Source organism: Melospiza melodia, chromosome 16 (assembly GCF_035770615.1).
Source record: "Melospiza melodia melodia isolate bMelMel2 chromosome 16, bMelMel2.pri, whole genome shotgun sequence".
Taxonomy (NCBI): domain Eukaryota; kingdom Metazoa; phylum Chordata; class Aves; order Passeriformes; family Passerellidae; genus Melospiza; species Melospiza melodia.
This window is the reverse complement of record NC_086209.1, coordinates 20,450,664-20,552,065: the sequence shown is the minus strand read 5'-3', so window position 1 is coordinate 20,552,065 and position 101,402 is coordinate 20,450,664. Positions and strand designations below refer to the sequence as shown.

Below are 101,402 nucleotides of genomic sequence, written 5' to 3'. Positions count from 1 at the left end.
ATTTATTCTCTTTACATAGAGTAAATGAGGTCTGTCCCCTGTTGCAAGCAATGAGGACCCCCTGGTATTTACTTGGTGTATTATTTTAGCAGCATTGCATGTACTCATGAATGTTGGATTCCTGAAGAGCTGGGGGGCAGGATCTCACCTCCCTGCAGCCAGCTCGAGAGGCGTCAGGGTGTAGAGGGGACATGGATTTCTCAAAGTTGCATGGCAATGAGGATGGGAGGTCAGAAGCTCGCCAGAGTATCTGGCATTCCCAACACCCCTTTTCATGCCTAGGTACATAGATACAGGTAACAGAAATAAGTGGGGCAGGGTATGAGATGGCTAGTGCTCTTGGATACAGGGTGAGCACCTCACTAGGGTATCAAGAAAGCGACTTAAAACTTGTCTCTGCAAACTAATAGCCAAGCACCAAGCTCAAAGTCCCATTGTCTGCTAAAGAGCGTGAAAGCTGTGCCCACACCAGGGTTACACTCTCTGTACAGATGGTCCTTTCTCCCAGCCTACCCAGAACCAGGCAGAGACATCATCCAGGGATAGCACAAGGGAAAGCAGAAACCAGCATAACCCACCTGCCTCAGCCAAGCATCTTCACTGCAGAAATCATCCTTCTCTTAGAGGAAATCAAAAGGAAAAAGCTATTCTTCCCCTCTTGAGAAACAACCAAATCTCTGAGTGCTTCCCAGCCCCTGGCAGCCCACAGTACTGCTCAGAAGCTCTGTATTTGTATTCAGTGTACATTTCTTTTATGGCAACTTGCCACAGGACTTTCATTCACAACAGTAAAAACAATCCACCGGGCAATATTTTTGAGTGATTCAAGGGCAGATATGAATATACGAAATAAGAACCTTTCTCTGTTTCTGGTAGAACAGTAGGAAAAAGCATGGAAGTGCAACAGAGAAGAAAGTCTAAGCAACTTTTTTGTTGTTGTTTGTTATGGGAGATGGTAGTGAACAAACCTACCCACGATGAAGAGCTTTTTCCAGGAAGTGTAGGTTGCTGTACCCTGTATCCCCTGAGCAGCAGGCGCTCGCACAACAGTTCTCATGCTACTTGCAAGCAGTGCATTTGGAGGAGCCCCAGCAACGTGCACGGAGGATGAACGAACCCTATGGTCCTGAGGCACCCCGTCCTATCAGCAGCACATCTCCTGCCATCATGAAAATGTTCATGGGCTTCCTCAGTGTATTTATTGTAGTGCAGACCATTGGGACCGTGCTCTTCTGTTTGTATCTTCACATGAAGATGGATAAGGTAAGCAGAGAGAGAAAGTTGTCTCTGTCCCTGCTGGATTGCTGGCATGCTTTGGCTTCAGGTCTGGTGAGATCTGCTCACCAGGAGGATGAACATGGTGGAAAATGGTGCTGACCACTGGATGGAGGCAGCAGTATCATTTATCTCACCCATGTTCTCACTTCTGCTTTAATTTGCCATGAGAATAGGTGGGAGATCTGTTCCCCTTGCTAACAAAAAGAGAATGACCAATTGCCAAGAGACACCTGGAATAAATCTGCTAACTGGTGGCTAGTCTGAGGACAAGAGGGTGTCGTTTAGGCATGCAAGTGGCTGTTTTAGGCTGGTGGTGGTTTTTTCTGATTTTGTAGCACTTATTAGCACTGTGACATTAACTGAGAGAATGAAAGGTCCAGAAATATTTTGTTTCTCATGTTTCAGTGATTTTATCAACATCTCACTTCAGGTGCTGTTGTGTAGGTTAGGGAAGAAAAGACTAGACCCTAGTACCTCCTCTGTTTTTGAAGGTACATAGTGCTAATGATTCTGTTCCATACTTGAGACAATATCTACCAAAAAGTTAAAGTCCAGAAAGACGTTTTTGAGGTTGGTATGGCTGCAGCTGCACTGCATGATGCCTAAAATCACCAATCTAAAGCTACTTTTCTTCAAGCCAGAAATGACTGCCTGCTAAAGAAATATGTGCCTAAAACCCAGCATGCATTTTTCTTACCTGATACACTGATACGGTGGATGTTACTGATTTTTACATGTGTTGTTTCAACTTAAATTGAAATTTAGATGTGTGGTTTCTGATCTACAAGGGTGGAGAACAATGTTGAGCTAGAGGGGCTTTAATATTAGAGGTGTTGAAGGGGACTTCACTGCATGGAGGTTGCAGGCTGTCATGAAGGAATGTGTAGAGGGTCTCTGGCAGAGGGAAATGTGACTACAGGGGCACATGGCCGAGGCTCAGAGGCAGCTGAAATGCAGTCACAGGAGGCAAGAAGATTTCAGTTGCCTTCAGAGCTTGTGGCAGGGCTTCAAATCTGATCCTCCATATCTTAGTGCTGCCTGTGCCGAGCTCTCTGCCCAGCTGTGTGTCTTCATGTCCAGCTGCACTTCCTCTTTACCACTTAACTGCATGTTAGGTTTCTACAAGGAACAAAAATACAACAAAAAAACCCCAAACAGGTGTAAATATAAAAATCAGTATTTGGATGCATTTAATTATTTTCTTATTGGCTTTCTGATTTTTTTTTTTTTTAATCTGAAGGTCTTGGCACAATTCAGCCCCAATCTACATGTTGTTTTGTTTTGCTGGCAATGCTTTTAGTCAAGAAGTCAGTAGAAATTAAACCCCTCTGAGTGGACAGGGCAGTGAGGGGCTGAGTGAGCATCCCAGCTGCCTGCTAAGGCCATTGGGGAAGGACCTGCAAAACTCCTGAGCCACCCACTGGGATTTCTGTTTCTTTAGGAAAAGTTAGAGATGGACTTTTAAGTTAATTATCAAGGTGATAGAAGATAGATCCTTATTGAAAAAGCAGGGCAAGCCCAATGAAGGCAAGAAATGACAAGGAGGACTCCATCTTATCAGAAGGCTAATTAACCGAATCTGCACAAAGCACTCAGCTTGACTGCACAGAATCTTTTGTCTGTCTGCCAACAGTGCCGACACACACACATGGATTCAATTGGTCAATGAATCAAAATACTCACACAGAATCCAATTACCAATTTCCTACAGGTAAACAGTCTTCCACAGTGCATTCCACTTGTGAACAACAAGAGGAGTAGCAATTGAGATAAGAATTGTTTTTTTCTTTCTTTTCTCTGCTTCTCTCACGGATTCTCTCAGGTTCAGAGAATGTGACTCCCACAGATCCTTAGCAATCCTCCTGTCACCTAGAATTGCCATTCAGGGTGAGCTCCATGGGTTCAGTTCCCAGGGGATGAGGGCACAGATGCTGTATTGGGAGTCTTGCTGCCCACGGTTTGTCTGCCCATCTCATTCCAGTGCTGAGCATCCGACCCTGAGCTTCCCAGGCTGGATATGTTGCTGGTAGGAATGCAGCATGGCTCTGCTGTTGCAGGTTTCCTGCTAACATCCCATTGACCCTCCCTTCTCTCCTCTGTTGGCAGATGGAAGAGGTGTTGAGCTTAAATGAAGATTACATCTTCCTGAAGAAAGTTCAGAAATGTCAGACAGCAGAAGGTCAGAAGTCGACATTATTGGACTGTGAAAAGTTTATAAAGGGCTTCCAGAGCATCCAGAGCAAGGTAAATGCAGTTGGGTGGATAAAGATCCCACTGAAGAAGGAGAGGGGCTCCCAATCACACACAGAGCTTCACCCCAAGCTTTTTTTAAAAGCGTGGGTGCTCTTTACTTTTAGGCTGTGTAGCACATGCCCTTTTTTATGCTGTATCCTTTTCACACTATATGATATTATTGAGAAATCTCATTGATTTTTTTCCTAAAATGCTCTCGATCAGAGTACATCTAGCCGCAACGTGCCATGGTATGTTTGTGCCTTGTGGTGGCCAGGATGGAGCTACAGCCACCTTGGCACTTCTCCCTGATTCCAGTCTGAAAATAATTGATTTTCTGCTGTCTGGCACCTTGCTCCAGTCCTGTGCTGGGTGGCTGTGAGGATGCTTGTGGCCACCTGCCACTGGGAACACATTTCTGCCCACTTTGCCCAGGTGTCAATGACAGTGCAAGGCCTGGGCCAGGAAACAGCTCCTGGCAACCAGTGAGAAGGAGCATGAGGGTGCTGTGCAAATTGCCACCCCATGGACTCAGGGATGGCATCTCTAGTTGGATCAGGCTCCTCACATTTGGATGCAGAAGAGCCAATTTGCATTGCAACGTGCATTGCAATGAGGTGCTCTCATCCTCCTCAGCCCCGAATTCACTGCTCACGAGTGGCTGTGCTGGCTGGAGTTGACAGGAGAGGAATATTTCTTCTTCATTGTCACTGCCTGATGACAACAATCACCTCAGCTAAACCTGCCTCAGCTAAATCTTCAGGTTTGCAACAGTACTCAACAGACACCAAAAATTGTGTCTGAGGTAGGCTGTGGTCAGCAGTCCTGAAAACCCCAACTGCAGGGCAGCAGTGTACATTGGCAGCACTTACATCATGGCTCTCCCACATGAAAAGGAGATTTTTCTTGTTTGTTTATCTTATTGTTTTCAACACTTTACCCATCATTTTAATTGAATAAAACCTAAGACCATAAACCCTCTAAACTCCTTGCTGCAAACAGCCCATGGTCATGTGTGAAGCTGGGGAAGGTACAAGAGGGGCTCTCTGGCTTCAGATAGGCTCTGTCATGAACTGACAGGGCTGTTGGAGCTAAATATCACCAAACCTTAGCAATGACCAGAGCATCTTTTATATAGAAACTTTCAAAATCATTGATTTTGAGAAAAAACCATATATTTTTGCTGTTGTAACAGGATGGACCCCCCAAGGAGCAGCCCAAGTTTGAAATGCAGAGAGGTGAGTTTCCTGGTGTAGCCAGCGCACTCATGACTTGCTGGGGCAGGGCAAGTTCCTTGGCCTGGGAAGGGGTTTCCTTCAACAGCCCATGAGTTTCTCAGAGCATGGTGTGGAGGCAGGGGATGCGTTGGGGTTTGGAGCATCCCCGTAGGTGTAGGACTGAGCTCAGTGTGAGCTGGCAGAGGGGGACACTGGCCATGGCTGTCTCCCCAGGACAGGTGGTTCTGGGTGTCAGAGAAGACAGTCTGAAGTTGTTGAAATTGAGCCCAAAATTAAATCTGTGGCCTTTTTACGTGGCAGGTCCTGAGCACCACGAGCATCCCCGCGTGACACACAAGAATGAAACATCTGTGGCAGGTGAGGGGTGGGCACATCCAGGTCCTGTTCCAACGGCGGGCAAGGTGGCACCATCTCCTCCGCAGGCTTCATCCATCAGAGGCTTTACCTCAGAGGCACCTGCAGCTCTTTGCTGAGTGGAGTCCTGCCTCACTCTGGGCTGGGGGTGGAATCTGGAGATGATGACTTTGCCTGTAAAGAAGCATTAAGGGTGAAGGAGCTGCAGTCCCTGCAGAGGAGCGCTGGGGAAACAGTGAGTGCCAAGGCATCAATAACACTGGCCTTTCTAAATTGCAGCAGACAAGAGGCAGCCAATTGCAGTTCACCTGGCAGGTCAGCCGAGCAACAAGGCAGGCTCAGGTAAGACAGACTCACTTGGTCCTACCTTGACCAGGGAGCCAGAGGGACACAGCAGTGTGCATTCCCAGTCCTGCCCTGTGGCTCTCTAAGGGTGGGGAATGGGACAGAACAACTCCAGCACAAAAATGTGTCCCCAAAACACAGCAAACCTCCCAGTGGTCATGTCGCCACGTGCACCTGTGCCATGTGGGGTTCACACATCCCAATTGTCCTCAGTAGTCCTATGTGTGCCTTCCTAGAAATGCACCACAAGGGCTTAATCTTTCCAGTGTTTTTTATGAGTGGAAATCTTTTTAGCTTTGTATTTAAGGAAAGCAACCTCCCACTTTTCTTTTGTTCTTAAAATAGATCTTTTTGCTCTCCTGGCCATCTCTTGCTACGGTGGCTGCTGCTGGAGGGCTCTGCTTGTATTTGCGTCTGCTGATTTAATCCTCTTCTCACCCGTAGTGCTCCTGGTAGTAAGATGGGCGGGCTGAGGGCTTTACAGTCACGGCATTGGGCTCCAAACTGGTTTGGTCAAGGTGCAATTATTCACAGCCATGGCCACATCACGTTTGAGAGAAACACCTGAGTCCTTTTGCAGTTGTGCATCCACTGTATCGGTTCTGGTTGCTCTTGCTGATCTATCCCTCAGCTTAGCCTTAGCTTAGGGACTTCCCACAACAGCAAGGCTTACCAAAGTGAGTATGAGCTCGCACGGTCAGTCACTCCATCTGGCAAGGATTTCACAATCTAAGCACTTCTGATTTAATTCTGGAGTAACTGACAGTAATTGGCAACTGCTCTTTCCGTCTCTGATGCAACATTTCACCAGTGCTCAGTCTGCCTGTGGAAAGCTTAGTGCTAGATAAGATCAGAGAAGTGAGAGACTCGCTGTATTTTAAAACTCCCTGCTCAAACACTTGTTGAGCATATAAAGCAGAGTCCAGAGAGCAGCAGTTGCCTGGAGTCCAACTCTGTGTGGGGAAATATTCCTATGGGATGCTTGGTCAGGGCCCATGGGCTTCATGCCTCCTCCAGGACTACCCATGGCACACTGTCTCTGGGCTGGGGTAGTCGAACCCATTATTCCCCTTGGAGCCAAGTTGCTCCCCCTGGCTGTTCTTCTAGGTGTCTCTGTAGGCTGGGGAAAGCAGACGTCCAAATTCCAGAGGTCATAGCTGAGCTCAGCCCTACAGCCATGGCTTCCAGGTCTCTGTATAGGCTTATCTGAACTAACCCCATGAGCTGCTGTGATGACACCAAAAGTGTCCCAAAATCCATGGCATCACCTGACCTGTGTGGGCCGTGGTCCTGGCAAGGGGAAACAGCACTCACTGTGCTACGCCCTTGCAGCTCTGCACTTAGGTAGGGATAGCAACTGTGCAATGTTAATTTTTGTACTTCCTTGATAAAGCCTTGCCATCTCAAAGGAGGAAGGACTCTAGACAAAAGGCAGCCCCCAGATGGAAAAAAACTGGGATGGGAGGCTCTGAAGAGTAGAGTTGCAGCATATTTTGGTAGTGCTGTGAGGGTTTGGAGGGTGTCCCACTGAAGTCCATGAGGGCAGCAAATGGAAGTGACACTGTTTGGTCTGTTGTAGTAAACACAGACAATCCTCCTCCCTAAGCATTTCCACTTGGCTGGATGAAGGAAGCTAAATGTACCTCCACTCACATATCCAGTCAAGGCTGACAAAGCCAGTGATCAGCAAACAAGGGCTAAATCTGCTCTGGCCTTGGGGCCCTGGGCTGGGGATGGTGTCCTGGGCTGGGTACCCCACTGACTGCGCCTCACAGACAGACAGAGGCTTTGAGGCCAGATGTCTGTGGGTGCTCCCCCAAATCAGCCTGCCAAACTGGAAGTCTCCTTCTCTGAGCTCACCTGCCATGCTGTCTCCCTACAGTGCTGGAGTGGAGGGAGACCATGTATGGCCCCACAAACAGCTTGATATCCAACAAGGAGGGGAAACTGAAGGTGGAGGAAGCAGGGCTCTACTACATCTACTCCCAAGTCAGCTTCTGCACCCCAGAAGTGTCTTTGGCACCCTTCACCCTCTATATTTATTTACATATCCCCAAAGAAGAGGACCGGCTCTTGCTGAAAGGACAAAAGACACAGACCTCCTTGAAGACACATGAAGCAAAACACTCGAAGACCGTCTGTGCACTCCAGTCCATCCGTGTGGGAGGTGTCTTCAACCTCAGGGAAGATGACATGGTCTTTGTCAATGTGACAGACTCCACAAAAGTGGGGTATAGCCACGGCAACACCTACTTTGGCATCTTCAAGCTGTAGTGAGGAAAGGGCTGTCCTGAGCTGGCAATTCAGTCCAACCTTCTTGAACAAAGTGCCTTTCCCTTTTCCCCTTATTTATGTTCCTCTGCCTCTCTGTTTTTCTTGTTTCTTAATTTGTATATTTTGTTATTTATTAATGAGGGCCAAGGGGCCCTGAGAACACAAATGGAAGAAAGTTTGAAGCTGTTATTATTTGCTTTCAGTTTTTATTCTTTCGCAGCCACTGATTTGGTACATGCTGGTGTCGTGTGTCTGGGTCCACCACACCCCACACTCCCGGCAGGGTCGATGTCCCTGTTATGTCATAAGAGCTTTGTTTTCCAAACTCTGCCATCAATGTTTCTTTCCTAAAAATGTACGATGGCTCAGGGCACTTCAGCCAAGCTGGGTTCATGCATATCTCCGGCACCAATCTGCTTCCAAACATCAATGGAAAAACATTAAAAGGCTTAGGAACATCTTCTCTAAAGGAATCAGTAAGTCCAGCACTGTCATTGCATAGTAGCTGCTGGTGAGGCATTGTTGCCGCTCCAGCTGTCGGCTGTATCTGGAGAACCCCCTTTTTCCATCCATGCCTGTCGGTGAAACTCAACCAACTTGCTCGGGGTGGCCCTGCTTTGGCTGGGTTCATGCTTGGTGACCCTCGCTCCGCACCAGAGGGGTGCTTGGTGGCTGAGGGAGGACTGCAGATTTCAAGGCAAAGTAGGGCCCTAGTGGTGGTGTGCGCTTGGTGACCTGAATCAGTTCACCACACTGTCCTCCCACCTCTGCAGGCAGAGGAACCTTTGCCTGTGGACAGTTTCACTACCCTGTGGAAGGGGCACTGGGCACCACCATCAAAATTGGAACTGCATCTTCTCCTGAGACCCCTCCTACCCAAGGAGGAGGACCAGGAAAGCACAGGGTGGCAGGACCACCTACTTCTTCCCTCCAAGACACATGTGTAGGGCATCTTCTGACTGTCCTCAGTGAGGACATGTCCACAGAGGCATTTTTTCTGGAGCTCCAGGAGAGCAGGACTGTGCAGATGCCCCCTTGGGCAGGGGGTACCTGGGTGACACTGCACACTAGGGTCTTCCCAACCCTGTTCTCCAGCTTGGTCTGCAGGGAAAATGATCAGAGCACAAGGATATTGATTGCATTTTAAAAAACATTTGAAGGTGACGCATGTGACAAGCCTGGGGTGTTTAGTTATACAGGTCACACTTAGAGTGTCAAAGTTTGGAAATAATCTTGGACACCAACAAGTTTGCAAATGAAAGAACTTCTAGATTTGGACAGTCTTTAGGCTTTGTTGTGCTGGAGGCTGCAGGTCTAGTCCTAACATAGTGCCCAAATGCCACCACTGGTGGGACAGAAAGGGCATTCTTTGCACAGCTCATTGCAGAGCTCAGTGCCCAGCACAGCCCCCTTCAAAACCAATAGAGCTCAGGGACTGTTTGGTTTCACTGTAATTCAGTAAGAATTTTTTGGATGTTCTCCAAAACTAACTTTTTTAGGGGATGGACCACTCTTGTCTGACATCTTGTATGAAGATTATTTATTTAATTGAACCCATCTTATATTTGTAACCAGAGAAGCTGAGTGCCTGAGGACTGTGCATTATGCTGTGTTTTGCAGCATAATTGAGTGTTCATGGTTCCCCCTTCCACAGTGTGGGGTTTCTTCCACTCATCACGCCACAATTAATACAATTTATGGATTCAGACATAGGTGGCTCTGTATGTTCTGAACACTGCTCACCCTTCCCAAATCCAGGCTGAGATTTCACAGGGTCCTGCTTGGGGGTCTGGGGACCAAGAGGGCAGTGGGGTGGCACTGGGGGGTCACAGTGGGGACAGCCAGTCCCAGAAGCCTCCAGGGGCAGCCATTCCACCATGCTCCTTGGGGCATGTTGAGGTGCCAGGGCCAGGCAACACCAGGGACATTTTGGCAGCAGAAGGAAACAGGGAGCCCCTGTCCTGGGAGGGCAGCGAGACACCAAGGCTGAAGCCCCTAGCACAGCAATGAAACAGAGGGGTGGGGACTAGTTCTAATGGGATTTAGGACACCTGACTGAAAGAGGATAATTCCTGCCTGTCATGAGGTCATGAAGCCTGCAGGGATGTCTCTGCTTCAGAGCAGAGGGATGGATGCGGTGCCCTGTGGTAGTGTGGGTCTGACCACATCCCCTGCTCGTACTGAAACACAGCCAGCCCTGTGGGCCAGGCTCCTGCAGGCAGTGCTGGGCTGCCTGAAGAACCACAAACCTCCACAGGGGAGGTGGAGGTGCTCGGTCATGGTGGGAGCGTGGGTGGGAGCTACAGGAGAAACCGAAAACGGTGCGAACTAGCACGGTCTGAGACGGGGGGAGAAGCTTGGAGCAAGTGAATGGGGAGGAGAGATCTGTGAGGAGTGTGTGTGTGGCCAAAAGCGAGGAGTAGAAAACGTGCTCATCACAGGCGGAAAAACTGTGATCAGTGCACACTTTGAAGCCTCCTGCAGCCCCCAGCCTCGATGGCCAGGAGCACCTGCCAGAGACCTTGGGCTGGGCTGTGGTCCCCAGCCCAGATCACTGAGCAGGGATCCAGAAGCTGCAAATTGCATGGTTGAGGAAAACAAAGAGGGGAGGAGAAAAACAGTCATTAAAGAAGTCCATAAATTCTGCAGCAAGGGCAGCAGATGCCAGCTGTCATCTCTCCTGCCTGTGGGTTGCCTGACCAACTCCAGCCCCTGCTCCCACAGCTGCCTTTATCAGGGCTTTTGTTTCTTGCCTCTGTTTCTTGGCTTGCCAAAAATAGCCAGTGGGATTCAGATGTGAGGTAGTGTGTGAGAGAGGACGAGAGGCAATTGCTGCCATTCCACTGTGTCCTTCTCCCCCAGCCCTGCCTGTTGCCATAGCTGGCACTGTTTGCTCTCCCCATGGAAAGTTCAAAGGTTGTCAATGCATTGATTTTTTCCTTGACGTGAGGCCTCTATGCAAGTCCTCAGGCTGTGGATTTCCAAACTGATTTTTGTTCCGAGTTAAGGGGTTGAGAGGGTAATGAGTTTGCAGGGCACATCAGCAGGACTGGCACAGCGGGTGATGGATGAGCAGTGCTGTCCAAGCAGCAGCATGGAGATCTGCTGGGAGAGGTGTTTGTATGGTTCAATACACACTGATCTTACTAAAAAAAAAAGTATATAGATATATAGATAGATATAGATATACACATTTTATATATATATATATACATATATATACACATATATATACACACACACACAAGGTTGCTCCAAGCCACATCCAACCTGGCCTGGAACCCTTCCACGTATGGGGCAGCCACAGCTTCTCTGGGTCACCTGTTCTAGGGCCTCACCCCTCTCATAGGGAAGAGTGAGGCTTTCTAATATCCCATTTAAGCCTGCCCTCTGGAAGTTTCAGACTTCAGTGTTTTTCCATGATGCACCCAAGGCTAGTGTTTCTTTTTTCCCTTGTTCTTTTTCCTACTCTCAAGACTGTGTTTGGGGAAGGAGAGGAGTGTCCAGCCCTCCTGCCCTTGATCTTCCACTTCTGCTGTGGCCTGAGACCACAGACCATGGCACATCTCCACCAAAGAGTTAAAAAACTCCCAGCCTGCAGGAGACATCTTGTCCAAGTGGTGGTAGACCAAAGGAAATCCTGTCACCACACCTAATTGCCAGAAAAAACACAAACTAAAAAAAAATAAAATCTCAAACAGGCAGGAAGTCACTTATCTACAGCAAGTGCCTGGTGCAGCAGAGCAGTCTGTTTTCCATAAAGCATCCTTGTGAACAGAGTGCACGTGGGGCCTGAGGGATGGAAATGCATCTCTTGTCCTGGGACCAGGTGCTCTTGGCCTACTGCAGATATGGATGGCGATGGAAGCAACAGTCCAAGTGCCAGCATCACCTTTCACACCAGCATTCCTACCAGTAAATGAGAGATGTATGATGCTGCCATGGCATTTTGAGGAAATCAGTGATGCCCAGAGCAAGCACTGGCTTTGCTTTCATGGCAGAAACACAGGAAGCAGCTCCAAGGGCTAAGAAGTGACTTTTATCCTTTATTTGTTGAAAATGTCAATTAAAAAACTGTTCAAAATAAAAACATGTTAGAAAAGTTGAACTTGCATAAGTAGTTTACAGTAAATAAACCTACATGACAAAGATACACTGGAAGGCAGCTGACACAACATCCATCTAAAGACAGACTCACTGGAACCTATTTACAAAGCACTGTAAACAAAGTAAATATGGAAACATTGCTGTCCATCTGGCATGGCTTCTTTTCCTTTTTATTTTATTTTCTTGTCTTTTTTTGGCTTCTAGCTCTTGACAAACGCTTGATCCAAAAAGTCCCAGTGTGCCCTCCATCACATTACATCTCACAAACATGCATATGTACATAGCACGGGTTTCAACTGAGCCTGGGGGCAGCGAGGACACATTTGCACCCTCTCCCTTGGCTTGCTCTGCATGTCAGCAGCCCGGTGCCCGGCCAGCCTGGAGCAGGCAGCGGGGCCAGGCAGTGCCGAGGGCTCTGGGCACGGCCTCCCTGAGCAGCACCAAGAGCAGCAACGGTCCTGCTCCTGGAAAACAATTCACAAGCACAGCAGCGCTTGACTGCTGACCAAATCACTCAGCTGTGTGCCCAGGGAGGGATGTGGGGAGCTGCTATCTGGCTGGGATGCTCTGGTGATGGCAAATGTAACCAGACCTCTGTTTTGCTCTAGAAATAGAATTTTCTCTAGAAACTCTTTTAAGAGGGTTTCTTATTACACTCCTTGAGATGTTCTGGAGTCTGTATCTCCCAAAACGCCATTTGCAATGTCCTGGCTGAATTTTAATGGCAAGGAGAGAGTTGTAATTATTGCCTGTGTTATGTCCTTCACAACCAACATAATGGTGTGACTGTAATGACCTGTGGTGCCTCAGCACACCCTGGGACCATGCTGCCCTGTGAGATAAATAAGACATCATTAACAGAAGGTTATTTTTATAATACTGTTAAGGAAGGAAGGAAGGAAGGAAGGAAAACACCATTTCTAAACTAGGGTATAACACCAAATAAGATAAGGAGAGCTGATACATATGCATGTTGCCTGTATGCTGTGTTCAAGGAGCTGTGCAGGGACCTGGTGTTGCACATCCTTGCCTCAGGAGTGTTCCAGCTTTTGTCAAAGCATAAATATCTTCCCTATCTCAAGAGAAAGTTCCTTTTCCCTAGCAGAAAGTCCCTGTGGGGCGATGTGGGGAGAAGTGGCCACTGGCAACATTCCCAACCTTTGGGAAGGAGCGATGAAAAGCATGAAATGGGCAGAAGGGAGCAGGGGACCAGCACATTTAGGGTTGCTTTTTTTGTCGAGCAGTGTTTACATTTCATATGGAGAAAAGCATGTCCTGCAAGAGGAAGCACAGCAAAATTATCATCTCCTAGGCTACCTGGACACTCAATGTGAAAATAAAGCAGGGGGCAGGAATTCTACATCATGCATAAGAAAAGGGATGGGGGCAGAACAGCAGTTACCTGTTGTGCTAATCATGAGCTGTAAGGAGGAAGCACTGTGCAAAATACCTTCCTATGCGCTCTGACAGGTGCTCCAGATCTGACTTCCCCCAAGGAGTTCAAACATCTTCATGTTAATTGCACATTTTAATCAGTATCAAGGCCACACAGGAACCACAGTATTGCTGGGCTCTAGTTCGCTACAGTCAACTAATGGGGGAAAAGAAGACGGATGGGAAAAGCTTCCCCAGTTGTGATTATCTGAAAAGAGAAGCATGGTGCTTTTTTGGTTTCTGCTCAATACCACCTCAGTAATGTTTTCATTCAATAAATAGGTACTGGTGCTTTTGGAAAGAATGAAAGTATTAAAAAGTGCTTAAGCTTCTTCTAGGAAAATGCTGCCCAAGCCTTTGTGAGCAACAATCACTAGCAGAGTTTGTATTTGCTCCCAGTAGCAGGTACAATGAGGTATTAGTTGCTGCAGATGAATTGTGAATCACAGACTGCTTGCTTACTGGTTCAGTTGTGATTGATTGTTTCTGCTTTATTTCCTTACTGGATGGAAGAAAATCTATTTTTTCTCTATGACTTTTTTGTTGGTTTTTTTTTTTTTTTTTTTGGTAACAAAATACCCCAAACCAACAAAATAAGGAGCAAGAAGAGGCAAAGGATCCAGTTCCACTTCCCAAAAATACACCTGAGGTCACACACCACTGCCAGCAGCTTCTCCATGAATTCAAGCGATCAGGGATGACTTGCGCCCGGTGTCCTCCCTGCCACACTCATCTGTCTGTTTCAGCAGCCTTCTCACCAGCTTCTCCAAGTCCTTCCTGGATTTAAGCTCTTCCTCCAAACACTGTTTCATCCTTTTGTTTTCCTACAAGGTGAAAACCAAAGGAATAAAGATGCAGTTATGCCCATGCACTTTATGCAATGAGGTACTTCCATGCATCTGATGCCTCAGAGGTGATGAAAAAACAGAGACATTTGATAGGAGTTTGTGAGGATGAAGAACATAAGTGGATCAGACCATGAGTAACCCAAACAGAGTCTTACTACCTCACAGACCTGCACAGAAGTTCCCTGACTTTGGGCAGACAGAAACATACTCCCTGAAGCCTAATTTTATCTTGGGTTGAAGAACCCTTTTCCCCTCTGATGGTTTCTCCCACCTCCAGACTTGGTACTGGAGGGAAGAAGACATATTTCCTTTGAGTGTGTAAGAACTAGTGTCCACCAGACCCCTATAAAATGAATGGTCAAGTTGAAAGAGCTTTTGGAATAGGGGGAAAGTTTTTCATGTTACCACAAAGACCAGCTCCTCCTTCCCTCTTGCTTTCTCTAGCACTCAAGCATGGAGGATGAGAGGAAGTGGCCTCCAGCTGCAGCAGGGAAGGTTTATGTTGGATATTAGGAAAAGTTCTTCATGGAAGGGGTTGACAAACACTGGAACAGTCTGCCCACGGAAGTAGTAGAGTCACCATTCCTGAGAGTGTTCACAGAATGTGTAGGTATGGCACTTCAGGACATGCTTTAGTGGTGAACATAGTGGTGGTGCTGGGTTGATGGTTGGACTCCATGATCCCAGAGGTCTTTTCCAACCTTAAAGATTCTATGATTCTGTGATTCAGGAAGGTAAACCAGAAAAACACTAATGCTCCTTTAGGAATTTGCAGGATTGGACCAGCATCAGCAAGACTTTTCCTGGCACCGACCAGCTGAAAATGATCCGGCACAGATTGGTTGGCTGTCACTCAACTCCCAGCACAAACAATCCCACCCAAATTACCTGCTTCAGCTCTTTGACTTCATCTTTCAGTGCATAAACTGTATCAACAAGGCTTCTGAAAAAACAAATTAAAGAAAAAATAAATTAGAGTTCGTGTGCAGGAAAACAGTGATAGCATGGGAGGTGCTGACAGGAAAGTTGCAGCCAGATTCTGCTTCCCAAGCATCAGGCTGCTGCCTGGGAGGGGACTCTGGAAACACAGCCTAGGAGCATTTATATACCACTGGTCCAAAACTCAGGGCTCTCTTTTCAAACCTTGATACCTTGTTCTGCTTTGAGTTATCAGCAAAGGTCTGTGGCTTTAGCTTCCTTGTTTATGCTATGGCAATAAATAACAATTACTTTAAAGGTAGAAATGCCTGAGTATCTTTTGTAAAGCAGCCTTGATTCCTTGAGGCCGTGCTGCAAAAAATCAAATGTGAAAGGAACACACTGACTGGCTTGGAAAGGGAGAGGCTCAACATAGTCACCCAGATGTGCAAGTTACAGAACAGGCTGGGAGCACTCACAGGCACGTGCCAGGCAGGCTCCCAAGGGGCAGCAACAGCTCAGTACATCAGCAGTTTAAAAAATTAGAGCCACTTGCTTGGTTCTGTCCTCACTGACCCCATTATCCTACATCTGGATAAGCCATAAAATGGGGATCCAGACTGCCAGAGGAATACAGCCATGTCAGGACAGCTGGGAGGGTGGCCCTGTCCTTAAAAGGGACAAACTAGCCACTGAAATTGTCTGGTGGTTCTTTGCTAGAACGAAGGCAGCAGTCAATGACACCAGGCCTGCTCCTCTGTGGAGGCACAGAAGGAGAGGGCATCATTCCAAAAAGGGACACAGGGATCTATCTGCAAGTGGAGAGCAATCACACTCACTTTTCCTCTGTGACCGTCTGGCCATTGCTTCGTGTCTCCTCTATGATGATTTTCTCTTCCTCAGGAAGAAGGACTTGGGGGATGGAGTCTTTACGGGAGCCTGTGTACAAGAAATATTCATGAGGGAGAAAAAGGGGTAATCTTCCCTGGGGCCCATGCTACATCAGAGACAGAAGCTCTCATTCTTCCTGCTCCACCATCAGCCTGGGGCAGACTGGAGATGTCAGCTACATCCCACTAACCCAGAGCTACAGCAGCAACTGGAAAATTTTCAAGAGTACTTATTGCATCTAAAGTTACATCATAACTTATAATTGAAACCATCTGAATAGGGTCAAGAGCTCCCCAAAGAACCATGGCCTCCCTTTTTTATATGTACCATTATTTGAAATTTCAGAGATTTAATTGGCTGCCATCTCACCAGCAATGATAAATAGTTATATTTCCAGAGGTGAAAATGTTAGATAGGTTCTTATAAAGCAGGTTGTTCTTAAACACACAGCTGATTGAGAGATAATACTCATGCTTCCTTTCTAAAGCTATAAGCAACCTGAGATTATCATCAGGTAATCACTGGTGAAATTGCAGAGTCTCATCTGCCCTCCTACCTGCTTCATTCTCTGTGTTTAGGAGAAAAACAATGTCAACTAAACCACTAGGCAGATAAAGCTTCCTTATCTCAAAGATTGAACACTACAGTTTCCTAGCACGAGTCTCGTTGCTGTATGATGCAACATCTTTTTTTCCCAAAGGGGTTATCAGTGTTGTGGGCAGAGTAGGAGCTAAATAATGTGTTTGTGTGCCCACCTGAGCTGAGAGCTTGCTGGAAGCCTGCCCCAGTACAGTATGCCTCAATCACCTTCAGGATCTGAGCATCCTCCTCCAGCGCAGCAGTACCTGTAAAACATTGCAAACAATAACATGCACAAAAACCAAGCTACTCTGGCCTTGTCTCTCCCAGTCTTTGCTCCCAAGCCCCTTAAGAGATCATGCTGTTTCTTTGCCTTACTGCCTCTGGGACTCTGGCCAATCTGTTTTGTGGTCCTTTACATTTTCTGGCATCAAGTACCATGAACAAATGGTGTGAAAACTTATCTCTAGCTGCTCATCTTGGCAAAGCTCAGGCGGTGATGCCCTACTTTGGGTGCAGGCAGCACCAGGAGATGGGCAGGCAAAGCAACCCTAGTGTGGGAGTTCTGGTACAGCAGCACCAGAGCAGGACTTGGAAACATGAAGTGTTAATTTCCAGCCTCCGCTCAGTGCCATCTTCTCAAGGGAGAGAGCTGATCCTGGAGCTGTGCATGGCAGCACGACCATGGCTTGACCGCGGTGATCGCGGCCTTTCGTGTAAAGCCACCAGGGTGTGCCCCAAGTGGGCTCTAGGAGTTCTCAGGACACCCCTCTTTGCAGGTGAACATCCCTATTGCGATGGGGACCTTTTTGTTTCCTAATTCCCCATGGACAACACTGTTCTAGGACATGCTGGCATGGCCAGGTAAGGGTTTGTCCCAGCTGTCAGACATATTTTGGTGACTCTTGATGTGCAGTTTAATGCAGTTTTTAACTACCTGGAAGTAGTTCCTTGGCTTCATACTCAGAATAAGACCACCCACAACCCATGACCTTGTGCTAGCAACCACAAAGAGGGTGGTGGCATGTCTAACTGGGAGGGGAGGAGAAATCTGTCAGAGGCTGAGGACCCGTGCACTTCCAGAAGTCTCCCATGCTCAGGAGCATGTAGGCTCAGAGTGAGAGCATCCTGTCACATCCTGCACTGCAAGAAAGGGTGTTTTCAACATCCCATGGAGATCACTGAGAACACAGAAATCTCCAGAAATGAAAGAAAAATAGCATCACAGAATGATTGGGGTTAAAGATCATCTAGTCCCAGTCTCTGCCATGGGCAGGGACACTTTCCACTCGACCACATTGCTCCAAGCCCCATCCAACCTGGCCTTGAACACTTCCAGGGATGGGGCAGCCAAAGCATCTCTGGGCAACACTTACTTTTCCGAATAACAAACTCTTCATCAGATGGTTTTCTCTCAGTTTTCCTTTTTGGAAGAAACTTCTTCATTGTTTTTGGACTTTTGCTAGAATCCTACAGAGAAATAGACTCTTGTGTTTAACCAGAACCAAAGGCAGTTGGAACAGTGGAGCAGCACAGATGGATGCAGCTACCCATGCTACACACAACACTTTAGAAAGCTACAAAGCAGACAGTGACAGAGTTGGGGAAAATTATAGTTTTTCCCCTTCATATGTACCCACTGCTCCCTGGAACAGCAGTGGGAATTGCACCTGCAGGTTTGTGTCAGGACAGGCTCCTCTACTAAATGCAGCTCTTCTCTAAAATCCTTTAGCCAAAGAATTCAAATACATTCATACCACTTTTAATTGCTTACAAACTCTGTGGTCTGTGCTAGAAAACCCTAAAATGTTGCTTATTCCATTGCCTTAATTATTAATATAAAAGAGTTGGCAAATAGCTCTGCTTCTAAATGCCCACAGTTTAAGAGTATAAATCCCATACACAAATATACACAGAGAAGAGAACAAACACACATAAAGTTAGTGTTTGCTATGACTCCATGAGTAAGAAACACAAGTTTTTATCTCCTTCACTCAGTTAAAAGCCTTGCTGATTTGGAAAGAATTAGAGTATTAGTAGGTTACATGCGATAGGGATTTAAAGGAGAAGAGGTATGCCAGGAGGTTTAAGTACCATAACACTAAATCCTTTCTGAGAGTCATCTTAAAATATATTTGCCAGCTGCTACTGACTCTGACAATAACTTACAGATACAACGAGGCAAAATTAGGGTCATGCAAGCACAAGAAGCATTAACAGAAACAAGCATTCTGTGCCACGACGAGCCAAAGAGATGTATCTACCCTTACCTTTAAGATATAAGACATCCTCTACAATGAATATGCAAAGAAAGAGAAGATGAGTGTGAGAGACTGATGATTTTTATCACCAAGTCAATTAAATCCACAATTCTAAACCACATTTCAGTGTTAGTCCTGAGATTAATGCAGCATCCCCTCTGTCCTGGTTTTAAAGCACTATCAACATGCAAAGGAGCACCGTGTCATGCAAAACTGAAAATTTACATGTGAGACACAGGATGACTGGGCATTAATACACTCTAAACACAGAGAACATGCTTTCTTGGTTAGTAGTGGGTGTCTGTAGATGTTGTTTGCCTAAACTGGTGCTTAGGACCAAGTGCCAGGAAGCGCTCAGGGCCTGCCCTCAACACCAACTCCGAGGGCCCCAGCCCAGCGTAGTCAGGATGTCAGGACACTCTGCCCACCCTGCTGACAATCTCCTGGGACTTCATCTGCTCAAAGGGGACCTTCCATCCTGACGGAAGGCCTGACCATGTCAGGCATCAGCACTGCAACACCTCCCTGCTTCACTGGCAGGGACAGGGAGCTCCCTGCACATCCCGTGGAGGATTCCATCCCTGGGTCCCATCCCTGGGATGCTTGAACCAGGGGGCCACGAGGTCTGCCCAGCAAAGTCCTGAACCCTGATGTTATAACGTCTTCACCTAATGGAAAGCAGCCAGGTAAAAAAAAAAAAAAAAAAAAAGTAGTAGAAGAAATGATCTATAAATAATTTTCCCTTTGCTAAACTGAATCCAGACACCCACAGAACTTACCTGTTCTGTCATTTCAAATGATTACTGGAAACAGAACAGGAAAAATACCCAATTTCAATGGAAACAACAAGAGTGAGGTGCCATACACAAGCAGGGTCTGAGGTTTCCTGAGCTGGGTACAAGGAAGTGTACAAGACTATGCCATCCTATCTTACGCTATGAGAAGACCAATAAAGTAACACTGGATGTCTAAAAATCTCAGCTTATTTGATCAAACTGTCCCACTCATTTCCCTGCAAATAACCTTTGAAATTTGTATTCCTTCATTATATCTTCATTATAGGAAGGTGCTTGCATGGAGCTGTCAGCATTGCTTATTTTGTGCTCAGCTTTAAATTAAAAAACCTAAAATACAGTGAAATAGGGATTCTGTTTAAGGATTAAGCATCCCAGAGGAAGACATGAGACAGATGTGGATCTGCTCGGGCCAGCAACCAAACTTATTCCCCATCTGTCATCACAGGCTTGTGTCCATGAGTCTCCGCCCAGGCTCAGGCAGGACTGAGTACCAGGCTGTGCCTGCCCAGCTCTGCTGGACACGTTGGCCTTTGGCTTTCTACTGACACGGTCAGCACAGCTTGTTCCCATAGAAGCCACATTTTTTGGTCCTATGGCATTTTGCAGGATGCCATCCAGCATCCTATCCCTTGGGACTCACTGTGGGATGGGCCCCTGTGGCAAAAACCTCTCCCCTGCTTTCGACACAGAGAGTTTAATTCCTGCTATGAGTGGCAGGGGACAAGAAACTGCAAAGGACCATGGTATTGTATCCATCAATCTGTCATTTTTCTCACAGAAAAATTTCTCTTTTACCTCAAGCCAATATTTTTAATTGACCACACAAGCAAGAAAGGGTTTAGCCTCCATTAGGAATTTGGAACATGCAAAGATTATGGGTCATTTTCAGTCTGCTCAGTTAGTATTTAACCAATTTAATTCCCAAACTGAAATGTGTTACTTGACAAATTCTAAGAAATAAATGCAACAAGATGCAATGAGGCTCCTCTACCTGGAGCAGCAGACCCACAGTTGTGCCAGCTGCCAGACTCTCCATCCCTAAGTGCTGGGAGGGCTGAGGGGATCCAAGCCCCCTCCCTGTCCCCATCCCCACTGGGGCAGAAACCCTCCCAGGGCTGCTGTACCAAGAAAGGCAGCTGACTCAGACCCAGAGTGCTCACTCACTAAGAGGAACTGTTACCTGAGATACTGGTGAGTAATTCCAAAAATTTAACATGAGGTAGGGAAGGAGAGCACTACAGTTGTGCTGCAGGGTGACAACAGCAGTAGGCTGTATTTTGGGTTTTCCCACACCAGCTCCCAGCTCCCAGCTCCCAGGCTGGGATTCCTGCAGATGAAGCAATCCCTCGGCTGCTGCCTCCCAGCAGGACCTTGCTGTGTAACACTTGGTGGGTGGCAAAGGAGGGTCAAGCCCCACGCCCTGCTCCAGCCACCAAAACAGGGTGGAAGACACAAGAAGCATGGCCAGACATTTTGCCTCTTCCTCATGGTGCACTATCGCTTCTCAATCCTGAACCACTGAGCTGCTGCCACAGCTGGAGCTGGAACACATTCCAGCAGGGAGCAGGCCCCTGTCCACATCCAGGGCAGGGCAGGAAGGAGGAGAGAAGGCAGCTCCACCATGGCACTTCCAAAAAACAGGGCTCAATGGGACACCCAGATGTGGGACTGGTGAAATGCAGCGGCTGAGAGTGCTGGCTATGGCAGCCAACAGCTAACATCCAGCCTGCACACACAGGTACTCGTGAGTCCCATGTAGCACAAAGCCCAGGACAGCGACCTACATCCATCACAGGACTAGGGCCAAAGAGGCAGAGTAATTTCTCTCAACATCCCCAAGAACCTACATTTCTGTGTCCCTGCTCTGGGATACGAAACCTGTACACAAGGTCTAGGGACTGTGTGAAATCAGGGTCCTGGATAGGGAGGTGGGATTATTACCTCTTTGTAACTCAGTGCTGCTGAAGGTCTGAGTGGAGGAGCAGGACGGAGGCAGCTCAAGCTCCAGGGCTTGAGGATTTTGGGGGGTTCCAGAGGCCCACGGATCTGCCCAGCTGAACTAAATGTCTGAGAAAATAGATGAGAAGCAAACCAAGACTGTTAACCACCAGACAAGGGAGAGAAGTGGAGGGGGATGGACAGGCGTTAAGATACTGCGACACCTAAGTTGCAACAAAAATAGGGCAGGATACATGTAAAATGGTACAAGCACAACATGGTTACACAGCAAAAGGCAGGATGTGTCTTACAGCTGTGTGTTACCTCAGAGTCAGGCTGCTGCTGAAACAGAGAGCTGAGGCAACAGTGAGGAACCCAGGCAGCAGAGGCCAGGAGGTGACACTTACTGAATGAGGACTCCAGGACTGTGTTTTGGAGACGGTGCTGCATGTCCCTTTGGTCAGCCTTTGCAAGTGGTCGAGCCATTCGTGCAAGTCCTGGCTGGTGCTGCAGGACACAGTGATCCGCTCCATCATGTTCCCTGTGGCAGAGGGTTAAATAACTGTCTTTAGCAAGTGGTAGAGACTCAGGAGGAAACACAGGGTGAGATCAGCTCAGCAAAGCAGGAAATGGCTCCTCAGTTTGCACAGTCCAGTGGCTCCAAAAAGGTTAGGGCAAAGATAGAAGCATTAATCATTAAGAATCATTAAGGTTGGAAAAGACATCTAAGATCATCAAGTCTAACCATTAAACCAGCACTGCAAGGTGCACCACTAAACCACATCTACAATGATGATGAGACTGCCCATGCTGCTCCAGGCAACCACTGACAGTGTGGGAGCTGCAAGAAATGCTAAGGGAACAAGTAAGATGAATGTGTGAGGATTATTTAATGTTGAAGGTCATTAAACACAATACTTCCATGATGAATAGGATCCTGGCACTAAATACCACCAGCACAAACAGCTGCACTGCAGCCCAGGCACTGAGCATGAAATGACCTGTGTATACCTACAAGCAATGAGATACACTGAATGGGGAAATAGGAGGAAAGCTCCCTCATGACCAGAACCAGGTATCTGTCAATAAATGAGGTACTCAGAGCTACAAGGCATGGCTACTGGATGCAGACAGGGTGCACCAGCACAGAGCAGTGCTACTGGGGCGAGAGATTTGTCCCATACAAAGCACTGTGGTCTCCAAAGGCAGCCAGAGGCAGAGCTCCAGGGCACTTGGAGGAGATTGCCTCAAGCAGGACAGAGTTGCTCAGAAACTCAGACAACACACGGTAAAAGAGCAGGAGAAAGATCATGGCAGGGGGTTAGTGGGAGGCGGACCAGTACTTCCAGTGCCAACTCTTGCTTGCACTGGGAGGACTGCCCCAGGCAGAGGCCCCACTGACCTGTGATTTCAAACATGTGCTCATTCCCTTCGGCATCTTCCAGCTTTGTCAGCATCATTCCTGTCAAAGGCAGCTTTCCCTGGGAGAATTGAAGAGCAGTCAGTGCCAGCAGGTGTTGTTCTGCTTGTTTCTGCTGATTCCTTTCTCTTTGGAAATTGCCATTTAAAATTAATTTGTGAAGGCTTCGGACTGCATGAAGAGTCTCCTTTAATGTATGGAACTAGATTTCCCTGCACAACTAGGTCAAACCCCAGAGATGAGGCTCCCATGACAACTGAGTCATCCCTGGCTCATCTGCCACCCTTTCCCTTCATTCAGCGCAAACCTTTTTTACAGTCAAGTCAGAAGGATCAATTTCCCCTGGCTTTTTCTGAAAGCCTTCCCCATCCCTCTGATTTGCATGCTGAACTGCCTGCTCACCTTACTCCCACCAGTGGGTCAAGCCAGAAAACCCAGCCAAATATTTCCCAAATCTTTCTCATCTTCCTTGCTACGACAAATGTCACATCAAAACAAGAGCATCCTTTTCCTGGCAGTATTGATGGTTTCAGACAGCCGGAGAAAAGCCAAGCTCTCAACAGCCATTGGAGGGTATGTAAAATGGTAAAACACAAGAAATGCAGAGTTGTATGTAGTAGTACCTCATGGACTGGAATTTTCATGCACTCTGCAGTGGGCTTTATAAGTATTTTCCAGAGATGGCACAAAACTGAGAGCCAGCTGGCTGGCTGAAACCCTACAGCTGGATCAGGACACCTTAGACACAGACCCTACTTTCAAAAACAGCAGGTAGAACAACAGGTTTTGAGGTTTTTTGTTTTTTTTTTTTTTTTTTTTTTTTTTTTTAATTTCACAGCATTCACTTACCAAATGCTGCTTAACCAAAGACCAGGACAAAGGCATTGACTACGCTGGCACATGGTTCCCAGCCTGGGGTGTTTGCATCACAACAGAGAGTTCAAAGGATGCAGAGGACTCAAATTTGGTAAGAACTATCTGTTTTGCACTTTTACACCGAATGCCTTGCAACTTCAAACTAAGCAGGCCTACCTGATAGATGAACCCACTCATCCGTGGGCTTGCAGACAGCATCAGCAAAACATTAGAAAATAACAAGAAATACCGCTCCTCTTTCTCCTGGGGGGATAAGAATTTAAGTTAGTGCAGTCTGCAATGCATCACAAGCACCTGCCTCTAGCAAACTGAACCTGTTGCAGCTGGAATCACAGCCTGTGAGATCACCCCCAAACCAACTATTCTGGCTTTTTTTTCTTTACAGCACCTCATTTATGTACCAATTTTCCCTGCAGAGATTTTTGTCTGCATCCTGCTAATCCTCTTCCAATCATTGCAGAGTGCCTCAGAAGGCCTTATGTTCCCCAGCATCTCACATCCCAAACAAGAAAGACTTTTGGGACTGGATACTGCATGGGCTTGTTTTACAGGTCTTCCCTTCCCAGGGAAAAACTGTAACAGCAAAAATTCAGTGCTAACAGGAACTTTCCCACACTGAGCATGCAGCACACATGGCTGTAGCACCACTGTGGAGGGTCTGTGTCAGGCACTGGTGCGATGCATTAGGACTAGTAGGACAAGAATCACTCCAGTTGCTTCCAAAACACAGTCAGCTCTGGGATGGGGTGTCAGAGCAGCCCCTGTGATGCACATAGCACATTTTCTAGTCACTCTCATTTCTCAGAGTAAGTCACAGGGGAGAAAGAGGGAAATTAATGCGCTACATGACACCGAGATACTTCTTCTATTGAAAAGTGGGTCACTAAAGGCCTGAAACTAAGCCTATAGGGTGCCTGATTCACTCCAAAGACATGCACAGTCCCATTGCACAGGTCTTCCCAAGGTAAAATTATTTACCAGCATTATTTGTCATCAGTTTGTGGCTTGGAAGGAGAGGAACTACCACCTCACATAACTTACCCCGGGAGCAAGTGGGAATTCAGACGTGAAGTCTACAGCCAGCAGAACATCTCCACACTCACCTCACTTCCCCCAGATTGCACCATAACCTGGGACATGTAGATGACATTTCCCATCATTTTTATGTCCTCTCCTTCCCAGCGCTGGATAGATTCAGAAAGGATTTGCAGCTCAAGTTGTTTTCTCTTCCTCAACTCCTGGCATTGTGACTGGGAATCACAGCAGAGCTTAGTTAGCCAAAGGGCAGAAGCCAACCCAAACCATCCCAGTTTCACCAGCAACAACTCACACAGCCCTGTGGGCTCAGAGATGGTCATGTCAGGGATCAGAAAAGCCTATTTTGGCTCTATTACATGAAGTCTGTTAAAAAATCACATGCCAGTGATTTATGAAGTAATGGTTACATTCAAATGTCAAGGAAATTGCAAACTGCTCTGAGCAAACTTTTCTTTCCAAACCAGCCCCACCTCTAAGAGTTCAGGGTCACAATTTCCAAACCAAGACGGCTGCACAGTTAAATGTCTCTAATTTTGCTATTGCTTAGAGGGATTTTGCCGGTTGTGTCCAAACAGCAGAGTTGAACTTGCAGCACTGCAAGGTCCCCAACAAGTCAGACGGGTGGATATTTTCCAACCAAAATCTGGGAACCCAAAAGCAGGACTAGGTGGTGCTGTAGATTAGCACAAAAAAGAATCTTCTGAAAGTGCTGTTATTGAAAAGACTGCACCAGTGCTGGGCAGCTGGGGACTGGAGAAGCTTCAGGGAGTGACCAGCATCTCATCAGCTCTCAGCAAGAGAGGACAATGCTGACTGAACAGAGTCCTGCAAATCCAAGCAATACTTTTTTTAACTGACCTCTCTGCCAATGGGGAAAATTGTTGCAAAGGTAAACCAAGGCTATTTTCACCAACTGCTTGGTGTTTCCAAACCCCTTTATCTGACAGAGATTTTCCTCCTTTCCAATTCACTGACTATCCAGCTCTGCAAAGAGAGAGGCTGCACTGGGTCTAGATTGAAACCACACACATTTGAACCAAACTGGGGTTTACTCTGGTTCTACAACTATCATACCTTTTGATGGTTTCCCAAGTGTCCAAATCCAACGTTCCCAGGATAAAACTCCAAATAAAATCCCCAGGAGTGCATCACAGTCTCTGCAGAGGCACGGCTGTGACTCACAGCAGCTCCTTGGTCCCTCCCTGCCTTTGTTTGGGAGCCTTCCTGGTCCTATAACAGGACCACATGCCCATCACAAGGGGCATCTCTGCCCATCTAACCTCAAATTCACACCGAACCTCTTTAGTTGTGTCATAATGACATTAAATTACTCATCACCCAAGTACACATTTCAAGTAAAACCATCCAGCGCTTACGAGATTTCCTAAAGATTAATGACACCTTGTAATTTAAATGAGTTATTCCCCTATCAGCTTCCAGAATAAATGGAAAGGGTTCTGAGTTTCTAAGTAAATGTAACACGATCGCCCTTTCCTGTTTTCTGTGAACTTTCTCCTCCCCATCTTTTATCTGCACTGCTAAATACTTGCATTTGTCACAAACAGGTGACATCTGTTATGCTAAAGGAAGGAAGCTGGACCATATCTGGAGTGATTATAGTGAAAGGTCCTCTGTGGCTACAAAGCAAGAGAGACTAGAGTTTTTTTCCATAAAAAGCTTTTCCAGGTAAAACCTTTGTGCATATGGATGGCTTTTCCCCTTCTATTTCATCTCAGTGCAGCAGGACTTTGAGGGGTGCAGGCTACAGAGTTCACAGAAATGGGTTTGTTATCTCTGACTCACCCATTCTCTCTGTTCCCCACCGATGGCCATAAATTACCACCTGGAGCCACAAATTACTGAAATGTGGTCCAAGCCTCCTGATGCCTGTGGAGCAAACCTCAGCAAAATTTCCCGTTGGCACCAGCACTTGGGTCAGTCACAGCTGTGCTAACCTCTCACTCAATGAGCAAGGAGTGGTCTAGTTTCAGGTGGAATATGATTAGAGATTGAAGGCAACAGGACATGAAAGGGACCCTGCTGCCACCACGGTGCACACATGGCTTTCAGTAATAGAGGAGAAAGAAACTTGGAGAGCCACCATCTCTGCTCTGGCACTACAGAGCCAGCATGTACTTGCCACAGCCAGAGGAGCAGCTCTAGGCTTGAAATGTGAAATGAAGTTTCTTTGTAACCCATCTTTTCCATTCCAAAAGACCTTTTTTCCTAATGGGGAGACAAATGTCAGGCTTGACTCATTCTTCATGAAAAGCAGACCTGGAATGGAGGGCTCTATTTTAAGAATTGCCACCTACCACAAGGGACTTGAAGGATGTGATGGCTTTCAAAACATCTTCATGATCTGCATGCGCCTCCTAGTGAAGGAAGAGCAAATTCCTCAGCCGTCAGCAGCAGCAGCACCCACCCTGAGCATTCACCCACCCTGAGCATCACCCACTGTTCCACTGCACTCAGGGCTGAGCATACAGGCAGCATGGGATCCGGGAGGAGGTCAAAGTCTCCCAGGTACCTTCCCCACCATCCACTTCAACATGGCATGGCAAAAGGCCGCTATGCAATTTTCTGATACCAATTTAATGAGTGTGAAGTGGCCAGAGCAAGAGTAGGTATGACTGGACTTAGAACAAATCTGACTTGCAAAGAAAAATCAATGAAAACAGGCGGGGTGCAGGGCGCACCTTCAGGAAGGAAACTTCCATTGCAGTGCCAGATATTCCAGCCACTGCCCATCAAGGGTGGAAACCCACCACCATCAAGGGGGCTTCAACTCTGGCCTTAAGGGAGGGCATGTCTAAGCAGAGAGCTCTTGGGCCCGGTAAAAGCAGAATGGTGCCCCTTATCTCTGACCCCAGCTGTATGCTAGTACTCTCCCAGAATGTTCTCCTGGATCTAAGGCCCGGCTCCTCATCACCAAGTCCTCATGCCAAGCAAATCATAAGGTGTCAAGGTTGTCATGGACCTGCCCCTGCAGCCTGGCATTGCTCATCTGCAGTGTGGGACGAGCGGCTGCCCTGAACACAGCTGCCCCCTCAGCAGCTCTGCAGCAGTGCAGGGAATGCTGTGGTGTACATCTACACTGCACACAGCCATCCTCTTCCCACAGCATCACAGCTTAAACCTCAGGCCTACTGATTCATGCAACAAAACTCCCACGCTCAGCTTAGAAACCAAGACAAATAGGTGACATGTGTGTCCCCAAACCCACTGCTGAGCCGCCTGCGAAGAGCAGGCAAAGAGCACAATGCAAATCCTGCAAAGAGCACATCATCCCTGCACGGGCATGGTGGCTGCAGCCAGGCTCAGCTCAGTCCCTGCAGCTCAGCGCAGCCAGGTGAGAGGGAAAGGCAGGTCTGCAGTGCGCCCACCCTGCAGGCTCTCATGCCCTCTCCTATGCAGGAACATCCCTGGCTCAAGCATAGAAGATTTAATCCTTTGGCTTGCTTGTAGGTCATGGGTAAATGTCGTGGGTAAATGTGCTGAATTAACTGGTAATTAAAACTGGATGAGGAGAAAAAGGAAACTTGCTTAAAAACAGACTGTTACTTCTGTTTTCTCCAGCCCCTTGCACTGCCCCTGAGTTTTGCCTTCCTGCAGCTGGAGAGCACCAGCAGTGAGTAGCACAGCTCCAGCAGCAGAGATCTCTACAGTCCCTGGGGCAAGAAATGCCCTGAAGCACACTTGCTTCTTGCCAAGGAAGTCTCTGTGCCCTTGACTGCTCTCCCTGCTCCCAGGGGCTCACTCTCTACCCCTGTGTCTGTGCTGGTGGCCAGATCCATGTCTGTGCAGATCTGCCTCCACCCAGGAGCACAACCCTGGGGCAAGGGGTGGGAATGTGCCTGCGAGCCACAGGAGTGAGTGGCCAGGCTTAGGAATCTCATCAAATGATAACAAAACCACAGATTTATTCTTGGCTGTGCAAATAAACAGCAGCTGTAGCCTGTCCCTAGACTCTGCTTTTACTTGTGCTGGAAATGGCCCATCTTTGAGGAAGGGCTGGGGTGAAGAACAGGTAATGTGCTTCCACAACATTCCTCAGACTCTTCCACCAGTTTCTCACTTTTAATCTGAAAGGTGAATAATGTCTGGGGAACATGGGACATCTCCCTGGAGATGTGGTAAGTGCTTTTAGCCACATGATGCTCAAATACCAAGAGGCAGAGGTGTCTCTTGGAGCGCAGGGAGCAGCTCTGGCAGCACCCAGAGGCAGAGCCTGCCCAGCAGCCCACCCACCTCCATGTGCCGCTCCAGCTCCTGCAGCAGTGTCACGTATTTATCCAGCCTCAGGAAGGGTTTGCTGAGGCTTGTGGTCAGGATGAGAATGCCTGGGCTGGCCGCACCTTGGCTCTCCATGAACTTCTCCAGCTCATCACTATAAAAAGAGACAACAAAAAAACACCACAACGAGGAGGTTTCTCAGAGCTGAGGGCTGTGCTTTGCCCATGCTCTCCTGATGGCCAGGGCTCTGCTCTGAGCTGGGCCTCCTTAAAGGCAGCACAAACTCCCCTCTGAGCACCACCCACCCACTCCATGGAGCAGGCAGGGAGCTTCTACCCAAGCAAGACCTTTCTCCTCTGGAAAGCAGGAGAGGGTGTAGGAGAGGTCGTGCGGCCACAGGGGCTGGAATGCACAGCTCTGGGGCACATTGGTGCCAGCAGCTGGTCCCCCAGCACAGCAAGGTGGCACAAGGGCAGGTATCTGGGGAGAGGGGGATGCACAGGCTGGTGTTGTGCTGGAGGAGGCTGCAGCGATGCACTGGGACCCTGCTGGAAACTGTGATGCAGGTGTTTGCATGTACATTGCTCCAGAGAACATGGCTTCTGTGTGTCAGCACATTTGCCAAAGCTGATTCTTTTGTTGATTTAGGAAAAGGGGTAAGACTGAGGAATCACATGAATGAGTCATTTGCTGGAGCCGGGCATGTTGTTACGCTGAATTAAAGCTGGTTTTCAGCAGGTAAGTAAATACACCGTGAGTTCCCATTGCAGAATGGGAAGACTTAAACACTATGCATTTGGATCTGGCTTTCCCATCACTGCAGGGAAGACAGCTAACCTATATTAGGGATGACACAGTTGTAGCATCTTGGCGTGGCACACTCTTGAGCAGGACATCACACAAATTCAAGTGCCTACTCATGTGGGTCATGTTGAAGAAAGAAGTTATTAATGTGTTCTACCAATGACCCTGAAAATCAACCATTTGGTTGAATAGAAGCTCAGTGAATAAACTGGGTAACTGGGTGACTCGATGACCACTCTCCTTCTGCAGTGATGTGCTCCCCACCGTGGTGCCACAGGGGAACACTCTCCCATTTGTCAGTGTGTGAGCACTTGAGCAGTAGACCTGAAACAGCATTTGGGTTTAGCAAGTAAAAATCACAGAAGATGCCACTGCCAAAGCTGAGGCTGCCTGCTTGACCCAAGGTGGGAGTCCTGTGCAAAAAAGGACCTGTGAGATCAGCTCTGAGCACGAGCAGTGCGAGTTGTCTTCATGCTGAAGCTGAAAGGCCCTGCTGAAAAGCCCGAAGTCCCAGCAGCAGCAAATAGCATTGACCTATGGTCAACATAGGTCAACGGCCATGCCAGGCCAAGTATTAATAACAAAAGTTAACTTTTTAAAGGAGTCTGAATCTCCTTCTCCATCACCTACCTGTGCTGTGTGAGGACATTCACTGCTGAAGGGTGGTTAGCACAGTACGTCAGGTACAGGGAGCGGAACTGGGGCATCAGGTTCATGAAACAGCCTCCCACACGCTGCTGGTTCTCAGGGAGCCTGCAGACACCAACACACCAGCTGTGTTAAGCCTCTGGATCTGCACCCTGCAGCTACAGCACTCTCAGGGACCTGCCCAGGAACTACCCACTGCTCAGGGACATTCCCAGGCCACCTCATAACTGCAGCACTGAGCAAAATATGCACACCTGCCATCTGGGCAGGAGGAAAAGGGGGATCCTCAGGTGGTCTGGGTTCCTGTGGTGCAGACTGTGAGCATCACAACCCATTATCAGCCTCAGACAACCCGTGACTCAACCTGATATGTCTCACCAGCAGAGCTACAGCTGGGATGATGAGGATGAGGATGAGGATGTGCTGGAACTAAGGCCAGTGTGAGGGTGCGGGGGTACCACTCTGGGCTGCCTACGAATATGAAAAGACAGGGAGAAAAGGAGAAGCCACAGCCTGAATATATTCTCAATATTCCGTCGTTCCCCATCTCTTTTCAGCCCTTAGCTAAGGCTAATTATGTCTGTCAGCTTCCCTGCAGGAAATTATCACCTCTAATAATCTGCTCTTTGCTCCCTGGCAATTCCCATCTTCATGCCTGCCCGATCTCCCACCCTGCATGTGCCTGCATCTTTGGGTTAGGCAGACTTCCGTGTCAGTTCTAGTGACACTCATCCAGCACATGCTTTAACACCACCAATCTCAGAGTTTCTTCTACTTTTCCTCCTGCCAAAGCACCGCCTGCAACCTTTCCTCAGTCCTGTTATTTTCTTCTATATTTAACAAGTCTAAGACAGCAGTCAGGAGAAATATTAATGAACGTGCCTTTCTATTATTTTTAGCTACAGTTAAAAAGCTTAACAACCTCCGTGCTATGACACAAACTTACTTTGCAACTTCTTCCAAGGCTTGGTTCAGTGTTTGCTGAAAAGCAGAGATTTCTTCCATGTTTCCCAGCAATGCTGCCGTGTCCCCAGTGCTGAGCCTACAAGAGCCACATCACAGTCACCATCAAAGAGAAGTTGCTCTCAGGAGCACCCCATTTTTATTCATCAGCAGACCTTACAAAAAGACACAAAAATTTCTCCTTCCCCAGATACAGCATCGGACAAAATTCATGGTCTGTGAACTACAGACCAAAGTCTCCTAGAGAAGAAGTCTGCTGCCAAGGATAATCTCAATTGGGTTTAAATCACTTAATCCCACTAATCTTGTCAGATCTTTAGCTGTCTAATAGACACAGACAGATGGGATTGCAGCCAGAGCTGGGGAGGGAGGTGTGTGCACAGACAGAGAGTTTTGTCTTCAGGGTTTCCCTATGGGAGGAAGGTCCAACAGGCAGGGGCTTCTTTGCTCCTCGAGTGAGGCTGGGTGCTTCCAAAGCTAATGTGCCTGCTTCTGTCATCCTAAGAGTCATAACACCCTCATTTAGGCCTACAAGGCTGAGAGCACAAAAATTTTTCCACATGAAGATTTTGGGAAGGGAGAAGTGACTGAAATACAGAGGCCTTAGAAAACGACTCTCCCATCTCTCCTGACCGGATAATGTCTAAACACGCGCCCTCTGTCCATGACACCCCAAGGCTCCCACAGTGTTCTCTCCATCCCAGATGCCCTTTTATCTTACTTATCACAAGACTGGAGGGGTCTTAAGTAAGTTCCCAGAAGTGACTGTAGTTCCTTTGCATAATCTCGTTCTGTTTCCAGAATATTTTGCAACACCTAGGGTGAGAGACAGAGCGCTGAGAAGATCTTTGTTCCAGCAAACTAGTCAAAAGAACATGACATCAGCTTCCAAGTCTGGCAAAGCATGGAAGTGTATCTTAAGTCCAGAAATTACATTTCTTAATCCAGAACCCAGAACATTCAGGGAAGTCCTGGTGGTCAAATATTGAGATTTTACTTTGCAGACTTGGGGAGGCCTGGAACGCAGGTGTTAAAGGCTGCACCAAGGATGGCTTCTGTGGCAGATCAAGCAGGGCACACCTCATTTGCCACTTCAGGGATGTAATGATCTGGATTTGGCGCTGTTAATCCATCTCAGCAGCTTGTTTGTCTCTGGCTGCACAGCAGACAAACACAGTGCCTGCACGTCCCAGTCAGCACTCCAGTTTCTCAGTGTTGATAAGCTCTGGAGACAGTGGAGGTGATTTCAGCTCCCTGGACATACTGCTTCTGCTTTGCTTTGCTTGATATATATTCAGACATACTGATGAGCAGGATTCAGCTCCAGCACTGAGAGCCAGCGATGCTCACACGAGGCATCTCAAAGCCAAGCCCAGTCACAAAGCCAGGCCATGAGCTGTGGCAGCTGCTGGCAGAGGCCTAGGACAGGCACCATGGGGTGTAACATCTCCAGCCAAACCCAAGAAAGGGGCCAGAGCCCTGATTTTGCTTGCTTACACCTTGACATTATCTCCCTATCTTTATCAACAGGAAATACTGTGCCTTCTCCCCTAGCATTGATCTGAAAGCTGCAACCTCGCCTTAATTATCTCAGTTGTCTACCTCAAGTCTCTACTTTTGACACCTTGCAGCCACTTCCATTTGTGGTTTATTGTCTCAATGGCCTTGAATCAAGGGAATGGAAACAGCTGCATTTAAACACAGAGTCACATCCCCAGTTGTTAAAATTGCATCGATGATTTTTATGGGAAGGAGCTACTTCAGAAGATTAATAACATGGTACTTATTAAAATGTATGATCAGAACTTTAAAACTTACCACAGGGTAATAATTCTTTGTCATCTGAGTGTTTTCTAGCCCTTTCAGTGCTTTGGGAGAGAGTGGTTTATCTGTACAAAAAAAACCCCATGAATAAATTACAGTGCACAGCTCTCATTATTCCATCAGGAAAAGACACTGCCACATTACATCCAGCAAATATAACTTCACCCCTCTGACCACAAAACTTCAATTGCAGGGTTTGTTTCCCCATTTCAAAAAAAACTAGATTAAAACCAGTGGCATGCACGACACTGACAGTGGCCAAGCGAGTCACACCAGAAGCTTTGTGCAGCCTCTGCCCAACCAACGTCCAGGTTTGCTCCAAAATCCCTGGCAGCAGCCCAGTATCTGTCAATGTTTGGAACTATAGTGTTGCTTCACCTGGCCCACTAAATTTGGTTTTAAAATTGGACTTCAGTCAGAAATGACAGATACTATCTTTTTTAGCAAGTGATTCACAAGGCATTTGAAGCCAACCCAGATCAATATGCTGACCTCCTATCCCCACAGCCACTTGTGATGCAAAATCCTTCTCTGAATGAAGGTAGATTTAAATGAAAAGCTCACAAAACCCTGGAAATCAATTCTCATTCTGCATTTGATAAATCCCTGTGGATGCCTCCAGCTCTTTCCATATGCACACACACACACACACATGGACAAATCCCTGCTCCAATTTTCCTTCCCTAGAGAAGCCCCTTCCCTGGCCACGCTGCACACACTGAAATGTGCCAGTGCCACAGCCAGGCTCTCCTGGCTCCCTGCGATTGCTCACACTGACAGCAGGGCAGAAACTTGAAATTGATAAATTTATTCTCTTTATGTACTGTCTAAATATTGCCCTTGTAGTGCTTCCTGTCACTTCCAGCTAAAGGCTCAGAAGAGCTCAGCTCCACAGTTATTTCACAGAATCACAGAGTATTTCTACCCAAAGGGCACACCTAGGACACAGCAGAGGTATGGACACTGCTGAAAAACAAGCAACTCCATTCAGAGTGTGTCTGGTCTCACACTGTGGAGGTGGGAAGAGCAGCTCCTTGCCAGCCGCAGCTCCAGCAGCACTCCTGGGGCAGGGAGACATAATGATGGTCCCTCACTCCTCACTTGCAATACACACACAACTCCTGAGCACGCACACACCAGGGCAATGAACCCTCCTGTCACATCAAATGGTGCTGAGAGAGGATCTGGAGGGAAAAGCTCTGCAGACAGAAAAATCTCATGGGCTCTTCCATCACGATCTATGGGAGACTGGCCCTTAACTTCAGTGAGGTATTGTCACATCATGCAGCTCCCATCTGATTTTCCCTTCAGGACTCAAGTTTGCCCTCCTTTGTTTAAAACATCTCTCTTCTCCCTTCACTGTGTTAATTAGTGATTCCTGAGTTGTGCCAGACAAGCCTTCAATCCCTGCTACAACTTCCTGCTCCAGCTCAGACATCATTTCCCAGAGGGAGATGAGATGATTTTTTTCATTTAGAATAAAATAAAAACTGACCTAATTCTGAGCACTATATTGTGAATTTTTTTCTCCTCCTTTGCTTCATTTTTGCAAGAGTAGAAGAAAGGATGTCTAACAGGGGCTGCACATGTTGCAGCTACTTTGCAGACCCCTGCTGGCATCTCAGTGTTTGAGGCCAGAGCCGATCCTGAGCCACAGAACCAGCACCAAGAACACAGCTGGTCTCTGTCTATGGTAAGTGCTCAAAGTGCACTAAGGACTTAAGCTGCATTTTGCAAAAAAACGGTTTAATTTCACACAAAGGCCTGGACAGGGGTGAGCTGTCTGAATGGATGTGTAATGCCTCAGGGCAGTTGGGCAGGGGCTTCACATCATCACCACCCTACCTCTGGGTACAAACACATCACAGAAAATGTTAAGGACACTCAAGACAAAGCTCAATAAAGGCAGATGTCATCAGGCAGATCATCCCCTCTCTCTTCCTTTCTCAACATTGCAGCAGAAGCATCTGGGGAAAAACGTACTCTGTGAAATCAACCATCACTATTGGACCAAAACATTGACAATGCCCTGTGGCCATGCCATTTTTGTCAGATTCCACATTGTGATGGTGAGCATCCATCCCACTGATGCCTGAAAAGCCAGGATCAAGCACAAATACATTGCCTGACCAAGGCCTCTAACAAAAAGCTAGTTCTGAGCTCAGACGCTGACAGCTCTCCAGGACAAAGGGGACTCACATCCATCTCTGTCCTCATCCTCTGACAATATCCCTGCTTACATGCTGCTGGGGCTTGGGGGAAGCAAGAGAAACGCACAATGTGGTGGGAAGAAGGTGAAGCAGCTCTCAAGCAATTCATCCAAAACACTGCACTTTACCCTTCCGCTCATCCTTCCATTAGCCCAGCTGCCTGAAGTACACAAACGGTCCTTAATAAATAGCAGCAATTTCCCAAAGGCATGAGGGTCCTCACTGCATTATGCCACTGTCATTCAATCAGCCCTTGAAAGCAATTTGCTTACCAGTAGATTTGATTTCTCTGACGTAGTTGCTTGGGAACCAGCCTGTTTTTCCATTCAAGGTGCCTTCCCACCAGCCCCCTTCTTCAACTCGAGTGACATAAATAATGTCTCCTTTGTTAACAGAGAGTTCATCTTCGTTGGTCTGCTTAAAATTGAACCTGGCCTTTACCACCAGCTGGTGACTGCCATTCTCGGTCATCTCCTAAGGGAAGAAACGTGGAAAAACATCAGTAAATAGTCAAAAAACCCCAGAAACAACTAGGACAAGCCATTGTTCTTCTCTGTTGTGACAGCTGTTTTCTCAGTATTGCTCTGTATAACAACCAATAATATGTTGCTGCTGTGTAAACACTGCCTTCAGAGGACCACAAGGTCCCTCCCAAGCATTAATTTAGTTTTCCAGTGCAATGGGTGGCAGATAAGAATCACTCTTCTCATGTCACACAGAGAAACACTGCAGTTTGGAGAAGCTGCAGGACTCCCTCCAACTGAGACAGCAAACCCATGATGGAGATCAGGAGAGAACAACCTCTGGTGTGGACCCAGAGGCACCAATCACAACCTCCCCCCAGGGCCACCCAACCCACGATTACAGGTTAAATAAAGGGTACCACAGGCTTGGACTGCCTCCGTAACACCCCTGCTGACTGGGAAGCTGTGCTGGTGGAGTCACTCTGGGGGTCTCCGGCCGTGGAGTTAGGAGAGGACAGATGTGAACATGGCCCTTTTGACAGCTGATCTGGGGAAACAAAACAACATCTGAGTGTTACTCAGCTGTCCACCATCCCTGCACATCACAGCAAAGCAAGGAGCCTGTAAAGAGAACAGGAACAGGTCACAACAGTTCAAAGAGCATCTATGAGAGCATGGCATTTGCAGCGTGGCTGCTCTCAGTCAGCAGTGAGGGTGGTTTTCTGGGCTGGGATAACCCTTCCATCATGGAAGAAGTTGAATTGCATCTCAAGGCACTCCTAGGTTGTGCCAGCTCTGCAGCCACACATCCAACTGCGGTATTTCTTTGAAATCCCCCTTAAAACTGTAGAAAAGTATTCAGTACTGTGGTTTCCCACTGGGGGTGTTTCTGGATCAAAGCAAGTACTGCTGAAGGTGCGTCAAAGCTTAGCTCTCCAGCGAGTGCTCTCAGGTCACCTCTGCAGCTGCAGCGTGGGCTATCCACACTGAGCAGGGAGGAATGCTCAACAGCTGGTCAACACAATCGCTCCTCTATTTAGAGCAGTCCTTCTGGGTTTATTATCCAGCTGAAAGAGGCTAGGCACTATTTTGATTGCTGTTCATGGACCGTTGCCATCAGTCATGTGAAAGAGGGATTCAAGCCATGCCGAGGAAGGACAGGAGTGTCATCCCCAGGAGATGAACTGCTCACGGAAAGGCTCAGATCATCCCAGCAGCTCCTGGAGCTGCCTCCTTCACACTCAGAGCTCCTTGCTTTGCAAACCAGTCTCTAGGCTTGTTTTTCTCCCCACCTGATGCTGGAGGCAATGCTGCTACTCTGACACATCTGTTTTTGTAATTAGTGATTTGTTTCTATATTAATACCAAAAAAATTGCCAGAGGGTAAAAAGTTTCCTGGTCCTAACTGTGCAGAGACTGAGTCAGTAGCCTTGTTGCTAAGAGCAGTTCCAGCTCCGGCAGAATCTGGCATGCTGAGCCCCAGAATCCTGCTGGATGCTGCAGAGGTGTAAAAACATGGGATACAAGCCACCCAGTAATTCCCAGTGCTTCGCTGCTGCTCTACCCCATACCACACTGTGGGACACCACTCCTTTGTGTGTCCCATGGTGCTCAAGAGACACAACAGCAGATATCATTTCAGTAAACATGAGGGATTTTTAAGATTGGTCTTGTAGCTTCTCTTCAGATTTTAGGACCTTTCTGCATTCCAGTGTTGCAGTTTTCCACCTGCAGTGGGGACCACACGCCCCCATGGACCTCGAAAGCAGAACAGAGCAGTCTGCAGGAATCCCTGTGCTGGGTGTGCAAGTCCGTGGACCACGTTTGGAATTCTGCCTTGAAAACATGGCAAGAGGAGAGGGTGATACAGCCATAAAACGTGTACAGAAATCAGAAAAGACAAACTGCAAGGCTGCTTTTCCTCCATTCTCCTCCAGTCTGAATGTCAGCATGGAAAACTCATTCTGAAGGGGAAGTTTGGTAGGAGTTACAGGAACTCAGCTGGGCTTTTATTCTCCTCAGAGGATTTTTATTTCAATAGGAAAATATCTCTTCCTTAGATTGGACCTGGAACAACACAAACTGTGAGCTCCTGGGGAAGAGACTTGCTTTGTCTCTCTCCTAACCCTTGCACAGGGGGAACCAGGTCCTCGGCTATGGCTGCCGGGTGCTGCTGCCTTACAAAGCCCAGCCATGCCATACTCACACACCATCTAGTCAGTCCATGCTCCAGAGATGGACAACATCCATGGCAAACCTTGTGTGCTGTCAGTGAGTCAGTTGTCTCTCTTGTCCTGCTCATTACACAACTGCCTGAAAACTGCATGGTGAATTCCCAGCTTTCTGAGCTGTGGAAACGGCAAAACCCCTCTCCATGTAAAACCCATTTGGCCAACAGAGTGGGTTTTTCTCTCTGAAGCATCCTGATATTTGAGCAGAGTGGTTTTGGCTGCTCTTGGTGACTCACAGGCCAGGGGTGTGGCTGGCTGCCAGTGTGAGATATTCTTCCCTTGATTCCTTCTGAAAGGGAGGGCATAAATCCTGAGTCCAGACTTCACTTATTCAAGTCAACAGCCACAGTCCCACAGAAATTACTCCATTACTGTGGATTTTATGACTCTCCCTGCCCCTCCCAATCTTCCAAAGCTTTTATAAATATCTGCAGCAACCTAGAAACAAATGTAAAACTGCCTTTGACAGTTTGGCAGGAAAGCGTATCATTTATATCGCATCATGACAGTGTCCTATTTTATGCCTGGTCCAGCACGGAACACTGCTGCCATATGTTGCTTAAACTACGGTTAAAATAGCTGGGTTTTCTGCTCACATTCCTACACTATTTTTGGCAGATGAGCCTTGTCTGATCCAGCACAGCTGGTTTTCCTCCCCTGCCCTCTCTTGCAGACAAAAAGCATCATGATGCTTATCTGTATTGCTGTGTTTTGATGGATAGCTGCTGAACTACAAGTATAGCCACTACAAAATGATGCCTCAAGTTATTTACACAGAAAGATCCATGAAGACACAGGAAGACACAAGGACTGGACTTCAAATGGATCCTCAGAAATACATTCCCACAACCTTTCCTCAGCTGACACCTACTTCCCTCTGCCTCCACACAGGGTGCTGGCATGCAGCAGTGCAGCGGGTGCTGGCATGTGCAGGCATGTCAGAGCCTTGGTGACAGCAGCAGCTGCAGTGGCTGGTACCAGGCTTGCCCAGATGCTCCGCTCAGCCTGCGGCCTCTGGCAAAACAGACAAACTGGACCATCTGCAGGACACAGGCTCCTCAGGAATTTGACTAAGCAACCAAAAAGTAAATGTTTGAGACATATATTTATTTTACCCTGTACTTTTCCCAAGGGTGTTCTCTGCCTGAGCAGCTAATTATATCACAGGCATTGCGCTTTTTACCATTTAAACGCAGAAAGCATATGTTTGCCATGGAATCAAGAGGATCCCAGCTTCTCTATAGCCCCGCCAGTAAAATATGACAGGAACTATTTCCCAGCAAAGCCCTGTCCTGGGCTGAGCTGGCACATGAGTGGCTGGAAGTATGGAGCTTGGGCCATAAATAAAGGGACAGATGTGAAAATGGCACTGCAGCCTTGCCACCCTGCCAGCACACACCCCATCACACCCCTCCAGTGCAGCAACAGGCAAGGACAGAGGCAAGAGAGTTCCTCTCTCTTTTTGCTTTCAGATTAATGAAGAAAATATCAATCATAACAGCAGCATTTGCAGAGGCTGCTCCCATCATTTAACCTACCCATAACCTACATTTTATATCCCACATCACACAGAACTGCAAGAGCTTCTACACAGGGTCAGCGGGCACTGCTGGAACTGAGGAGGTGCTGAGGCTGCCTGAGGCCACGATCCCACTCCCCAACTTCTACAGAGTGAGCTGACAGCAGAGCTGAGTCCTGGCTGCAGAACAGCATCCTCAGAACCTGAATTTCTTCAGAGCAGCATTGTACACACAGACACACGCGCACATATGTAAGTACAAATCATAGGGAGTGGGAGGAGGTTTACAAATATATACTATTATTATTATACATTATATATTATTATTAGACATATATTACTATATACGTTGATGTATGATATATGCACAATAAACAACACACCAGTTTATATAATATATAGACATAATGCAGTAAGCTAAAAGAAAAGCCTTCCCATGAGAGGAAAGTAATGAGTTTTCATTTTGAAATTTCCTCCTTTACACCATCTCAAATGTAACCCACAAGCGGGAAATGGAACTCTTCTCCTGGTGCTGGACTTTGGTGGGTGTGCAGGAGTCTGTCTAACATACCTCTATGACAAGAAGCTGTGAACTCTTCCCAGCACCAGGCAGACCTGCTCCTCCTCATCTCAGAAAAGAGACTCTGATCCCCTCATCCCTCCCCAGAGCACCACAGTGCCTTTATCCCCATCCCCGCTGAACTTCTCCTTTCACAGACTATGCTACTGAATATCATTTTAAAGCAATCTGTAGGGAACAGCTACATGTCTGGCATGGAATCAGGGTAAGGTGATTTGCTTTGCTTCAGCAGCCTACTCCTGCTCCCAGGGATACAGGACAAGCCATCAGATCTTGCTTCTCAGATCCAGGAGCCTACTCCACGGAGCCAGAGAGAGGAGAGAGAGAAAAACATCAATACAATCGACTGAGCAGCTAGCAACAACATTTAATTTGACATTCAGGAAAGGTATTATGCAGATGAAGCTGTTTTTCTCTTCAGCTTCAAAACACAACTCTTAAAATATGATGTTTGCATTTTGGGAGGTGCATGTTCATTTACATTGAGGATCACTTATGCTGACCTACTTTGAGGCCCCTTAATTCTTAATGCTCAAAACTGAGCAGAGGTCCCTCAGTGTAAAGTGATAATTGAGGTCTGCAGAGCTCATACAACAACTCTGAAACATCACATTTTAACCCAGAGTTGGCAGAAGCCTGAAATGTCAATCCCGCCATCAGTGCTAGCAGCACAATTTGACAAACCTCCAGAAATCACCATAAAGTAGGAATTAACAAAAATTAAAAACCAGCCCTTCATACACACAAGAAATAGTCTGAAAGGACAACAGAAGAACCCCTTTTTTCTTACCTTCAGTAGCCTTATTTACAGCTGTTAATGTGCTCAGGACCTTGGAGAACTGATCTCCAGCGTATAAATCATGTGGATCAAACACCTGTGAAAGATGAACTCAGTCAGTCGAGCCCAAAACATCTCACAGTGGCAGCTGGAGCCGCCCATGGTGCTGGAGGGTGACAGTGGGATTGGGCAGCCCCTGTGTCTCTGCAGGGAAAGGGTGATCATTCAGGGCTGACAATTTCCATTTCCTTTACAGCCAGAGAATCCTGGGGCACCACTGGCAGGCAGCATGGGAATAGCAGGGGAGCCCAGAAGCATTTGCAGCGTAAGGCTCGGAACAGGGAAGGAATCAGTGCTGTCTGCAGAGCAGAGACTCCTCTGAAAATCACCAAGAAGGTTATTGCTGGCCTTGAGGGAAAGAAAGATTTTGTTCCTATTTTTGTTACTGAGAGCTGAAGAGATTGAGGCTGTACGTACAGATGTATAAACACACACATTTTCCACAGCAGAAATTAACACACATGGAATTTTCTGCTATTGCAATATATAGTTTATTTGCACTTTTTTACAGGAAGACAAACCCAGTTATCTTATATTAAAAAAAATCACCCTAAAGAATTTGGTGCTGCTAATCCTCAGTGGTGAAACAGAAATACATGGTTAGCAAGGGCTTATTTTCCATGACTAATAACCTGAACCTTGTACTCTTCAGAAATCACCACCAGAACAGTGAAGGCAGTTTGAGTTTCCAAAACACTTCAACCCCCTCAAACACCTGAAAAACGCTCTCAACTTCATACAGGCTGTACAAATCTTACCATTAATGAAGCAAAGATAAGAGTTACAAAAAGTCCCTCTTGTTGGTACCACCATGGCACCACCTGCTAATCCCCAAATACATGATTTCTTGCAGATCGAGACCACACATACACAAATCCAATGAACAGGAGAGATTATTTTAACGCTCTCCTGGCAGACACCATCTAATTACAAACACTTCCAACACACTAATGAGTGTATCTTGCTTAATAAGGACACAAGTCTGAATTACCTTTAGGCTAGGACTGCCCTTTAAAACAGCCCTTTCTTGCATTCCACACAGAGCTCCTTGAGTACGCTTGGCATATTTCAAATAGGAAGGGGACTGTCCTCTCTCACAGCCCTGGATGCTGGCGGCATCTCCTCCTTTTAAACAGACACACCAGAGCAGCACCAAGTCCAACACGGACAGCATGAAGGCTGCTCTTTATTAGGAATATGTTTGCAGATTGACTCAGCTACTCAATAATAGAAGACATGTTCTACCCTGAAGAAATTTAATCCATGCTTAGCATGGGGACAGTTTGCTGTCATTACAAATATTTAATCCTGTAGCTCCACATCTCCGATCGCATCTACTGCCCTGCACATTCCAGGGACATACCCACCTACGTTGGGCAGTTTCTGAGCTGATCTATCACCTGCCCTCACTCGGGTTTGCTCCTTTGGACCATGCAAGTCCCATCCCCTCTGCCAGCTGCAGCACGGAGCCAGTTTTCCTGCCCTGCAGTTGCAGGCAGCGCCGTGCAGGCACAGCCTTCAGCCCCAAGCAGCGACGCTCCCATCTCCGTGGAAAGGGAGACGGTAACAGAGAGCCCGGCGCGCCCTGACCCCGTTGGCAGCTGCTGCAGAATGGCACAAGAGGAAAGCCAGCAGCCAGGATGGGTTGTTTGCATGCATCTCTCTGGTGTGTCATTTTTTCATCCGTATCCTTTTTCTTCCACTTCAGTAATTCTAGAAAAATTAAGTCCTGCCTTGAATTAACACTTTTTTTTTTTTCCTAAGGAGCAAAGTAGAAAAAATACATCCCAAATCCTTCAATGCAGAGAATAATGCTGTAAGCTCAGAGTCATCAGGCTGACAAAGTCCAGATCAAAGTGGTAGGAAGGAAGATATGCAAAAAATTCTAGTCCAAAAGCAAGTAATAACATTTAGAACTTCTTAATGGGGAAATTTTCTGGAACAGCTACTGTGGAACAGTGGCTATGTGGAGTCAGCTGCTGTAATGTAAATAAATATAGTCTGTAGCTTGTTCCAGAATAAATTCCTCATACAAAAAAAGTCCTCATTTATGAACTAAAATTTACTTTTTCCAGCACAATTCATTGATAATTCCATTCATAGCTAAAAGACAAGCTGCAGCTAGAAGATAAATAGAGGCAGAAAAGGCTTTTTCACTTCTAACACATGGAAGATCAGGCGGATGTAACTAAACCCCCATTTAAATCTACACCTGTCATCGGAGGATCTCCATTAAAACGCTATTCTGACTTCCAGAATCACAGGCTGCAGCTCCCCTCGGTAAAACACTCTGGCTGTTTCCGCCAAGCATCGCACCGGGCAAGAGAAGCTCGGCACTGCCGCACCGCCAGCCTCCGCCACAGGCAGCGAGCGAGGGGATGAGCAGGAGCCGGCGCTTCGCGACCAGAGCACCCGGCTCCTCGGGAAGGACGAGAACAGGAGACCAAACCCGGGCGCGGCCAGCAAGTTATCAGCACCCAAAATCCCAGTCCCGCGACGGGAAGCACAGAAAAGTTAGGGAAAGCCGGGCTGCGTTTCGAGCGCGAGCTGTCCACAGTCGGACAGCCCCCGGCTGGGCGCCAAGCCCGAAGCCCGGCGCGGCCGCGACCCCTCCAAACCCGAGGCCAGGGGCGAGAGCCGCCCGTCCCTCAGCGATGCGGCGCTTCGGGCGCTCGCTGCCCCGGCTGCTCCCCGGACCCGCCTCTGCCTCAGGCGGGAGCGGCGGCGCGGCCGCGGCTCCGCCAGCACCGGCGAGACAGAGCGGGCGGGCGGCGGGAGCGCGGCCGCCCCCGCGGAGCACAAGCACCGCTCCGTCTCCGGGGGCTCCGCTCGGGCGCCGCGGTGCCCTCACCCCCTTCGGCGGGGACACCCGCGGGAGCTGGCGGAGACAGCCCTGCTGAGCGGCTGGGACACGCGCGGGACCCCGGAGGCGCTCGGTACTCACGGCGGCGGGCGGGCGGGCGCGCAGCCCCGGGGCATGGCGGCAGCGCGGGCGGTGCTGCGGAGCGGCCGCGGCGGCTCTGACCCGGAGCCGGATCGCGGCGCCGAGAAGGGAAGGGAAGGGGAAGTGACAGGCGGCGCCGCCGCCCCGCTCCGCCCCGCCGCTCGCTGCGGGACGCGGCGCGGCCGTGCGGGCGCAGCTCCCTCCGCCGGCCGCGGGCCGGGGGCACCGGGAATCCCCCGGAGGAGCACGAACGGGATAGCAAAGCGCAAAGAGATGGGAAAGGGAAGAAGAGAAAGGCCGGAGGTGTGGGGGAGGGAGGAGGAAAGAAAGGGAAAGGGGAGGAGGAAAAGTAAATCAGGGAGGGGAAGGGGAAAGGGAGGAGGGAAAGGGAAAAAGTGAATTAGGGGAAAGGGACAGGGAAAGGAAAGGGAAGGGGAAAGGAAAAAATTGAAAGGACAGGAAAGGATAGAACAGAAAAGGAATACCCACACTATTGGAACAGTAATTGCAGCAGGTTTGCACCACTGCGAAGAGAAACACTGCGGGAGGGCCCATAGATGGGGCACAGTTCAGTTGAGGCAGTGAGACTGCCTGCATCCTCTACTGGCTGTGCCCATCTGTTTGGAGAACATTCCCCTACAGGGAACGGGAAAATCCTCAGATACTTCAGCACGCCAGCAGGCTGCAGTGTGGACGGGGAATGCAGCGCTGCACTGATATCCAGGGTGAAGGCCAGCTGTTGTTCCAGCCCCATGCAGGGACATGCCACACACCTGGAGCCAGGGCTCTCTGGTACACTGGGCCACTCTAACTGCAGACGGACCCATTCTCCAGTGCTTGTGCTGGTTGGTGCTGGGCAGGAGCTCTTGCTTCTGATGTTATCCAGTTAGGAGAGGTAATGTCACTTTGGAGTGAAGCCAAAGCAGAGCAGGTTTTGGGAGTGCATGGCTGGGGAGCTAAAAGGGTGATGATCTCTCACCTGCTCTCCCACACCTTCAATCCAGGTAGTTTGTCGGAGGTTGCAGGCACCTCCAATAGCACAAATAACCTCTGTGCTGCCCGTGATGGTAATTGTCCTCTGCATATTCTACGATTGTTCTGGACAGCCAGGTTAATCCAGCTATTGATTTATCTTGCATATGCTGTTCTTAGTTCACAAAATACAGACCTTGTCAGAAGTTTTGTAGTTAATAACAATAAAATGCGGCTACTCAATAAAGGTCTTGTTCTTCTTCACTAGCAAATGGTGCTTAGCTATTGATCTACTGTTGTTATATGCACACTGGTGTCAACAGCAAAATCAAAGTTCCCATTTTGGCCTCAAGAACAAGCTAGGCCAGGAGCCTTCCATGATTTTTCTCTTTAGTCATGATCTCTTCCCTGTCTTTTCTACACTAGACTGCACCTCGCCATCAGGACAAAACTCTTTGTTGTCCACTTTCCACCTCAACCCACCAGCATCCAGCTGGTGTTACCTTAGCAGCGCTCACTCACTGCACCAGCTCTTGGGTCAGAAACACAGCTCAGATGCCGAAGCCACAGTGTGAATGAAGCACATTTAGGATTTCTGCACTGTTCCTCCACCCAAACCATGAAAGAATCCTCTAAGGACACCTAAGCTCCAATGAAGTGCCCATGTCTTTTGACTAGTCCTTTGCCTCAGTAGAGCTGGACTGACTGATATTCTTATAACCTGGATCAAATTCTAGCACTGAAAAGCTGCTGGAAAGTTTAGGACACATTCTCATTATTTCACCTCATTAAAACTCTTGCCTGGTTAGAAGGATGGGGTGATTCCCCTGCTTGCCATCTCTTTTAGGACTAACATACATGAAAGAGCAAAAGATTTCAGGCTTCAGTCCTGGGCTGAAGCTAAGGAACAGTTTTGTTATTTATACTCTGCCATGAGGTGGATTCTTCCAGCTCACACCTCCAGCCCGCAGAATGGCTTCATCTTAATGGAGCCAGCTCATAGCAGGAAGGTCAGTGTCCTTCTACCCCTATGTCCAAATGTTTCACTGCACCTGTAAACAAGAGAAGTTGCTGTTTGCCTCACTGTGTCTTTCTGCCACTTCCTGAGTTACCAGGACAACAAAGGGTAGGAGGGAAGTGCGTATGTGTAGTTCTGAAAGAGTAACCTCTATGCATTCCCTCCTACTGGGAAAGACTGGCAAGAAGTGTCTGTTCAGTGGGAGGTGGGACTTGAGTTTCCACCAAAAGCTGCTGGAAACCCTACCTTCCACACTGACCACTTTCCTGCATGCTGGCAATGTCCAGTGAAGTGGTGTATTACATGGCAGCTGCACAAACACCCATGACAAAAGCAAATGGAAGGCAGAGTACAATGAAGCCAAGGGATGCCATGATGGCATGCTAATGTCATGTTTAAGATTCCCCAGGGTGAGGCCCTTTTGTACAAGTCAGCATCCAGAAAAGAAGTTGTGAATTCTCCTTTTCCTCAAAATACCCTCTTTTGTTCACATCTGCAACAGGAACAGAATATTTGACCTTAGCATACCCTTGTCAGTCTCAAGACAGAGGTGGCTCAGGTCCAGCTCTAGGGTACATCACATCTAAGAAGCAAGAGTTCACTGTGGCATTTGGAGAAGGGCAGAATTTGAGAGAACCACTGGGGTTTGATTTTCATATCCATGGTCTGGGTAAGCAGCAGGATGGCTCTCACAGAATTAAAATGTACTAAGCCCAGACCTTTCGTGATGTTACTCTTTCCTCAGGCTATGTTGCTGAGGCAGAACAGAACCCTATTCTGTGCTCATCTTCCTTTTACCTAATACCTGATCACTGCAACTTTAATGCTGATAGATCTTAGAAGCAGAAGGTTCTCTGCCTGTTCTGATGCTCCAGACACGCTTCCAGAGTAAATGTGACAGAGTAAACCCCTTCCTAAAGGGCAATGGCCCTTTCCAAGGCAAACTGGGGGTCAGGCTTGAGGGAGGATCACTGGTAGGAATGCTGCTTAGAGTCTCCTTGTCAAGATGTTCCAAACAGAGCGGCTTTTAGAAGGAACAGATGGCAGAGGCTTTGCCTGAGAGGACTCAGAAAAGCTGGCAACATGGGAGAAGAGACGGAAGGAAGCATAAGCACTCCGCCTGTGCCATGTCTTGCCCACCATCTCAGCTGTCCTACCTTGAGCCTTCTTCTACATGAGGCTACAGAGGAACTAGGAAAAGGAAAATTCATGTCTTGGTGTTATAAAATGACAGTATTTTGGAAAAGAAAAAAAAAACAAGAAGAAATTGTTGTCATTTCACTGCAAAATTTAAACTCGAGCTAGAGAGGCTCAAGTTTTTATCTAGCTTTTGAGGTCTCCTCTCACAGCAAACAGGAGAGACGCACATGAGCATAAGGGAAGATACGGAAGGCTCAGAATATTTCAAAGATGAAGTGGGTTATAAATCAGAAGGGGAAAAAAGCCAGAAATCTTCACTTTATTAAAGCTAAGGAAGAAAAGGCACATGGAGGATCAGAGGAACACCTAGAGATGGACACACCATGTTGCCTGTTCTGAGTATCTGAAAATTGTGGAGTGTGACTGCAATATTGCAGAATGAGCTTCAAAGCTTTCAGATGGCACTGCACAACAGACGAGGACTGTTCTCCTGTCCTGCCTTTCAGCTGTTTAAGATTCCCATTTTTAAGAATACCTTCCCTCACAACCATTTTATTATTAGTTTACAAATAGAAAACAAAACTCAGAAAAATGGAGGAAATCACATGGTCAGTACCAGAAGACTAGCAACAAGTGATTTCTGATGCAATAGGCCTTCAGGGATTATAAATCTCTCTCTATATATATATAAATGCTCTTAAGACTGTGCTGCTGCAGCAGGCTCCAAGAAATGCATCACTGGGCAACAAAGGACCAGGGAGACAGTTCTGGAATGAGCACATTTTCATGCTGCTTAGCTAAAAAGCTCTAAAGAGTAGAAAGGCCCTTTTCTTGTTTAGACCTTCAAAGGAAAAAATGCAGGAACAGAGCTATTGTGGGTTGGACTTTTCTCACTGTGGTGCATGAATATTCTGTATAATGTCCAAGGATTCTGCCCCTGCTTTCTCATCTTCAGAAAAATTTTTTTCACAATCTTGAGCATATTTCAAACAAGATAGTTACAGGTTTTTGGCTTTTTTTTTACTGTAGCAATTTAAGTGTAACACAAAAGTCTTTAGATAGTAACAAATTTGATGGCAAAACTAATTGAATTCTGAAGTGATTCATTTAGACTCTGATCTTGCAAATATGAGCTATGGTTAAGCGTAAGAATCTACACAGATAGGATCAGGAACAGCCACAAGAAAGATATCTTTTGACTTCATTAGGTTGTTTTTTGGGTTTTTTTTGTGTAAGGAACAATTTAATATGTTTTGCAGAATCTTACACAACAGTTGCAGGGGATGAAAAAATAGTGCAGTATTGAGAATACTTCACCTTCCCATTAAAGCAGGGCTAAAATGTGCAATTCCTTCTAATAATGAAAAAAAAATATGAACAGGTCTAGGTTAAGTCTGTTTAGACAGATCTGTTATTGCTGCATGTTTTGTCTCAAAAGATAAGAATCTGTCAAGCTCATAGTTAATATACTGTTTCCAAATTACCCAGACTGCATATTGAATCATCCATGCTCTGATTTGTATTATTAATACAAAAGATACCAACTTTTTCCCTCTGATAACTGGCTTCCTTTGAGAAGGCTGATCAAACTGGCATGTTACAATAAAAGAAAGGATCTAAGTTGACTTACCTCCACTTTCAGAAGTGCGCAGCCTTTCAAGAACTCTTGAATATTACTGATGCAATCAGCTTCATTTTTAGGCTCCAGGCAATACTAAAGAAAGAAAATCCACTGATCTCATTGCATTGCCTGTACTGAGAAGGCCTGCATGAATATTGACATGTGCCTTTTATACTGAATTAGGGAAGCTTCTTCAGGGGGCGGGTGGGGGTGGCAGGCAAGCTGTTGAAGCAGGAAGAAAGCCACTGGAGGAAGTGATGCACACACAGAAACTGTCGGCATCTTGTTTTGAATGCCAGCATATGACAGCGCCCTAACTGACAGTGGGAAATTGATGACCTTTAACAACATGCTGCCCCAAACCACCACAACTAAGAAAAAGATAAGGAGCTAGCAAAACTGATTTCTGCATAATGAAAGGCTCCTTTTTTATGGGGTGGAGAACCTGTTGTGTAGTTGCTTTTTTAAAAGCTTCGCTTCTGTGTTGCCAGTTCCTATCTCTCATTGGACTCCTTCCCTTTTTTTTCTCCTTCAGATTCTTACACACTTCTGGACTGTGAATACATGCCTTGTCAAACTGTAACAGGAGGCATTCACATGGCTTCAGTACCAATGGATTTGCTGGTCTTGGGACAGACCAAATGGCACAAATGCAAGGGTTATTTGCTTATTCCTTTTCCAATTTGCTTCTCCAGTGCATTTACTGACTAACAAAGCATTTTGCAGTAAGAGTTTTGAAACACTGACTATATTTACAGTTGTAATTAATTATATTGATGTAAATCTGACACACTGCAAATCCTTCTATTAAAAATCAAGATATTCTGATCTCTGGTAGGCCAAGTATTTCCTGCCACTGACTGAACGTGGGTAAGCGAATTAACAGCAACCTTGCAGGGTTTTTTTCTGGATGTAGAAACAAAATCAAGGAACCAAAGCTACAATCCTACTTGGCTCTCAATTAGAAACTTAAATGTAAAACACCTCTCTCTGAAGCTCTGTGCTCCTCTCATCAGAGCAGCTAGGGCTCAGAATGCCCAGGGCAGGGTTTCATTGAGCAGGGCTGTCTCAACACAGCAAAATACATCAGAAAGCATTACCTTTTCTGCAGATCCCGGAAGAAGCCGATTAATGAGTTTGCAAAGCACAGTTCCATCTTTCAGAGAGGTTTTCAGGAACCCCTCTGGATCATCCACTATTTTCTTAGGGGAATTTAAGACTCCTAGTGAAATAAGCCATGTTACAATCTGTTCTTCTGGATTCATGGCGGAGAGCTCTGCCGCCAGAGCTGTTCTCCTGTACAACAGTGTACTGGAACCCACATCCGTGATTACATCTTCCTGCTGCAGCTCAAGTGTGAAACTACCTTTTTTTTGGCTTAGTACAGAAACTAAATCTTAGGAACTAAAAGAAGTTACTTTAAGGTACAGAACTGTTGTCAAAATAAAACAGTTTCTAATACTCAGCAGGAAAAATGGAAAGCAGATTGTTAACTACATCTCTGCAAAATTATTGAAAATGCAAGTATTTTATATCAATAGTTATTACACCAAAATATCTCACATAGGGACTTCCTCCTTGTGGCAGCTAGCACCCTATCACCTAGTAAATTTAGTCTGAACTTAAGGTTATTGCCCAAATAAATAAATTTCTTAATACTGTAAAGAACAATAAATTTCCAGTGTTAAAACAGAATTCGTAATGGTGATGTTTTGAAGGAATGTAGGACTAAATAGAGATTTTCAACCTTATGTGGCAAACCTAGTTGTTAAAATTGCCTTTTACAGTCATTTTCTATTGTCTCATTTTTGAAAATAAATTCTGATCATGCACTTTACATGCACATGAATAATGCCTCTCTTCAACTGCTGTGTAGAAGTCCACATATAATCCAAAACGGTTATTTAGGAGATGATAATCTCTCAAAACAATTATCTGGATAACTTCAAAAAGGTCAGGAATTTAAGTCATCCAAAGCTGAGAAAAAAATTCCCCACTATTTTACTTGCCTTATTAAGATGTCCCTTTCTAACACCACTGCAGGATCTACTGAAGGTAGCTTTCCACCCTGCCTGGGCAGTATTAACCATCATTACTTATCACAGCAAGTCAGAAAAGTCCAGTCATCTTTATAACTGTCCTTTCAACAGAACAGATGGAAAATGAAGCAATTCTGTTGATGATGAAGCTGGAACACCATGGCATGAAAAATCCAAGAACAAAGTATCCTAGAGACCAGAATTTCTTGGTTAGTGTTCTGAGCCAATTCCTACCCTTGTCACTTAAAGCAGCTTTCAAGAACCCAGTGTTACCATTAGTTAACTAATGATTTAAAGGGTTGGGGAAAATCAGAGCAGCAGAATGATAAAATTGTACACAGTAAATGGGCATGGTTTTGCCTGTACTTTGCAAGTTTTACGACTGGTACCGGGACCTACCAATGGACCAATTTTAAGAGCCACCAGTAAATAAGAACCGTCCCTTCAGGGTTAGACACAAATTCTGACCTTTTTCAGGACTCTCGGATGAGTTCCAGATCTCTGTAGTGTGGAAATATTCGTAACACATGGCTGCAGGCGCTGTGAATAAAGTGGGCTACAGCTCAATCACAGCTCACTGCACTTGGTGAGCAGTGTGCAAAAGATTCAAAAATTATGACTAATTGGCAATTCAGTTGTTTTGGGATTTTTTTTCCAGTTGTCATGAGCACTATTGCTTTGCAGAAGGAAATACATACATTACCCACAATTTCATAATTCTTTTTTCAAATCTGTAGTAGCCAAGATAACTACTAATGATCATTTATCAAAGGGGACATGCATTTGGATGTAGAAGACACCTCAGCCACCGCATCAGAACACAGCAGTTTCTGATGTAAATAGAAGTACTTCCAACACTGGGAAGTAATGACACATCTGCTTCACTGAAGTCAGTGTTACAAACCCGAACACTGAAGTACTTCACCCACTCCCTCCTCTAAAGGAAACCTTTGGTATACATGCGCAGGTTTAGTTTTATGATTATTTCACATGCAGCTGCTGCAGCCCAGAAGATATTAATGTCTGCAACTACAATTAAATGAAAATACTTCCCACATCTTGAACACTTACCAACAGCTTGAAAAAATCTGCAGATATAGATATTCACAAAGTCCAAAAATGTATGGAGTTTTTCATTAGCTACTTCAATCCCAACCTCACATCCTTTAGAGTCCTTTCTAAACACATTCCAGCTTGTTTACCCACTTCCACACCAAAATTAATCCCGTGGCAAACCCAAGGTATGAAGGTAGAGCCACTAAGGTAAGAAGTGTCTGGTCTGATCTTTGGAAAGACTTCACCTTTGTCTATTTGCTGACAGCAACAAATCAAGTGAATCATCAATCATCTCTTGCAGAGTCAACTTAGTTTAAAATCTTATTTACAGCCTGATTTATACCACAGTGTTATTTTAAAAAGGGGTGAGTTTCCTTTACCCAACAACCAAGTGACTCTGGCAGCATACACATCAGAACAGCACAGCAACAGGAGCAAGGTAAGATGAGCAGTCACATATTCAGAAACCATTTTTGAGTGGTTCTTTTCAAAGTCACACACGATTAAGTGATTCACTTTTTTTTCCAGCAGAGGGAAAATACCACAAGGAACAGCACTGAAGTATTTGTCTGCTGCAGAATCTACTGATACATTTCAACTGGTGGCTTTCAATGAAAAGTTTGACTCTCTGCATGAGCTAATACTGTAGATCAGGGTACATTCTCATTAAGTAGGATTTTAGGCAGGAACTGATCATACAGTAGCTGCCATTTTGGCATTACACTTTAGGAAGAACGATCCAGTTCAGCCTGAACAGCAGCGCTCAACACTAAGCTAATGCTGAAAATAGTACAGAATGTTACTCCTTCTTGCAGAAGGGATACTGAGATCACTTTGTAACAATAAACTCCCAAGATGTAACACTAGTATTCTTGAACACCATCCAAGTGTGTCCAAGAAGAATATGTTTTTCTTTTAAATAAGACAATAAAACCCCAAACCCATAATTCTTGTTAACAGTAAATTTATTTGCCCTGGGAAATAATGCAATTCTACCAATCTGCTACACAGATTTACTCCTAGAATCTGCAGCCCCTAACTGAGATTTCAAGTGATGTCCTCATCCCAAACATAAAGTTGTAAATCTCTAGACAAGGTATGCATGCTTTTTCTTCTTCAGTCACTCATGAGCTGAGGATTGTTTAAATGAGATCAGTTTGTCTATCAGAAGTCAGTATTATTTTATATTTTATTATCCATTATTGTTTATGAGTTTTCTACATGAAATACCAATGCCTGAGGATTCCTCTCACATACATTGGCCCATCAACATGTATGTAAGAGAAAAATGCATCAAAATCAAGACAAAGTTTTGAAGGAAGCACCAATATGTCCAGTGTACATCGAGGAACACTAATTATTCTGGCCATTCATCACTAACATTGTCTCAGCACAGCAATATTCCCTTGCTCTCATCCAGAAGGTTGGGACAAAACTGTTAATGTAATATAGCAGAACTTTCCGTAGTTTCTTGGTGAAGTCCTCTGTATTCAAGTACACTAAGACTTACTTCTGTGTAACTTGCTCTTTTTACCAGCATAAATGGCAAGCATACGTGTAAAAGGCAACCAAAGTATTTTGCTGCTGTAGGATGTGTGTGCAATGAGCAATGAACCAGCTCACTCTGGACTGTTGGAAGGTGCAAGCTATGGCAGACAGCAGTTGGCTTCCACCATAAATTTTATGTACGTCCAAGATATTGGTAATGCTACTTTCAAAGGCAACTCCAGAATGCTTACACATTCCTCTAGAAAATGGTGGGCAACACTACACTCAAAAGCCAGGCTGTATCAGTTGTGATTTGTTATCCTTTGATTCTCCAATGCACATCCACTGCTGCACTGCCACCTTCACCTTTCACTGTAACTGGAAAAAGGAAATGCAAGTTAGTACCCTCTCAGAAGCCAACAGACAAAAATGCTAGATTATCTTTGAATTCATTTTATATATACAGTTAATACATTTCGATTGTATTTGATCTGTTCCAACAGTATGAAAGTACATCAGTAGCTAACTACAATAATCAGAATGCCCCGAGGACAACTTGTATTAATGCATACTGCTTGTATAAGACTGTCTCCAGGGCAGGTACTAAGTACCTGGGAGAATTCCCCTTTCAAATTCCACCAGCTCTTGATAACCTCAGCATGCTACTCAGGAGTTCTGTAATACACTGGTATACGTACTGGTATTAATCTGTAAGTAATAATGTGCTATAAATAAAATCAAACTTGTAATCAAGGGAAGGTATACAGCTGGCAATTCCATTTACACCCTGATTTTCCACAAGGCTATTATTACCTTCCTTGCCACAAGATCTATTTACTGCTCCCTTAACATTGGTACCATGCCTGCTAAGAATCTGGAAACATTTAGAAGCTGAAGACAAGGCTGATGGAGTGTGCTTTTGTCTCCAATACCAGTATTTATTACAACATGGTCACAACAGATTTACTAAACTGAAAAAAAACCCACTTTTTTTTTTTACAAAGGGAAGCTTTTTCACTTGTCAAGAATAATTAAGCTTCAGCTTTCCAGCTAACAGAGAGAACTGAGGTGCATATACATGAAGTTTAAAACACTCTGACAGAGGCTGTATGATGATTTGTCAGTATCTTTTAAAGGCTCTTAGAACGCTGCATTAAAGACAGCATTTCATCTCTTCATTAGAGAATTTAAGACCTCCATCGGGGTCAAACTATAAATTTAAAAACTGACTCCTTGTGGTTTTTTGCAGGTGGTTGGGGAAATAAAGGGGAAACGCTACTTTTAGACCTATTTCCCTAATCCACTTTAGTGGCACACTAGTGACATCAATGATTTTTGAATGAAAAAGGTTCCATTTTCTTAACCTTTAGAAACACCTATTGTGAAGGGTCCTTTCAATAAGACTCTAATTTAAATATTTCAACACCCACATCTTAAAAGGAAAACAAAGAAAAGGACAGCATTTGCTGGTTGAAATTTTATCAAGCATCAGAAAAATAAAAAGCTAATAGGGCAGTAGCTTCTGTTTTACTTAACTACATGCATCCCCTGAACAGAAAACACTCGTGATGATTCTGTATTTTATCTGAAACACATTCCAGTACCCTGAAACAAAGCATATTTTTCCTTTATTATCAAGGTAAGGTCAGCAATTTATCAGGAGTATTTATAAAACATTATTAATCTTCTGACATCTTCTGACAAGGGCATTGCACATTTACTGACACTCTATAGGGAGAATGAATCGTAGCCCAACTGAGGCTACAAACATCATGCAGTATACAACAGAATCTATCCTTACCACAAGATAGAATCTCCCTGGTAACAGTGACCAGCTATCACGTAGACTAACTATACAAACTACAGCTTTTTTACCATTTTAAAGTTGGCTCTTGAATGTAGAACCTAAGCAAAAAAAAATGTCCCTACATTTACAGACTCAATAAATAATTACATAAGGCAGTACACATGCCTCTTTACATAAATGCTTCTCTCGGAAAACGTAGTTGTCATTTTCCTTTAATCTGTACTAGATTTTGTCAAATTCTGCACACACTCTAAGTTACTTCCATTTTTTTACTAGCAATTATTTAGTAGAGAAATTTTATTTTCCAGAAAGCTAGATTAACATGACAGCCATTACTTTTTTTCTTCTGAGTTTTCAGAGAAATAGGAGCAAGTCACACTTTCACATAAAATTAAGACTGCTGCTCTTCAATCTTCTTGAAAAATTATTTTAATAGGGTAGGATTTAGAGCCAAGAAACACAGCTGTTCTACAGTCTCAAACCATTCTGGAGGCACCTGAAGTCTGCAGCTTAATCCCAGGACCTCTACAGAGATCAATTCCTAATCCAAGATTATACTCACTAAAATTGTTAATCCTGCACATTTAACAGGATTAAATTAAATGTCAATACTAACATTTATTATTACAACTCTGATTTTTAAGGTCTGCTCTTATAAAAACTCATGCTCAGCACTTTCTGCCACATGACTTTTCTTTAGCTGTACTCAAATTGGCCGTTTTTGCAGACAAGTAGTGTCTTGCTGCCATTCCCAAACTAGCTGGTTTATAAAGCCTTCTTAAGCCTCCTCCTCCAAAACTTAAACAGAAGTCAAAACAACACTTAGCCATGAAGAACATCCATTCAAACCTACGAACGCAATGACCAGGGAACATCCTTGCAGCTATTACACTGGTTTAATATTTACCTTATGTATTGGTACAGGCACCACTCATATCTGCTGTCAACAGATGAACCAGCACTATTTCAGTGGTATCTTCTAGAAGTTATCCCCCTGCAATTAAGAGAAGATACAACAAATTGAGAAAAATGTTTTACAGCACAAGCTAACCTACAGTAATTGCCCCCATCTCAAAACAATAGCACAAGTTTTTTTTGCAGATTATTCAGTTGTAAGTTTTTACTACTTCTTTAAATGGTGGAGGATTCACTCACTGGCTTTGAATGAACTGGAATGGCTTAGAGAAAGGTTGTGTGGCTTATGGATTCTCATTCCTTTTCAATGGTGCACTGCCATGTTAAATCCATAAGTTGAACAACAAAATTTACTGAGGACTAAACAGTAGTACAAAGGTTTTGGGTTTGTGGTTTGGTTTTTTAGTTGGAGGTCTTCATGTTTACTCTATTCAAGGCTCTTTTCAACTTCATGGCTTCACCCAACTTATAACAACTTGCCACAGACTCTGCCACATGCATCCCTGGGTATCCCTGCAACGCAGCATCAAACTAAACAGAGTTAGGCATCTAATTAAACATCAAGTCTGCATTTCTTGCTTCCAACTCCCAATAGTTGAGCTGATATGTCTCAACCTAAACCAATTCCTAACTTCACAAGGTTTAAATTTTGTTAATATGCTGCATATGCAGCCTTTTTAAGCATCTTCACTGAAGGATACTGGTCACAAAATATTCCCTCCCCGTGCTACATAGCAATACTGTGTCTACAGTGAGCTGGATTACAGCTTTAGTTTCAAAACTGGTGCCACAAATGCTTTTATCCAAGGATTGTTGAATTTGGAGAATTTCTAATGTATTGGGGAATTTATTTTCCTTTTTTTCTTTAATCTATACAGCACTTCCATTGCCATTACATGCAGCTTGTCTTACTGTACTAGAAGAAGTTAACTTGTTTCAATTTTGACTTAGACTGAAAAACTAGTTTGCTTTGCTTACCATCTTTGCTGTTTCACAGGCATTTGATGCTCTTAATCAGCTGTGGAATGCTGAAAGATTCACTTATTTTAGGAAGCCATAAGCCTTTCAGAAGTTGGAGAGAAAGACTTCTTTGCTTATCTTATTTTCTCCTTTGGAATCAAAGATGTTCCTTTAAAAGTGAAACACTACAGAGTTGCAAAAATTTGAAACAGTGTGAGTAAGCATCGATTTGCAGCTTCTTTGATGGAATTGGTCAATGGTTTGCAGATTGTTGTTTTTTTAACAGTATTTTGTAGCTGACTTACACGAACATGATTTTTTTTGCAGGGGAGATCTTTTTAAACTCCCCATGAAACAGTAGGAAGGCAGAATATAGTATTATCCACTTGCTTTTCTGGCTTAAGTGAATGAAATCCTCTATTTCTCTTAACACAAGGATCTGAAGGCATTTTGTACTGGGAATACTGTGACTTCAAATTCTAGGCATAACTGAGCTTTATGTGGAATCATCCCCACCACCCTCCAAATCACAAGCTATACTTTCAGAATGAGATGCTGAACATGTAGAGCAATCCATCTCCATGTTAGATGGTTGGATGTTGTGCGGAAGATCTTAAGAACAGCTTGTTCCATTCATGACGAAAATCAGATGGAAGTGTGGCATTTCAGGGAAACTTTACTTTGAAAATTACAACACTAGTACACAGCTCAAGCTTATACATTTAACATCTGCTTTCTGAAAGAAATGTTAACAATTTTGAAATGATATTAAACATTGTTTCAACTTTTCTCACAAAAGCATAAAAGTCATGGAGGGAAAAACTTAACAGGCAACAATAAAAAAAGGTTAAAAACAACTTTTCTTTTTAGTAGTCCTCTGGTAGTAAAGATAGAACAGCTTCCACATTTGAGAAATAATCTGTCTTGGTCCAAAAGTTTAAGAGTGTTTTTAGTATCTGCTTCTGCCTCCACCTCTATCGGATCTGCTTCCACCACGGCCACCACCTCTGGGCGCCCCGCGGCTTGAACTACTGTAAGAATCCCGAGGAGGTGGATAGCCCCTTTCCATGGATGGGGGAAGACCCCTGTCTTGTCTTCCGACACGATCACGGCCACTTGAGTAGACATCACTTCTGCTGCTTGAGTAACTTTCTCTGCTTCCATATCCATCTCGTGTGCTGCCGTAATCATCATAGCGACTGCTTCCACCATATGATGGCGGGGGCCCTCGAGCAGGTGGAGCACTACGTGAGTTACCTGCAGGGTCAACGGTCAGGTAATATGGCAACACCATAAGTTATATAGAACAATTTCAAATCTGAATTTACAGAATTGATGTATTAAAATGTTTACTGCTACTCTTTTTATATGTATTGAGATGGTCTTAATATAATCTGCCACTCTAATGGTATTTTAAGTGGGGATTGCATATCAGGCAGTGAGTGGATTTAGAGATTTTGAAGGAATGAAGACGGTGTTTGTTTATTCAGGCAGGCTCTTTAACTGGATATTCCAGTACAGCTTGTTATTTTAGAGAAGAAATTCAGCCATATTTTCCAGAGACAGCTGTCATTCTGAACTGTAGACTTTGCTTCTTTAGCTTACAGCTTATTAAAAAGACGATCAAATGATAACCAACAACTGCACTTTCACTGTAGGGGAAAAAAATTGTGCCACTTCCCCCTAAAACACAAGCAACCTAGTCAAAGTCAGATGTTATGACATCTGTACGTTTATATGATCCTCAAAATGGATTCTTACCGTAACTCTCATAGGAATCTCTGTAGGAGCCTCCACTTGGATGATCCGAGTAGTCTCTGTCACGTCCACCACCGTATCCATCACGATCGCTATAGGAGGAAAGACTACTAAGACTTAGTACAAATCACTAACATTACAGCAAAAATAAAGTGACAGGGAGAAAACTCCAACAGTAGGTACCTATATCCCCTGGAGGGGTATTCATCACGTGAACTGGAATGACCATAATCACGATATGCGTAGTCTCGTGGAGGTGGTGCGTAGTCCCTGGTATCCCTGGAACTGGGATAATCTCTGCTTGAATAACTACAAAGAACAAAAACTGAGATGTTAGCCACATGTTCTACCACAGAAGGTCTGGAATCAATATCCTTCTCCAAACAAAAACCAGTTCACTAAAATAAAACAGTAGAAGAATTTACCCATCTTTAGTGCTGTAGCCATCATCCCTTGGAGACATGTACACATCTCTCCGTGATGGCATTGGCTCTCTGCGTGGAGGACCACCGTAACCATCTCTTCCACGTGACACAGGAGCTTCAAAGAAACAGTCCGTTTAATTAGCATTTAGCCATGCAGAATATTCAAGGCAAATGCTAACAAATAGCTTAAAGCAATTTAATAATATCTCCAGAGCCTACATTTAGAACACTTTACATTTCTGCTTGTACAATTTTAAAGCGGCACTAGACAAAACATATTCAAATTGCACCAAATTGTTCCCAACAGCTACAAAATTATACTGGTCTGAAAGGAACCAAAGGTTGGAGGAACAGTACATCATCCCACAGCAAACTGAAGTCCGAATCAATGATTTGCACCAGTTCCTAAGGGAAGACTAAGGTTCTAGAGCTGACCAAGCAATTAATTTAGTCAGGAAGTCCTCACCTCTTCCTCCCATGCTACTGCTACGCACTGGTCCTGAAGGTGCAGATCTTTTAGGTGGAGGGCCTCCACTTCGTGGAGGTGGACCCCTCTTCATGGGAAGTGGCCCTCGAGAAGACCCTAGAAGGAGAAGCCACGAACCAATTATTATTTCTGTGATACTCACCTGCATTTTCTTAAAGCCTGAACTACGACAACCTAAAGGTGCCATTATTACCACTACATGATCAACAGTAAACATCTAAAACTAGTCCTCTCCTGTCTAAACCTCTAAAACTAGACCTTCTCCTGTTTTCTAGCCACTTTAAATGCTACTGGCAGAATTGAGAGCCAAACTTCCCACAGCCTAAATTCCTGTCAAGAACTGTCTTTTAGAACTTTTCCGAAAGCTACAGGGTGTGACACAAAGGAAAAAGACAGCTGATACCTGTAATCAGTCACAGCTTAAATGCTTAACAAGTTACTGTTCTCAGAAGAGCTACTTGGGGGGGGAAGTACTAGAGAAGAGCCTACAGAGAGGGAACAGAGGCACTACTACCGAGTTTGCAGAACCTACTACGCAGACTCTTCAAGACAGAAGTTTCACTATTTCCAGGGTTTTTTTTTCCTGTCTTACAGCTTTTACTGTTACACCTCAGGTACTGTTTGCTACTTAAGTGAGTTTTGTTTTGATACTGAAAAGTCTGAATAAATAGCTGTATCTTAATGAATATCCAGTATCAAGTAATGTACTTTAGAATGCTTCAACTTAACAAAAAAGGTTTAGCTGCCCTCTCACTCTGATCTGGAAGGATCAGCCCTACAATTTTCTCAGTTTAGACCTCTTGCTATAAAGAATGAAAGGCAGTTCCCTTTCCCTGGTGGTAGCGAATCACTTTTTCAACTTGAATACCAGAAAGCTTCCTTTCTCACGTGCAAGGCAGGAGTTCTGCTTTTCTTTCATAGGCAAAAGTCAAGTGGAGTGTTAGTTGTAGAAGGGAATCTTCACATCTGAAAGCCTTTTCTTAAGGTGTACTTGCCTAATCAAAACTTTGACTAAACTGCCGAGATCGTATTTCATCATTTTAATAAAGAACAAGGAGTGCACTATTCAGGTGTTTGACTTTTTTTTTCCAGTAGGATTATTGTCATCTTCCAATGGGATTGGTCTTGTGTTGTCGAAGTGTATAATGAGAGAGGTCAATACATACCCAAGTGACTCCCTCTTGAAGGTGGTCCTCTCGCGCCACTTCCGCCTCTTGCGCCTCTAAGGCCCCTGGGAGGACCTCTGCTTCGGGGAGGGGGTGGTGGCCCACGCCTACCACCACTTTCAAAGGATGGCTTGGTTGCTTGTTCCACTTTAATTGCCTTCCCATCTAATGACTAAAGAAGAAGCTGCTTTACTTACTGCTCAGTCATGTTTGTATTTCTTAAATCAAGCCCCTCTTGCTTCACTATTTATAGGGCTTCCATTTTATAAGTTAGAGCAATTCTAGAACTGATTTCAGTCTTCAGTATTAGTCCCCAAGTACTCAGCAGCATGTTGGGCCTAATTTCAATTTCTACAGTACTTCATTCTTGTGGTATTGATGGCAAAAAACCCACAGAGCAGCATCAGAAAGGCCTTTCAGTGAAAACACAAGTGTCCAATGATTACGGCAGCCCCACGTCATTTATTCTGTAAATGAAACATGATATATGATCTACAATTTACTTTCAATTGCCATGTACTTTTGTACCAAACTAGGAGTGCACCTGTAGTTAAAAGATTAAGCTGAAGGTAACTTAGCTTCAGTCGGAATTTCTGGCAATGGGGAGGCCGTTTAGCACATTTTCTTGACGTCCTGATAAAACGGTGATCACTGAAGTATTTAGAAGCAATTTCAGCATCTACACAGCAGACTGAGTAAGCCAATTCACCTCTTTTTTCTAGTGTTTCAAGATGGGTTTTCAATCAAGGTGACTGTCACAATTTACTCTATTACTTGCTTTTCCACAGGGAAGGTGCTTTGTGGTTGGGGTATTTTTGTTTGTGGGTTCTGTTGCATGGTTGTATTTTTTTTTTGTGGTATGAAAAAAGTAGAAGTTTTTGCTGGAATACAGATCTGCAATACCAGGAACTCTGCAGCCAATATACCTCAAACGTGAGCAGGTACTAACAAGCTCAGTAATACAACCTAGTTAATCAAATTTCTGGATGATCTTTAAATGCCACATGTTTGGCTATTATAGCACAATCAAGACCACAAGCCCTGCTAAAATTAGGTTATTCCATGCCTATCCTGGCAAACATGATTTATTTGCCTTTTTTAGCAGTTAAATATTTAACTGCCATGACAATTAATTATCGGGCAGAAAGTGTTGTTCATTGCACTTCTTTGCTGCAATAAATGAACGAATTTAACTGCTAGACTGCTAGTAATGTCTTTATCTACACTATTAATAGTATTTTATAGAAGCACTGAATATTTTTTGCTCTCTGCCAAATCCTAGCTCTCTGAAAATTCACTGTAATGGTGGATGTACTTTGCCAGCTCAGAGTTGTAGTGATTGTTTGAAAACCTGAGTGTGCATACACAGGTTCAACTTAATCCACTGTGAGGGAAAAAAAGTAAGAAATACCAGCAAAATCATATTGGTCTTGGCTTTGACTTAGTGCAATATTTTACTTATGGAAGGTTTCCCAAAAAGCCTTTTGGCATGACAAACTGAAATATCCACTCTAATGACTGGAACTTCTCAGTTTGCATCATATGATTTGCCATTGCAATTAATCCTCAAGTTTCATCCTTCTCAAGCATGAACAGAGCTTGAAGCCTTAAGCTTTGCTATGGCCACTGCTGTCCTTCATTTCATGGATAGTCTTGACAGCTTGTTTTAAGTTTAGAAAGCAAACACTGTCCCCTTCTGCAAGCATGGGTTTTGAAAACCTGGATGCTAGGTTTAAATTCTATCATTTCTGTTAGGTAGGAGGCACAGTTTTCCTTGTAATTTCTCCTCCTATTTTCTTCTGCCTTGCACTTAAGCATCTTACCTTGGCAAAAGATTGTTTCTTTGCACACTGCTTTACAGAAATAGTCTTAAGAGGTCCAGAAAGACCTTTCACTAGATACAAGAATGTATTTTTTGCTAACGAGAAAATATTTGTTGAAGTTAGTCCTATTTCAAAGCAGAGGGGACATTTTATGGTTTCTTAGCTCAAAGAAAGGTCTTACCTCACCAAGCATAAAAGTCACACAACCCATCTCAAAATAAGGAAGTTTTTTCAATGAGCTCAAAGCACAAGCTGTCAACATGAACACTCAGTAGCTTATTTTTATAACCTTGATTTTGAGTGTTATAGAAGCATTTTTAATATGATATGAGCACCAGAAAGTAAAGTCACTTTGGTGCTAAAAAGCATGGAAATAATTTAAGCTACAAGTAATTTAGGACAGTAATAGTTTGGCAATCAAAGTCTCCTATGTGTGAAATGAATAATCTGTACATATTTGTAACGTGAGACAGGGAATTTCAACCAAACACAATTAGAGAACTATCCTGCAAACTGTTCCACATTTCAACAGAAAAGATTAATGAAATTTGCTTAATTTTGGGAGTGGGGCAAGAAATCAAGTATTTCAAAGAAACTGTTACAATAACTCGCATGAAGCTGGTCCTAGCACCGCACAGGGCTTTCCTCTTCAATGGATCACTTCGCTGCTGATGCTGCAATGACTCCATTTCTCCATGTTCCTCGATGGCACGTTAAGTGAGTTATATTTTGCCATATATATCCAAGAAATGAAGATCCATTTCTCAAGAGGTCAAGCTTCTGTACATTGTATCACTTCTTCCCAAAAGAACAGGAAGCACTTTCTGTCAATTAAACAATCTTCTATAGTGCTGAGTACAATTCATGCTGGAGGGATTGTAGCATCTGCTTCCGTCCTCTTAACACAGACCAGCTGGCTTGGCAGGTCTACACTGGAATAAAATCTTTGGTTTGTCCTGACCCTTTGCCTAAGGTTATATCCTCTCTTTAATTATCCATTTCATCTTAAAGATGCAGAATCAGAATGTCATGAGAACAGCCCACTGCACCAAACAACCATTACAGACTGAAAAGTATCCACATTTATGTCCAGGTAAGCATGTTCATTTTGTGGCATCAGGATGGAGACTTGACAGCCATGAATTAAGATTCTTCTTAAGGCTAGTAAGCTGCTATTAAGTACTTCTACATTTCTTTTGCACTGCTCAGACATCATAGCATTGATTGAATTTAGAAGACAAAGTAACTGAAGTGAAAAATCTCCATCCCAACTCTAAAATAATTATCTTGTGATCTCTTTCTGCAGGACAAACTGATCTTCAATGCTTCAACTAGTCTATGCTTGTCTCGGTATAGTGAAATATAGCCGTTCACATAATACCCCTCACCCAAACTGGTGCAAAACTCTGCATATATTTTCATAAACATTTGCAAAATAAAAATCAAATGCAAATTCATTCTTGCAGAATCTATTGGAGTCAGCCTCTTCTACTGGCTACAACTTCAAATTCCTTTGGGATGACAGAATGAGCAACAGACAGGCAATGCAGAACTCTTCCCCCAGCCAGACAGATCACCTAACTCCTTACAGACTGCTTGAACTGCAGTCTGCCCAGTGCTTCTGCTGCTGCTTCTCAGCAGAATTAGAATCTCAAGAATGCTCCAACCCATCTTTTCCAAATGGACAAAGAGACCTTCAAATTGTGATTTATGACAATTGCCTCTTCTCACACCAGGCTTTAAACACTGCTCTTCCCTCAGACCTTGAATGCAGAGTCTTTTTGGAATACAAGCAGTACCTGTTGTCCAGAAGGCTTCCTGAAGATGAGAAGGAGAGACCACCGCATGAATATCTTTCATATCCATGGTCAAAGCAAGTAGGACCAGAAGACATTCTAGAGCAAATCCCATCTGAGAATGTTCTTTTTATATACTATTTGCTGTTCCAATTTCAAAGCAGATGAAGGTACTTCTAGATTTATAGTGAAGACAAACCCACGAGAACGATGATCCACAAGGCCGTCCTTTCTAGCATTTCTTGCCAAAAACGCAGACTGTGCATTCCAGAACAAGTTGACATAACCTCAGCCACACACATTGTCTCATTTAGCTACTTTACCAAGCAGTATTGTCCCAAATATTTCCAATGTGACCAAACACGGGCCTCAACATTCAAGATGTAGAACAGCTGGTGATTATTTTCAGAGGGATTTTGATTTGCAAGCTGCACTCCACAAACACACAGATTAGTGACTGAATTCCTTTCAGTCTGACAATTGCCTATTGGTCCTTGAAATTACCTTATGTGAGGATTCAATGACCATTTCAGAGAAAATAAATTATTTAAGCACGGCAGTAAACAAGTCTTCAGAACTGTGGCAAACTAGACAGTGAAGAAATAAAATTCAATAAAAGGAGCACCCTGACAGATGTTTAGGCTGGTATAGAAAGAACGTCATCTGAATTTGCCACTCTCTGCCTTGACAAAACTACTAGCTTGCTTAAAAGGGAAGGAAGTCTTCTAAGAGAATAACCCTAATTGTGGTAAGATTGTCATAAAGCATCCAGAAACATCAGTCCATGGAGAAGAAAACCCACTATCCTTCTATAACACATACCCTGCTACAACACAAATAACAAGAGGTTTTACGACACTCTTGTGTTTATGAACACTACACAAAGCTCACTTTCTTATTCCTAAAGTTGTTTTACTTACTGACTGCAACAACTGGTATTTTTCTTTCACTTCAACTTCTTAAACAAGACAAACATACCAAAATCCCAAGTGCCAATCACAATCACTCGATGTTTCTTCACTTTACTTGAATGGCATCTCAAGAGACACTGCTTACAAAGCCAGTGCAGTGTGACCTAAACACAATCATTCACAGAATGCAGGGAAAACCAGAGTCTGCAATTCAAGAGACCTAAGATGGCTTTCCCTGCCTGAAGGGACAGCACCTTTATAAAGATAAGCAGTTGTTTACCAAAAAATTGCCAACTTACATCTACCTTTTCAAGCACGTGCCACAACAGATACAGATTACAGCAGCCTACAATTCTCTGACAAACTATCCTGGTATTATCTTGGAACCTGTGCTGCAAATGCCTATATTTTTATTTTTATAGACAATACATATCTTATTGCTCCTAAAGCTACACCCTTGCATTTTAGGGCATAAATGAACAAATTCGGTTGCTGGCTAACTGCAAAGCCATTGCACGTAAACTAGAAAGACGCCCCTCACACAGACCAAGCAGATCAATGATGCAAGGCCCAAATGCAGGAGATTATACTCAGAATACCAGATAGCTCATCAATGCTCCAGCACTCAAGGGAAATCACAGTTACCCATGTTAAAGGAACAATTAATAATTTTCAGGTAAGTCATTTCCCTGAAGTGTAATTTACACAGTACTGCATTCAAATATGATCAAAAAGGAAAATTAACCCAAAAATCATTATTGAAACATGCAAGAATGAAGAGCTGATTCCTCCATCACCGATTAAGGAACAGTAAGAAAAGAGAGCATAGCTGACTGCCAGCCAGACTTCCATTTTCTATTAGCAAATCCATGAACAGGAGAAACACGGAGACAGAGACATTTTGTCGACTTTAAAGTCACAACTTGTCTCCACGATCTTCTAATCCATGCTCTTTCCAACTTTTATTACCAGTTGATTTACCCCGAAGATTAATTGTCCTGGTCAGTAGCAACTGCAACGCATAAATGGTCTTAATTCCTACCTTTCCATTCATATCTCTGGCAGCATCTTTTGCATCTGCTGGACTCTCAAACGTGACGAATGCAAATCCTCTGGACTTGTTTGTTTCCCGATCTTTCATCAAAAGGACTGCAGAAACAAAGTCATATCAGCCTTCCCTGTAATTCCTGGTAAGGAACACTTAACCTTTATTTAACCTTTTAAGCTCAGAACTTCTTAGAGGACATGTAAGCACCATCATTTCAGATGATCAATGCCAAAAAGTCATCACAGCTATGTTGTTGTTGTTTGTTTTATACTATTGCTATCTTAAGAAAAGATAGCAATAGATATCTCTTTACCTTCAACAATGCGTCCATATTTGCCGAATACAGCCTCAAGGGCTTTTTCATTAGTCTCTGTGTTCAGGCCCCCAATGAACAGCTTCCCAGGACGATCTGCTTCAACCATTTTGATTCTGTGAATGACCTACTAAAAAGAATGAGGCCATTATTAACAAAATATCATACTGCAATAGTGACTTCATATAAATTACTTCTGTCCTCAAACGTGCAAGCAAATTTTCTTTAGAAAGATATTAGGTAAGAAATATGAGGTAAAAAAAAAAATCAAGTAATTACAATTTTTTGCAGTGGAAGCAACTCGAAGTAGTATTAACAGTTACTTCTTCACATTATATAATGTATTTAAGAGATATTAAATAGAAATTTGAATAGTGGAACAAAGGCACTGTTAAAATGAAGCAATATTGGTGAATGTGAAAACTCTTCCAGAAGTGCTGCTCCCTTTGTCCTGGACGTTTTAAGTAATTTGCTTAATATGTCAACGTAATACAAAATTGTTAACTCTTCAGAGCATCTTAGGTCAGTGTATTTAAATTAAGTTCATTCTTTGTATTATTTAAAGTACATGGAGCCTATGCTTAAGTCCTGGCCTACACAACTTGAGAGGCTGAACTGACACCAGACCACCACTGCAGTTCTACACAGCAATGCCACTGCTACAGTCGCGGGGGCGGGAGGGCTTAAAAAGAAAAAAGCCCAAGAGCCGAAGACAAAGCCAAACCCCCCGTGCCTGGCAGGCCGCCCGGCGCCTGCGGACAAGCGCTGCCCGCGTGTCTCCAGCGCGATGGCGGGAAGGCCCGCGCCAGCTCCGGCACTCGCGGGAGCGCGGACAAAGCACCCCCGAGGGAGCCGCGGCGAGGCCGAGCCGGGCCGCACGGGGCGAGGGTTCAGCCGCGCTCCGGGCACGGTGAGCACGGGGGGCGTCGGACCCTCCGCGGGCTCAGGCACCGCCACAAAATGGCGGCCACCTCTGGCAGCGGCTCCGCTCCGGCCCCGCGCCGGCGGCCTCCTCGGCACTCACCCACCACGCGACTCAAGCCCGTCCGCACACATCGCCGCGGCGCGCCCGCCATGCCTCCTTCGCCCTCCCCCGGGATGCTCAAGAACCCCCGCACATAAAATCGCGGACACCGCGCCTCACACAGCCAGGACCCTCCTCGCCCCACCGCAACGGCGGGGGTCCCGCCGTCTTAACCGGAGCCGGGCAGGGAAGGATTGCGGGCCGGGCCCGGCTCCGCCGTGCCTCTGTTCCGCCGCGAGCAGCGCGCCACGCGGCCCGCGCCCCACGGACCTTTCGCCGCGGGTCTCCGCAGCGTCCTGCGGTGCCGCCCGCAGAGCCCTAGCCCGCAGCAGCGCTCACCTCCGCCCGCGCCGATCTGCAACTGCGCAATGGGGGCGAACAAAGGCGCTGCGGGCCTTTATAGCTTTACGTCACCTGCCGGACGGAGCCCCGGATGCGGCGGCACCGGCAGCGCCCAGCCCGGTAGGAGGCTCCCGAGACCGCCCGGGGCCGGTGCGAGGCTCCCGTCGCGGCCGAGGGACAACGGGGCCCGGATGGGACGGGGCCACAGGGGCGAGGAGTCCCGTCCTGCCAGGAGCGGGGAGCGGGCCGCGGGCCGCGAGCGGCGGGAGAACAGCGGGAGTGCGCCGTGCGAAAGGAGGGATAGAGCTTTGTTTGCCGGCTGTGCCTCGTCCCGAAGGATTGAGGCCCCATGTGTAGTGCTGTGTCGTTCTGGACTCCTCAGCACGACAAAGGAGCTACTGGAGATAGTAATAATGATTAGATGTCTGGAGCGTCCCTCTTACGAGGAGGGACATGGAAGCTGGGGCTGTTCAAGAATGAGAGGGGATCTCACTAATGCATATAAAAATCCCAAAGCCAGATGCCATGGGATGGGGATGGTGCCAGAGTCTTTTCAGAGGTGCTTAGTGACAGGAGCAATGGTCATAAACTAAAATACTAGAAGTTCCAGCTCAACATGAGAAAGAACTTTGCATTGAGGGTAGCACAACCCTGGAACAGCTGCCCAGTGAGGTCATGGAGTCTCCCTCTCTTGAGACATTCCTGTGTCACCTGCTCCAGGTGACCCTGCCTTGTCAGGGGGATTGGACTGGATGATCTCCCAGAGGTCCCTTCCAATGCTAACTGATTTTGTGAAGCAGCAGATCTATCACTTCTTTGGAAGGAAAATCACAGTAGTATCAGTTGAACTTTCGAGTTTGCAGGAGCTTAACCCAGTTTGCTAAAGCAGCCTTAAAGGCATTTTTAATTAGTTTGATTAATAGATGTGTATGGCAGCACCCCTTCCTTGGAGAATAACAGCAAACCAAAACAAGTGTGATTTAAAATTAAACGTGTTGATGGCACAAAATTTTGCCATTTTTGTTCAACTAACTAAATTTGTTAATTATTTGTACTCAAAGTTCAACTGTGATTTTCTTTGGCAGGCTAAACCTGATAGTGGAAAAGTTAGGAAATCTGCTCATGCACAAATTGGCTAAACTTTCATTATTTGAACCTGAAGATTATCTAAATTTATATTAATCAGTTATCAAGGCCTATTTTCTTAGTGCCACCCAGTCTAACCACCATACAGTCTTTTAAGTTCTGCCTTGCAGTTCTTGCTAGCAGTTCTCCAGACCTTCATTCCTGGGAGATGCCACAGAGTCTATGGACTCTAAGGGCACTGCCCAGTGCTGTTAAAGTTATGCAGCTGCATAATTGCTACATTCTGATAAGAGAACATCAGACTCTCCTTATCTTCAGTTTTTCAGTCTGTCAGATACTGATATTTAGCTGCTGTTTGTGCTATGGGAAGCAGAAGGCAATGTTGCCTCAGAGAAGCTCACAGATGTTTCAAGAACACAAAAGAGGGGAGCTCTCAAACACTACTGTAAACTCCAGTATGTACTTGAAAATGTCACCTTACCAGTGTGGATGCTCAGAGTTTCTGGATGCTGTTACTGTGAAGGGGAAAAGGGAAAGATGACCTTTATAAGTAGGTGGAACAGCACTGCCTGTGATATCAATGCAGTTGCCAAAGAATGGCATTACCAGATACTCATCCAATTATCATATGAAGAAAAGCTTCAAATTCTAGTTTCAATACAAAACAATTTAAAGTTAGGGGCCTCCCTGGGATGGATAGTGAAAACTAAAGCAAATTGTTAGTCCTGTAAGAAATATGCTAAAAATGGCCTCCGTCAAGGTGGGGTCTCTGTGCTTCTCTGACCCATGGTGTATTTATTGACTGCCACACAACTGGAAAAATAAGCAAATGCAAACAAAAGCCTCTTTTTCTGTCACCTCTGATTTAAAGACTAAAATATTTAATTGATGACTCCAGGCTTCATTTTAGTAACATTTTGTTAACATGTACTGAACATGTGGTTAGGTGGGATTAGCATGAACATAATGACATTTGAAACAGCAATTGAACATAAATGCTGTAATTGTATCAGGGCCACCCATTGTTCTAAAAGGAATCTTCATGAGGCTTCTTATCAGAACTCAGTTGCATCTTCATTGCAAACTGGAATGGTATTTTACAGTCTCTCACTACATAGTGTATGTATGGTCTTGCTCCAAATTCAGTCAGATCTTTTCCTAGAGGAATAAAAGGTATAAAATTATTTGTCACTCTCTTGAATGAATCTCTGCATATTTAACAGTGTTGTTGAATTTACACTGCAAACTTGTTCATGCAAGTACTATGTACCATGCTCCATATTTTCATCAAACATATTGGCCTTTTACCAAGTTCATCATGCTTTGGTTTTAAACTGGATAAAAAGTTTAGTAGAGCTGAGGGATGGGGACTAATGAATACATAAATAATCTGAACCCAAAAGATTCATTCAGAATTAATAAAAAAGGGAATATTATTCACTCTAGATATGCAATCAAAAATTAATAACTGAAAAATGAGCATAATAATTTTATAACAAGGAGCAATTTTCTAGGCACTGTCAGTTGATGGGTGTTTATAGAAATTCAGGAATTTTCCTCTGTAAAACTCAGACTAGAGTAGATGAGAACAGCACAAAATAACTGTTTCTGGCATGAACTTTGTCAGCCATTTCTAAACTGGAACTCCTTAATGTGCTTCTCCCAAATCACCTATTTGGGATCTCATTTTGGCTCCTTTCAGTTGAGCCATACAAGGTGGATCATAAGTCCCTAAGACATAGCTGGACCTGCCTGAAATGACAACTCTAATTTCCAGGCTCAGCTGAAAAAACACGAGAATTCCTGTGCTCCCCCTTATTCTTTTTTCCTTTTGCCTGTTGCAGTTCTATGGTAAGGGCAATTCACTACATATTGATGAACTGGTTAAAATTAATGGAGGTGGATGTTTTGCAGGGCAATACAAATGTAGTGTCACTGTCCAGAAATGTGAGTGGCAACAGCTTGTCAAAATGGAAAATACAGAGAGATCAAGGTGTTTGCTACTCAATGATACTTTCTGTATCATTGACCGGAATGCCTTTAGCACAATGTCTCAGACAGCTGTGAGTACCCATCTTGCTATGGTCGCACAGAGCTTGCAGCCATCACTTGCACTTACCCTGCTCCTCAGGCATGTTTTGCAGCTGTCCTGGAGCACTGCTCCTGCCATCGCCACCTAAACAGCTGATACTGGAGCCTGGCATCATGTTTGTGGTGACCGTGTTGTACCAAGAGGCCATGTTGTGGCTGCAAACATTACAGGCTACATCAAAAAAAACACCAAATATAATTCTTCCAGATTGCTATATGAAAACTTGGATTTCCACCCCTAATTTCTGAGCTGGTAATATCTTACTTAAGCCTTTCTCACTTAGTCTCTACAACTCCCTGAAAGGAGGATGTAGCCAGGTGAAGATCTGGCTGCTCTCAGGTAACAAGTGACAGGATGAGAGGACTCGAGTCTTCAGGGGGAGGTTTAGGTTGGACATAGCAGGAATTTCTTCACAAAAAGGGTACTTAGACATTGGAATGGGCTGCCCAGGGAGGTGGTGTAATCACTGTCCCTGGGAGTATTTAGAAAGACTGGATATAGTACCCAGTGCCGTGGTGTGGTTAACGTGGTGGTGTTCAGTCCTGTGTTAAATTCGATGATCTGAGGTATTTTCCAACCGAACTGATTCTGTGCTTTTTGCTGGGGGCTAAAACTTGAAAAGAGATTCTGGTATCATAGAATCCTAGAATAGTCTGGGTTGGAAGGGACATTCAAAATCATCTGATTTCACTACCCCTACCCTGCTCGCCATGGGCAGGGACACCTTCCCCTAGTCCAGGATGCTCCAAGCCCCCTTCAATCTAGCCTTGAACGCTTCCAGTGATGGGGCATCCACAGCTTCTCTCGGCAACCTGCGCCGGGGCACCAGGCCCCGCACGCACCCCACAGGGAGACATTTCCCCCCGCTATCACGTCTAACCCCGCCCTCTGGTAGCGGGCAGCCGCTCCCCCTTGGCCTGGCGCCTCCGCTTCTTCAGAGTGCCCTCCCCCAAGATGGCGCCCGGCGCTTCCCTCTTCACCGCGCAGCCGCTGTGGCCCCGACCCGGCCGTGACGCGGCTGCCACCGCCTCCGACTGCGCTGGGGCTGCCTTCGCAAGGCGCTGCCCGGGGCGGTCGGGGCTGCAGCTGCGCCTCATGGTGCCTTTGCCCATCCAGGCTGCAAGATGAGGCTGCTGGTTGCCGCACTCTTGCTGGTGGCGCCTCTCGGCGCCGCCTTCTACCTGCCTGGCTTGGCGCCTGTCAGCTTCTGTGAGGAGAGCGAGCAGACCGAGAGCTGTAAGGTGAGAGCCCGCACGGGAGGGCCCGACGTGGGCCATCCCCTCGCTGTGCCCCACGCGGGGCTCCCACGGCGAGGGGACTCCGCGGGGTATTCCCAATCCCGCTGCTCATAGGTGTGGTCCCGCGGGCGGCAGCCTCTGCACCGGGAAGACAGGCATTCCCTTTTCCCTCTGAAGTTTACAGCCCAGCGCTGCGAGGACCCTTAGCTCCTTCTTCCTGGCGTGGCCGGGGCCTGTCAGCAGCCAAGGGTAACTCCGTCATGGGGTAGCAGCATTTGCTGGTTAGCCTCGCGTTTCATACCGGCCACACGTTTGTTTCTGAAAGTCCGTATTTTCATGCTTTTTCTCCTTTCCTGTTTCAGTCACTCATTGAGCTCTTCGTGAACCGGCTGGACTCTGTTGAATCAGTTCTGCCATACGAATATGATGCGTAAGTACATCCCAATACTTTTCCAGAAGTGTTTGGAAAGACGATTTTCTGTTACTGTAAGGGTGTCAGTATTGTGGCTGTAGGGATGGAAGAGTGAATCCGGTGCTCAGTGGCAGGAATTAAGTACAAGAGGGTGGGAAGGATGAAGGCCACACCTGTGCCACCTGACTGTCTGAAGTTATTGTTTAAAAAAAGGCTGCAGAGTTTCTTATGGGTGCATTTTTTGAGCTGAGTACAAGATTTAGTGTTCGCTGTTTGACATATTTGAAAGTTCTTTCTGCTAGGCAAATCTATGACATAAGGTGCTTTGAGTTCCTTTTTTCCCCCTGATAATTGAAAGAAACTCAGAGACCAGTCACTGTTAACTTTCCTCTTTTTTTTGCCAAAACTCTGTAGCTAATTCTTGGTTTGCTGGTTTTGGTTTTTTTTAATTTTGATTCTTTTATATGAAAACTTCTACCTGCTTTTGCAGATATTTATAGGCCTACAAAGCGATGATAAACAATATGATTTGCAGTCTTGCTGCTGGGCACAGAAAAGAAAACTTGCAGGTATTTTAGTTCTTTCCCTGGGCAGTGCAGCAGTAGAAGTGAGATGAAAGACTAGCTAAGAAATCCCCCATCTCTATTTCCTTTAAACTTTATGGAAGCCAGTGAATTAGGACCATTGATTGAGGAAAAGTACTTATGTTCCAAAGATGGGTTTGTTTGTTGTTATGTTGGGGTTTTTTAATGCAAAGCCAGAAGGGTTACATTCTCCCATATTCAGCAGTTTCAAGCTGTATATAGCTGAAAAGAATTGGTGAATGCTGTTTGGCGGTGTGGCACTGTAAGACTGAAAACACTTTCCTTCTTTGAAATGCGTTTTGTGTTAAATGCTATTTGTAAATATTCCTTTAAGAAAGGAGTGTAGTTTTTCAGAAACTTTCTGCATGAGAAAAATCTGTAGTACAGTGCCTTTTTTTCCCCCAAAATGAAACATTCTATTGTTTCTTTAAATTGCCATTTGAAAAGGGTGGGTGAATTAACCATTGTGCATTTTGTTAAAGATGTGCTGGAATATGTATAGGTTGAAATTGATATTAAAATAGATTTTACCTTTCTTTGCAAAGGCTCTCAGATTTTTAACTACCAGTGGCTAAACTGTTAAAAATCATGAAAACTACTAAGGATGTAATTTAAGAATTTGTTTTAGGCTGGTATTTACATTTATATGTCAATTCAAAGTAAAAGGGAACCTTTGCTACTTTTTTCCAGTTTTGACTTCTGTCAAGATAAGGAAGAGAAAAGACCATCAGAAAATCTTGGACAAGTACTGTTTGGGGAGAGAATAGCATCGTCTCCATATAAGGTTATTTTATGCCTTGAAGTTGATCCTGTTTAAATTTGATAGCCGTTGTTCTGATGGCTGTAATCCATAGATATAGCTGAAGATTTGATGACTGGGTGACTATTTTTGTTTATATATTTTAATATAACAAATATAACACTATGGTGTTTGTGTAATAAAACCCAATAAAACTCCTCCCAACCCAAAGGCATCTTAAGTTGGTTAATTACAGTTAGGAAACTGAGCTAGTGATCACCCTTCTTGCCTGTTGCTCTGTGGTAGAGAAGTCCAGAAACTATATCTTAGGTAGTTATTTAATAGCTGGATGTAAGATGTGCTAGATGATGTGAAATAATTGATTTATTAAATGTAACATTGGAGACTATAAAGTGGTAGTTCAGAAACTTTTTTGTATACTTGGTTGTAGTATTGGGCAACTTCCAGAGTAGGAAGGGGAAATTAGGTTATGGCTCTCTTGGGGCTTTTCTCTGCTTGTATATACTTATCATCTGCTGTCAGATACCAGATTTTTCAGTGTTGATGCATATCACTTGGAACCTTCTGTAAAATAAATGTATGGAAATATTTTGTGGGTTGGGTATGTGGTATTTTTCTGTATCATGCCCTGCATTAGCAATGATCAAATGTAGCATATCTAAAAAGCTGTGCCGTCAACTTGGGACAGTTATTAGCAGCGGCGGAGCTGTGGTCAAACAGTGGCTCTTGGTGTTTGAGAGCTGTATGGTTTCAAATGCAGTTTCCAGACTTGGATTTGCCAGTGAAGCTGAAGACTGTGCTATGTGTGTGTGTGTGACGATTGCTAGATAATCCAAATCCCTGTGAGAAAAAGAGGCAGCAGTTTCCGAGTCTGCTGCCACACAGTCTTAAGGGACCTGGTCACATCTTTTCATTAGTCTGTTAAGTACGTGATGCCCTCTCCCTTACATGAACTGCTTTTAGAAATCTCCTTGATTGTCTGAGCTAATGTAATTTTAAGTCTTATGACTGGTGGTAACAAGAAGCTTTTAAATATGTAGCATGATGGGTCATTTGGACTGGATATATAGTGAATAGATTAGGTGTTATAACAGCTGTTTGAAATGGCTGTACACAGCAGTAATTAAGAAGTGCTGTTCCTGGTTAGCATTTGGGCCTTAATAATGTTAAAATTTTCAGTCATGCTTTAAGCTCACTAACAGATAAATACTAACCGGGTTAGAAGTTGGAGATGCAAATTTGAGTGTGTTTGTGTTAGGTGATGTCTATGCTTGAAGCTTGGATATTGTGCAACTTATGTTTTTGGCAGCCTTATCTAACTTGGTTGTCATGGAGAAAGCCAGCTAAAGTTAACATGAAACGTTCAAGAATGGTGTAGTGAAAGTCTGTTTTAGCCCACGATGAAATTATCAAAATAAACTGGTAAAAGAAAAAGCAATACCTTTTCTACTAATTTTCAATTTTCAGTCCTCAGGGTTTATCCTTCAGAAACTTACAGTAAGGAGCTAAAGTAATTTAAGAAAACACTTCCCTAACTTATCTGAAAAAAACCCAGAATGCTAAAAGATCTTTCAAGGAAAATTGAAGTGACTTTTTTGTGTGTGCTTTTTTTAACAGTTCACTTTTAAAAAGCAAGAAACTTGCAAGAAGGTTTGTACAAGATCATATGACCCAGGAAACACTGCTGATAAAAGCAAACTGGCTTTTTTGAAGAAAGGAATGCAATTGAATTATCAGCATCACTGGTAAGCCAAGACATATGGTTTATTTTCTGGTTTTGGACATTTGTTACCTATGTTTTAAGTTGTTGCTTTCTTCCTTCTGTGTGATAATTGTCTGTGTGATAATTGTCTCTAATGTGCGTCTTGTAGGCGTTACTGAAAAGTGTGTGCATTACATGAATGTGAAATGTCACTGTGAAGTGAGGTGCACCCCTTTCTGAGGACGTGTTCTTTGATGATTTCTGTCTAGGATTATCGATAACATGCCTGTAACGTGGTGTTATGATGTGGAAGATGGACAAAAATACTGTAATCCAGGATTTCCAATAGGATGTTTTGTTACTCCAGATGGTAGAGTTAAAGATGCTTGTGTTATAAATGTAAGTGGTGGAACTTTCTTTGTTAGTATAGGGTGGTTTCATTTGTGGTTTTACTTTCAAGCTTTGTTTTCCTGAGAAAGAACAGATGTGTTTGTAAACATGCTTAATGTTCAGACTGTGGGCACTGACAGAGCTGAGTGCTGCTTGTGTGTGCAGTGACTCACTGATACAGTTTTCCAAATAAAATGTTCTTAGAGATCTTTGACCAATATATGTTTAATAAAGCTATAAAAGAATGGTGTCAGTGTTTAAAAGCCTTAAAAAATTTGAGATTTTATTCTGAAATTTAATGTGTATCCATCCTAGTACCTATTTACTTTTTGTCTGTCATGTTCACATGCAAGATGTTCTTTTATCAGTATCAGATAGAGGCTTTCTAGTGAAGTCCTAGAAATGAGCTCTGTGTAAAAGTTGCAAAAATCATGTCTAGCACAGTTTACAAGTTAAATGTGTCAGGGTTTTCCCAGGTCGCTGAAGGTTTATAAACACAGCTGTGACAGAGAAAATTATGTTGACAGCTGGAAATGTGTCAGTCATCCTGGGAGATCCATTGTGAACTAGTACAATTACAGATAGTAGTGATAATTTTATCCCTCCTGGATGAGGGACAGCACTCCTCTTGGTGAGGAGAGAGCTTCCCATGACTCTGCTCTACCACTTGACCTGCTGCTTTTGTGCACTGCAGTCAGTTAATTTGTATGCAGCAGGTCTGATGCTTCTTTGAAGTGTTGCATTTATCATGCACGTTCAGTTTACTCTGTCTACAGTGACCTTCCAACTCAGTTACTCCTCAGGCTCCCCAGACAGTTGAAAGTGATCTTTTATACAGGTATATTAATGTTGAAGTGTTTGCCTTTGTAACTCCTTCATGCAACACCAGTCTCATGATAAAGTTCTTGACTTCTTGTGCCCTCTCCTGTTGGAGAAGTTGCTCAGTCTCCTGATCATGTTTTGTAGTCAGAGTTTAACAAGAAGAACACTTTCTACCTCTTCAACCACGTTGACATAACAATCATGTACCACAGCGGGAAGGATGAAAACTGGCCTGGTGCAAGACTGGTGATGGCAAGACTGAGACCACAAAGGTAATTGTGCATTAAAGCATCAGGTTCTGGTACTCTGGAGTCCTAACAGCAGTTCCAGAGAGAACAGTTCCTTGGAGATGTTATTGGAGTTAAGAAATTCTGAGTAACTTGTTATTCTGACTTCTGGTAAAGCTTTCGGTGTGCTGGTTTATGTCTGGAGCTGTTTACAAGGACAATTCCACAACTGTAAATGTCATTTAACTTTGTTTTGAAGTGTTTCCCGAAGTCCCTTGTGATGGAAAAGCTACTTATGCAGACTTTTAGAACCTGACCCAAACAACAGAGCCTTTTTTGTGTTGTGGTTGACTTGTATCTGGGTGTGTATGTTTTCAGATACACTGAGAAACACCCTTTCACTGAGTGAGTTTCCCATGCCAGATCTGTTACCTGTCTCCTAAATGTACTTTGGATGAACATACAGGTGTACTTTTTCCTGTGTAAATTTGTTACAGAGGCATAGTTGAAATACCATGTTAACACTGCGATTCAGAACTGAATGACAACAACTAATTTCCTAAGAAGACTAACTGATTTTCTCAAACAGTAGCTGCTTAGTTTTTGTGTTGTCCAGAGTGGAGGTGCAGCAACTCAGAGGTCAGAAGAACGCTGGAGCAACTACTTTGGCCTCTGGTCAATCTGTTCATACACAGTTCATATTTATCTGTATTTGAAAATTGCAGCCCAGTTATAAAATTTCAAACTAGATAGTTTTTTTATAGCTAAACGTTTCTCTCTTTTCTGTAGAGGTTAAGTAAGTTAATAAATTACACTGCCACAGTTTCTGAAGTCATACAGACATGCTTGGTACAACATGACTTGATTGTACTTGGTTTTTCTCTTGCGAACGTACAGTGTTGTTTTAGTGAATTATACTTGTTATACAAGTATTTTATATTTATTCCTTCCATGAGTGCCAGGAAGATTCTACCAGTCTTACTCATTTTTTCATAAGTGCTTTATCAGTAGCATCCTGAATGGCTGAAAAATGAGAATTTCCCTTTTCCCTGGCAGTGCAGACCACGAGGGGGCAGTTAGGTTGCACATAACCTTAATTTTGTCATTCTCCGACCAGGTGCTTTGCTTCAACCTTGAAGCTCTCCTTATGGGGAATATTTGTAGTTGGAGCACAATGCTTTATTTTTTTTAAAGAAAATTGAAGTTTTTAAAAATTTTATTTAACTTCTTTTCCCTGTTAGCTACAAGCATACAGATGAGAACAACTTAAGCTGTGAAGGCCCACCTATGGAGATTCCTGGAGAATTCACCAATAAACTGAATTTGGTTTACACCTACTCTGTGACATTTGAAGTAAGTATTAAATGTGTTACATGAATGTGTGATTCCACAAAAGAATGAAATCAGAGCAATTGGATAACTTTCTAATAGCTGTAAGTGGATTACAGCAGTGTAAATTCTGTAAGGATGGTCTTGTGAAGTATTTTTCTGAAAATCTTAACAGGTTTTTTGTTCTTGTAACTTAAGTGACACTATGAAAATATAAATGAAGGTTTTTTTTCCCCCTGTGTTTTATTTCTAATAGAAAATTAGCAGATTGTATAACTGGAAGTGTTGTCTTCCTTGAGGTAAATGCTGCTTTCAGATTTCAGTCAGGCTGCTGAGAGTCTTATGTTAAAGAACAGTTTATATTTGGGGACATTTTGTTTGTTAAATGTTGATTGTAAAGTTTTATCTCATGAAGTTGCAGGGTTTGTCTCATTTTGTGTGGTGTTTATTTTTTTCACTGGCTTTTTCTTGAGTAGGTGATAATTTATTTTTTACAATTAATACTCTAATGTTTACTAATACACTAATGCTTTATTCAGCCTGTAATGAGTTAGAAGGAAGTTTCTTTCTGGCAAACGGGTCTTTATCCCAGCATGGAAGTGAGCCTCCTGTAGGTGTGACTATAATTTGATTCAAGGTACTTCAAATCTTGGTACCTGTGTTTCAGTCCTGAAAGCGTGGTTGTTTTTCTGATGTAACACACCAGTCTTAGAGGGTTTGGCTTGAGACCACAAGCTTGTTTTGTACAGACAATGAAGCAGCTGTGATATGGCAACAGCTTTCATCCTGCCAAACTGAATTTGATTTGAACCAGTGACCTTGAGGTGCAAGGCTCGGTAGCCTGTTACTTTTCCCTTGAGATGCCCAATCCTCTTTCAACTCTGATTTTCCTGCATGAATGAGCCTTCTTTCATTAACATTTGTGTTTAAATCTTGAGGTAAATTGTGATTCAGAACTTCAGTATGAGCTTTGGTTACACAATGGGTGAGTTGTTTGGGTACCCACACTCTTTCTCCCTGACATGCAGCAGGTAAGGCTCACATCCAGTGGGTTTGGATACTTCCAGCAGGTGGCACTTCCAAACTGCTTATTGTCTCTGTCATCCATAAGCCTTGGTTTGAAATAATACCTTCTGTGTTTTACTTTTTATTAGTAGTTAAAAAATAACTTGAAAGTGGAGTCTTTATCAGTGAGAAGCATTTTAAATAGGAAAGCATCCGTTTAAGTAAGCCTGACTACATAAAGCATAAATATATAACTGTTTTGTGGTCCTTTTTAATGTACTTCTGATGAAAAAGTTATGGGGTCTGCTTTAATTAATTGACATGGACAAGGTATTTAGCACTGTGTGAAAAGTATGCATCATCATGGCTCTAATGTTTAGTACACAAGTGTACAAAAATAAAAGTATGAGAGCGGTTTGGTACTTAGCTGTGCAAACTTAGCACCTTGTGCGTAAATGAAGAAATTCAGCAGAACTTCGTGCCAGTCAGGAGATAGAATTTGGTAGCGGGACAACATATGTGTTCATCCAAAGAGAGCAAATAAAAATAAATAAATGGGGACAACAAGGCTTGTGAGTCAGAGTCCTCAGTTGTAGACATGGAGGCCATCAAAGGAATATCTGGAAATGAAAGTTGTGTGCCAGGAATCAGACTGGAAAATAGTCTGTATCAGCCAACACTATGGCAGAGAGTGAAGAAGCCTGTGCTAAATCCATTAAAAGTGATTAGAAGAACATATTTCTAGCTTCCCTTGGAATTTTTCTCTGGAGTACGTTTGACAAAGTTGAAATTTCAAGATCATTGTGCTATGCTGGGAAAATCTTGTAGTGATGTCATAATGGTTTTTCAGCTGTTGGGATCTGCAGGCAGCTACATCCCAAATCATGGAAAGATCAGGCTTAGTGAAGCCTAATTTAAAGGTAGAAGATGATGATAGGAGATTTCAATGAAAATTCACTCTTTTAGAGTCTCTAGAGATGAATTACATCCAGCGTTGATACCAAACTTAGAAATGAATGCTGACTGGAAGGTTTGGGAAGAGATGTGGTATGCTTATTTCCTCTTGAGATTTCAACAAACTTGTACTTGCTTCTATTAATTACTGTTTCACTTCCTTATAGGAAAAGAATAATATTAAGTGGGCTTCCAGGTGGGACTACATTTTGGAGTCCATGCCACATACAAACATCCAGTGGTTTAGGTAAGATTTGCATTTATTCAGTGAGTAACCTTGCAGGGGAGCACAAAGATTTCTTAGTTGTACTTCTAGGGAGATAGAGCAATGTCTGTAGGTTTTCAGTCAAGAAAAGTTTTTGCTTTCATATGTGAATTAAGCTTTCATCTCTTGGGAGCAATTGTATTACTGCATTTTGTGAAAGGAATGCCTCAACAGTATCCAAAAGGAAAACAGCTTACATTTTTTTACTTTATCATCTCCGTTCTGGAGAAGTTTTGAGTCGTCGCAGCTCTGCAGTGTTCTTTCTGTTACTGTCTGGCTTTGACTGCCAAATGAGAGGTACATATATATACTGCATGTTTTGTACTCAGCAGCTGCTTACAGTGAAAACGTCTTTTTTTATGGGTAAAAGATGTATGTGAAAAGCTCTTGCTTATTTTATTTCCCTCCATAGCATGGGAATTATACTAAGTAAGTATATAATTTGTGTTGAAGTGTTATTGTTTTGCAATGTAAATCTTGAAAAGGCTAATCCAAATAAATTGTTCTCTACAAAATATTAAATGGCACAAAATCAGTTTCATTGGTTAATAGATACAAAACCTATTTGACAGTCAGCATTAAGAACTGTAGTTGTTTCATCAGGGAAATTACTTCTTAGCTATATAAGGAAGAAAATAAAGAAAAACAATATGTAAATGTGTTCAGAATTAGCAAGGTATCATGAAATACTGTTTTACTCATTTCTGTCTCCTAAGAAGTCAGAGACTTTTAAGTAATGTACCTTTATTTTCCCCTTCTCTGAATGGGAAAATACTGAAAAGTCTGAATGTCTAAGGCTTTTCCTCAGATCTGAGCTGTACATGTAGTATGAACTGATACGTCTCCTGAAACGTGAATAACTGGATTCAAAGTTTGACATTTTCTTTATCTGCAGTATAATGAATTCCCTCGTAATTGTTCTGTTCTTATCTGGCATGGTGGCTATGATCATTCTGAGGACTCTTCATAAAGATATTGCAAGATACAACCAGATCGACTCTTCTGTGAGTAAAATTTACAGCTTTTACATGAGCACATTTTTCTGTCCATAGTGATGTCTGTCTCTTAGTTTTGAGTACAGTCTAGAGAGATGTATCATTATGATGAGTTTGATACATGTTAATATCTCTGGGGATTAAAAATTATTGGAGATACTCTGATTAACATAGGCTGATACAAATTGATGTTACCTGTGGCTGGAAACTGTGGTGGAATTACTTTGTTTAGTTAGGAGATCATAATATTGCAGTTCATGGGCAACACAACTTCTGACCTGTGGCTGTGTTAGAGCTACTTGGTATGTGCATAAATGATACTTAATTTTATTTGTGAATACAATTCTCATGGTAATCACTGTTTTAAACTGAGTCTAGTTTGTTTAAATTGCTATCCGACTGAACCTGTTGTGAGTTTTTTTGAGATATGTACTCCTTAAAATGGGAAAGCTGCAGGTTTTCATAGTGGAAGTGAATATAACTTGGAAAGAGTTGGAAAGACTTGACCGGTAGACTGAGAGTAATTTTTACTCAGCATTTTTCTCATTGGTAAAAGTGGTATCTGCAACTCAAAGATGAGGAGTAATGTCAGATGCAACAAAGGTTTGAATTTTCACTTTTGTTGCTCTCCATCTGGTTAAAGAAATACTTCAAAATGCACAAAAATGTTTCATATTGACTGTGAATTCTGTGTACTGATACTTCTGTTCTTCTTTGTGGTTTTAATATTGAATATCTTTTGTTGATGTAAATCTAGACAGTGATTTAAAGTATGATGATTTTTCTCACATCCTTTAACTGATAGTTTTTGTGAGGCTTCTATTTGATCTCTCAATTAAATTGTGTTCAATATTTTATACTGTGTTGTCTTTATTAGTTGATCGTTCTTAATGTGATAAAGAGCAAGACTTGCAGAAACTTGATTAGTTTTTATAAGTAACATCAGGGATAGGTGCGACTTTCAGAAAGCCACAGTTTTTATTTTCTTGCCAGGTGTGAGAGACTTAAAAATGTGTTGCAGCTCAAGGAGCTTATTTAAAAAGGTGTGAAATAATTGTGCAAAAGAGGACGTTGGCTGAAGAAGATGCAGAGAAGCAAAGTAGTATCTCACATTTAGGGGATGCTGGTGATTGTACTTCAGAAGAGATTGATGCACCAGCCAGTGACTGTGGTCTTAGAATGTGCATTTAATGTTTCAGCTGATGCCAGCTGGATTTTAGTGTGATGTGGATTTAGTGAGACATTAATTAATGAAGTGTTCAGAAATCATTAGATTACTTTTATGGTCTTATGACTAAGAGAGGATTCCTGAACTGAAGAGAACTCATGTCAGTATGTTTTCACCAGTGAGAGGTAAAGTGGTTTTTCTGTTTGTTTGGTTTTTTGTTTTTTTTTTTTCCTAAAATCTTTGTAATGACTGCTTGAATGTAGAGGACTTGAATCTTCGTTAGAATGTTTTGAACACTAAGCTAAATTAATGGGTAAGATGAGGATTACAGCACCTTTGAAAAGTTTAGAGTAATTTTGCTCTAATATTGTTTGAAACCCTAAAATACAGCTTACTACTTGGTTTGGCTGTATAGTTCTTATCATTATGTTGTAAAGGTTAGCAGTATGAAATGCTGCTGAATTTTTTGAATAGAAGTCTGAAAAATACTCTGACTCTTAGCTAATTAGCCAGTAATAAAATAACTTAATTAAAAAACAAAGCTTTGAGACAAACTGTGGCGCATAGGCTTATATAGGATAAATCAAGAGTCTCAATCTGCCATAGTTTGTTTCCCTTTATTTCTTAAATGAAGATAATTACCATGTAGCTATTTGTTTTAAAGTTCACATTAGAACCAGAAGGTATATTTTGAGTGCATTTCCCAGATGAGTTGTTGACAAGGATTCTGTATGAGTCATTTCAAATCTGTAAACATATTCTGTGTTCTATCAGGAAGTGAAGTACTAAGCGTTTATTCCTGCTTAGTGTTTACCATTTTGGAAACAGAGATTTGCTTCAGGTGGTAACCTTTGCAAGTCTTCCATTCCTTGCATACAACTACCTGGGAAACGCCTTTATTTTGCCTTACCTCAACAATTTTCTTGTTATTATCACAATTAGTTTGAGTTCAGACTTCAGTTTTGTATTTATGCTTCTTTGACCAAATGAATCTTTCTTTGCTGAAAGAACACTGATGTGTGGAATTATACCTGGATATCTGGTATAATTTTCTATCAGGTATAGGCTGTGGTTTTGTATTTTAATCAGTGTTATCTTGTGTTTAATAGTTTTCAATTTTTGTATTCATATATCAACCTTCTGAGAGTAATTTCTAGCAAGCAGAGGTATCAGTGTGGGGAAAGCAAAGACAGTCTTCCAGAAAAAGAAAAGTTACATCATCTGTATGTCATTCACTAGTGTGATCTGCTTTCTTTCTTCCCCTGTTTTTGGCAAGCTTTAACTCTAGTGATAAGCAGACCTTTGAACTGAACTCAGTATTACATTGAATGGAACCTGTAGCTTTTAGTCACAGGTACAGGTACCTTATGAGGGGTAGAGGGGTAGAGGGTCTTCTTGTGGGGTTGATTATCTGTGGTTGTGTGCGTTAGTTTTGTTGTTTGGTTGTTTTTTGTGAGGGGAGGTGTCTGTTTTGAGTGACTTTATTGACAAGTTTTGTTCTTCAGCAGTGGTTCCTTAGAGCCACTGGACTGAGGCTTCCCCCTACCGATTCCGTCCTTTCATCCATTCACATCTGGCAGTGGGCCAGAATGTTTGTACTTGTCCCTCATGATTCCAGGGTGCAAACTTCCTTCTGGGCTACAGAGACAGTTTCATTCTTTTTCAGTATTGTCATTGAGACCAATAGACTTTGAAATCAAAAGAGAAAAAAATAAATACATGAACTAGATTGAAGTTAAAACTAAACTAAATGCTTTGTTTTAGTTTGAATCTAGAATGATTTTCTCTGGTTTGACTAATTACGTTTGCTTTTTCTTGCTTTAGGAGATGAGAATATTCTTCGTAAATCTTGCCTTTTTCACTGAACCATTAGGGGGTTATAAAATCAATGAGTGATGAATCAGATGCAATTAGTCTGCCTTTGGATCTTAACTGGAAGCTAATCAAAATTTAAATACGTATTTTGCATCTTGTTTGTGTTAATTCACTACTGCATTATGTATTGCTGCTAAAGACATTGTTGATTTTATACAGGAAGATGCCCAAGAGGAATTTGGCTGGAAGCTGGTTCATGGAGATGTGTTTAGACCTCCAAGGAAGGGAATGTTACTGTCTGTCTTTTTGGGCCAAGGAACCCAAATTTTCATTATGACATTTATTACTTTATGTAAGTAACTTCATTAAGGTGATGTGTATGTAGTGTAATAGTAGTAAGAAATATGCAATATTATTATATAGAAGCCTTCTTTTGGAAATAGAGTTCTTCCTTTAGTAACATAAAATATTAAGGCAATTTCATAACAGCAATTAGATAGCTTTAGTGAGGCTGTTGTAAGCGTTTAAAACTTTGTGATATCTGGGCTAATGCTGATTCTTCATGAATTCAGAAATCAAACTTCCTTCTTACAAGTTTCTTTGTTCCGGGAACCCTTTCTGTCTAATATATTTGACATGAGGCTGCAGCCATACAGAAATATGAGCAAGAGTGCATGCCAGTGAAATAGTACTGACACAATGTTGAGATAATGATAGCCTACCATAAATAGCTGTATATGCATGGGATTTTGTAACCTGTTACAAGGTGCTATTTTATTATTCGTTATCTGTAAAATTTATGAGCATTCCTTTTTTTACTGTACAGTAGAATTGGAAAGTACACTGATACTTAGTACAGAAGAAGAATCTTTCAAATTTTGTTCTCCAGGTTTAACTCAGATTTTGGTCTTTCATAGGGGAGCTGCTTTTTTCGATTTATTGCATGATACTGCAAGATTACTAGAATTTTCTTGATAGGCTTGTCTGTCATTGTTGATCACAACTCTGTGTCCTGCTTAGCAATGATAGTTTCCTGCACAATCAGTTTAGTAATATAGAAAGAAATTAGTGGCAAGAGAAAATGCTTTTGATGGATGGTGGCATTTTATTTTTCAGCGTTTTGGCTATGGGAAGTTTTCTACTTAAGAGAGGAGGTGAAAATAATGCTTTTGAACAAAACAGTACCATTAGGGGTATGTTTATGTGATGAGGTTGTACAAGAGCTTAGACACTCAGCCTTCATTTAAATATGTGGTAGTGAAAGGGATAAACCTTCACAGTGATCTGTGTTACAGGGATGTTTTGACATGTGTCCACAAATAACTAAATTTTTTTGTTTCTTTAGTCCTAGCTTGCCTTGGTTTCCTTTCTCCTGCCAACCGTGGTGCTCTGATGACCTGTGCAGTTGTATTGTGGGTCTTACTTGGAACTCCAGCTGGTTATGTGTCTGCTAGAATGTACAAGAGTAAGTACATGCGTTTATTTAATGTGACACAAAGTGTTAAATTCAGAATTGCTGGAATGAGTATATACCTCCAATTGGAGCTGGTGTCTCAGACAGTGTATCTGCTTTGTGCTGCCATTCTGCCAAACAGTTGGAAAAAGTCTTGACATTGAAATTGTTTTTACTTTTTCTCTTCAGCATTCAGAGGTGAGAAGTGGAAGACCAATGTCTTGCTTACAGCTCTGCTGTGCCCTGGGTTAGTATTCTTTCCCCTCATTCTTTCTTTTATTCTTAACTATAAACAAATCAGAAGTAGGAAGGAATTGGGGAAAAGCCAATTGTTATGATGCTTGTCTGTGTGACTTTGTGTATGGTACTCCCAAGCTGTTCCTTTTGTGCATTGCCTATCCGTGACTATAAAGAAAAGGGGATTCTGGGGAGCTGGAGCCTGGTACAGCTGGAACACAGCTTCTTGGCTTCTTGTTTTGTTGTCAGGTGTGGGGGTAGGAGGAGTGGGGCAACTCTCTTGCAAGGTTGTGTCACAGCCTTTGGGAATCACTGCACCAGAACACTGGGCACAGTGCTGGGGTAATTCCAGTTTGGTACTGCAATACTGGGTGGTTCTGGTTATAGTCTTCTTACATGTGAAGAACATGGTTCACTCTCCTGTAAAAATTTAGGGTTTAATAGATGACAATAGGAGACAAAGACAATAAAGCAAAGATGTTATGGCTAGATGTGTCTTGGCACACCTGCTATTTTCGAAAACACCCTTTATGTATCGTTTCTACTGCATCAGCTTGTTACATATTCATAAACAATTATGCATAGTAAATTTTTCCTCAAACTAGTTTACATATTCCAGGAACTATTTTACATGGCCCCTCCACCTTTTTAGAGCATGTGTATTTCTAGGCTCTGGTTTTGGCTCCTTCTCTTTATCACTTCCAGCTTGGGCCTTGGTCTGTGCTTTCTTCAGACTATGAGTGCTGATAGTTGGCATATCTGTAGTAGGTGTCCTCATCCTGTGTTCATTGGATGTTATCCCATCCAAGCAGGCATTTTAACACAAGCATACTTATATCAGCTATTTCACTACTGTGTCTAAGCTTAATTAACAACAGAAATAAAAACTATATCTTTATAGCAAAGTTACTTTAGCACCACACATATAGGATCCATTTTAATATTTGTAGAAAGCTAATATTATAATATGTATATATTACGTTGCATGAATGTAGGTGGTGTCCAGTTTGGGATGTGGCTGTAGTGTGTATCATACTGTATAATGTGGGCAACACTGTCCTGCTTGGGAAGAGCAATAGCACTTCAACCTTTTGTTTTCTCATAGCTCTTAATGATCTTTTTTGAGAATTAGTGGGGAGAGGGAGCAGAAATTCATTTCTTCTGCAAGTCTTCCATGTTTCTTGGTTGCACCTTTGAGTACATGAAGTCGTCCCTTGGCAAGTATTTTTGGCAAAAGTGGAAGAAAAGATTATAAGTTTCTTGGGGTATTTCTTTCCCCCAAAGCCTCAGAATGAATAAAACATGACTTGGCTTCAAGTAAAGCAGAATTTCATCAAATTAAACAAGTTAACAATCAAGTCTAGTATTTCTGTGACAAATCTTACTTCTTAACAGAATGTGCTTCAGTCTCCCTGCTCTCATTTAGGTGTTATCAGGAGAAAGAAGAAAATATATATCAATGGAAAGAATACTGTGCTAGTCAGTTAAACTCCCAAATAAATTATGTTTCACAGAGGAAGTAAAATGACAGAGGCTGACAGAATATGAACAGATGCCCTGGTTACACTGTGCTAGTTCAGTGAATTTGCATAATATCATAAACAGCCCAAGGCCTTTTTAATCTCAGTAGACTGATGGGAGTTCATATTTGCAGTATTTTTAATAATTGTGGAGGGGGTAAGTGAGGTCTATGTTATGAGCCTGGGTAGATGATAAAGATCAGAAAGACTTTTAAAATGATTTGATTTTCTTTTTTTGTTCAACAAGATGCTTACACCAGGGGTCGCTTGGGTGTGCTTATTCAACAAGTCTGTTTCCCCAAGCAGTTTTGGCAAATGTCAGGACTCTCCTATGAAAAAAAGGAGCCTGTCTATTGCTCTAATCCTTACTCCTTCCTTTTTAAATTAAATACAGGGTGCATGTTCACTTTGGGGCAGCTTAAATTCTGTCTCAGGAACACTTTTTTTTTAACAAAACGCAGACAGTGGTGCACTTTACAGGACCCTTTCTGAGGCTGAATTTTCTGTGGTGTGTATTTGAATCCAGAAATAATGACAGTTAGCACAAGCTTTTTTTATATGGAGTTCCTTTGCAGAATGAACATTCTGCTTTGTTTTCAGAATGGGATATTTGAAATCTTCATCTCACCTTGATTCAGCAACACCTTGATTCTTGTCTCTGAGTTGTTTCTAGCTTTTGTCCAGGATGTTTAGAAAATGAGGCAGATGTGTTTAAGGGGGGAGGGAAAAGCAGGTCTGGAGGCAAATCATGGCTGATGCAGTCTTTATTTAAATTCTCCAGAAGCACCTGCTACTCAGTATGTGTAACTCCGTGCTTATACAAATATTTCTGTTGTAGAGCAGAGCCCTCTTTAATCCCCCCTTCCCCTTGTGACACAAACTGCAGCAGCACATTAGAGTCCCTGTTGGGAGAGTCCATGGGGCTTCCTAAATAGGAGATTTTGCTATCACTGTATTTATTCAGAAGGAATTTACTATTTATAAGGGACATAAATAAAAAAATATTTATGGTTTTAATAGGAAAGAAGGCCCAAATAAGGAGTTTTTACATTTATTCTGTATTTTTCCATTCTTTGTATAGTTGTTTTCAATGACATATATCTGTTATTTTTTGGTGTTATGTACAGAGTCTTTATTTAAATAATGGCTTTACCATAGGTACATACATTACAAGCATTGGGTGGTGGAGGCATTTTTACTTTACCTGCACCAGTGGCGAAAGAAATTAGGACTGTTGGGAAATTGGAAAATTGAAAGAAGCTACATTTATTTGAACTAATTTACATTTTGTAATACTAAGTGATATTTATTCTTTCTTAAATATTGTAATATATTTTCTGATCTTATTTTTCAGGATTGTCTTTGCTGATTTCTTCATTATGAATCTCATTCTGTGGGTGAAAGGCTCCTCAGCTGCCATCCCTTTTGGCACTTTAGTTGCTATCCTTGCTATGTGGTTTGGAATTTCAGTCCCACTAACCTTTGTTGGTGCCTATTTTGGCTTCAAAGAGAAGGTACGGTCCTTTGAATACAAATTTGAAATACACCTGTCCTCTATAATTGAGCCACTGAAGCAAGAGTTCTAGACAGGATCTGGTTGGATCGAACCATCTGTGATCCCATGATTGTAAAAGGATATTTTACTGTCTTGATATTGAAACAGAGTGTGTATTTGTAATGTCATACCAAACTGGTCTTTTCTGTCCATTCACTAGAATCAGGTATTAATTATGGTCTTGGAGCTCTTACTTGCTATTTGTGCTTCAGCAATAGTAATAGTATTGCTGAGTTTTGAAGTAGTACTTCAGAGAGGCTTCAGTTTTGTACTTCACTAGTTTGAGGTAATGCCAGAGAGCTAAGAAAAAAGAGATGTTATTGGATTTTTTAAAATTTTATTTTGTTTTTAGTTAAGGACTGAACAGATTTATTTTGTGTTCTGCTTTGATTACTGGCCCATAGTTGGAATGTCTAAAGCACATGTGCTTTTTCCTAGTAATGGATATCGAGTTTGTAGGTTCTGTTGTTTGATAACGTATGATGGCTTATGAATGAAAATATAGTTATGTTTATAAATCTTTATATGTTAATACTAGGGCAAAGTAATCTTATTTATGATGTAATAATTAATCTTTTATTTCTGTTATTTTTTTCTACAGCCTATTGAGCATCCAGTGCGTACAAACCAGATTCCTCGCCAAATCCCAGAGCAGTCATTTTTCACAAAGCCATTGCCTGGTATCATTATGGGTGGTATCTTGCCTTTTGGCTGTATTTTTATTCAACTTTTTTTCATTCTGAATAGCATTTGGTGAGTATCACTTTTTTTTTCCCTCTATTTATATAGGTTTGATAATACACATGGTGAGTTTGAACATCCCAAAGCACATAATATAAGGAATAAACCAATTTTGAAAGTTTTTTATAGTTTTGCAAATTTTATGGAATTTCTGGAGCCTTTATATTTATTTCTGTGCTTAGAATTTACAAAACTAATTCTTCTTAAGGAGAACTTCAAAGTTTTATATGAGAGCCCTATTGCCTTGTTTTATCTTTTACATCTGGCTCTGTACAGCACAAATGTGGTTGCATGCTGTTGTGGTTAGGTAGACCCTAATCAATTGTGTAACTATATTACAACTTATGAAACTAATGTGATCTAACAGTTTCAACTGTGTAGATCAGAATCAGGTCAAGATCTTGGGATTCCACGTTCTGCAAAACAAAGACTCCACTCCCCATGACCAATCCACTCCACTCCTGAATCTTGTAAAACCCAATCAAGCAGTGCGTGAAAATTTAAACCAGTGCAATCTTTCATTACTTTCACAATGTAAACGTGAAATGTCTAATACACTGTTCTTCAATGGGAAATATTATCCTGAAGGTGCCAGGTTTTTATGGTGTCATCTGTATAGGTTGAGAGATCTTACAGAACCGTTTTCTAAACCAGTTCTTAAATGCAAATACATTAGATTAACTTTTTATATCAGTCCTCAAAAAATGTGTAATGTAACTGTGCTGAAAAATATAATCATCTGACAAACAGGTATATTGTGGACTTTTGCTTCTGTTTATCCTATGAAAGGGAAGCATGGAGGGAATATGCAACTAATACTCCCTCTGTCAAATTCTGTACTGCAGTAATTGTCACCTTCACTCAATAAAGTTGACTCAGAATCTGGTAATGTGACACTGTGAATTAACTCAGAACTACAACCAAAAATGGACTCATGTTTTTATTTGTTTTTAATTTTAGGTCTCATCAGATGTATTATATGTTTGGATTCCTGTTCCTAGTTTTTATAATTCTTCTAATTACATGTTCAGAGGCTACAGTTTTGCTGTGCTACTTCCACCTGTGTGCAGAGGTAATAGTTGCAGTTCTGATGTAGATATGACTTGTAACTGGAAGATGTGAGAAATACAGGTGAGGTATTCACATACGCTGTGAAATGCTGGACACTATGAACTGATTGCGTTGTAAGTCTTGGCAGGCCTGTCTTAGCCAGTTTTCTGGAATGTGCATTCTGCTTCAAAATAATCTGCTGGCAACAGATAAGCAAAAAAACTGCTTTGATCTTAGAGTAGTTTCATCTTTGTAGTGGAAGCAATATGGCTGACTTTGAAAAAAGAAAATATCTACATGCCATGTTGGAATTTTACTGAGCTAAATTTTACAGAATTAAATGTGTTCATAAGACAATGTTACTTTTTCACCCTCTTATCTATACTCCATTTCCTACATGGTGATTCTCAGCAAGCGGTTTATTGTTTCTTTCAGGACTATCACTGGTGGTGGAGGTCGTTCTTGACCAGCAGCTTTACAGCAGTTTATCTCTTTATCTATGCAGTCCATTACTTCTTCTCCAAACTCCAGATAACGGGAACTGCCAGCACCATTTTATACTTTGGTTACACAATGATCATGGTCTTGATTTTTTTCCTTTTCACGGGTAAGTACAATTTTCAAACTAAAATTAATATAAAGGGCTCTGGTTTTGAAATGAGAAACATTAGGTGAAACTTAGATTACATGAAATATTAAATACAATTTATGACTCTTTGGGTGGTGTTAGTTACATGATTTGTGACACCACACAGCATAGTAAGATTTTTTTTACATTTTCTTCCTAACTTGAAATTACATTTATTTATGGTATAATTAATTTTCCTCTATTGAATATCAAGCCATTATATTTTCAAAGGCCTGTTTTTGTTAATTTTATCAAATATTATAATTTTATGTAATATCAAGTATTTTGTTCATTTCATCAATATCGAGTATTAACTTGATTCTGGATTTCATAATTGGTTCTAGAAGTTCTGTAGTTAAAGATAATTTCTCTCTGCCTATGGAGTATAAAAGATATTTTCAGTTTTCACTATCAGCAAGTGAAGGAGGCTGGTGCTGGGGAAGAAGTGAATGTTGACAGGATAGAGTTTTAGTACTGTTAGAGTTGTCTTACTTGCTCGTTAAATCACTTCATAATGATGGAAATGTACCTTAACTGGATGAACCAATTTGAAATATGGCTCTCCAGTGTTAGTTGTCCAACTTTTCTGATGTAACTCATGCAAACAAAGTATCTTCCAGAGGATTATTTTAATGTTCATAGTCACTTGACTGAAACAATAATTTTGAGGCTGTTTTGATGAGAAATTTGTGCCAAATATACTATGTGTTAGTGAAATAAGAAGCTCTTTGAAGGGTACTGGCCTTGAAAAGTAGCCATGAGTGTTTTACCTTGGTGTTCATCATACTGCTGCTGTTGTAGATGTAGATTTAACACATGAAGTCAGATCTTTTAGGTGTCACTGCTTGGCTTCATGAAATACTGCAGTGACAGAACTAGAGAAAATGCTTCTTCGCATATGATGGGCTGCTGATAAAAACAGCCATGACAGTCACTCCAAAGATTTGTAATAGAGGATTTCTCTGCAGATGGCATGGTAGTTTATATTGTTGCTTTTTAACTTCTTCTGCCTGTTTGTTGAAAGCTGCTGTGATTATGTTGTGTTCACTTTGTGAAATGCATCTTTGAGTTAATTGCAGTTGAAAAAGAGTGGCTGAAATAGCTAATGAAGTAAGTCTTAACGTCATACTTCAAGTTTGTCAGTGTAACGAGGAGAAGGATGCCTTTCATCCTTATGTATTTAATTTTCCTAGTACTGGTTGGCACAAGGCAAAAAACCCCACTCTTCATAAAACCCTGAAGAAAATTCCTGTATGTGTTTGAAAAAAGCAGTTATGCTGTAGAAATGATATTAAATAACAGTAGCTGTCACTTATTGCTGGTTTTTGTTCTTTAGAAATGTCTCTCTTCTAAGAAGAACAATAAAAGTTCTAAAAAGAAGCAGGGAAAAAAAACTAGGAGGATTTAATTTTTCTGGTTTTTAATTATTAGAAAGCAAACTTGGAAGTTTGCGTATTACCAGTTTAACCTCTGCTTAAATTGTAGTGAAACAGACAAGCTCCAGATGTCTTCTATAATATCTATCTACCTATCTATCTTTTAAAAACCCCCCAAATGATAGTCTAAAATGTTTTAATTACTTTTATGCTAAAGCAATATGTTAATATGTGTCTCAGTTTTAGCATAGGTTAGGTGCTATCCTGCCAATTTCAATATCACTTATAATATGCAAATTGGTAGAATTAAAAATGTCCCTTTCATATATAAAATGATAATTGAAGTTGTCATGCCAGCTGCCGAAATGGTATTCAAAGCTTCAGATATGCTCATCCTGGAGTTCTTGATATGAAGGCCAGTGAGACCCCTGAAGTACAATAATAAACTGTGCTGCAGTTATTTTTGCAGTGTCGTCTTTTTCTTTTGAAAAAAATCCCCACAATGGTTCTCCCTGTGCTGTTTTTGTAGCTCATGAGGAAAGCTACTACATGGCCCTCCTTTTTTTTTTTTTTTTACATTTAATAGAATAGCTAGTCACTAGAAGGTTGATTAGTACAACAGATGCGCAGAGTACGTAATAAATCCTTGCTAATGTAAAATGCTGTGATAACTTTCTTTTCCATATTTAGTTGGGTGATAGATTTTGGGCCTGAAGTGTAAACTGTTCTAGACAAACGGCACAAACAATAGACACCTAACTTTGCTTTGTTTTGTAAAATAATCCTTAGCAGGCATAGCTTTAGAAAATAAGGGTTCAGTTTTTCACAGTTCCTGGAGGTGAAGGAGTTTGCTAATGTAATGTTACACATGCCTTGCATTAATAGCCTTCCAAAAATGGGACCTTGATCTGTTCCACTTAAGTTAGTGCCAGGTATCTTGGTTTTCTCTATTCTTGCCTACTAGGTCTCAGCAACTCTGACAGAAATGCAAGGGGCAGCGCATTGCGTTACCCAGGGCATTTCAAAAGGGATCATAATGAATAAGTAAATAGGAGCTGAATGCTTGTATACCAAGACTGACAGTAATATAATCTGACCAGTGAAATCTGATGATGTGCACACCTAAACCAGACAATTTAATTTTAATGTACAAAGTGCAGCTAATCTTTGAAGAAATACCAAGTGTGGTTGGATGGAGGTAGCTACATTATTACATGTATTTTTTTTGTGGAGGCAAAAAAATCCTGAACATAGTCAAAGCATGTTTCTTTACAGTGACCTCTATTTTTGAACATCATTTTCACTTGTGAGTTAATGCCATTTTCAAAATTGAGTTTTGATCTTCTGGGTAGATTGTGTTTAGAATCTGAGATTCTGAAGCACCCACCACTGTGCGGTGATTGAAACCAGTATGATACAGAGAGCTTTTAAGGTACATGAGAAGTATCAGCCAAGTGCAGAGTGCTTTTCTATTTGCTTTCTTACAATCTGCTCGTGCTTTGAATTCTTCTTTCTTCATTAAACAATAAAGCTAGAAGAGATGAGTAGAGTCTGCTTAATGTATTTTGACATTTTTCTTTGCAATAATCCTTGTTTTTAATTTTGAATTTAACCTGGTTTACTAATAACTGTCCCTTACTCAGTTAGATGCTGGCTTTGTGTATAGCATCTTGTTTCTGTGTACCAGAAAGTGGTAGTACATATATTACAGACCAGACTATTCAACAGAATATAAAGCAGAGGACAAGTTCATCAAAAAACAATGAAGGTGTCAGTGTCTCCCCACTACATATAAAGGGATTTTTGGACATATCTTGCTTCTTGGCTGAAGAAGTGTCTTGAGTCATCTTCATATCTGGATTTGTGAGTTTTAAACGGCTCCTGCAAAAGATCCTTTACCTGTACCTTCCTAGAATGGTAAATGACATGCTGCTGTACACTGGGATGGCATCACTTTCCTAGGATAGTAGGGATTATTTTAAAAGGTAGAATCTTAAAATATGCAGGTCATCTGCTTAGGGGAAAAATAAGGATCTATCCCACAACAGTGAGTTCTTCAATGCAGACCATTCAGGTGTTTTTTCATGCAGTTTAACTTGGTGAATGGTTAGGATTGGGTAAAGACTAGCCAACTAATTTGTTATATTGGATTAAACCAAATAAACTGATTAGAAAGGCTCATTGGAGGAATTGGTGTTAGGCTTGGTGCTGGGTCATTTGACAGAGATGTGCATGTGAAAGATGTAAAAAATCTTAAAATGTGTAGGAGTTCAGACTAATCAGAAAATAAATGTAATGGTCTCAACTCTTGCAGCTAGCGGGGTATTTTACTGATTTGTTTGTAGTTTTAGTTTGTTTGCTGCTTTGTTTGAGTCTTTTTTGTGTTGTGGTTTTTTGGTGTTTTTTTTTAAGTACTTAGTGTTATAATTTTTTTTAAACAGCTTTTCCAAAAACGCTTTTAGGTATCTGTTCTCTGTCATGTTGTGTTCATTGGTGTCTTGAGAAAAGCCTGAGCTGTGCTTCTTGTTGATAGTGCTTCAAAACTTGGGTTTCAGTTTGAATGTGTTTTCAAAGAGGCAAATAAAAGCAACATCCTGGTATGGTCTTATCTAATCCTTACCTAAATACTTCTCCTGTTCTAATGAGAGGCTCATTTTAATAAGGGATGATTTTCATTTTGGTGCAAGATGAGCTTAGAAAACTGGTCAAGATTGAAGTGCTACCTATGCTCTTCAAGAAAATAAATTTCAAGTGTGCAATGTGATATAGCAAGGTTGGATTTTAACTAGTGCCACTAATAATAGCAATTCTATTGAGTAGAGGTACAGATTTTGGAAACAGATGTGCAGTTGTCTGTGTTTTAAGATTGGCTTTAGACAAAGTAGTTAAAAGGAGAATCTGAAAACCTGTGGTACTTGTCAGCGCCAGCCTAAAGATCCAGTGTGAAGTGCTCAAATCTGGAACAAGTGGCAAATTTGTGAAATGGGTTAAAATGCAGAAAATGTGGAAAACATTCTGGCTAGAATTTTCAAACAAGCCACACTAGTTCAGAAGTATTTTTTCCCCTGTTGCTACTCATTTGCAGATCCCTTTGAATGGGATATTTACTGCTATGTAGGAAATCAGAAACATTTTTACTGCTTTACCTTTTTTGGGGCTTATAGTGTTCATGGAATCACAAGTGTCCCAAGGGCTGAAGGGGAAAACACTGAATTTCAGTGGAACCAGGTGCTGTGCTGTGGTTCATGTTCTTAAAAATAGAGGCAAAAATTGAGCTTCTTTTTTTTTGCACTAATATAAGCAATCATGTAGGTAAAGCTACTGTTCAGGAGAACCTTACAAGTAATGTTCTCTTACCTTGTATTACTTTCTGTCCAGTAATACTGGTTGCAGTGTTAACACAACTCTGCTGACCTGAGCCTTTAGAAGCTTCTGATCTGTTTGGCCCATGTTATTTTTAAAAAAAAGGGAAAAAAAAAAAAAAGGCACTAAAACCACCTAGTTGATTTGGTGTGATTCATTTGCATTCCTAAATCTGCAGTTGGATTTCTAACCTAGTTGATAACCAGTTTTCAACCTAGTTTGTGCCACTACCTTTAAACTGATCTTAAAGCATCAAGTGGCTCTTTAGGAGAGGTACCTTTGACAGATAATGGGGTCTTTAGTTCTGGTTTTGATATTTCTGGTCCTTAGAGCTATCCACATCTGGAGTTTGTAGGATATATTCGTTCATGGGAGGGAAGAAGAAATTACAGTGCTGGTTAGCCCCAATTATTGATGTAGAGGTAGCGACAGAAGGAATCTGGCTCACCAGAGAAGGTTCTGACTACCTAAGTCTGTGTCTTGGTGATGAGTGTTGCCTTTCTCTCCTGAATTTATGATTCAAATCTGATATCTGACAAACATTACCACTTAAAAAGTGTCTTACTCTGCTTCCAGTACATTGGCAAAATTTTTGATAAAGTTTGAAAAATGAGCAGGATGTACTTGGTCTTTGATCTGCTAAACAGACTTTTTTAGGAGGGGGAGTAGAAAATCAATGTTACTGGAACTTGTGTAAATCTGTTTATAGATAAAATGGTTATTCACAGTGTGAAGTCTTCAAGTTCTGTTATGACTGAGGCAATGTTTTATAGAAAACTGATGTATTATAAAGATTCAGACTAACAAGGATTGGAGGAAAATATGTGGATTTAGAGTGTGTTCCCATATTAAGTTGTGGCATGCTCAGAAATCCGCAGTAGCTGTCATTCTTGGGATAGTTGTACATTTTTGTTATGATAGTACATTTTTGTTCTAGAGCAGCAGATAAATTTCTAAGGTATCTAATGTGTTAAACATTTGGAAGAAACTGCTTTCAAAGCCATAAAAGGCTTGGAGAGGACTATTTTATAAAAACAACCAGGAAGCAGAGACTGAGAACCATTATTAGAACAAAACTGTGAGACGAAGGTTTAGAGTAACAATGCTGGTATTAGAATATTTGGGACAGTAGGAAGGAGTGGGATATGACCGTGAACTGCTAAGACTTAGTCATGTCAAGCCTACAAAGGAATTGCATTCTTCGTGTGGTTGCTGTCTCATCTATCAATGGCCATAAATCTGCTGTCTCCTACCGTTTCAGAGAACAACAACTGCAAACTTCGAAGGAAAGGGTAATCTGTGGCATATAATAATAGTCTGTCAAAAAGCCTTTAACTGAAAAAATACATGGTAGCATGAGGAATGTAAGAATTGGCATACAGATAATAAGCATCCCAGGATGGGTTGTTTGCTTGGGAAATGTGAAGATATAGTTTGAAAGATAGAAATGTAACTCATAAAAAACCCGAATGCTTCATAAAGAATCTTCTAGTTATTAAGTCAGTCACAATAGTGAAAGAGATTGGATATTAAACATGGGCTGTACAGACAGAAAAGGATAATATAAAACTGGAGGGAGCTGAATGCATGATCTTGTGAATGCCTGCTGTGGAGCTGGGAAGGGCTGTCCCAGGGCTGGCACATAGCTGTGTTTTTGAGAGGGAACTCAGTGCAATTGAGATCTTTCCTTTTGTTGTCTGTTAAGGGTTAACATCTCTGTGGCAGTTTACAACTAGTAAAAGTGTGACAAGTAGTGTGTTGCTTCCTTTAGAGGCTGAAGACTGAATTAATTTGGACTCTGTCCCCTTGCATATGAAGTTCTTAAAGTAATTTAAAAGTAAATGTGATGGACAGTGTCTTTGCAGTTGCCCAATAAAAGTGACTGCCAGTGAAAACCACAAATTTGTTAATCAATTTATAAATAGAAAATTGTTATATACTAATCTCATTCAGTGTTTTGGTTTGTCATTGCTGCTTTCACTTGCTGCTTACTTCCAGCTGCTGAAGCACTCAGAGCATTCCTTTGCCAAAAGGAAGTAACAGGATACACAGAAGAAGAAATTTCAATTCTCAAGTATAAATAGAGCACAATGAATATAAAACTGGGACAGGTGAATTTTTTCAAGGCCTAGTTGTGTGTCATAATTCATAGGTGACAGTGAAGTATTGTAGACCTAAAAAAATCAGTCAGGGGCTGGCTTGGCATGTTTATAAAAGTCAGTTTCTGAATGGGTGCTTGTGTCCCTGCTCATAGTGGTGGCAACACAGTCATCAGTGGCTTAAATGTATGTGAAGCAGCCTGGACCCTAAAAAGTCATCTTTGATCTAAATCAATAACCTAGCTTGAGGATGAATGTGTGTTGTTAAATTTAAGAAGTATTGTCTTTCTGGGTAGTTAGCTGGATTACAGTGTTATATTCTGTCCTGCTGTGAAGTACATGTTAGATTTCTCTGTCAGGGCAGGCTGGAAGATAAACTAACCATTATTACTTTCTTGTTTCAGGGACTATTGGATTTTTTGCCTGCTTCTGGTTTGTAAGTAAGATTTACAGTGTTGTGAAGGTGGACTGAAAAGCTTCAAAGTGTCTTTTGAACATATCCTCCTTGCTGTTTGATAATTTTTACCATGTATTGAGGAACATCCTGTGTAATTATTCTAATTTGTAAAAGTGGAAGACCAGACAACAACAAAAAATGCATATTTTTATTGAAGAAAATGGCACCATTGCCATTTTGATATAAACGAAAATGTTTACATCAATATACTCATTGAACATGTTAATTATAGTAGTTCAAAAATTATATCCAAAATTGATTTAGGATGAATAAGAATTCCGTGAAACAGTTTGTTTGAAAAATTGAGTGCATTATGCAGTCCTCCAGCTGAATTTCCTTGTGACTGGAGTTTGGGGTTTTTTGTTACCTCTTTTGGTTACCATTTATATACCATGAAAGCGTAGGACTGTCAAGTAAATCTATGTAAAATGTGAATTTTTTAAACTAAACTATGATTGTACATATTATCCTGCACATTCTTTACAAATAGGTTATCTTCTTACAAATGTACATGCATTTAGTGTAATGTAGACTTTATTAAAAATATCGACACTGGTTTTTGTTCAAATAAAACTGCACAACTCCAGCTGATGTTTTCCTTTCTTGTTGATTAGGTCTTCGCTACTTGGACAGATCATATTACTTGGAACAGTTGATTGGTTTTGAGTTTTATATTGTTCATAAGCAGTTTGATTATGTTTTTGGTGCAGAGTGTGCAAAAACTGGTGGGTTGCTTGAATCTGTGGTTGTAGGATGGGCACGGGTTTCTGGACCTGTGTGTCATCTCTGTGCTTTCTCCAGCTTACCCCAAAATACTTTTTGCTGGGCAAACCACTTTCTATCAAAGATTAACCCCCTATTTTTTCTTATAGCCATTTGCAACATATGTCTCCTTATTCTTCATCCTGTGAAGATTAATTGAGCTTGTTGGGAAGTTTAGACATGAATCTAGGGGGCTTGGAAATGGATATTTCATAAAGGTGAAGCCTTTTCCTTCCTATGCAGACCTTAGCTTCAGTGCTGGATTGTATGAGATGGAACATCTTAATAGCCTCTTCAGCTATAAGATGGCAAGGGCTCTTCTCTAAGGAATGTCAAAGTTTTAAAATATTGAAAGGCCCTGGAAGCTGAGCAGAGTCACTGCAGACATGTAATTCCAATGGCTGTGTTACAGATGCTGTTGGAGGTGAGTAGGGGGATGTTCACTCACATTAATGGGTGAAATACTCAAAGCTTATTAAATGGCATATGGAAACATTCATTGCTGGAAGCTACTTTTCAGCACCTAAACCTACAATTTAACAAGACCCAAAATGACTCTGTATTTTTTCATAGTCATGTAAACACCAGGTGTCTGCAGTTAATGTTTATTATCCTTTTGATAGTGTAATCTTTGGTATAAGGATTTCAGGTCTCTCTGGAAGCTGTTCCTTCAAGGTTACTGAAATGTTGGGACAGATCACGTAGCTCAGGTGGGATGGCTGCCAGGCCACATCTTTTGAACGGTGCCCGAGGAATAAAAACTAAGCTTTACACAACTTAAAAAGTGTCAAGCATTGGCGTACCAGGAGGAGCTGGCTACAGTAAACATAGTTCCCAATGAGGTTCAGATATGCTCTTGATGGCAACTTGGCCTCACAAGTATTTTCCCATCCTACCAAGAAAAACCTCTGTTTCCCTTCTGTTCCCTTGCAGAGGTGGGAAACAACAGCATTGCTCTCAGAGAAATCAGGTTGTGGTTGGTTATCAGCTGGTTCAAAAGCACCACTCTAGAGATTTCATGCTCTTGGAATTGGTGCTGGTCTGTTTGTATGGGCCCTTCCTATTAAATTTTATTTTTAAAGTTCGGGGGGATTTTATTGGATACTTATGTTGCATGAA

General features: G+C 43.0%; 4 protein-coding genes and 1 non-coding gene across 13 annotated transcripts; 2 read left to right on the top strand and 3 right to left on the bottom strand.

Moving 5' to 3' along the window:
• Positions 1 to 1,063: 1,063 nt before the first annotated feature.
• On the top strand, positions 1,064 to 7,887 carry CD40LG (CD40 ligand). 2 transcript variants are annotated; one of them, XM_063170963.1, is made up of 6 exons: positions 1,064 to 1,263; positions 3,385 to 3,522; positions 4,706 to 4,748; positions 5,049 to 5,105; positions 5,385 to 5,444; positions 7,330 to 7,887. In XM_063170963.1, the coding sequence occupies exons 1-6, from the start codon at positions 1,108 to 1,110 to the stop codon at positions 7,719 to 7,721; spliced, it is 846 nt and encodes a 281-aa protein (XP_063027033.1). In that variant the 5' UTR covers positions 1,064 to 1,107; the 3' UTR covers positions 7,722 to 7,887. The 2 variants fall into 2 exon arrangements, with proteins under 2 accessions (XP_063027033.1, XP_063027031.1); XM_063170961.1 differs by having other exon boundaries at positions 5,382 to 5,444; positions 7,330 to 7,886.
• A 3,860-nt stretch (positions 7,888 to 11,747) lies between these two features.
• Positions 11,748 to 50,120, bottom strand: ARHGEF6 (Rac/Cdc42 guanine nucleotide exchange factor 6). Of its 4 annotated transcripts, XM_063170881.1 has the most exons (23): positions 49,941 to 50,120; positions 48,850 to 48,933; positions 41,098 to 41,182; positions 36,397 to 36,524; positions 35,786 to 35,987; positions 33,298 to 33,368; positions 32,201 to 32,295; positions 31,463 to 31,558; positions 30,499 to 30,621; positions 29,080 to 29,218; positions 27,144 to 27,203; positions 24,894 to 25,040; positions 23,947 to 24,033; positions 22,897 to 22,975; positions 21,902 to 22,035; positions 21,498 to 21,623; positions 18,769 to 18,789; positions 17,875 to 17,968; positions 16,675 to 16,764; positions 15,868 to 15,967; positions 14,999 to 15,053; positions 13,921 to 14,086; positions 11,748 to 13,470 (listed from the first exon to the last, which is right to left on the bottom strand). In XM_063170881.1, exons 1-22 carry the CDS (start codon positions 50,103 to 50,105, stop codon positions 13,946 to 13,948), a joined length of 2,322 nt encoding a protein of 773 aa, XP_063026951.1. In that variant the 5' UTR covers positions 50,106 to 50,120; the 3' UTR covers positions 11,748 to 13,470; positions 13,921 to 13,945. The 4 variants fall into 4 exon arrangements, with proteins under 4 accessions (XP_063026951.1, XP_063026950.1, XP_063026952.1 ...); XM_063170880.1 differs by having other exon boundaries at positions 11,748 to 14,086; XM_063170882.1 differs by lacking the exon at positions 18,769 to 18,789 and having other exon boundaries at positions 11,748 to 14,086.
• Positions 50,121 to 52,882: 2,762 nt separating this feature from the next.
• Positions 52,883 to 68,305, bottom strand: RBMX (RNA binding motif protein X-linked). Of its 5 annotated transcripts, none has more exons than XM_063170875.1 (11): positions 68,196 to 68,305; positions 66,833 to 66,962; positions 66,514 to 66,620; positions 60,942 to 61,113; positions 59,755 to 59,871; positions 59,289 to 59,403; positions 59,047 to 59,172; positions 58,867 to 58,970; positions 57,124 to 58,362; positions 56,138 to 56,224; positions 52,883 to 53,801 (listed from the first exon to the last, which is right to left on the bottom strand). In XM_063170875.1, exons 2-9 carry the CDS (start codon positions 66,939 to 66,941, stop codon positions 58,055 to 58,057), a joined length of 1,158 nt encoding a protein of 385 aa, XP_063026945.1. In that variant the 5' UTR covers positions 66,942 to 66,962; positions 68,196 to 68,305; the 3' UTR covers positions 52,883 to 53,801; positions 56,138 to 56,224; positions 57,124 to 58,054. The 5 variants fall into 5 exon arrangements, with proteins under 5 accessions (XP_063026945.1, XP_063026949.1, XP_063026946.1 ...); XM_063170879.1 differs by having other exon boundaries at positions 58,867 to 58,955; XM_063170876.1 differs by having other exon boundaries at positions 66,833 to 66,959; positions 68,196 to 68,290.
• On the bottom strand, positions 66,694 to 66,765 carry LOC134425955 (small nucleolar RNA SNORD61). Its single transcript, XR_010029823.1, has one exon. It is a non-coding gene; the product is annotated as a small nucleolar RNA SNORD61 (small nucleolar RNA).
• A 4,102-nt stretch (positions 68,306 to 72,407) lies between the features above and the next one.
• Positions 72,408 to 100,107, top strand: LOC134425858 (transmembrane 9 superfamily member 2-like). Its single transcript, XM_063170874.1, has 17 exons — positions 72,408 to 72,617; positions 72,977 to 73,044; positions 74,301 to 74,394; positions 75,988 to 76,115; positions 76,342 to 76,471; positions 77,429 to 77,556; positions 78,753 to 78,864; positions 80,967 to 81,046; positions 81,960 to 82,068; positions 85,262 to 85,394; positions 86,388 to 86,507; positions 86,685 to 86,742; positions 89,607 to 89,766; positions 90,409 to 90,560; positions 91,509 to 91,620; positions 92,034 to 92,205; positions 99,469 to 100,107. Exons 1-17 carry the CDS (start codon positions 72,501 to 72,503, stop codon positions 99,534 to 99,536), a joined length of 1,941 nt encoding a protein of 646 aa, XP_063026944.1. The 5' UTR covers positions 72,408 to 72,500; the 3' UTR covers positions 99,537 to 100,107.
• The last annotated feature ends 1,295 nt before the right edge of the window (positions 100,108 to 101,402 follow it).

Bases quoted from the DNA above. Each gene is read 5' to 3' on its own strand.
- CD40LG (XM_063170961.1), top strand. From the start codon at position 1,108: ATGAACGAACCCTATGGTCCTGAGGCACCCCGTCCTATCAGCAGCACA. The intron at 3,523-4,705 runs GTAAATGCAGTT...CTGTTGTAACAG, and splicing joins TCCAGAGCATCCAGAGCAAG to GATGGACCCCCCAAGGAGCA. The intron at 4,749-5,048 runs GTGAGTTTCCTG...TTTACGTGGCAG, and splicing joins CAAGTTTGAAATGCAGAGAG to GTCCTGAGCACCACGAGCAT.
- ARHGEF6 (XM_063170880.1), bottom strand. From the start codon at position 50,105: ATGAATCCAGAAGAACAGATTGTAACATGGCTTATTTCACTAGGAGTC. The intron at 30,622-31,462 runs GTAAGTTTGTGT...TGGTGTCTGCAG, and splicing joins GCCTTGGAAGAAGTTGCAAA to GCTCCCTGAGAACCAGCAGC. The intron at 14,087-14,998 runs GTAATTTGGGTG...TTCACCTTGTAG, and splicing joins AAGTCAAAGAGCTGAAGCAG to GAAAACAAAAGGATGAAACA.
- LOC134425858 (XM_063170874.1), top strand. From the start codon at position 72,501: ATGAGGCTGCTGGTTGCCGCACTCTTGCTGGTGGCGCCTCTCGGCGCC. The intron at 72,618-72,976 runs GTGAGAGCCCGC...TTCCTGTTTCAG, and splicing joins AGCAGACCGAGAGCTGTAAG to TCACTCATTGAGCTCTTCGT. The intron at 82,069-85,261 runs GTGAGTAAAATT...GATTTTATACAG, and splicing joins ACAACCAGATCGACTCTTCT to GAAGATGCCCAAGAGGAATT.
- RBMX (XM_063170875.1), bottom strand. From the start codon at position 66,941: ATGGTTGAAGCAGATCGTCCTGGGAAGCTGTTCATTGGGGGCCTGAAC. The intron at 59,173-59,288 runs GTAAATTCTTCT...TGTTCTTTGTAG, and splicing joins GGCTACAGCACTAAAGATGG to TTATTCAAGCAGAGATTATC. The intron at 58,363-58,866 runs GTAAGAATCCAT...TTGACCCTGCAG, and splicing joins AGATTCCTATGAGAGTTACG to GTAACTCACGTAGTGCTCCA.